The following is a 144,179-nucleotide window of genomic DNA, read 5'->3' as shown; positions in this document are numbered from 1 at the left end:
TCCTCTTGGTGTTTGTTTTCTTTGGCCCTCTATTCTTCATAATCACTATCTTTTCTATCGTTATTTTTCAATCTTAGTATTGATACACCGAGATTGTACATGCAATATATGGCAGCTGTAATATCTAATATCATATATACTATAATAGGCAAGATTATGTATTATTCTTACAACTGTAATACACCATTCTGCAAGATATTACTATCGTGCTCTTGGAATTTATGAATTTGTTCAAGGAGTTTGTATATATAATAACTATCAACTATTTTTAATTGAAATGAACGGGAGACATGGGGCCTTCCTCTTACAAACTTGTTCGAGAAGTTTGTATATATAATAACTATCAACTATTTTTAATTGAAATGAAAGGGAGACATGGGACCTTCCTCTTAAACCTTGTTAATCTCCTCTGAGTGGAGTAGGGTCTCACACATAAGGGCTCGTTCCATCTCGTTTCTATAAAATTATAGTTCCAAACAGAGTTTGAATGTCCCAATGACATATGTATGGCTAAGGAACTCCCTGATTTTGTCAAGCTCACTCTTTTTGGCTTTGCTTGTTGGGAAACTTAATTCATTCCTCCTTAGCTTGAGCCTACAATGAAGCTTGTATTTTCATCTATAAAGATAATCTTTTTCCTAAAAATCTTGTCTTCATGGTTGATTCAATTTTGATTTTTTACCTTTAAGTTTGATACCCACATTAATGGTTTTGGATGCCTAGTGGAGTCAGTGCCATTGTTCTGGTTTTCAGTTCCATTTGTGCTACTTCAAGTTTACCATCTCAATATATCGAGTGGAGACTAGAAAACCTTTCCCTCGTCTCAGGAAAGAAAAAGGAAACATGGATGCATGTTAGTACTAAAACTAGTGTACGCAATGTATTGCCGAGTGCAATACCTTGAAGAGAAAGGAACGGGAGGCCACTAAGGTGGTAGCATGATGGTAAGAAAGCGATAATTTCATCCGAGATATCCGAGTTCGAAATGCACGGGCGTCAATTAAATTAGGAAACCGTATGCCCCATGCCCGGACGGCTAGCGGATATGCTTTTCTTCCATCTATACCAAGATGGTGCTAGGTGTGACGTACTCACCATCTATACTAAGGTGGTGGTAGGTGTGACGTACTCACCTTCGGATGGAGAGGATATGAGTAAAATGGAGTCTACCTATATCGAACATTCTCCTGGCGGGGCGGGAGCCCAGTGAGACTGCTATGCGGGGGTAGGCTGTTCCCTTCCTCCCTCCTGTTCCTTTTTTTTTTCAGCCAAAAAAAAAAAAGGAACGGGAGCATTGGATGCAATCGACCCAGCCCGACCCAGCTTTGGTCCACTCAGGCCCCGGCCCTTCCTCAACCTGCGAAATTGTTCCCGCGATATCCATAATTTCAAATCCAGCTGCATTTCGTCGTTAACGCAAATTAATTTTTATGCGGCCCAGGGATCTGAATCCCGAACGTTAGTGTACGGCATCATGCTACTAAGAAACAACGGCGCTCCCATTGCTTAAACGGACGGACGTGATTGTGGAACTGGGAAGCCCGCCGCGTGCTTACAAAGCACCGCATCTCGGTATGCCAGCTGTCATGACATGTAATCCTAAAGGACCCACCGCCATTGGCCTACTATAACTATGACCAAGAAGAAGGGCCCCGCCATCGCCTCGGAGTTCAGAGGGCGCGTTGGTACGGGAGCGAGGGCGAAGAGGGGAAGGGAGAGACGGAGGAAGAGAGCGGGGTAGGGTTTCGGTGCTTCGTCTCTTTGTTCTCTTTCTTCATTCTTCGAGTGGCCATTTCTCTCCTTTCTTCACTCTTTTATCCGTCTCTTGGTCTATCTAGCCGGGGTTTCGATCAAATGCCAGATGGTTTTTTGTCTTGCTTCTTGTAATCTTGGAGGAAACTATCCTATTCAGGCTTTTTGATCGACTGCGGGTTTAGTTCTTCGATTTCTTGATTCGTACGGGCCCTGTGTTGGTTTCTTTTCGACAGTAGACGGCGGAGGAGGAGATGATCTCCATGCAGTGCTGGTCTCGATCCGGTACCTTGAACCATATTTGGTTCTTGTTTCTTTGTTACTTTTATTTTGAGTGTTATCGATTCGATTCCATCATAGTTTCTATTGCTCTAGCTAGGGTTTTGATCGACTGCTGGAGGGTCTCATTTCTTGGTATACTTCTTTTATTTCTCGATTCACATTCTTGATCTTGACTGCATGGGAGGATGTCGTCTTGATGTAACGGGCGCAGTGAAGCAATCAAATACTTTTTTTTTCCTTTTTACTTCTTCATAATTTCCACTCTGCTTGTGGTATGTGACGACATCTAGAACTAATATGGAGGAAAATCTTTAACCAAGTAGGGAGTTCTGTTAACCCAACAATTGCAGGACGCAGAGATGGTGAAATTAATGGAAGGACAGGTGAAAACATAAAGATTGGGACTCTCTGCATGCAGGCATAGTCCCTTGTGAGCAAGAAGATTGTAACTAATTTGAATTTCACCAAATGTGCTCCCATCTGATTTCTCACTGCTAATATACCACCAAAGTATTTATTTGAAGCTTCTAGATTGTTCAAGAAAATTTAAGAAAATAACTTACAGGTCTATTGGTATCCCTCATTGGATATTTGTGTGCTAACTATTGGAGGACATCTTCTAGCAGGAGTAAAATAGTGAGAATCTATCTATCATGACCTTTAATAATTCTTCCAGTTTTGTTTGAGCTTTGATTTTTATGAGAACTCCCATCAGTAAAGTTTCAGGCTTTCAGCCATTCTTTTACATGTTCTTTCCAAAATGTAGGAATGGCTTTATGTAAAACTGTTCTGCTAATCAATCTTGGCGAACTTACTGCCATTTCTGGAGCTTAACACCCACTTTACTGTAATGGCTCAGCTATTAACTTTTAGCTTCCTTTTTAAATTTTCAACTTATTGTTTAAGATAGACTCAAATTAGGTCTCCATAATGTGCATCAAGTTATGGAGGTCTTAATTTTTAATTTTTAATTCGTGCAGAGCTTTCCCATTGTAAATGATTAATTTCTTATTTTATTGATGATGAACGATTTCTTAATTTATTGATCTGTCATAATTGCTTAGTTGCAGGCAGTCTGGATGCCTTGCTCATTAGTTTCTGTACGAATGTCCAAGGTGAACTGCATATTTTTTCTCCAATAAATTGTTCCCTTTGATTATTGTGCATATCTATTTCAACTAAGCAAATATATGGAGTAATTGTTATACTTTTATTGTTACCTTCATTTGTCTTTTGCATAATCTTAATCATAGTCATCAAGTATTCCTATTTAGGGCAATCTCTGATGTTATTCCAAAACTTTCATTCATCGTTAGCATATATAATAAAATTATTCTCCTGACAAAATCCATGTTTCAAGCCTTCTGCTGAGGAAGATAGACCTCTGGAACTTGTGGGCATCTCCTTGTGCTGTTGGAGCGGCAGACTTGCCAATCATCTCAATAGCATGATATGGCCAGCCATTCCCATACAATTTCATATCATTTTGTAGTATGACATGGTCAAGCTCTGTGTTTGCAAAACTATTATCAGATTTCCAAACAAGTTTGTTATCAAGATCTTCCGGAACCTGCATGTTTGTTTGAGATTTTCTCTAAAGAAGCTGGCAATGTCATTCTAGTTCACTGATAATCTATTAATTGTGTACAGTTTTATCGATACTACGACTGTTTCTGAATTGAACAAAGCTATATCTTCATGTTGTCCTTTTGTTGCACTGGTAAATTTTGATAAATTGGGAATTTCTACCGTTTGATTGCTTTATCAGTGTCCTTTTTAAGTATTAACAGGGAGGAGGTCTTATTTGTTTGTCCCAAAACTCATAATGATATTCGTGTTTTGAAATGGAGAATGAGATAGTGAAGTTGGTATGATGGGGGGAAAAAGGAATCATGGACTGATGATCAAGGATGACTATAATCAATGAAGTCAGACCAAAAAAGCTTGGTGCTAGCTAATATTCCTTAAAACGTGGTTCTTGTTTTGGTTTTCCATAACGTTGGGTATGTGTAAAGTGCATGCATCTTTTTGAGTCTGCAAAAGTGGTCTGTAGGGAGAAACCTCAGGTGATTCTCCACTCTGATTGTGGGAATGTTATGCAATGATGGTACCTACATCCAAATATGGAGTTACAGGGTAGTTGACAGAGGATGAATGCAGAGGGGATCTTGCTGATAAGGGCTTGGAGGGACCCGGGAGGACTTTGATGGTATGGCAATATAGGACTCTGACATAGCAAGGAAGGGGATCAGAGGATCCTGATATCTTGTGGGTAGTGGTTGATAGGGTGATGGGTGGGGAAGTAAATAGCAGGAAATTAATAAGGTGTATAAGAGGTAAATTATTTTTATTGTTAATTCTGGTTATTATAGTGTTATGCTTCCCAGGTTGATATAGTTACCATGTTGATAAATTTTCCAATCCAGGGGATTTGTTGGAATATGTTATTTTGATCAGAAGGACCACGTTAATGGAAGGAAATTTTCTGATGATATCTTTTTTCTTTCCTAAAGAAAATATGGAAATTTCTCTTTATTTTTTCATGTCTTGATAAGATGAGGCCTGCAACTAGAGAAAGCAACATACAAGAACTATCAATACCTCTACCTTTTTGAAAGGGCAGGTAAAATCTTCAACGTTGCTGTTATTTTGGCTGTTGTAATAAATTCTCCCTTTTCCTTTGCTGTAACATGTTGATTTGATTGCAATTATTTTTTTGTTCTTTTATGATATATATCTGTTTTGATGTATCTGTATGTACTTTGTTTGCTGGATATTCATGAACTAGAAATGCTGGTGACCTCAAGAATTTTGAGAGATCTCATGTAGCAATCTTTTTGGGACTCTTTATGTAATTTTTACAGCTAGATGTGTAATTTTTGCTGTGATTTTGGCCTGTCCAGGAGCTCGGCCTCACCAACTGCACCTACTGGTCCACCGGCGATCATCAGAAGTCCTTAAGGTTTGAACCTTGTTCTTGCATTAGTGGGTGATCTCATAGTTCTTACTTTTTGATATATATGCTGAAACCACTCCTTTTATCTTGTGAAAGATACGATCTTGTTTTTCTGCTAATCCCGATGCCTTAAGGCTTGCACGAAATTGTTATATCACAATTTATTTCTTTGCACCATTTTTCCATGCTTGATAGGTTTCTTAGTTCTGATTTTTTTTTGAAATATTGCACTGCAGTTTCCTTCTCTCTTGCTAGCTTTCTTTTCCATGCTTGATGATTTTTTTAACAACTTGTGAAAGACTTGTTCTTATTCTGTTATACTGATGTGTTCAGTGAATCAATGTTGGAGGACCAATTTCGCAAACAAAAATGTTGAAATGCTTGGATGGAATTTTTATCTTCCGATGTTTCTTTCTTTCTTACATGCTTTCTTTCTTTTTATTTCTGGCTATTTTTTTAGTATGTTCTGGGATTTTAATACTATGGTAATATGATTTTCTTTCTTTTCTATGCTCAATAAATTTCTTATTTTTTGTGAAAAATTCAATCTTTTGCTATTCTACTGACTTGTTCGGTGATCTCAACAGTGGTTTTGTTGAATAGAATTATTTTATTGCAGTTTTTCCTTTCATTCGTTCTTTCTTCTCTTTTTCTTTTCCATGCTTCATAGATTTCTTCTGTGCCTGATAGATTGCTTCTTTCTTGTGAATGATTTGATGTTGTGCTAATTCACCAATATGCTCAGTGATTTTAATGCTGGAACACTTGAAGCGGTAAGTGTTTTGTGGTTTATTTTTTCTTTCCCTGATTGAACATGGTAGGGACTTGAGTTATGAGAGTTATAGTAACTGCAGTTCTTTTGAATTTGGGATTCCTTGAGGTGTAATTTGAGGCATCTATGTATGTACATATGTATGTATTATGAACTTATATGGGAAAATCTTCGGATCTGCATTTCCTATTGAGTGACCAAATCAGCCTGCTGTTGCGGGCCTGATGAACATTTCCTATGCAAATAATGAATGGCCAAGCATTTTCCAAGGTTTTAATATATAGCATCATCACAAGTCGTTGCAGGGCTGGAACACGTACGTGATCTGCATTCCAATAATGGGCATCAAAATATTAATAGGTAATGTTGCTGGAAATTGGACCCGGGGGCGACCGTGAGCCGAGAGGGGAGGAGCTCCGCTGCTGGAACAGTAGGTGGCGGCGCGTCGGCTGATGGCGTCCTCCTGGAGAATCCTGCAAGAAAGCCGGTGGCCGGGATCTCCGGCATCGGCCCTCCGAAGCTTAAGTCAGAGGGGGCTAGTATATGAGTGGAGTAAAAGAGGAGAATGTTTGTTCCTGTGTCCGTTCCTTTTTTTTTTCCCCCCAGGTTTCCTTTTATAGAAGGATATTATGTTACCTGAGAGGTGACAGGGGAAATTATCTTTTTTGTGATAATTGGGCACGATCATGCTCATTAATGGCGTTGTGGAGAATAAGACCGGATCAGACCGGAGTCAGCGAACTGTCATGGTTGATCGGACCTGTTGGAGTGGTTGAACCGCCGGCCGTGGTGGGCCTGGGGTTCGTAGATAGCAAGTGCATTGATTGCTGAGTGAACCAGTGATCAGGGAGAGCCATACGCTTTGATGGTCCAGTGATCCGGAGATCATCTTGAGCCGTGTTCATTTAATGGTTGAGTGCATCGGAGGCCCGCAGGGGTCACACGCATTAATGATAGGGCGTGCTGAAGGCCTGCGGAGGTCACGTGCCTTACTGGCTTGAGGACAGTAACAGAGTACGGTGGAGTTGGATATCTAGTTGTCAGATCCTCTAGAGGATTAGGCGAGAGTTGGATATTTGGTTAAGGCATGGGCTCGGCACGAGTGCCGAGCCGAGCCAGTTGCTCAGCGGGGTGTCTCCAGTTTGAGCGTTGTGAGGTCGGGCGCCTTCCTGGTCGGCGCTTCTTGGTCGGGCGCCTTTCTGGTCGGCGCTCCTTGGCCGGGCGCCTTCCTGGTCGGCGCTCCTTGGCCGAGCGCCTTTCTGGTCGGCGCTCCTTGGCCGGGCGCCTTTGAGCTGGCATGACTTGGGTTTTCCCCCCAACACTACCCCCCGACTTCCGAGTTCTAGCTGGCCACCAGCTTGAGCGCAGAAAGTAGTTTTAGTCGGGCTATTATGAGTTAAGGAAATTTCGAATTATCGCGCGTTTCGAATTATCGCGCGCTTTGAGGTGCTTTTAATAGGCGGCGTCTTTTCTTTCTCGAAACGTCTCATTATTAGGGTGCCTTCTCCGAAGCGTCCTCGCGTCGTGGGCTCATGATAGGGCCGCACGATCCGACGAGGCGCTTCTGTGTTCGAAGCGTCAGCCCGAATTAAATGTGGCGCTCCGTCTTTCGGGCCAATACGCGTCGTGATCTGAATAGGGAGCAGCGTTTTTTCTCGCGGATCTGGGCCGTTGGAGGGATTTCACCTGGCCTCCTGCTACTTTCTTATTGTCTCCTTCCTCCAGCTTTTCTCAGTCCGAAGTTTCTTATCTCCGGCATCCTTCACAGGTCCCTTTTTTTTATCCTCTCAGAACTCTTCTTTCTTCTTCCTAATGGGTCCCGGTCCGAGTGATGTCGAGTCCACCATGAGTGAGTTGGAGGTCGAGATGGCCGAGGAATGGTTCTTTCCTCGACGAGGGTTCCGTCTGGAGCCCGCCGGGTTGGGGGATCGGGTAACGAATCCTCCGGTAGGCCGGATCGGAGTGTACCTGGAGGCACTCTGGGCCGGCCTACGATTTCCTCTTCACGGGTTCGTGAACGAGTTGCTTACGGAGTACCAGTTGGTCCCGACGCAACTCGCTCCGAACGCCTGGAGGACAGTAGTCGGTTTTCTGTCGCTATGTTTGGCGTTCGGGATTCCGACTTCTGTAAACGTTTTCCGGCGACTCTTCGTGTTGAAGTCGAACCCGGAAGACGGAGAGTGGCTCTACATTGCCCTTCGGGCGGGTCGGCCACTCTTCCAGGGCGCTCCTTCGTCCATTCACGAGTGGAAGAAGAAATTCTTCTTTCTGGGCTCTGAACGGACATGGGGGTTTGACCCTAGGTGGAGGCCGACCCGACTCAGGTCCGTCAATAAAGTCCCCAAGCTTTCTACGCGCGAGCAGGGGATCCTCGACACCGTTCGCAGCCTCGGGGACGGTATTCTACTGAGTGGCCTCATAAGTGAGGACGCTCTAGTGAATGTTGGCCTGAGCTCGGCGCGTCCTCAGGGTAAGGGTAACAATAGAAAGTCGCTTTTTACTCTGCTATTATTCTGTGTTCTAATCCTGCTCGCCCTTGCAGATATCGCGAAAATGGTGACCAAGAGCGAGGTCTTGTACGCCCGATTTCAAAAGAGGGCGGCCGAGCTCGCGGGGGAGCCGACCGAGCCGAAGAAGAAGGCAAAGGTCTCGGTGACCACGGCGGCCGAGACGGGCGCCCCCAGTACCGCACATTCCGAGGCTGGTCGGAGGGAGGGCCCAGGCTCCAGGGGCGCGAGCTCTGGTGGAGCTACGATGGCGCTCCCGTGCCCGGCGCCGATCTCGCAAATTCCTGGTCGGCAGGAAGCCCCGATCGCCGACCAGGGAGGGATGAGTCCTTCGGCGGGTTTGGCGCTTGCGCGCCCCGCCCCAGCTTTACGGCAGTCAGATCGGCCGCCTGTCCGACCCCAATTCCCCAGTCCCGAGCCGGGGAATAGTCAAGGGGCTACAGGGTCGGCTCCGCCCAGGCCAGCCGAGGCCGGCCTTCCGGGCTCGTCGGGCCCCCGGGAGCGGGTGTCTTACGCTCCCGTGTGGGCGGTTTTCGAGGGCGACTCGGCCCTCGATAACCCCCAGGTAGCGCGCGAGGTTCTTCGGGTCGCGCTGCTCCCGGCCGACCAGGCCAAGATCCAGTCCATGAATTATGGGGCCTTCATGGACTCTGCCCTTTGCTCTGCCGTCCGGGTAAGTTGATCTCTTCATTTGTGCAACTTCATTTGTGCAAGTTTTATTTTAAATTCGTTTCTCATGTCCCTTTTTTACAGCATCTGCATGAGACGGAGACGCTGATGCATATCATCCAGGATTATCGGGAGCGAGCCCGAAGGCATCAGCGGGGGCACGAGGAGGTCGAGGCGAGGTGCCTGGCGTCCGAGGCCGAGCGCTAGGTGCTCCAGGCGAGAGTGGGGGCGGCCGAGGACGAGATTCGGGCTCTGATCGCCGAGCTCGAAGAGGAGAAGGTTGCGCATACACTGGCCAGATCTGAAGTGCGCGCCGCGGAGGCTCGTCTGGCCGAGGCCGAGTCGGCGCTTGCCATCCGCGAGCAGGAGGTGGGGGAGGCTCACCTCAAAACCCAAGAGCTCGAAGCCCGTTTGCTCGATGCGCAATCTTTGCTCGTCGATCGCGAACGGGAAATAAAGAATTTGGAGCGGAAGGCCGCCTATCACGAGGCTCGGGAGAAGGAGGCTCGGGAGCAGGCCCAGGATGCTGTTAAACTTTTCCGTGAATCGGAAGAGTTTCGCGACCTATTAGAGGAGGAAGGCGTGAACGGGCTCATCCAGGGCTTTAAAGACTTCCGCAACCAATTACGGCGGCTTCTTCCAGACTTCGACCTTAACCTGCTTCAACCAGGAGCGGGGGTCGAGGAGTCCGAGGCGGAGGCGGAAGCTCCGGCATCTGACGGGGCTGACCAGGAGGGCTCGGCCGAGGCGGGCGAGGCTGCTCCCGAGGTCGCCGAGGCTGCTCCTGAGGCTGCTCCTAAGGTTGCTCCCGAGGTCGCCGAGGCTACTGAGGTAGAGGCCTTGATCGCGGAGGAGCCAGCCGTTCCTGAAGTCGTTGAGGACAATAGGGCTGAGCCTTAAAGTTTTTCGTTTTTCTTTTTGTAAATTGGGATGGCCTCCATACTGTTAAGGCCGAGCCCGAGCTTTGTACTTAGCCTACGGGCTCCTTTAAATGAATACCCTTGAATAGATATTTTTTCGTAACTCGCAATTGGCTTGTGTTTTGATTTTCGGTAGACCTAGGTTTCTTCACTTGGATCCGCTTTAGGCTCCAAGGACTTGGGCTCTGCAGCCCCAGTTCCGTCCGCTATGTAGTTAGACCTGCGTTCAAATTTGGCATATTTGTCTAGTCCGAGCTTAGGTATGAATTTTCGCTGCTCGGACCTTCGACCAGTAATATCGCGATGCTTATGCCTAAGATACGCTTAAGCTCGGCAAGCCTTTTCGAGCTTAACTGAGAATTCGGCCGAGTCCCAGGACCAAAGGTCACTAAGCTCGAATTTCATTCAAACTTTAAACTCGGACCTTAGGTTGCCGAGGCGGATTGTCAGACTTCTTTCGACAACCGAGTCGGATGTCCCGAAGTTCGAGATGAGGATTCAACGAGCTGCCGGTATAAACTAGGCTATAGCTCGCTATCGAACAGTGCATGTGGGACGGGTGAGGCCGAGTAATGATTGGCCCGACCAGGTACCTCGACGCTGGTCGGGGTTTCATTCAAGTAATTAATTAATCAGGAATGAAGTAAATAAAATAATGTAAAGACATTAATTGAATGGGTACCTGGTACCATGAGCGTCTTACGCCGAGGCTGTGAACTTTGCCTGGCGATCTTGAGGACGCTCTTCTGCTCGGAGTCCGTTCTTTGGGGACGCCGGCATAATAGAAGCCAATTGCCATCAGAGATTGTCGCCAATCACGGATGTTCCACTGATCACGAACAGGAGATCGAGCCGAGCTCGATGTTTGATGGAGATCGAGCCGAGCTCGATTGTTTGATGGAGATCGAGCCGAGCTCGATGTCTGATGGAGATCGAGCCGAGCTCGATGTCTGATGGAGATCGAGCCGAGCTCGATGTCTGATGGAGATCGAGCCGAGCTCGATGTCTGATGGAGACCGCATCTCGAACTCACGAACTCACGAACATCTTCAGGGAGACCACGTAGGTGCTCCGTCATCCCGAAGTATCGGGGCATCCCGACCGTGGTCGAGGTATTTGATGGAGATCGAGCCGAGCTCGATGTTTGGTGGAGATCGAGCCGAGCTCGATGTTTGGTGGAGATCGAGCCGAGCTCGATTGTTTGGTGGAGATCGAGCCGAGCTCGATGTTTGGTGGAGATCGAGCCGAGCTCGATTGTTTGATGGAGATCGAGCCGAGCTCGATGTTTGATGGAGATCGAGCCGAGCTCGATGTTTGATGGAGATCGAGCCGAGCTCGATGTTTGGTGGAGACCGCATCTCGAACTCACGAACTCACGAACATCTTCAGGGAGACCACGTAGGTGCTCCGTCATCCCGAAGTATCGGGGCATCTTGACCGTGGTCGAGGTATTTGATGGAGATCGAGCCGAGCTCGATGTTTGATGGAGATCGAGCCGAGCTCGATGTTTGGTGGAGATCGAGCCGAGCTCGATTGTTTGATGGAGATCGAGCCGAGCTCGATGTTTGATGGAGATCGAGCCGAGCTCGATGTTTGACGCTCCAAGATTTCGTCAAGGCATCCGGCTTCGCTTTATGCTGATTGACGAGCCGGGCCAGGTCTGGTACCATGAGACAATCATTAGGAGAATTGGCGAATTCGAACAAGTGCACATAAGCTGTTGTAAAATGAGATTTATGATTAAAGAATGGGGAACCCCTCGGGGTTCTACTGGTAGTACACGCGGAGATTTTCAGAACTCCAGCTTCGTGGGATGGGAGTCCCATCGAGAGACTCCAGCTTGTAAGTTCCGGGCCGCCGGACGCGTGTGACTCGGTAAGGTCCCTCCCAATTTGGAGCCAGTTTCTCTTGCTCAGTCGGTCGGGAGGCCTCGGCTCTTCTAAGGACGAGGTCCCCTGCTTTGAAGGATTTAACTTTGACCCTGACATTGTAGTACTGTGCCGTCTTTTGCTGGTACCTCGCCATGCGAACTCGGGCGGCCTCCCTTGTCTCCTCGATCAGGTCCAGGTTGTTCCTGAGCTGTGAGGAGTTGGAGCTGGCATCATGGTGTTCTACCCTCGGAGAAGGGAGTCCAATCTCCAACGGGATGACAGCTTCCGTTCCATATGTTAAATTGAAGGGAGTCTCGCCGGTGGGGACACGGAATGTGATCCGGTAAGCCCACAGGACATTGTATAGGTCTTCGACCCACTGTCCTTTGGATTTATCAAGCCTGGCTTTGAGCCCCTGCAAAATAGTACGATTTATTACCTCGGTTTCTCCGTTCGTTTGAGGGTGCGCGACCGAGGTGAAGCGGTGGTCGATGCCGAGCTCGGAGCAGAATTCTCTAAAGTGGAGGTTGTCGAACTGGCGGCTGTTGTCCGATATGAGGATGCGGGGAAGCCCAAATCTGCAGATTATTGACTTACAGACAAAATCCCGCATCTTCTGCTCGGTGATCCGGGCGAGTGGCTCGGCTTCCACCCACTTGGTAAAATAGTCGATGGAGACGACTAAGAATTTCCTTTGCCCGGTCGCCAGAGGGAATGGTCCCAGGATGTCGATTCCCCACTGGGCAAAAGGCCAAGGGGAGCTAATGGAGGTTAACGGAGCCGAGGGCCGGCGTTGGATATTGGCGTTTCTCTGGCATCGGTCGCACCTTCGGACGAAGTCCAAAGCATCCTTCTGGAGTGTCGGCCAGTAATATCCTTGGCGCAAGATCTTATGAGCCAATGCTTGTCCCCCCAGATGATTTCCACAAATTCCTTCATGGACCTCACGCATTGCATAATTAGCCTCTGTCGGGCGGAGACATCTGAGGAGGGGAGAGGTGAAAGATCTTCGATAAAGTTTTCCCTCATGCAATATGTACCAGGCGGCGGAGCGCTTTACTCGGCGAGCCTCACGTTCATTGCTGGGGAGGACTTCGTTTTGTAAATAGCTGATGAGCTCGTCCATCCAGCTTGGCTCGAACTCAATGCAAAGGGCCTGCTCGAGCTCCTCCGTGCTGGGTTTTTGGAGATACTCCAGTGCCGCCGTTCTGGGAAGCTCGCTCATGCGAGAGGACGCCAGCTTTGACAGCTGGTCGGCTCTAAGGTTCTCTGACCTGGCGACATGTTGGATGTGGAAAAAATTCAAGGTCGAGGTGAGGTCTCGTACCTTCCGAAGATACTCCTGCATTGTGGGGTCTCTGGCTTCAAAGTCACCCAGGATTTGGTTGACGACGAGCTGAGAATCGCTGAAGGCCCTCAGGTCCTTCACTCCTAGCTCTCTGGCTAGCTTGAGCCCAGCGACGAGTGCTTCGTATTCCGCCATGTTGTTAGAAGCAGGAAACTCGAGGCGTAAGGCTTGTTCGGCAACCACCCCCTCCGGGCTGGTGAGGATGAGATCCGCTCCGCTACCCCCCGAGTTTGAAGAGCCATCGACGTGCAAAGTCCATGCCAAACTCGGGGTCTGCTCTGTTGGCGTAGGCTCAGGTTTGGGCTCGGCCTCGTCCGGTATGGTGTACTCGACTATAAAGTCGGCGAGTGCCTACGCTTTGATCGCCGGTCTGGGTCGGTACTCGAGGACAAATTCTCCGAGCTCGACGGCCCACTTGGTAATCCGGCCTGCGCGGTCTGATCTTTGCAGGATCTGCTTTACTGGCTGGTCGGTCAGCACGGCCATCGTGTGGGCTTGGAAATAAGGTCGGAGCCTCCGAGCTGAGATGACCAAGGCATAAACAGTCTTCTCCAGCTTGGAGTATCGGGTCTCAGCATCCCTCAAGGCCCGGCTGGTGTAATATACTGGTTTTTGAAGCTTGCCCTCCTCCCGGACCAGGACCGAGCTCACGGCTACAGGGGAAACAGCTAAATAAAGGTAGAGGAGTTCACCCTGCTGAGGCTTTGTGAGCAGAGGAGGGGAAGCAAGAAGGTGCTTGAGCTCTTCAAAAGATTGCTGGCACTCGGCCGACCATAGGAAGTTTTTTGGCTTCTTAAGAGCCGCAAAAAATGGAAGACAGCGCTCGGCCGATCGGGAGATGAATCTCCCGAGAGCTGCAACTCGGCCCGTAAGCCGTTGTACTTCCTTGACTGTCCTCGGAGGCATCATCTCCTGGAGCGCTTGGATCTTTTCAGGATTGGCCTCGATTTCCCGCTGTGTAATGATGAAGCCAAGGAATTTGCCCGAGGTGACTCTGAACGCACATTTGGCTGGGTTGAGTTTCATTTGGTACCTTCGGAGTGTGGAGAATGCTTCATCAAGGTCGGTCACATGGTCTTGCGCCACCTTGCTTTTCACCAGCATGTCATCAACATAGACCTCCATGTTTTGGCCTATTTGGTCTTTGAAGATCCGGCTGACCAGCCTCTGATAAGTTGCTCCGGCATTCTTTAAGCCGAATGGCATTACTTTGTAGCAGTAGGTACCCCGTCCGTGATGAAGGCCGTCTTTTCTTCGTCTTCCGGCGCCATACGGATCTGGTTGTATCCGGAGAAGACGTCCATGAATGCCAACAGCTCATGCCCCGAAGTGGAGTCCACGAGCTGGTCGATGCTGGGGAGTGGGAAGCTGTCCTTTGGGCAGGCTTTATTCAAGTCGGTGTAGTCCACACACATGCGCCATTTTCCACTAGCCTTTTTGACGAGGACCACGTTGGCGAGCCACTCCGGGTAGGATATCTCCCGAATGAATCTAGCTTTGAGAAGTTTATCAACCTCCTCGGCTGCTGCTCGTTGTCGTTCAGAAGCGGCACCTCACTTCTTTTGTCGCACAGGCTTGCAGGTTGGCTTTACTTGGAGCCGGTGGACCATGATCTCTGGATCTATCCCCGGCATATCCGCGGGCGACCATGCGAGGACATCCATGTTGTTCCGCAAGAAGTTGACGAGGCGATCCCTTTCGCAATCATTGAGGCCGGAGCCGACCTGCACGGTTAGCTCGAGAAAGTTTTCGTGCAAAGGAACTTGGATTAGTAGCTCACTGGGCTCTACCCGACTCTTCTGAGGGCCGACCCGTGCCTCCAGGGTTTTAGCTGAAGGCTAGTCTATTGCTGGGACCGACACCTCGGCTGGTCGCTTCGCCTCATGGGTCGCCATGTAGCATCGTCTCGCTACCGCCTGGTCCCCACGAACTTCGCCAACTCCTTGGCTGGTGAGGAATCGTATGAGCAAGTGGCGAGTTGAGACCACTGCTCGAAGGGCGTTGAGACCTGGTCTTCCAAGGATGGCATTATAAGCCGAGGGCAGGCGTATCACAAGGAAGCTCATTCTCACGGTACTTTCCCGGGGGGCGAGCCCGACCGTGACTAGGAGATCGACCTCGCCCTCTACTGGGACCGAATTCCCAGTAAATCCGACCAACGGAGCATTCATCCTCCGTAGTTGCTCTTCTGTCATCCCCATTTTACAATAGGCATCAAAATACAAAACATTCACCGAGCTTCCATTATCAATTAAGATGCATTTTACATCAAATCTATTCATAACCATAGAGATGACCACAGCATCATCGTGGGGAGTTTCAACTCCCTCCAAGTCATCATCTGAGAACGAGATGGCTTCCGAGGCGCGTAGGCGCTTCGAGGAGGTTACTTCCCCTGAAGCTTCTCCAACCGAGGCCCCGCCTCGGATGGTGTTGATGGTGCCGGCGATGGGCCTGTTGGCGTTTGAATCTTCAAGCTGTGTGGCTCCCTCCGCTGGCCTCTTTTCTTCACGCCGGCCTCGCACAAATCGATCGAGCACCCCTCGGCGGATGAGTGCTTCGATCTCGTCCCGGAGCTGGAAGCAGTCCTCCATATCATGGCCATGATCCCGATGGAAACGGCAGTACTTCCGGGGATCACGCCGGGCTCCAGAATCTCGTCTTGGAGGTGGGGGCTGGAAATAATCCGGACCCTGAATCTCCATGAGGATTTCGGCCCGAGGAGCAGTAAGGGGAGTGTAGTTTTCATACCTCCCTTCGGGTGCACGGGCCCGTGGTGGGAACCTCGGGCGGAGTGGTGACCTCTGCTGAGGCGATCTCTGTAATCGGGGTGGACTCTTCAGACGGGGCGGATTCTTGGCTCGGCGCGGGGACGGGCTTCTGGGCTGGCCACGCTCCTCGCGGCGTCTTTTCTGTTTCTTGGAAGTCTGCTCGGCCCCGCTCTGCCTAACGGCCACGGCTTCCTCGGCCTTCACGTACTTCCGCGCCCGAACAAGCATTTCAGTGAGGTCCGCAGAGAAATTCTTCTCGATGGAGAAGAGGAACCTGTAAGACCGGGCTCCAGTCTTTAGTGCCGACATGGCAATTGACTGGTCAAGCTCCCGGACTTCCCATGTCGCGGCGGTAAACCGGTCCAAATACTCCCTAAGGGACTCTCCCTTCTTTTGTTTTATATCAAGGAGGGAGTCCGATGTCCGCCGCTGGGGCTGGCTGGCGGCAAAATTGCTGGCGAACTGTCTGCCAAGCTGCTCGAAGGAGGAAACGGTACTCGGCTTCAGCCCGGTAAACCAAAGCCGGGCTGGTCCTCGGAGCGTTGCTGGAAAGGCTTTGCACAGCATGGCCTCCGAGGCTCCCTGTAGGGCTATTAAGGCCCGATAACTTTTCAGGTGGTCAAGGGGGTCGGTCCTGCCGTTGTAAGGCTCCACCTGGGGCATCTTGAACCGTGGCGGGACTGGCTCGTCTTCAATTTGCTGGGAGAAGGGGGACTTCGTGGTGAACTCGAAGTCACCGTCACGTTCCGATTTTCTTCCGTGGAGTGCCTGAATTTGGCGCTCCAGCTTCTCGACCTTCTTGTCGAGCTCATCATTCCGGGGGATCGCCGCAGCGGTCCGCTCCAGTGCAGGTTGCCCTGGAACTGACTCAGCCTCCGAGGGATGTGGCCAGCCACCAGGGCCTCTAATTGGATGTTCTCTCCAGAGGGAGGCCTGGACTTGAGAGTCCTGACCTCGAAGGGGGAGTCCGTTTGTAGGAGGCACCGGCTGAACTGGGGCCGGAGGGAGTGGTGCCGTCGGGATGCCCCTGGGTTGCAAGCTTTGGACAGCGGTGGCCAAGGCCTGCACTTGTTGCACCAGGGCATCGAACTGCTCTGGCCGAACTTGAGGAGCTGACTCGGCCGGAGGCGGCGAGTTCTGGACAGGGTGTCCAGGACTGGGTGGAGGACATCGAGAGGCATTGGAAGCCCCCTTACTTCTCAGTTTCATGGCCGCAACTCGGACCCTTCCTCTAGCGCCAACTGTTGCTGGAAATTGGACCCGGGGGCGACCGTGAGCCGAGAGGGGAGGAGCTCCGCTGCTGGAACAGTAGGTGGCGGCGCGTCGGCTGATGACGTCCTCCTGGAGAATCCTGCAAGAAAGCCGGTGGCCGAGATCTCCGGCGCCGGCTCTCCGAAGCTTAAGTCAGAAGGGGCTAGTATATGAGTGGAGTGAAAGAGGAGAATGTTTGTTCCTGTGTCCGTCCCTTTTTCTTTCCCCCCAGGTTTTCTTTTATAGAAGAATATTATGTTACCTGAGAGGTGACAGGGGAAATTGTCTTTTTTGTGATAATTGGGCACGATCATGCTCATTAATGGCGTTGTGGAGAATAAGACCGGATCAGACCGGAGTCAGCGAACTGTCATGGTTGATCGGACCTGTTGGAGTGGTTGAACCGCCGGCCGTGGTGGGCCTGGGGTTCGTAGATAGCAAGTGCATTGATTGCTGAGTGAACCAGTGATTAGGGAGAGCCATACGCTTTGATGGTCCAGTGATCCGGAGATCATCTTGAGCCGTGTTTATTTAATGGTTGAGTGCATCGGAGGCCCGCAGGGGTCACACGCATTAATGATAGGGCGTGCCGAAGGCCTGCGGAGGTCACGTGCCTTACTGGCTTGAGGACAGTAACAGAGTACGGTGGAGTTGGGTATCTAGTTGTCAGATCCTCTAAAGGATTAGGCGAGAGTTGGATATTTGGTTAAGGCATGGGCTCGGCACGGGTGCCAAGCCGAGCCAGTTGCTCAGCGGGGTGTCTCCAGTTTGAGCGTTGTGAGGTCGGGCGCCTTCCTGGTCGGGGCTTCTTGGTCGGGCGCCTTCCTGGTCGGCGCTCCTTGACCGGGCGCCTTTGAGCTGGCATGACTTGGGTTTTCCCCCCCAATAGGTAGCTTCTTGTTTTTTTTCTTCCGTATCTCAGAACTTGCACCCTTCTTTGGTTCCATCGTGTGAGCAGGAAGCGTGGTCGATAGCTGTGATTGGTGCATGCCTCACTAGAGACGACACGACTTCGCCATAGAGAGATGCTGCTCGCTGTATGTCGAGAACCAGCAACTTATTGCACCGATTCTGCTCTCTCTCCTACGTACGTTGGATTCTCTACGACTCTACGGTCCAAAAGTCACCATTACGGCCTGTTTGGACGCATGGAAGAAATAGAGAAGGAAAAATTTGGGCCAGACGTCAGGGCCTCGGTCCATGGAGACTTTAAGCCTAGCTCGTAAGAAAAGGCATACCATAATAAGATTCAATGATGATCTAGATTTTAGAAAGCTTTTGTAGCATAAGGGCTTGAAAACTTGGGCAAAGATTTGATCTTAAGATTTTTTTTCAAAAAGAAAAATTACATATTAATTGTATAATATTTTCGACAGGAAATTATTTGACTAATTATGTGTTTTCTCCCCTGTCTTCAAAGGAAGGGGATTGGTTGACGCTTCAAGCGCCCTAGGCCTTGGATTAATCACTCCGCAGCCATAGGCATTAAATGGGGAGGAAGTGGGCATGTAAACATGACGACTTGATAATTTCCTAGCAATAACGATCATGGCCATGATCTAGCACTGCTTCCTAAGAGCAGCGTGTCTACCGATTTCACCATGGCGGCTTACTTGAAATAATAATATTCATTTCATGTTGAATCGTCAAGAATCAAGGATTCAATATAGTTTAGGAAACATTAGAATCGATGAAAAAAGACTCGTTTAAATTCATATTTGAATCTTCAATAAAATAATCCTTAGTTGGTATCATCCTAGGTTCAGTTTTAACACGTGATATGTGACGACACCTTCTCCATCTCTATCCATAGCATTAGCCGGCTGCACAGTGCAAACAAATAGAGACGTTTAGAAGCTATACGTTTGTTACAATGCACCAAATCATGGAGATTGTTGTAGTTTTCGTAGTTTCTTGTAGCTTTCTGTTTTTCGTCAAGGTTGGGTTGGTGTTCCATGTACCTTAGTACAAGATCGAAAAGAATGCTTTGCATTCCAAGTGAGCCAAGCCCAAGAGAAAAGAAACGAGGGGAAGAATGGCAACCTTTTTTTTTCTCTTAGTATTACTGTGGGGAAGAGTATCGCAATTTGTTTCCCTGGATGACGTAAGATTCATGGCAAGATGATAGAGGCTTGTAGATATCAAAGACCGCCTCTTAAGCTGAGAGAGCTGCTCAGCCAATGAGTTCGCCGCAGCATTGAGCCTTTTGTTGATCTTCCGGGTATCAACATTAAGGCTGGAGACGATTGTTTCTACCAAAAAATTTTATACTCCAAAGAATGTCTGATAGTTGCAGGAAGGCATCCTAAAAGTGGTAGTGATGGCGCTCCAGTCCTTCGAGCCCCTAAACCATAAAGATCTTACATGGACCAAGGATAGGGTTAAGCTCGAGTTAATCGCCACATAAGCATTGCTTGCTGTAACTGACCTTAACAAAGTTTGTCAAGATGTTAACAAGGAATGAAGAGAATTGGTCAGGGAACTGGAACTTATAAAGGTAATGGTTGACGTAGTAGTTCTTTAAAAAAAAACAAAAAATTCTAGGAGCAGCAGCCATTGTAGTAACACCAGCAATAACAGTAGTGAAGATCGAGTATGTGTGTATGTGTGTACGTACACATGCATGCATGAATGCAAGTAGATAAAGTTATATATTTGCATAAAAACATGCATTGAACAAGACAAACAACAAAAATAAAAATTAGATCCACTAGTGAGTAGTATATAGAGCATCATTAATTTGTTGTATATAAATTGCAGACTATGCAAGTAAATCTTTAAAAAAAATCAAGAACAATTCGAGAATAAATTCATAAATAATCCCTCACCCAGGAAGGAAAAAAGATAAAAAAAAAGGGAGGAGGCTTGCTCTTTTAAGCACCTTACATACAAGAATGCTATTCCATCATAGCATCGAGATGCAACAGAAGCAAAATTGGCTCTTATCAGAAGGTTCTTGCCGGACACTTCAGGGCTAAGATAAAGCTGGTGCATTGCCGGTATATTCTAGAGTATGTCATGAATAGAAATATGTCACGTTTCGAACCTATCATCTAGGTCAACTATATGATACACTCTAAAGCGTTATGCTACAGATCATATAAGACTTCAGATAAATAACCTCCAATAATTCCAAAAATTTAAATTAACAATCAATCGTTAAATAATTTAATTAAATAAATCCACTGATCGACCTATCCAAATTACTAATAGTCCGATCTACCTTATAGAGCAGTGATCATAGTACAAAATCAACTTATCGATAAGACCGGCATGTTAATCTTTCTACTCTCCTATCCTCCCACTTTCCCGACCGCTAATTCATTCAGACCCGATCATATCGAATTGGGTCGCTACAAAAGAACCCAAAGAGTCTTTCGTCCCCTTCTCTCCATGGCGTCCTCCGGTGGCGATGCGGTGGTCCGTCGGAGCAGCAGGTGAAGGGACGGCATGGCGTCGTCGCAGAAGTGGAGGAAGTGGATGGAGGAGGAGCGGTTCGTCAAGTATGCGGAGATGGCGTCCGACGGCAGCCTCGCCCGCATGCGGATGCCGGAGAAGTTCCGGCCCATCGCCGCCCATGTCAAAGCCGTCGGACACCTGGAAGGACGCCTCCACCAAGGTCCAAAATATGTGACACCAATACCTCCTAGACAAGCAAAAGCTCATCTCCGCCCTCCCTTTCCCATCCGACGGTTCTCACGATCCCTCCTCCGCCATGGGCTGGGCCGACGGCTCTCCCACTAGCCCAACTTCCTCCGCTACAAGCAAGTCTTCGCAGAAGCCAATATAGAATCTCTCTCCCTCTCTCTCTCTCTCTCTCTCTCCGCAAATATTGGATCTCTTTTTATCTTTCTGGAAGGTCCCAAAGCTATGTTTATTGGCCGGCCATGCGTAAGGTGAAAGCACGTAGAAATCAGTCCCCACCGCATGTCCTTCTAGAATAGTATGGCTGCTTCTTAAATCTTAAAGTATGATATGTGAAGGAAAGAGTAATAGTAGCAATTCTCCCAAAGCAGACCAGCAGAGCATGCAAGAAAATCAATAACTTACAACGCCGAAGAATAGCAGTTATGAAGCTGAAGACATATCACAGCAGTTCAGCAGAAGCAAGCATATTTGGACGATCTGTCACACATAATTTAGACAAGATATTAGAAATTGAACAGCCAGAATCCAAACTGGTAGATCGAGACAAATTCCTGTTTTGAAGTAATTCCTGAGGATACTAAACGCGTGCTGCTAGAGATCGAGACGCTTCTTTCCCCCATAATTTATTCTTCCCCATTTCGTGAAAAGGAACCTGGCAGAATTTTTAAGGCTGACTCACTGGAAGATCACAGACAACTACAATCTGGAAGAGTGTTGCTTCCCTTGTTAGTTATTCCCTAGATGTTTCAGCTATCACCATTGATCAGTTCAACCGGCTACACGTTCCTCTCCTCCCTGTAATCTTACCCACCATTTCTTCTTAGCCTGCCTGATGAAAACGATGGAGCAACAAAAATGATATCATCAGTCTGAATTTTTAGTTTTCCCGATCCAAGCAAAACCAAAGGTGAACGATATCAAAGACATCCCTCCCTGAGAAACAGCTGCTGTGGGTAGCAGCTAAGATCAATTGACATCCAGACCATCCGATCAAAAGAAAGATGCCATTTATCTGATAAATAATCCTTCATTGAGTCGAGTCAGTGAAGTAACAGCCCACCAGGTCATGCACCATGTTCTTCCAGAGGTATACAGGCAGAAGGCAAGGATAGACCCCCTGCAAAACTCCGAAAATGGAAAGGTTCTTCGCTTTTAGTATCAAGTAGGCAAAGCAGAATCCGAACGGGCTGTGATTAAATACAATCTCTCCAAGCTGGCCCTAAGCAAACCGAAAAAAAAAAATGCTGTCCCAAATGCACAAGACGGAAGAAATATCAAATCTGTAAGGTGTCATCATCCAATAGCAGGCAGGCTTGGCAATGAACCCATCATCGATATTGGTCGAGAACGTAGCCTCTTTCGATGTCGGGGGCGTCCCAATGCGCAAGACGAGAGAAAAATCAAATATCAACGAGGCTTCGTCATCAAATATCTACATGGGATTGTAAGATGGTATGCCAACGCTAATCCACTCCACAAGCAGTAAGACCATCAAAATCACTAGAAATAAAAACAATCATCCTACAAACCATCTCAACCAGTGAAGAAATGCAGCATATGACCGCCTTGGATTGCGACAAGAACTTCCTATTTCTTGTTAGACAGAGCCATTAAGCCATTATATAATGTCATTGTAATTCGATATCTCTACAAAGAATGAATGGAGTACGCCTTTATATTTACAATGAAGTGAAAAACTATCACTGCACAAGATTCACGAGGGATGTTAAACTCTGATCGACTGCTAAATAGGACCTGATGCCAAAAAAAAAAGGACCTGATGCAGAAAGAAGGCCTATTCCCTCCCTCTCTTTTCAACTCCAAAAAAAATCGAGTTGCATCTAACTCCAATCACTCAAATTGTTATGACTGCCAGAATACGTTTGGGTCATTACTATACAGCGAACGGTCTTGGATCTCTAAATTAGCAACATGCCAATCGACGAGTCTTGCCTGGATACATTTACACACCACTAGACCAGTAGGAAACAGCCACCATCCGCTTTCATCCCTGCCAATGCGAGCACACACCAACATACCTATGTCAGCCATGAAACTACATGCCCTCCAATTTTACCTTTTTTACAACTATTAGATAAATTCTTACATATATTCATACACAGAAAATGTCAAAAAAATATAATTCATCAACGAGGCAAAATTTACTCACGCGCCCAAACTCCAGGGTTGTAGGCTTGGATGTTTCCGGCTGGATGATTTGTAATGTACGAACCCACATATGAAGGCCACTACCTGTAGTCACAGAAACAATACAAGCCCAAAATCAAGGAGATGAATTTTACTGGGAATAAAGCAATAGGTATTAAAGAAACATCAAGAACATGATAATTATAAAATTTCCGAATGCAGTGGGGGGAGCCTCATAAACTGGGCCTGCCTTTATTTATTTCTTTTTCTGAATGCAGAAAATCTTAGCCCTGAAACTAATAAATTGGGATCATATTCTATAGAGATTACTGTAAAGCCCTATCTCCAACAGCAATTGAAAAATAGAAGTACTAAAGAATGCTATGCATCAGGGCAAAAGCCTTGCATGAAAGCCATGTTCTCCAAACCAACATATGACAGAAGGTAAGGAGAAAACCATTAAGATAGTTTGGGCATGCGGCACAAGCCTAGTCTAAAAGATCAGTTCTTACTTCATTAATTATCCTTAACTTAGTCTTTGAAGAATTGAATGTTAGCCTTTGAAGAACAGAATACCATTTGAAAAAGTAACATCTCCAGTTCACCCTCTTTATATACTTGTTGCTCTTTTTCCTATTATGACAAAACACATAACCCAGATCGACATTGTTGACCAGATTATGCTCTAAAATCTTATAGGGAAGACTTTAGTTGTTGAAAGATTGCTTGTGACGTACAGGAAAACCTAAGCTATGCAACATGAGAAACTAAAAGGGTTAGTATTACTATATATTGAAAAAATGCCCAAAAAAACAGCTAAATTTGGACAATTGATATCCATTTTTAAATAAAAACAGTCATCTAATAAAACTAGGTTAACAGAAATCAAGGATGACAGTAAGAGACAACTTACAACATTAATCAAGGATGTAATATTCCACAAAGCATATACACGTGCTAGGCCTGCTGATCGTCGAGGTCCATGACTAAAGAGGGCATTTATTCCAGCAGGGAATGGTGAAAGTATACCAAGAGGAAGAACAAACAAAACTAAGAAGATATCCGCCATAGAAAAGGAATATAGTTGAAGCAACGTAAGCAACACTAAGCTAAAATCTGCCAAGAGCAGTATTGAGATGACCAGACCAACAAGATCCTGCAGTAAACCATGATAAATAAAATCAACAATAGCATCAAAAATAAATCAATAAATAAATAATACAATCAAGCTTGATTTGTTAAAATGAACAATGTAATCAATCAAAACTAAAATATATATAAAAAGTCACCTGATGGCCAACAGGTTTAGTATTATGCACTAATAGAGAGAAAGGATAAAACAGATCTTTCTTGTCTTCAAGCATCCGGAGGCTGTACGTATCTATAATTCCTCCACTAATCCTTTTACATGCAACAGCTTCTCTGTTTCTCAAGTGGACTGGTTGAATATCTCTATGGGTATTGTACACTCTGCAAGGTAACAAACATACGGTATGGTGTATTTGGCTGGAAATGAATTGATAAGAACATTTACGAGCAATGTGAATATAACTACCATGAAACTAGAGACATACAAATTAGAATGTAAGCTATAAAAACCTACCGTGAAGGTTGTTCAACCTTTAAAGTTCTAGAATCACCATCAACCACTGTAGCCCCAGATTCACCTTCTACAGCATATACCACAAGACCAAGTTGGCAGTAGCCACATGTAGTAGCTTGAAACCAGGCAAGATCAACACATACACCATGCAAATTCAGAGCAGGATTTGCATGAGTTTCAAGCCAGCTGAGAACAGGCAAAAATGACACTTTAAGGTGTCCACGACGAACCAGACGCAACTGCGCATTTAATCCAGCCACCAGCCGATACCATATTGTTGGTGGCGCAGACTGCAAGCAAAGAGTGATAAATTAGTATATATAGACTTTTTTAGAACATGAACATTAAAATAGAAGGTTCTTAGATCATATATATATATATAAACCTGGCTCATGAGGCTAGTGAGGACATTGTCACTGTGGAGTGAAAAAGGAGCCATGTAACTTCCTTCACCTCCAAAGATTAAACACATGGGAAATCTTTGATGCAGACGAGGAGGAAGATCAGGTCTTTTTTCATCTCCACCAAGAAAAAAATCTACATATCCCAGCATTAGATCTGGAGTTGCAGCCACCTACATCAACATAGTACAATATATAGAAAAGCTTGAAGCTTCTATCTTTTGCAGAAGAGATGTATGCAAAGCCTTTAAATACTACAAACAGCTACACAAAATAGAACATATTGATTTGTATCAACAAATAAACCTATTGGCCATAAAACTAAATAAACAAAAAGAATTTTTAAAGAATCCGAAATCATTAAGATCTGTGTTAGATCTTCTAGTTTCCAAGACAAAAATAACACAATAAAGGATACCTACAGGCCAAAATGATCCCTTTCTAATGAAAAAGACCTTTTCAACTTTACATGTCCAGCAATTTCTATTTGCATTTGAACACCCCACCCCCCCCCCCCCCCCCCAACCCCCCGCGCACCAAAAAAAAAAAAAAAGAAAAGAAAGAAAGAAAAGAAAGAAAGAAAGAAAAGAAAGAAAGAAAGAAAGAAAGAGCTACTAGCTATTAAGTCAAAGTTGCCACATTCAGTGGAATCAACCTATAGAAAGTAATAGCCTTTTCAATCCAAATTACAATGTTTGCATACCACAAAATAATGAAAGGCCAACTTGCATCAGCTTGTGATGATTAACTTAAAGAAATTTCAATTTATAATAACTGCCAGTTAAAAAAGAAACATGGAATATTTTCATAATCTAAGTATTTCACAAAAAGTAAACAAGAAATATAAGTAAAAAAATTAGAGTAAAAACACAAGAAGCTCAGTTTGATCATTTAGCTGATTGAAAAAGGCATATATGATTTCATTCTTATAACAGAAAAAGGCATGCTTACAAGAAAAGTAATGTCATCAATCCAAGTAGGTCTTTGATGAGAAAGATGGCATGGCACGTGCCACTCCAAGCAATTCAAATCAGAAAAAACTCAGAAGGATTCAAAGGGTCAAATTTCTGGGAAGTTAGGTCTATTGGTTCAAGTATCAAAAATAATCAGAATATTGATTTAAATTTGCCGTCTAGCACAAGTAATAAAGTCCTGAAACAAGAACTAAAGAGCAAAAAGGGTTTGTGCAATGCAAAGAAACATGATGACAATGAGTAAACGTCATGTTCATAATGTGCATGTTACCACTGAATCTTATGATCCAACCCATAGAAAATAAAATATGGCTGAAAATTAGATTTGGCACCACTAAGTATGTGTAGTCAGACATTATGACAAATTATTTTCATAGTTAATTGTATTTTATGGTTACTAGCTAGGAAGAAAGCATGTTGAAAGAAAATGTTGTTCACAAAGAATGCAAGCATGAGTTTAGAATGTTACAGCAAGAACTACGAGATGATAGTGCAGTCAACTTTCAGTTTTTGTAAATCAACACTAATAATATAATAATATTATCTTATTATAATAGAATATTATATTAAAATAACAATAATGATAATAATATAACATTATATGATATAATATAATAAACACATAGCGTTTTCAATTATCTAACTGTTTGTGCAATCAAAAACTGCTATTAAAAAGTATTCATAATTTATAAAATATTTATTTTGATACTTTAATATGGATAATATAATAAATAATAAATGTTTACATTTATTAAGAAAAATACAATAAAATTTCCATAATATTATTATAATATGATAAAATCATTTATTATGATATAATTATTATATTAGAATAATAATAATGATAACAATACAATACTATTACAATATAATATATAATAGATACAATACATTATTATTATATTATCATATTATCCAATAATGCACTAAGAAAATTTTATTTTAAGGAATTGTTAATTTACAAATTATTTTTTATGAATCTTAATAATATAATAGATAAATTCAAAATTCTTAATTGCGTGATTATAGCATAAAAACACCAAGTTAAATGATTATGGCAAAACAAATATTTTGGAATTGAACTCTCTCAAGTTAAAAGATAGCTTTCGAAGGCATCTCAAATAGACCTATTTCAGCTTTTCCTGGAGCCAGAAAGCTTTTTCAAAATTTTTACCAACATTTTAAAATCATCCAAATGAGCTTCTAGCCATCCAAGAACTGCCTTTGGGCCTCCAAAAGCAATGCTAAAAGGGGCCTAAGCGCGTCATTACAGACTTGCAGTCCTTGACTGAACCATAACCAGGAAGGCTGGGAGTCACATTGGATCCTAATTTAACTTTAGCCACCATAGAATCAACAGCAATATGGGGGCATAAGACTGCACCATGTGGACAAACATGTTTATGCAAAGCTTCTCGGTTATGATCACATTTAACAATAAAGGTCCTCTCTCAAATTTGGACACTTGCAGAGCAAAAACAATGCACAACATGTCAGGCCAGGACCGGCAAACTGGTCTGTATTACATGTATTAGTTCCATTTTCAAATCTTCAAATTAAGAGTGCATTAGGTCTTCTTTTCTAGCACTGCATTTGTGCCAGCCCAACAGCATGGAACTGAAATTCTGGATAAATGCTCTCCTGACTGACATATTCTAATTGCAGAATAATGATCCTGAGTGTATGAGTTATCAAGCAAGTCATGTAAACTTCTCATTCTACAGGAATTTCAATGAACATAACACCAATCCGGTTGGATTTTTCCATAATCTATGAGCTCAAAATGAATCCTTCATATGAAATTAAATTTTAATTTTACTAAATAACTAGGTCTACTGAAGTATAGGCAGGCTATATCTAACTATCTCAAAGATAAATAGAACTTTGATAAGTTAATAAAAATGAATAACCATGTCAATTGCCCACTGCAACCATAAAGTCTAACTAGACAAACCTTAAGCCCTTCATAAAGAGCGCGTGAACGGCAAGAACGTAGGCATGCATGATCATATTCTGATCGAACAAATTCACGTAGCCGCTGCAACTTCTTTCTCCGGCGCCATTGTTGCCACGACCACGCAAGGGGATATGCAAGTATACATAAAATACTGTGGATTGATCCCTCCCACCACTGATAGGCAGCGAGGGCATTAATCTCATCAACAAACCTATTAAATGCATCCTCGTACCTGCCAAGCAAATGGGGTACATAAGACTTAGAATAATCTTAAATCAGTTATATAACAATACTTTTTGAAGGCAGAGCAAATCTACGACTAATAAAATCTAGATAACAGAAACTAAAGGGAGAAAAAAAAAACTGCACCAGCAGAATATCACATGGATTCCTAGGCAATGTACAAAGCAACCAACAGGAAGGCCCAAGCAACTCAAGCTAGTGTATTCTCCTAACTCCTCAGGAGTTAGCTAGGGAGGATTTTCATAATATTTTGACAATCTCATAATGAATGCCTATTGCCCCCTTCTTATCCCCCCCCCCCCCCAACAAAAAAAAAAAAGGCATTTGAAATCAGCATAATGCAACAGCAAGAGCTATGACTTACACAATCTCTATAATTTGCTCAGGAGGAGAATGCGGGAGATGCCAAGGCTCGCTGAAGGTATTTGGACCCATAAAGTACATTCTATGCACATGACTCTGGGACTCCTCAACTCTGTTAGTTTCCAAGACCTGTTGCAAGAAGAATACCTAAAGTTACCAATCAAGGCATGCAAAGGCAAATAAAATTGTACTTCAAGAAAATGTTGCCAGAGGACACCAGAAGTAACAAAACACCTCATTCAGTGATTCCAGAAATGGGAAGGAATGATCAATTTGAGACCCATGTTGAGTTGGAGCAGGGCCTGGTAGTTCATCAGTGCCGACAAACTTCATCCGTGCAACACTTAAAACTAGAGCTAATAAGACAAGAAGACCAGAGAGAAGAAGACCAAACAGCCATGGTCCACCAAAAGTGTATATTAACTCTTCAAGAGCTGTATAACAGTGTGGCATGTGATATCTTTCAGATATACATTTATATGGGCAAGGGGTTTCAGCAACACCGCCTGTAAAAAAATGCTGCAAACTCAGAGAAAATTCATAGAAAAATCAACAAGGACAAGCATGTTAGAAGCAAATGGACTCTCAGACAACAAAGTATAAGTGCCCTAAGATTAATCAACCTGACCAAAAAAATAGAAAAAAAAGGGACTCTTAAGTTAAAATTTAGCCAAACGGACTAGGTGATAAATAATAACTAATTTAGTAACAGGCAGGCTAACTAAAGAAAATATATGAAAGTATAAAAATTTCAACTTTCAACTAAAAAATTAAATTAACCAGCATACATGTGAAAGTTACCTCGAACACTTATATAAACAGCACGATGGGGAAGCTCAGCAGAGGGGCACTGATAACAAAGAGCCTTATCAGATCCAGTGGCATTCTTAAAAGTTCCTAAAGGGCATTCCTGTATTATTACAAGAAAGAAAAAATTTCAGAAAATAGCCACATCGGTTAAAGATGAATAAAAATTAGAAAAGAAAGATGGTTCAATGGCGATCAACAGTAGAATATGAGTAACTTTCATGTGCTAATATTCAATTTATTCATTAATTAACACTTAAATGTGTAAAGTTTTAATGCAGTGGATCTCATAGTATTTAGCAACCAATCTGGCTTTCATACATGACTTTCAATGCACCAATGATTACATTGTGAACCTACTCTCATAGAGAAAATGTTGGAATGTTGAACAACAAAGTAGCAAATATTTGTATGAAACTCCATTAGATTGACAATCAAAGCTTTTCTGGGTTTAAGAGAAACTTATAATCATTTTTTTGGCAGAAATCTATAGGCATTCCAACTTATAGCAATGAATCGTAAATAGCTTTTGTTTATTGGTAATACAGCTTCTAACTCTTGAAGAAAAGATCAAAGAGGTATAATCGTTCTGTAAGAAGGTACCTTAATATCAAAGTTGGATATAAGAAACAATCACTGAGGTAATTCAACTTCAATGTTGAAACAACTGGCTCATACTTAGCCACATGATTTCTACAAGTAACTGTTACAAATAATTCCAACTTTCAGGCACTGCAACCTCAGTATCAGCTTGAACATGACGTAATGCACAAAAACGTTCAACCTGGACCAATCTAGGAAGAGCCCTCACAATGAGCTGAATATTTGAAAAGATACAATGACAACTAAGATTCACTAGTTTCTTTCTCTCTACCCAAAGAAAAGAAAGCTGTGACTTATAAAAATCAATAAATTCCCATGTAGCTTACTTAGTGAAGACAAACAATATGCCACTGTAAATAACAGGCTAATTTTTTGGGTGTGTGTGAGAGAGAGAGAGAGAACTTAAATTACGAGAAAGTACAAGGTAGTGCAACATAGTAGTTTCACATACACTCTTAAAACATGGTTCAGGTAGTTGCATATGCAGATGTGGCTTAGTGACTGCACCACATTCACATTGGGCCACAGCAAACAACCAACCACTAATATAGGTACAAGTATATATAGGTACAAGTATCTCATATATGCAGCTGAAGTGCATGTGAAATATGATGATGACTGCTTGTCTGATAATTCACTTACCAAAGAAGAAGATTGACTCTAGAGAGTTTGTATGAAGATTGGTAGTTTTAGCATGTGCCTTATTTAATAGCTAGGTAATTCATATGTAGTTGTAAGTCATGCATCCTTGTTTTTTTTTTAACCTTCATTCTATAACTTGTTGATTTTTTCATTTAATTACTCATACCCCAAACTCGAGCATACTTCAAGAAATATCCTTATTTTTTTACACTAGCATGTCCTATCATACCAAAAGAGATCCCTTAGTCAATTTTGCAGGACCACAGATACTTTAGGTTGTCCTTGCAAGCAAATGTAATGGGAAGTTTTGAGCTAGTATAATATGGGGAGTGTCAGCTCCTACATAAGTGTCATATACATTTGATTCTCTTATTTTTATTGAATTTCTACTTTTTTACTCACTTCAATCTATTTTATGAATTTTATTTATTTTTATTTTGCATTTCATGTTATACTTTTGATATATCAAATCATAGCAGCATTTAGATGTGGATAGAGGGCTATGTTACACAGACTCAGGTTCATGTGCCGGGTGCAAGTGTGCGTCTAAGTGCCTTGAAACATATAGGCAACATCCATGTTTGAATGTTGGGTGCGAGCAATTTAGGGTAAATTGAAGGGTCGTGTAATATAGGAAAAAGGAAGCAGTTCCTTGAAACACAAAGGAAGTAGGCATACTTTGGAAGCATCTCATGGAAATATCATAAAACATTATACAAAAATGATATTTACTCATTCCACATTGTACATAAAAAAAGATGTGACAAAATTAGAAAGTGAAAGAGAAAAAGATGTTCAAGATTTCCTTAAAGTAAAATTTCATCAAGTGTTTGAATGAACAAAAAAAAAAAAAATCTGTCACAGAGAACATTCCTTCAGAACAAAAAAAGCATATTAATTCTTTAATAATGTGAACTTGGAAAAGGATATCAATAGCTTGTCTGGTTAACCCATATAAAAAAATGACCCCTTCCTACTCGAGCTCTAGAAAGCAGGGTTCGCCATCTCGGTACCGAATCCCACACCGGTGCTACACTAGCACTATCGGTACGGTACAGTTCGGCATACTGAGTATCGGTACGCCTTTCGTACCGTATACCAGTACCGAACCAGTATGGTATAGTACGCTCGATACCGAATCAGTACGGCATGGTACACTCGATACCAAATTGGCACAGTACGCCTAGCACCAAATCGGTACAATACATCCGGTACCGAATCGGTACAGTACGGTATGCCTGATACTGAACCGATTTGGGCCGGTACGACGAACCATGCTTAAAAGCATTCTCTAGTCTATTTTAGAGTGTTACCTACTAAAATGTCATGCCAAAGTTCCATTCTAATGGACCCCCACTTCCACTCCTATGCCCATATTTAACTAGTAAAATCTCAAATAACATGACAAATTAAAGAAATAGATAATCAATGAACTATGGAAACCAAAATCGAAAAGCTACCCGGCAAAAACAAAATCATACATGTATCAAAAAAGATCTACAATCCGCTCACACAAAATGTTTTAGAATGAAAGTAAAATAAGAGGAAGCATAACAAAGTAACATCTTTCTGATTAAAGCATAAGCTACCTTGCAAAAAATTCCATAAAGACCTTTTGGGCAAGCTTTTCCGGTAATTGTTCCATTTTCCCCAGCAAAACCTTCACCTCTACTTTTGCCTCCCCTGCCAGAGAAAATTGATTATTAAACACTTATTGCAAGGACCACAGTCCACATATAACCAAAGAACATAAAATTGACCCATATATGGCACATCTGCTCAGAAGGCCATATTATTCTTTTATATACTTTATTCATATATCAAGTATGTTGATGAATGGTAAAATCCATGATTAAATATATAGTCCACTATACAGTTCCATACTGATTATCTAGCAGATGGAAAGCACAAATACACTTTAGAGCAAAAAATGTGAATGTTCATTAGTGCATTAAGAAGCTTGCCAGAAAACTATATAATAACACATGCAAGAAGATCAAAAGAAATTGTAATTGCATACTCTTGTAAAGTAAAAAGTATTTATCAAATGTGCCAGCAATACCTCACTTCTTAAAAAGCATTTAAGATATAAGTATCTTATAACTAATGATTTCAAACAAAAAAAGTTACATCCCGGTCAACCATGCCAAGTTTATGAGGATTAGTTGCTTTATAAGAAAAAATCCTCTTAAAAGAACTATTTACATTTTCCACATATTTCAGGAATGTGGTTCCAGTACAGTCGTGGCTTATAAGATGAATGCAATCCCTTGGAGGCTTGCTTTACAGCCGCAATAACATGTTGCCCAACTAGTCACACAAACAGATTCTCAAATAAAGGATACATAAACAACAAAATCTATCATCTCCCCAGATAAATTGATAAATCACATAGAAAGAGGTTACAAGAAAAATGCAATTACTGACAGAGTTAAAGACAATAAAAAAAGGGGGGAAAATCATACAACCAACTACCTGAGAAAAGAATGTACTCAGCACTTCATATGCAAGCAAACGGTGAATCTTCATGTTGTTCCCAATTAAATCAGAATAAGTACAACCTTGAACTCCATTTTCAAGCCATGCTTGCAGGCCTCAAAATTAGATAGTTCAAAACAAAACTTTTAGCAATCCCTCGTGTTATTTATGTTATTTTAAAACTTTTGTTTGCTAGCATGTTTGCCCGTTTATGTGTGCCAGAAGAATTGACTACAACTGCAGAACCGAGAATCATGAGAATTATACATCATGTCCTAGAAATCATACGGGTCTATAGAAATCAGATTGAAAGGAATATTTTTATGTAGTATACCCCCTTCTCTCTCTGTGTGTGCATCTTTTTGGGTGTGTGAAAGGGATAAGAATAAGAAGTACTAAGGTAAATAAAGTAAAATGAAGTAATCTGATCAAACCTTGTGCTTATGTTTCCCTTCACAGCGGCAACTGGGAGATATTCATCTCCTGTAGGAATATTAGACCAATGAAAGTGAATTCTTCCACCACCTCCACCACCACCACCATTATGACTACCAAGCCCACCCACACTCGAAAGGACAGAAGTGTCATGAAGGGCCAATGTATGCAGAAACAGAAGAATTGTACCCCCAGAACCACCACCAGGGCCTCCATTTGAGGCATTAATTGTAGCATCATTATGACCAACATCCCTGGAACTTTCACCATCAGCCTCAACTGAACCATGAACAGACAAACTTGATAGTGAATGCTCCAATGAACCCATCACTGTCAAACAAAACATGATCATAATAGCACCATTAAGTTAAATGGACTAGGTGATATAAAAAGTAGAGAAGCTTTAGAGCACCTAAAATACTATTCATGTTAAGCATAAACTTAGGCAGCAACTCAGGGAGCCTAATGACTTTAAAGTGAAAAATTCAAGCACCAGCCCACAATGCAAAATAATGCAGTCTGCCAAGAAATCAATTTAAGTTATGTTCACCTCAGCACTGTACAACCACATTTACTACAAGGAACTGCATATGCACTTTCTCATTCTTCAATATATTAAAACGAAAAATAAAGCATAAACCAATTGATGATAATTGTGAATAGATACCTATGATGCCCCCGCCAGCTGTTGACGTTGTTGTGCTGTCATTACCACTGCCGCTACCAAGCTCACAGGGCAAGTCAGCATTTCCATATGCAATGCCGCCCTCAACAAAAGTGCCATTATAGAAACCATCTCCACCTTTACCGCCATGCCCACCACCACCACCAAGACCACTGCTTGAAATTTTTCCCCTACCAACACCACCTTTGCAGCCTGCATACAGTTGGAAAAAAGCATATCATGTTTACATTCTTTCGTTAATGCGCAGTTCAATACATGCGAGCCCTACCACCAGTAAGAGCAGATGTCCCATTAGCCATAGACTCGGATATCCACTTTTCAGACAAATATTGGCAAAGAAATACAGGCCAATATATGTCATTAATTAAACACAAATCAAACAGATTTATGATATGTATAGATGTAGTTATCAATTTAAATTAGATTGATGAGCACAAACTATACCCAACCCAGTAGCACTAATTTTTCCAGAAGAGTGCACAACAACACTTCTTGCCCTATGGAAATGAATAACAGTTCCTTGTATAAGGCCTTCAACATCAATATCTTCAACACGACAAATCTGCACAAAAGCACAGCCACCATTTAAATGCCAACATGACAATTTAGAGCATGGTAGAATAAAGTCTAAAATTAGCTGCTTCTATTAGAAAAAGAAGAATTAAACTAAGTGCAAATAGAAACACCTGAAGGGTGAAAGATAGTGAAGAGTTCACATTGCAATCTTCAGGTGGATGGATTAATTCCATGGGGCAATTTTGTACTTCACAATTCAACCTTGGGGCCCTAAAAGGAACATTTATGATAGCAATAATCAATTAAACAACCAGATAAAAATAATATAAAATAAAAATTAGAAATGCAGATTTTATCTCAAACAAAACTCACATATCATCTTTAGTTGCATTTATTAAGGGACCACGTAAAACAGATCCAGGACCAACCTTCAAAAAGAAACAAAAACCACATAATCCATATTAAAAAAAAAAAAAATCTGAATGACTAGAACAACAGCATAAAGAAACATAAAACATAAGGGGGGGGGGGGGAGAAAAGGAAAGGGACAAGGATCAGTGATTCAATCACCCAAGTATATAATAGACCAAAAAGAAGCACAAAGGGTAAGATAGTATAAGAAATCATAGCTTATAAAACCAGTATGACCGCAAGCATCAGTTTTGTGATAAACATATCTTGGTAAGATGAATATACCGATGCTAAAGCTTGCAATATTGCATAAATACATGATGATAAGTGCTGCTTAACTATTGCATAGACCAAAAAAAAACATAAAAACAGCAGTAAGAAATAAAAGCATCTCAGACCATCTATCTTACATGGATGCTGTAGAAGAGTGATAAAATTAGACGTTGTGCTTCAATCAGATCTCCAGGTCCAGATAAATTCAGTAGGCCTTGACCATGAACACCAAGATTGGCATTAGATTGTATCATGGATGATTCCTGACATAAAAAAAAGTAACAGTTCCGTTATGTAGAAAGAACTAATAAATCAATGGTAAGTAACTCACGGGCCAAGAGTCAGTAGTATACCTTCAAAACAATTAAATTGCTAGCTTCAAGTAATGATGTCGCAACTATCGTATCCCCACCCCCATTGATAAGCATTCTGGAATTCCACATCAAGAGCATCTTTACAGACATGCGCAAAGCCCCAAATACCTGAAGTTAATAGAAATTAGTAAAATCAGATTAATGACCTACTGTAATAACTGAAGGCTAGGGGAGAATAAAGGGGAAAACAATAAATTTGAAAGACGGGATATAAAACAATTGTTCAACTATGATATACAAGAAGTGCATTGCTTGTGACCGTATTATGATAATAATATCTACAGACGCTAAAAGGAAAAATAACTAGATAGCCACAAACAAGGGGGAGATATTGAAACAGGACAAGTCAACTGGATGAAGGAGTTGCACAGATAAGTAGATAAAAATCATGTTAGGAGAATAGTTGTGGTTACTTCTTTTTTCCTTTCTGAGAAATATGGTGAGGGCACCACCACTAGGGTTCGACCCTAGAACTCTAAAGAATTTAACTTTCTTCCACATCCTTATTATCAAATAAAACAAAAGTAAAAAAGAAAACATGAAATTGTAAGTCTGCTGGCTACCAAATCATCATGATGAAGTCAACCAATCTTATGAAAGAAGTAAGGTCTGGCAGTTCTTTTTTTTAACTACTTACATTTATCTATGCAAATCAAGGCAATCATTTAGACCAATGAATGAGGGCTAAACTGGCCAGAACCCAAGGTTAAAAGGGAGTAAAAGTGTAAAACACAAAAAATGGACAAATAAAGGGTACCAGAATATGACAGTTATGCAAGTTGCTACAAGCACAACAAAGAATAAGGTATAATAAGGATGTCCTCAGGTTTGTGTTATCATTCCAACTAGCCAGCCACTTTGGGTGGCTGGGCCAGTCATCAGTCTTCCATATCATGAAAAGAATAAAGAAGCTTTTCTGGTATATACATGCACACGCCTGAGGGCAGATACTTTCCATATAAGATACCAAAAAGTCTTAGTAGCAGTGCTTGTACTGGTACCTAACCAGTACAGTAGACCAGTACCGCTCCACCAGTATGCAGTGCACTTATCGGTGCCATCACAACAAAAGTGAGATGCGGTATCATGTGCCGATACAGTGTTCATACTAAGGGGCATACTGGCTTCAATATGTTACAAGTACGGTACTCTAATCCATGTTGCTACAGTACCACATACAAAGGACAAGAAAACAAATCTTAAAAAAGAGGAAAAAATCACCTTGATTATCGACTCACTCATTAGAAGTTCTTCAGCCATAAGCTCAAATTCCGAGTAAGGATAATGAGTCAGACCAAAAGTCAACACACCACCACAAAGCAGGCTAAGTTGTCCTTGGACCTGAAATTTGCAGTCAGGGAAAAGTCATTTCAGAAAAAACATCGAATTGGAGAAAGAGAATTGTTTGACCAAAAAATATATTTCACTTACGGTAATATTCAATAAGAGTTTTTGAAAAAATCACCAATATAATCCACATCTGTGTTACCACAGATCAGCCAAATGATTGCTATTCTAACCAAAATGCTAAATGAGAAACTTATCGACATGGAAAACATGAATCGGAGGTCATATTATACATATATACCCCATGAGAACACTTATGCATACTCATATGCAGAGACAAGCATGAAATGATCAATAAATCCTTACACTAATACAAGGCAACAAATCATTTAGAATCCCCCACCACAAACATGTCCGCCCACACGGAGAGAGAGAGAATCAGTGATCACAAAAAAAGCATACACAGAATGAATTCCCAGAGATGCAACATTTCATAAAGAAAACAAATTGCTTGCCTCTTTCCTATGGTCTCTTCAGATTTAGTACACCGGGATTTCATTCGAATTATGCACCTATAACTAATGGAAAGAGGGCACCCATTGGCAAAGTGGTGTCCACATATACAAAAAGTAATTAATAAACTGCACGATAGAAACAGTTGATCCACCTGCACCTTTATAAAAAAAATGTCTGGCCGATTCATCATTAATTGGATTTCACCAGCTAAACTAAACACTAGTTTCTCAATCAAATTTACGGCCCCAAGGAACCTCCTTCCATGATGACAATGGATAATATGGAAAGGAGACAATAATGAGTTTCAACGAAAAGAGTGAAATAAAATCCAGTAGTTTGTTGGCATCCAATCTTTTATTCTATAGCAAGACGGTTAACGTTACGCCTTTTAGGGTTAAAAGTTAACATACGGAAAAGTAAGACACATTGACAAAAAAGCAGATTGCTTCACATTGACAGTACCAATCTGAAAGATGAAAAGTTCTATTACACGCATATTAATCTTAAGATTAAATCTTGGCATCCAATTTTCTGTTCTATAAAAAGGAGAAGCGGTCAATGTTATCCTTCCTAGGGTTAAAATGTAACAGATCGCTCCATATTGCAAAATGAATTGTCCTCAAGTACTAATCTGAAAGATAGTTCAACAAAACACATCAATTAACCTTATGATTACTCATCCAAAACGGTCAATTCACCAGTGCCCTGGACACCACATTACCATATGCAGTGACATTGTTGAGCCACAAAAACTGTGAAAAGGGAAACCTATGCCCAATTTAGCAGGCAAAGAAGGAAACGAATAAAAGGGTAGTACACATCATTCTTCAAAAGCAAACCGAGTAGACATAAAAAATAATAGAATTTGAGCCAATGTTTCTATTTGTTTGTACTATAAGACCTTCAATATAATAAATTACTGTGTTATGTTAGAAGTTAACACATTCATCCATGGTTTACCATATTGGCCCGAACCAGGCGGCACAGGGCGTATCGTACCATACCGGTTTGATACCAGTATCCAATACAGGAGACGTAACGATACTCGGTACACCGGAAAAATTTCGTATTGTATCGTACCAACACAATGCTAGCGTAACACCGGTACGGAATCCGGTACCGAGACGGCGAATCTTATTTATCTGCTATCATAGAATACAATGAATAAAAATTGCACTAAACACTGCAAAAACCACGAGCCTCCAGTTAGACAGCAACAAAAGAAGCAAAAAAATAGAAACTTAGAAACAATAAATAGTCCTAGATCCATATCCCATTTCCCTTCAAAAACTTAATCTTCGATATTATCTTCACCAATCTTTCCTTTCAACCATGTTTAGATATACATCTGATTTTAATTAACCTGAAAAGCATCTACCAAGGCAAAGAGCAACCTTATTATTTTGTAAACAGATAGAAGGGGAAAACAATGTTCTTTATCAATCCTCAAGTATTTCCAATGATTTATATTTTAACCCAAAATTATGATTATACTTGATAAAATTTAGATTTGGTCTTAGGGGGCAATAAAGATACCAATATCAACAATAAATAAACACGCACAAAGAACTGATAAATAATAAATATAGAAAAGAATATACTCGTACAAAATTATTAACATAAAGCATGTTAAATTATTATCCTAGAATGTGCCTTAATAATTGGGGAAAAAAACAATATGCACAATTCAGCATTGGATCAGGTTACTCAGCTTTGACAAAAACTGAACAAGTTCCAGGTTAAGTTCTTCTGTTACTTCTATGAGCAAGTAATAAACCAAGATATTTAATAGCCAGAATCAGAGTTTGACTAAACCAACCCAAATCATAAAGCATCATAGGCATCCTACTGAACTAGCATTAAACTTCTGCCTAAATAAGAATCATGCTCTTAGCTATGCATGGTTATACGTTAATTAAGTGCTTCAACAGGAAAAAGTACAACAAAATAGTCGTGCATCAAGCATATGATTATACTCAAACACCATGCAATTATTAACGACACAGCATGATACAAAACATAAGAACCAGAAATTGACCTGTACACGACTCCACAGTAAAGGAACAACCACTTTGGCACGATTTTTAACAAAAACATTTGTCCAAAGTGGCTGATTAGGAAATTCCAAAAGAAGCGTATCGGTCTCTGTTGAGAAGTTGTTGTTGTTAACAATAAGGCTTTTAGGGACAGCATCATAAAAAGTCCCTGCAGCACCAGAGTTCTCTGGACAGCCAAAACTCCTTCCACCTGAAGATAGGAAGGCATTAAAGTATAATTCCACATATATATAAACTGACATATATAGATAGCAAATAGTTCGAAGATCATAATGCAGAGAACAGTTGAAGCATACACCTACAAAACATAAACGAATTCTAAAGCCAAAACACAAGCAACGAAATTAAATATAAAAGTCGGAAGAAAATTCACATTTTTTAGTTACAAATAGAACTTTTCAGTGATGCTGATAATATAAATAACTTACATAACATAATGCTGTCTCTAAGGCGAAGATCTCTGACCAAGAGCATGTACCAATAAAAACCATAGTTTAACCATAGTATTACACCATCATCATTTTTATTTTTCTAAAAAAAAATTGATATTTTCCAGCTCAAATGTAGCAGAATCTTGAGTACTGAAGGAAGTGCCCATGAAATAAGTCCAACTTAGAAATAAGGGGGACAGTAATAGATCAAACAACATAGGTGATCCAGCTGAAGACCTATGTCCTATTATAGTTGGAGCTCCACAAATGTAAAAGCATACGATATTGAAAAAATTACAGATGTATAGAAGAAAAATGAACTTCAAAGTTGGTCATAAGGCCCATGTCTGATGTGGTCTTACAGTTTTAGTTCTATTGCTCAAGATAACAATTGTGCATATAAACACCATCGACAATTAACTAACTTGAGAGCTGTGCATCTAAATTTCATTAACAATTACCTACTTTGTGAATCTGAATTTGTTCAACAGTATATTATATGTCACTCATATCTCTTTTGTTCCATTTTAACACAGATATTTTTGAATAATTAAACGCAAAGATACCACATAATAATCATGAAACAAATTTACAAGGTCGGTAGCCATTAAAATGGTTGGATAATAGGAGAATGCATCTTCTGTCAATACACCTCTTCAAGTTCTACATAATTGCAGGAAGAAAAGAACAATTAAGAAAAGTTATATCTAAATTGTGGCCGTCATGGCTAAATATAAATATAACCCATATCTCGGGATTCACTTTGAGTTGGAAATTAAACACAAGGACCATCTCACCAAGACTAAATTCATCCAAATTGTGATTTTCATGGTCAAAATATAAACCTAAACCTTACTCACTTGAAGTTGGAAATTGACCACAAGGACCATATCATTTGCAGAGACTAAATTAGAGTTATGTCTTCTGTCTGCATCATTTTTGTATTAACGAAAGTCACTAATTTCCAAATATCCTACTTTCAAAGGTATGACTCAGTAACAGCCACCAAAATTAACTCCAAAAGTAGAGAACAAGGTCTTCAATTAAAATAATTAAAAAAAAATAAAATACAGGATTCAAATGCTCAAGTAGATTGAAAAACAGGTTAATCAACTAGTGTGTCAAGTGTTATCTCAGATAGCTACTTTGGAGTCATCATCAACTTAGCATTGTTGATTAGTAGTTCTTTCAGGTCAGAGTCTGTAGTTCTGGGATCTTCTTATGGGTCTCAGATAAGGCAATCTTAGAATTATGAATCTCAAGATTGTTTGGATTTATGAGCATATTTTATCAAAAAATAACTCTTCTGCTCCAGTTTGCAGCTGATGTAATCATATGACACAATGAGCAGGCTACATGATTAACAAACTTCATTCCTGATCTTAATCCAACAGAAGATTTCCCCCTCCGCTTGTCACATGCATGCTTCTCCATAGCATCTTAACATAAAAATGAGCTTCTCCTTAGCTTCTTAACATAAAAATAAGCACAATTACTATAAGTAAATTTTAGTGAAACTTCCTTAAGATGTGCCTTGTGGAAATCATAATCAGGAGTACATTACCAAGTATCGTACAACATGCACCAATAAAGCATACTGGTAATCAGCATTTTGAATGGATATATATGGCTCTCACTGAGTAAACAATTATATGGCTTTATTTGGTGCATAATCATAGGCATGTTTTTTTTGTGCAATAGTTCTTACTTAAACCTAGCATCAACATATATTTGAAACAAAATTTCAAGTAAATAATTGCTGCAGAAAGCATGATCACAAGAGTATTTAAATACAAAAGCCATAGCCCATTATAGAGAACATATTTTAAATGCGATAAGTCCTATAACTTGATAAGAGGCAGCTATCTGAAAACAGTCATGGTAGATGAAAAATAAAAATTTATATTAAATAGCACCAAGATCATGGATGCAAAACTGAAAATGGAGTAAACTGACCATGAACAAAAACTTTTGGGTCATCATGCCTGCTAAAAACATCGATGGAGACTCGTCCTCCTCCTCCCCCGGCTAAGCCACTACCACCTGAAGCACTGATCTTGCCACTTCCCTTCCTGTTCTTGAAAAGAGAATTAGATAAAATGAAGAATTTTATCACTGGCTTGAAATTTGTATTTCAGCAAGAGTACGTAGTAGAACAGTAAAGCATATTACATAGCATAATAAACAGCAGTTACAAGTATATGAAATAGAAAAATATGCAAACTGGTGCAGGAACAGGAATACTGGCCACAGACTTCAATTGTAAAAGGAGTGACAGTCTATCAACAACATCCTTCTGTTAACAGTCACAATTATCATCCTTATCAAACATATGGTCCCTCATGGAACCAAGCTAGTCTAGTTCAACAAGCTCTATTAAATGTCATCCAAGTCCCCAAAAGAATAGTTCTCAAGTTCTTTTGGCAAGATAAAAATGAGTCTTTCTTGAATTGGCCTTTAGCCAGGGTAACTCCTTCGCCTAGTATCAACTGATGAAGAAACAAAGGATCAGTTTATAAGGGATGCATAAATACATACATACATATACATATATATATATACATACATATACATATATATACATATACATATACATACATATATATATACACATATATGTATATATATGTATGTGTATATATATATATATGTATGTATATATGTATATATATGTATGTGTATATATGTATATGTATGTATGTGTATGTATATATATGTATGTATGTATGTATATATATATGTATGTATGTATGTATATATATATGTATGTATGTATGTATATATATGTATGTATGTATGTATATGTATGTATGTATGTATGTATATGTATGTATGTATATGTATGTATGTATGTATATATATATGTATGTATGTATGTATATATATGTATGTATATATATGTATGTATGTATATATATATGTATGTATATATATGTATGTATGTATATATATATGTATGTATGTATATATAGTTGATCATCAAGAAGCAAACAAGAAAAATGGAGGATAAGTAGCTTCATGGGATGAGATGATGACACTTTTAAAATGAAAATCTTTTTTCCATGGATTTATCTACTGAGTTTTGTTCCTTAGATTTCACTGCCTACATTAAGGAGACGATAATGCAAGTGAATATTCAGAGAAACTAGATGGTTTGATAATAGGGGTTTCGACTAGGGTTCATAACAAGCACGATTATCCGTTAACTAGAAAGTCAAGGCTTGTTATTTCGATATTATAAGTTATTAACAGCACCAAACTTACTTGCTTAGGTATGAACTGTTTTTGGGGACCAGAGTTTTATTCTAATACTATTGAGATTATATGAAGATATTGCAATTCTAAAATGTACAAAATAGCAACAGTCTTGATATAATATTCAATGTGATATGCAATAAAATGTCTGACAAGATCACTCTGATAGAAGATATAGTGCTTCCTAAAAAACAAATGGAGATTAAGGATTCACAAAAACCAACACCAGATATATAAGCTAAGACTTGTTCACATTGATATTAAACTTTATACCGTTAAAACAAAATGACATAGTCAACAAAGTGTCAATGGAAAAGGACACCCTTTTTATGAATTTTGATGTCAATTATAAGCTTCCATAAAAAGATTCTAAGCTAGTTTTTAACAGCAGAATGGCGTCCTGTTTTCCTAATCCTTACTGACCACAAAATTAGAGCATTTTTCCAACAGTACATGATTATGGCGTTTTGTCATATATTTCTATTATATAACATCTCTTGCTACTTTCTTTTGTTATCCTATTTTACTTTACAAAGGATTCTGAACCAAACAGCAGTATCAGGATGTATGACACACTGGACATGAACCGGTTGCCAATAAAAACCTCAGTTTTGAGCCTTTCTTTAGAGTTGATAGCTAGGAAATTTCTATATTAGAGAAAGAATATTGGATAGAACGCATTTAATAGAGCTAAAACAACAGTAAGAAAAAAGTGCAACTAATCCCAGATAAACTAATTATTATACGGACTCCTAAACATCATGGTCTTGTCGTCAGTGATTTGAGTGAAAACATGAATCAGTAAAAGGTACTTGACTCACATTTTAGAAGCCTTTATATAGATGCTCCCGCCTGACCCTCCACCGCCGTTCGGATCGCCGTCACCACCATCAGCACTGATAATCCCATCAACCTCGAGCAAATCCTCCACCAGCAGCCAGACCCGACCACCTCCTCCTCCCCCATAGTCCTCCTCCCTGCTCGTCGTGCCTCCCCTGCTGCCATAGCTGTCAGGCTGGTCCAGAGAAGACCAAGAATAGGCATCCCCACCCCAAGAGTCCTCCTGAGTCTGCCCCTCCTTCACCACACAGCTCGCCCCCCTTCCCCCATGCCCCCCGCCGTCCCCATTAGTCCCGGACGGCCTCCCACTGGTCTGCGGTGGCGGGGCTCCAGCCAAAGCCGTGGTGTTCAGCACCGCCCTCTCGGGAACAGTCATGTTGGCAGCCACCAATTTCACGGTCCCTGCGACAATCCCGGAGTTCGACCCGAGCCGGACCTCACCGGAGATATTCCCGGTGATGGAGCACCCGGCGACCGGGCAGCTGAGAATGACGCCGGAAAGGAGAACGAGGCTGCCGCTCCCCGTCATGTAGATATCCTCCGACAGCTGCACGCTGGAGCGGACCTCGCACACTGTGTCGAAATCCCCGGCGCCGCCGAGGTCCGCCTCGCAAGAACACGACGGCGGCACCGGGGACGCCGGCGGGGGAGGCGACGGCGGGGAGTAATCGTGCCAGGAGGACTCGTAGCTCAAGATCGAGAACTCCCCTCCCCGATCCAGCCCCTCCTCCTCGGCAGCAGTTGCCAGCCAAGAACTAGGGTTCGGGTCGGCGATTCCCGGGACCAGTAGAACGAATCCGATGAGGCGGAGGAGGAGGAGAGGAAGAAAGAGAGCTGGGGCCATTGGCGGTGGAAGGAGAAACTCATCAGACCGGGAGAAACCCTAGGGGTTTCGATCCGATGATTCTAGGGCAGAAACTCTCTGGCTTTTTGCTAATTTGGAGGGATATGATGGTATTGGGGAAACGAAGGCGCGAGGCGGCAGAGTCGGAAATCCCCCTTTATGGTTGCGAGAAAAAAGGGGAAAGGAGGTGAGGCGAAAAAGACGGGGTTCTTCGCTTTTTCCAGACGACTCTAGCCAGATGAAGGGCCGGTAAGCCCACCGGGGCAGAAATATAAGCTTCCGATTCGCGCCTCAAGATTCGTGACGAGGGAATCAATAACGGGAACAGGGGTAGGTGGCCGGATGGACGGCTGTCCTGACAGCACGGCGTTTCGGGATGGGGGGACGGTGGGGTGAAACTGCTCTCACGCTCAACTTGTTTTAAAGATGCCGCCTGGTAACGTTGATCGTTGCTTCTTCCTTGCTTGCTACGAAAAGGGTTAAGGGAAGCTTGATATGCATGGGAACAAGATTTTCTTTATTTTTATATGATGAAACAAGGATTTTTAATTATATGTGCTGCGATTAACTTTGAAATGGTGTGCGCTAAAGATGCATTTGGAGAAAAATTAGTCAAAGTATTAATGGATTGATGTGAGATTGCTTTGAACACAATTTAATTCTTGAGTATTTTAATTAGCTTTAGGCTTTGTCTTTGTCGTGAATGGACGTCGAGTTACTCAGGTGAAAGCACTAGTCAAATGAAAGGATCCTTATTATAGCCAACGGAGATTCTTTAATGGCCATAACAAATGCTATGCCCTCTTGGATGGTTCACCGTCCCTTACTTTCTAATTTTCTTAAAATCAATTTCGATAATAATGTGTTACGCAATTGTCAAAAAAATTGAATTTTTTTTAGAATTAGAGCACCCAATGCAAGTTGTGGTAGACGGGAATTGTCACGCGTATGATACCATCGTCCTGCTAGCTGGCTTGAGGAGTGCTTAGGAAGGAATTTGTTATGCTAAAACAATGTTGCGGGCTAATAATATTATCTTGGAGGATGATTTCAATACTATGGTGAGCTTGCTGCAGAAACAACATTTGTAATCTCGAGTCCATCCATTGCTTTGTGATATTTGGAGACTGTCCACCTGCTTCACTGCTTTTAAGGTCACCCATATATACCGAGAGGTAAATGGTGTTGTAGATTGGGTAGCAGTGTGTATGGTGAATCACACGGAGAGACTAATTGGGAGAGCATTTGGATTGTTCCTACACAACTTCATGACATTTTGTTTTCAAATTCTTAAGAAATATATTTGTACGAGATGTTTATAAACCATCCACTTTAACTATAAAAAATAAAGGATGCCAAGCCAACTATAATTAAATTATATTTTCTGATAGGGATAATGGTAGCTTTCATGTGTTGATATGTACATGCAGAAATACTCTGAAGATGTTACTCATGTTTGCGAGGAGCATAGAGACACATAGAAGAAATATAATATATGTTGTCATTGAAATTGAGTGTCTTCTCTGATGTATATATATATATATAGGCTTAGCATAGATGATGGCATTTGTATCCTTACTTCCTTCTTGTTTTAATATGCTTCATGCTCACATAAAGATACACATTGAAATAATCAAACCCATATTATCGAAATTGAAACATTACACCTATTAACTCGAGAATTTTATTTAACGTTATTTGCATCTATAATTAATGTAAGCTTTATTGGCACAAAGCAAAAGCTGATGTTTTCAACGGAAACTTTTTTACTCAACTATTCACTCAAAAAATATGATTATAACTACACAACAATAATTTGTATAATTGTTACTTACCAAGTAATTGTTGCCACTATTACTTGAGCGCAGGTATCACATTATTCATATCTGGCTTGTGCAATATGGGTGAATGACTTCTTTTTTTACTTTTTCAAACCATGCTAACTATGCATTTGTTGTTTCATATTGTCTAATTGTCAAGAGATTTTTCTTTACCAAACCATGACACAAATGCAAGTGTTATTTCCTATTTTCTATTCATCAAGTGAGATTTCGCATGAGTGACAATGGAACATCCATATTTAGCACTTAGTAAACTGCTTCACTGGCATGTAACACTTGGTGAATTGCCATGTGGACTAAAAAATAACTTTGATAAGAGTCGATCTACTTATCTAGAGGTGGAAATTTTAGGAGGTTAAGAGGCAAACATGTTAGGCTATAAAAATAATAACATACCTATCACCTATCTCATGTTTTCCCCATAGCATTGTGAGTTGCGAAAATGAGATTGGCAATTTTTGATAGATAAAGCAATGAAAAGGTTAACAAGAGGGAAGGGAAGACTATTTACCATGGGCATCATCTACATTTGAGTAACTCTATATTGTCCAGTATTCCCACATACTGGATATCAATGTTTAAACTATTAGCATGGATGATTAAAAGAATTGATTATCTTAGACTAGTTTTTCTCTGGAAGGGGAGATATGTCATAGCTAGGTAATTCTTGTTTAATCAAGTGGAAGGAAGTTTGTAGGCCTAAACACTTGGATGGACTTGGTGCGATAAGCATCGATGAATTCAACGACTCCTTGCTTGTAAAGCGGCGGTGGAAATACTTTGGTTTGGTACAACACTTGCTTATAGTTCGAAGTATTGAAGAATGGAGCTTAAAGGTAGATATTGTTAAGTGGCATAATGTGTTTGATGAGGTTTTGCATCTTTCTTCTCTACTAACTAAAGTGAAACTCGCCAAGGATTATGATTATATAGTGCAAACATGTAGAAGGGTTCTACTTTCTCTGTTAAGAGTTGGGACAATATGATCATCGATAGTAAGGTCACTTCGCCGATAGCCAAACCTAGTTAGAGATGCCTGCTACTTGTTAAGATTACTTTTTTCAGTACTTTTGAGTTAAAAAAAAAAAAATCCAATTGGGGATTTTTCAAAAAATGTAATTTGCCAGAACCAGGTGCATGTGTGGTTTGTCAAATATGGTATAATTCAGCTTCTCTAGGAGTTCTCTCTTTCGAAGCTGGGTATCTCAGAAAAGCTATCAAGTATTTATTCTTTCTGGTTTGAATGACCTTGATTTTCTATCAAGGAAGACTAGAGAATAGTCTGATCCAAATTGGCAGCAACAATTTGTTGGACTACTTGGACTCAAAGGAATAAAAGACTCTTCAATAATTAACTGAAATCTATGCTTGAATTATTGAAGAAAATCTTGATATTGTTTATAGTTTGGATGAAGTTGGATCATCAGCTTCTACTACTATTTCCTCCTTTATCTGTTTATTTGGGACTTGATGAGCTTGTGTCCTCTACCTTAAATGTCGCTAACTTTACTTTTAACCCTGTATGCTTTTTTTTCACTCTTCGATCACTTTTTTTTTGTGGTGATTCTTGTACATGCTTTTCCTTTTAATGAAGCAAATAGCCATTGCCTAATCTTTCTTTTTTGCATATTTCTAAGTTATAAATCAAGTTAGAGTATAGTATCTATTTTGCAAATACTTGAGGCTGGGAAAATGATCACTGAAGCAAGTAATTTTTTGTTGTATTAATTTTCATTTATCATGAGTATACAAATTCTTCCTTTCACATGAAATGGATCCCTGAAAACCATATTCCTCTCTCTTCTATCTTTCTCTATGTAGGCGTATGTTGGCTGAGATTGTATATGCTAATACCTCGAAAATAATGCGGTTTTATTTCCTATTTTTACAGGGTTATGAATGAACAAATACATCAAAGTCCTTTCGATTAGTGAACTGGACAAGATAATTAACTCTAATGGCCTTCCTTTCTTATATGACTATTATAGCCTTACTATGATTCTTCTCATAAAAAGATTATTATAGCTTTACTAGCTCATAAAACCCAACGAAACTTGTCAAATCCCAAGAGACCGCTCCGGTTGGTATGCTCATATCCATCTCTCATCCACAGGCTAGCCAAGAAGCCTATGACCACCTCCATTCCGTCGAGTTTGGATTTTGGAAGCTTGCCATTTTTGTTGATGCTTGAACTGCTCCAATTAGAACCAACTTGCTATGGGAGATAGAGATTTAAGTGTGAAAGATTTAGTAGCATTATTTGTTTTCCGCAAAACTCCACCTAAACAGAGGTATCTACAAATCAAGCACCTGGGAGATCTCACGGCCACCAAAAAGCATAATGGAAGAGAGCTTAGAGTGGATCGTCTCTGTTTCAAAAGTAAAATAGAAAACAGAAACAGAGGTGACAATGAATAGGATTAGCACTGCCAAGTCGCAAGTGAGAGCTCCATTTAATCTAATATTGAAACCTAAGATCTTTCACTCCAAACCCAATCCGAATTCCTGTGGCCTTCGTTGTTACATAGGAGGAGGAGGAGGAGGAGGAGGAGTGCGAGGCCAAGCAATGAATAACAGAGAGGAGATCAGACGAAGACCATGGCTTTCTGTGAATGGACAGAGGAAAGCAGAGTTGAGAGGGATCAAAAGATACAATTCCTTTAATCGCTTCTCTTCTTTGACACTCGTGATATCATTGTTCTCGCCCACTCCCCATTTGGAGTGATTGTAAAGATATGCGGTAGTGATTGTAATCTACCCGGAAATAATAGTCATATAACGAGAAGATTAATTGTAAGCTATTTGAGAGGGATTATTTTGTCATGTTCACTAACAAACAGGTCTTTGTTTTCTTTCTCTATACAAAGAGGATTCACTTGGATTGGAGCTTACGAATAGGGACTAAAATCTCAATTTCTTTAAGGGGATTGAAGACCCTTTCATATTTCTATTTCTTTTCAAAAGGAAAAGGCCAAAAAAAATCCATTGCAAAAAACAAAGTTAAATTGTTAATCGTACTGTTAAAAGCTGCTATCACGCTTGACGGAAAGCCAGGGGTCACTGCTATCACGCTTGAAGGGATGGAGAACGTACACAAGACGCCAGAACAACGTCCATTTTAGGGGCCCAGTACTCTTAACTTCGTTCTCGTGGATTTTCTTCCAACGGCAGTACTCCACATGGCTAATGAAGACTTTGGAGGCTGTGCGTTTCATTGCTACAACTTCTAGTACAAAGATTCGACAGCCTCCACTTTCAAAAGATCCCGGGCAAATCTAATGTCAAGTCGCATAAATCTTTGGCGGTCCGGTAGCAGAGTGATAGAATAATTTGATGACGACAATTAACAGACAAAATAACTGCCAGAAATCTAGCGGCCACATGCTTCCGGGCTGATGCCAGCCCATTCAAATATTTAAGTTTGAAATGTTGATTGATCGAGAAAGAAATCTTCCTCCACTCGGAAAATTTATTATTCTTAACATTGCTTTAGTTGTTGAAGGAGCCCCCAATTAGAGGGTTCAATTAAAAATTGAAGATGTTAACAGCTTGCCTGATGATGATAGGTATATGGGCTGATACTTGGCGCATTTTAAGGCCGACAGTTGGCATATTCTAGAGAGCACTGGATTCTCCTTGAATATATTATAAAAATTTAAAATTCTAATAATTTAGATGGTTTTTTAAGTTGAATGAGTAAGCTTGCGGACTAATATACTTTGTTGATAAACATCATGATGCTATAGAAACTGGAGCATGCTAAAAGAAAGGTGCATATATAAAAATTTATAATAATGATGTTTACATATATATACTTGGATTCCTCACTGATGGTCCACCTCTTGCGTATTCATCCTTTTATTAACGCGCAGACAAGATTTAAACAAATTTAATTAGTACAGACTGTGAGACCCAATTGTATTGCCTTGTTCAGTCACTGCCATCGATTAATTGGTAATCGAATAATGGGTGTAATTCGACTAGACCCTGTAACTAGGAGCAACTTGGCTTTAGCCAGTTTAACAGTAGTCCACCGTTATCAAATAACAAAACCAAAACAAGTACACTTCTCCATGGACTTAATATTGTTTTCTGAATTGTCCAAAGAAGGAGACCATCACTGAACTCCAAAAGGGAAGAGCAACGCATCAAGTAGACATGGAGTAGGTGGTGGGTGTCAGCATGGACTCCATTCCATGCAAGAAATCACCATGGGTGCTCACTCTCTTCTGCCAACCACCATTAAGCTCATTCCCTCCAAATAAACACCACACAAAAGCACATAAACAAACCTATTGATTAGCTCTCTCCTGAGAAGACCTGAGTTGAAGCGAACCATCTTCCTGTTTGTATGGCGAGCAGAGAAAGATTGGAAGGAGTAATATGAGAAGAGAGCAAGGGGTGGGCTGCTGTTTCCCGTTCAAAATTCACATCTTGTTCTCTGCAGGCATAGCATCAATGCATTTTCTAAACCTCAACCCACCATCCACCACTCTCTCACACTCAATGACGTCTATATGCAAAAAGGCTGTTAATTAGTTTGAAAATGGTCTCCAACGTATATATTTTTAACAGAAGCATGCACATGCGTGCATCTTATACGATATGCTTGCAATATTTTGTGCGGTATATTATTGATGAGTAGCCAATTGGTGGTATTAAAGAAGTGGAGAATGAGGAAAAAGAGAAGAAAAGGTGAAGGGAATTTGGGGAGACGAGGATGTTCTACGTCATGCTACCTACCTTCTCGATTTTGTATGGTGCAAAGTGGTTGAAAGGAAATGCTAGCTCCGCTGTACGCCGCTAAACCATACAAGAGAGGATGGACCTGGCTACGAGAGAAGAGCATCTCCTCTTGAGTGGTCATGATTCGCTTCTTACCCATTGTTCCCTTCATAGATTAGTGTTTTTTTATTACTTTTTATTCGTTTGTCCTTCATACATTAGTTACATGGGTGCAAAGTCAAAGTGCTGGGGAAGAGCTCTCTCTCTCTCTCTCTCTCTCTCTCTCTCTCTCTCGGTTTTTAAAGGATAAGAGGATATGAAGTTTCTGGGCGTAGGAAGCGTCAGCGCCGTGGATTCTTGCTAGTTTTCGAGCATGCTTGGGTCTCGGTCACGTGAATTTCTTGGAACAAAGTGGAGATTTTTTCTTGATTGGAGTGGCCCAGTGCTTGTTTTATCGGAGGCAGGATTCCTATTTGGTTGGAGGAGAGTGCCTTCTGAATAAGGCCACAACAAACTGGATCCATCGAGAAGCTGGGTCTCAGGACTTTAAGATCTGTGTTTGAAATATGATACCAACAATTCAACAAAATGGTTCTATAAAAGAAAAAAAAGATCTACCTAAAACAACAACAGCCTTGTAATAATAACAACAACAGTTCATAGATGCATTTCATCCCCCCCAAAAAAAGGTTCCATGCGGTAAGATTACTCTTTCATTGGATATGCATTGTACGATATACAATAAAAGAAATTCTTTGCCTTGGCGACATGCATGTTCAATATTGGATAGGACTATCTTGAGAGAACCTAAAAATATGAGCTTTGTACTTTTAATATACTTTTTGTTTATGTTCTTTGGTTGGAATAAGAGGGAAATACCTGCAATTATGCATTATGCACACAAAAAGGTGTGTCTTTGAGCATCAAGGCTAGCAACACTTTAGAACTCATGAAATCCGAAGTCCTTATACCATCAGCAAGATCCACGTACAGCTTGGCCAGCCACTCGGTTTCCCTCAAGACAAATATAAGTACATTTAGTTGTGCAAAGGTACGTATGTTAATTAATCTGTACATTCTACTAATCTATTTGACTCCTTTTGACTCTTTTTGAACTGGTGGCATGCAAATATGTATAGTGCATGTTGGATGGGACAATAAGGAATAACTTTCATGGTTTTAAATGAAGGATAAAATACCCATAAAAAATAATAATTAGTATTATATAAAAATAAAATTTAAATTGAGAGATAGAGATTGGAGGTGAATGAGGTTGTTGGAGGGAGAGATAGAGATGGAGGCAGAAATTAACTATGTTAGATAGAGAGATTAGTTAGTTAGGACACAGGCAAGAGAAATTTGGGGTGCTCAAAAGATTTCAATTTTTTTTTTCATATAGGACTTTCAAAAAAATTATGTGCACATTTTTCTTTCCAAATCAACAAGCAATTGTATTATAATATTTTTAAAAAAATTAAATAATATTGCATCCATGGCTTAACAGCCCAGGGACCTCCAACGCTTTCCTTAGCATAATATTTATTTTTTAAAAAAATGGTAAACTATTAATATTTTAATTATCTATTTTCAAAGTTATCCCAACGAAATATAAAAAATAAATATAGATATCTAAGAATATAAAATAATAGAGTAAAATAATCTAAAAACATGAAATTGATTGCGATTCCATCTTCTTCCTAATACACTGTGATATTAAAATTGATCAATGATGTGGATTTTCAGATTGAGAGATCCATCATTCATTTTGTGAAGCATTTAGGACCAAATACTATCAAGTATATTTTAGGCCCCCACAACCCCCCCACCTCTCCTCTCTCTCTCTCTCTTATAAAGAGAAAAATATAGAGCTTGAGAGAATGATAAAACAAGAGATTATATATGTATAGACGCATTATGATCATCATTTCACTTGTATCAGAGCATCACAGCTCTTGAGTAGGCTTCTAAGGATTATGAAACGGCACCTCAATATACTTCTCTTGAGGCTGTTGTCAGCACCTCTCTTCTAAGTACTTGCACTCGGGGGCGATCCAGGGTTCAAACTCCGTTGGCACATTACCTGCATACTACATGGAAAGCAAAAACACCTTTCTCTTAGGGCATGTTTGTATCCTTGTAGAAGGCAGTACTTAACAAGTAATAAATGTAGAAGGGCACCAATCGAAGAGTAATCTTAGAGATTGTGGGCAGGCGCAATCCTAAAAATTGGAGATTCTTGTTTTTGTAAGAAAAAGGGTCATTTTTCATATATATCCTTACAAAATGAGCGTGTGTGTCTTTGTGCGCGCGTGTACGTACGTGTCCGTGCGTTCTTATAATAAAGTTATCTATCCATATATGCTCAGGATAAAACTTTCAGTGACACATTAAAACTGCGTGGTGAAAGTAGATGAAATTAGACGCATCAAATGGCTGTGAAAAAAAGGACCTGATGTTCAACTCTCCTTTATTATTTTTTTTCGAAAACACAGTCCTCTTCATTTCGGTTCAGTTATTTGTTTTTTTTTTTTCCTTCTCCCATCTTTTTCAGATGTAGATCGAGGAGAAGGGCAACACCAACATCCATGGAGTTGGTGGGGGGTGACAGACAGAAAGTGAGCACGCATAGTTTCGAGCATCGACTCATGCAAGAAAGCACCACGTGTGCTCACTCTCTTCTGTCAGCCTCCATTCAGCCCAGTCTCCTTCATATATAAATATAACTCAGACAACGCACGAACCTGTCCCCAAGCTGCAAATAGATCTCTGAGGAACTTCAAGAGGAGACATGATGTAGATCTCTGAGGAACTTCAAGAGGAGACTACATGGAGAAAGATTTTGCGCGGTGAACAAGGGAAGGATTGGAACGGTTTATATAGGAGGAGGTGAAGGGGTATATGACATCCCTTCATTTGAAAGGAATCCATGGAAAGCTGCTCCCAATGGCCGCCCCACATAAAATAACAATTTCCCATATCTATTCCTATCTACCCACGGACAGCACTCACCAGTGCATCTTTGTAATTCTGAGTCTTAATTCCATGATTATCTCTCTTTTTTTCTCGTCTCAAGGAATAGAATCTTTAAAAAGACCACCATCGCATACGTACATATAGAAGGATGTACGTTCATGAAAGATAAACTATGTTTAAATATGCTTGTTGCTGTATTGTTTGGAGAGATAACAAAAGGGCAAGTTGTAAAGAATTTAGTGAAGGGGATCTTTTCTCGGGTGCAAGATTAATAGCGGAGTTCTTTATGTTAGTGGACAAAAAGGATGACCCCTTTCCATGGTAGAAGAACCCAAAAAGCAATAGGAGAATGCTCTCAACCTTATCTTCTTAAGAAAACTAGGAGGAAATAAATTAAGCATCATCTCTTACGTTATAATGATGTTCCTGCAGGTGGTTTCCTTCCCCTAAGGTCATTGTTTGGGGTTCGCGTCTGTTAAGTGCTGATGCTAGTGTTTTTTTTGTTGTTTGGAAAAGTAATTTCCCGTTTTTTTTTCCTCCTTTTTTTTCAGAGAGAGAGAGAGAGAGAGAGAGAGAGAGAGAGAGAGAGAGGGAGGGAGGACTATTCAGGTTCAAATTTCCAAAGATGTACCTTCCAAGACTTGAACCAAGAACTCTTTTGAGTGCTAGCTAGTAAATGGGTGTGACCATGAGCAAGTCCCACTTCATGCTGATGCAAGGCTAAGTAGCACTTTTAATTGGTTACGGTATGCATGTCCTAGTGTTGAACACATGCAGTGCACGGAAAAAGGCGCATGGATGTCTCTGGCCCGCGAGCCAAAATATCCTTACTTGAAACAAAAAGGCTTGATTAGTTCGCGTAAAGCATTTTTTTTATAAATATAATTTTTTAAAAAAAATGTCTGAAAAAATATTTTTGATATGTTTGGTTAATAATGAAAAAGTGACAGTTTTTTAGAATACTTATGTTTGGTTAATCATCTCTTTTTTAAAAAAGTTATGTGTAATTCCTATTATATCTTTAATAAAAATTAAGTCTTTAATGTTTCTTTAATACTGAAGGTCTTTTTTGAAAAAAATTAAAAATGGAGTGATTTCCAGCTCACAAATTTTTTTTTTCATATTTCTCATGGGAAAGAATTTTTCATGAAATATGAGAATCATATTTCCACGAGAATACAACTTTTCCGTATCTCTCCTTTGAAAATTCCAACCAAACAAGAGGCACCTTATTACTTTTTCATTGACCACATTTTTTTTCTTTCTTTTTTCGCGAACCAAACAAGCCCAAAGAGACTGCATTTTCATTCAGGCACCGGTCAATGGACACATGACAGCATCTCATCAGGGCAGCTGGTTCAAGACCAAATATGGCAGAAGGCTCAAGCAATTTGCATTAAGTAGACATGCAATACCATTATATTTTATTTGACATCTTCCCTATTTGTTAAATTAAAATAGTATTATAAATTTAAAATTCTTAATTATGTCAATTTAAAATAGTTTTGGTGCATGCTTGAAAGCGAGATGGGACTTGTCTGTTTAGCCGTTTACCAACTTGGATTAGCATCCGGAAAAACTTCCTTTTTTGGATGATTCTTTCTTTTTTTGTGAAAGTTGGAGAATTATGTTCCCTTTTGACCGGTAGCACCAACATATATGGAGTGCGAGTGGATGGATTTCAATTGCAAATATTCAATTTTGATGGAAACTTATTTGATGTATGAGGAAACACTTCATGTCTCAGCATGAGCGTCTCATTTTTTCTTTTCTTTTATTTTTTACTACAACCACTACAAAAATAACTATCTTTCCCGACTTTTTTCTGCCGACGCTAAGTAGAAGCGTTGGTAAGGTTTTTGGAAGTCTGGCTTCCGTCGACGCTTATAAGCGTCGTCGCACCCCGTGGCTTGGGCCGACGCTTTTAAGCGTCGGCGGAAGCAAAAATCCTTGTTTTTTATTTTTTTCCTCCCAACGACGCTTTAGAAAGCGTCGTCGGAGGCCATTATCCCCCCCTCCCCTCCTCCCGATCCCTAACCCATCCAGCCGCCCCCCTCCCCTTCTCTCTCCGCCGCTCACCCACTCCCCCCTCCTCTCTATAAATCCCCTCCCCTCTCCCGATCCCTCAAACCCATCCTTCCAAGAAGCGAGAGAGAGAGAGAGCGGCCACCCAGGCCCCCGATCCCTCTTCTCCGGCGTCGATGGAGTTCGATGGAGCTCCTCCCTCTTCTCCGGCGTCGGCTTCATGCCTTCTCAGGCCACCCAAGCCCCCGATCCCTCCTCCTTCTCCCCCGCCAAGGTACCAATCGCACCAGGGATTGTGAACCCTGGCGAACCCTTCTGCGGTGCCAGTCTGCGTGCCGAAGAATATGGTGACCTTTTTCTTCCCGTCATCCACCTCCGGCTCCAAGTCCGTCTTCACCACCAGCGGCCTCGGCGGCTCCACCGGCTGGCTCGCCTTCTTCCCGGTCGACCGCCGCCACACGAACACGATGGCGCACCCCACGAGCACCGCGATCGAGGTTGTCAGTATCATCAGCAGCTACCGGTTCTCGGCGATCAACGCTGCCCCCGTCTCCTGCGACATCCCTTCAACGCCAAACTTCCCGGTGAGGATCGCCGACAACAGATCCAGCGGCGAGGGCTTCATCGATCCCGACTCCATGGCCCCGCCGACGTTCCTCCCACCACGATCGCTCGCCGGATCGCTCGATCGGAATTAAAGCCAAGCCCTCGAGGGATTGTGAACTGTCACTGCCAAGACATGATCAAAAGCATCGTCAATATGGTGGAAATCTTGAAGCCCAACTGGGAACACCCCAGATTCGAATGGAACCAAAAGCATCGTTATTTTTTTTTCTGTAAAAAAAATTTATGACGACGCTTTAAAGCGTCGCTAATTGAACTGGTTGAGGAATTTTAGCGACGCTTAAAAACGTCGCTAAAAATAACTTTAGCGACGCTTTTCAAATGCGTCAGTAATTTTTTTTCCACTCCGACATAGCCGACGCTTTGGTGACGCTTTGAAAAGCGTCGGGAAGAAAATTACCGACGCTTATAAGCGTCGGTAAAAGCCTCAAAAAGCGTCGCCAAAGCTCCTTTTTCTTGTAGTGAACGGATGGCTCATACAATTCTAGTATACATATATCCAAAAAGGTCAAAAAAATAACACATCGCGAAGTGCTCTTGGTAGCTTTTTCTCTCCGATCCACAGAGTCCTCCCGGAGTGATCCGCCATATATGAGGCCACCCAAGCCGTGACCTAATTAGCCTCTTTGTAGACATGCCCAACATCTCAGTTTGATTATTTACGGAACATAAGATTGGTGTTCAAGTGTTGCTAGAATTATCTTCACACCATTGTTAAGAATGTTATTTGCCTACCTGGGTTAGGACTAGAGCAGTTTTTGTGAGGACCCTTGCAGGCGTGTGTTTGTCCCACATCGGTTATTCGCTGGATAGATCTTGGATATTTATATGGGATTAAGAAACCCAAATAATACCTTCCAGCTAGCCATTTTGAATGAGGTTTTGGATTGTTACAAATGGTATTAGAGCGGATCCGACTCATAACCTATGTGGAGTAGGGGACGCTGCAGCACAAATCTATTGGGGTTGACCACAAGCGGATCGTGGTATTTATGATTAGATTTGAATGTATTTGAATCCTTAGCCCGATGAGGATGTCAGGGCTTGAACGGAAATAGTATGTGAGGATTCGTGCGGGCGTAAGTTTAGTCCCACATCGGTTATTCGCTGGGTAGATCTTGGGTGCTTATACAATATTAAAGAACGCAAATCATACCTTCCGACTAGCTATTTTGGGTGAGATTCCGGATTATTACAATTTTGACTTAGAAAATTTTGATGATGAGATTAGAGGGTGCTGAAATTTGCCAATGGAAGACTCAGAGTATTTGAGTTCTCATATCATTAGATTGCTATCGGAATTGAATTATGAGTCATCCATAGTGCTTTGAAGAACGAAAGTTGGGATACACGTCTTTCAAGATCTCATGACCGATATATAGATTCTAATAAAGCGGACTCTCGTATGTAAGCATGAAGAGCCATCACCCTCGTTGGATATAGAAGAATCCAAAGTATCTATATTACCCTTGAGTGCTGTACCTCCAAGGGAGCATATGATAGATGACGGTGACGATCTCACATCAAAAGAAGAATAAGAAGAATTGCATTTGATTTGATAGTTAAGACTCCATTTAATCACATCTACTTCTCTATTCTCTCTTGTTTTAGAGTGAATACAGGCGGTGTGGCGACTTATATATTATAGAATGCACGTCCAGAAGTTCGCGTGGTTGAGACCAACCATAAGTAGATGGCAGTGAGACGCTCTATATATAATAACTGAGACAAAGTTATCAACATTTCTTTTGCATGTGAAGAAGTTAATGTCACAGAATTGCCATCCAATCTTGTCGCTGCCTTCCATACTAAAGTCATGGCGTGGGGTCCAATGCCAGCTATTGTTCGTTACAATGAACTATTAACTTTCGACTCAGCATACGTATGCTTTGGAAATTGGAGCCATCATTCTGGAGTCACTGCTATCGACCTTGGACTTTTCTCCCTTTTTTTTTCTCGTTTTTGGTTCACCGATGCATGTCAGACAACTGTATTCTGTAGCTTTTCTCGCTAGGGGTGCAATTGATAGCATGGATTAGTTCGCAACTTGCCTCGACTTTCACTGGAAGTGTAAACTTGTAGATTAAACTGGAATTCTAAGATGTTACGTAGTCAAATCAAGTTGGTATGCAAGAAAGCCACCGTGCCATTCCTCGGTCTGGATTCAGAAAGCACTTAGTGACCTCTCAAGTTCAAAGACCAAACTTGAGGGTACGTCCAGTTTGTAATCATGGCAGGCCGTCTGTTTAATGGGGGATGGCCCTTGATGTATTAGACCCCATATATTGCAGGAATGTTGTACCATGTACAATATAGGCTCTAATGCATCACAAGCTGCGTCGGGATACATGGACTATTAAGTTCAGGACTAAACTTGAGAGGGTCAGGAGCAACTCTTACCCTAGTTGATCACTTGGTCCTTACATCGACCGGTTGGCACTTCGACTAAGTAGCTTTTCTACTGTGAAAGAATAAAAATCACATATCAAATATGTTAAAGGACTTAAATTCTTGAGCCCATCTATCTAAACACTCAGGTTTTTAATAGAATCTTAATATGTTATCAGAACTCACCGATTTTTTTTGCCTATCAGAACTTCTACGCTCCTCCTTACTAGTCAACATGTAGGATAGTTTAAGGAACCTGTGCTGCCATTGCAGAGGATTTTTCATTTGGGAATAGCCCTTAAATAAATGTATGGGTGTATCTATAGTTAATTACTGCTAATGAATATGTTGACAGCATACCCCCAATCGACCAGCGCTAGCTTAAGGTTTTACATGAGTAGAAATCAGCTGAGTTTATGTTTACACTGGTGCAGGATCATCAAGGGCTACACCGCAATATGAAGAATATCGTTTCTATTATGCATTGGCCGTTTCAAATTGCAGAGTCACGAGAACTTTTGCTGCATGAATCATAAACGCCATTCTCTGTATTTTTCCACACACAAACACCCACAAACACACACAGAGAGAGAGAGAGATGTGATCCCTTTCTGAATAACTAAACATTCTTTTTTTTTTTTTGATGGTCAATAACTAAACATTTTTCCAAAGAATTAGGACAATTGAGAGTGAGTGATGTAGTCCATGCATCTCAAAGCTCACAAGAATATATAGCTCATTAAAAATTCCTCCGCTCATAGAAATCCTTCAAATTCTTGAGGAAGAGAAGGATTATTGAGTATTCGCCGCTGTTGCTTCTAGTCCTCCGGGCTCAAACTTCATCTTTAAAGATTCATCAGTCCAATATTAATCAGTCCTTCACATTAAAATCAGCCTCAACCTGCACTTGATGTTGTCAGCAGTTAAATGAAAAATGCATCCACATTGAACGCATTCTGAGGCTTTGAAATTTGCAAAATGAATGAAAAAAGTGCTTTTGTATAAGGCTAAAAATAGAAAGGTTAAAAACTATATATTTCACCGATCATGCAGAACCAAATTATTATAATCAACCTGAAGTTAAATGAATTGCTACCTTAGTTAGCAGTTTGGATTGACATAGTTGTAGACCTTTATGTTCGATTATCAAATATATATCAGTCTTTAGGGCTATCAAACACCATAACTCATCAGCCATAAATGCACAGGATCAATACTGGAAAACTTATCTGGCAGGCTAAGCGGCAGTCTAAGCTGATACTTCCATTCACATATGCATGGCATCATGTCAAATTAGAAAGACAGCTAAATTGCTCTACGTGGAAAACCTGTTGCATGCTTAAGTAAGAAAGAATTAGGTTCACCAAGAACCATGCAATACGATGTGCATGTCTTCGGTCTTTAGAAAACAACCTATATATGTAGAAAGTTTAGAAGTCTTCCAAAGGAGAAGAGCAGCGCACCACCAAAGGCCCCACGTCATTTAGACATGGAGTCGGTGGCGGTTGACAGAAAGAGAAGTGGGCACACATAGCTTCGAGCATGAAGCCATGCAAGAAAGCACCATGGGTGCTCACTCTCTTCTGTCAACCTCCATTAAGCCCACTCTTCTCCAGAACTCACGCCACAACTCGCAACAAACCTATCCCCTATCTCCTCATGCCTATGACAACATCACTGGAGGAACTTGAATTGAAATCCCCTATAGAAAGAGAGCTTGTTTGTGTGGGGATCAAGGAAAGGGTTTGAGGGGTTTATATAGGAGGAGAAAGGAACGTTGGGTTGTCTACTTGTTGCTCCCGTCTGAATGGAATAAATGGACAGCTGTTCCCCGCTGCCCCTCTCCCTATTAAAATAAGCATTCCTCGTCTGTTCCTATCTTCTCGACTCTCGATTCACGTAGCACTTTCCAATGCGTCTTGTGATTCTAAATCTCAGTCCACTATCGATCCCACCTCACTCTCCAACCAATGACCTTCCATGCACCCTCTCTCTAGATCTCTCCCTCCCCCCCCCCCACCCCACCCCTAAATGCTCTACCTCCCCCTCCTCCTTAATGACAGGAATGGTATTCTGAAAACGGCCTCCAACCAAACCATTTGTTGTAGTATATTGTTCATCACATTATATGTTGTAATGGAGAGAGTAGAGGAATAGAAATGATGAAGAGAACTTGTATAGTGGAAAGGAAGTTCTTTGACTTATACCACCGGTTACATGGACAGCGGCGAAAAAGAGGATTAAAGGGTGTCTCCATTTGCATTAAACAAATATAAATAATTAACCAAAGTTTAGTGCATGCCCATCCATATCTTCTTAAAGAAGCTGGGAGAGAGAGAGAGAGAAAGAGAGCGAGAGAGAGAGAGAGAGAGAGAGAGTATCTAGAAGAGAAGAACTTCACTTCTTACGTTATCATGATGCCCTTCTTTTTCTTTGTTCGCCCCTTTTATTTTAGATCAGGCTTGAGTGTCAGGGATGACCACATTTTCTTTTAGAATTAGAGGATGAAGGTTTTTAGGATCAGCCATCCAACTATTTTTATGAGAAAAAGCTTCAACTTTTTGGGTCACTTGGTGGGACTTTTGTGGAGAATCAAAGTTGGGAATTTTCCTTTTCTAGCGTGGGCAATATGGAGGTTGAGTGCCTTGAGATTTGATTCCCCGGCTGGAACTTTGGTCGAGGAGACCCCAGTAAAAGGGGGTCCGGTGCCATGGTCAACCGTTCTTTATTCTTCATGTGATCAATTTATAACGGTCAAAAGCTTGGAGACTGACCACTGTAGGGGGTCATGAAATACTCTGAAACTAACAAAAATCTTTTTGTGCTTGCATCGATATTAGGGGTGGCAATCGAATCAGGTCGGACATAAACGGATCAAGTCAGATACAGGTCGGATCAGAAAATTATAAATCCGAACCTGACCTATTTATTAAACAGATCGGAAATTACAACCTAAACCCGATTTAAATAGATAACCCGATTCGACCCGTTTAACCTATTTAATAAAAAAAATAAAGGTTAATAAGGCAAAGAGGTCTCACTCAGATCAGAGTGCTGGGGGAGTTGGAGGAAGCGAGATCGACGGCGCAGGGATCTCTACAGTGACGGATATCCGGGATGGCGGCTGCGGAAGAGTCGGTGGTGGCGGAATTGGGCATGAGCCGAAGGAGCCGAGCCACGGAGTGCGGCCTTGTTGCGGTCCTCAAAGGGGCCTGCGAAGGAGGTGGCGTCATCCTCGGCGATAGCTCAAGATGCGATCTTTATTCACGGGCATGCTCGAGATCCGTGATAGGAGGAGATCAGATCTCGGATTCGAGCAAAAACAGGAAGGAGAGCAGTGGATCGGAGAAGAATAAGAAGAAGAATACCTTCGGAGATAGAGAGGAGGGGTTGGGAGGAGCCGTCGCGGATGCAAAGGGAGCAGGTGGAGGAGCGGCCGAGGGCTTCGGTGAGGTGCCAATATAGAGGGGGTCCGACTATGCATACGGCAAGTCCCAGCCCCATCAACAAGAGGACGACCCTCACCAAGCCAGGGCTTACTCCCCCCGATGACGCCACCGAGCCTCCCGCCATTAACAACCAATCTAGCTTCTTGCTCTCTCTCTCTCTCTCTAAGGGTTTCGTTTTCGCTGCTAATGGGGATGGAGAAGTTGGGTTGATGAACCGAGCGCCGCTAATGGAGACAGAGAAGTTGGATTGTGCCCTACCCGACCCATATAACATTCAACAACATAGAGGGGTCCGACTGGCAACTATATATGTGTATATTCTATAACATTTTGGGCCTTTGGCCTCACTTCTCTATGGGCTATATTACCATATATTAAATGGGTTAAACGGTTTAAATATCTAAAACCTGTATCCGACCTAATTAATAAATAGGTTAAACGGATTAACCTATTTACGATCCAAACCTGTTTATGGCGGATCGAATATGGATCGGGTTGGCGGGTTGGGTCATATTTTACCACCCCTAATCGATATTGTATAGGGTCTTCCTTTTTTGCTATCTACCATATCGTATCGAACTTAAAGGGGAAACCGAAGAGTCAAAATGGATAAACCTTGTCTTACTAATAAAGTTTGTTCATCTCATGATTTAATATATATATATATATATATATATATGAAGCATTGTCCGTAGAGCCGTCCGCTCATATCTTACTTCTTCTTGGTCAAGCCATGCTCCTTCACTCTCTAGTCGTCCGTGAGGCATTTCTCATCCTTCTAAGTCTATTTCTTCTCCTTTCTAAGTCTCTTTCTCCTCTTTCGAACCTTCTTCTATGTAAAGACGTTAGTCCTAAGTGTGTATCACATGGCTATAGATTGTACACTGGTAAATACCATGTTTTAGAAACTGTGTATCAATTTGTCTAGAGATATGCATTGGGTTGTTGAATATATATCAAAGAAGCTTAAAGTATGTATCAAAAATCCATCCAATGTGTATCACCTTGGCATATATTATGTAATAGTGAACAAAATATTCTGAAAACTATGCATCAATTTGTCTAAAAGTAGGTATTAAGTTGTTGTTGAGTAAAAAGCCTAAAGTATGTATTAGAAATCCATCAAGTATGTATCACCTGGACATATATTGTGTATTGATTAACATAGTATTTTGGAAACTATATATTAATTTGCTTAAATGTGTATCGATTTGCCTAAAAGTATATACTGGGTCACTGATGTGTATGTAACAAAGAAGTTTAAAGTATATATCAAATATCTGTCGAGTGTGTATCACCTAGGCTTGTATTGTACACTAGTGAATACAATATTCTAAAAATTGTATATCAATTTGTCTAGTAGTGTTAATGAATCATTGGATGTCTGATTTGCTAAGTGTGTATCATCTGACCGTATATTATATATTAGTGAACACAGTCCATGGCCACAGGGAGGAAAAGACTTCGTATTTCAAAGAAAGAGAAAGAGACATGGACAGAAAGAGGAAAGCCTCACAGACGGATGGAGAGGGAAGGATAACTTGACGATAAAGAAGATAGGAATTCGAGCGGATGATGATGTTTCATGCATTTTTTTTAAGTCACGGGATGGACATGTTGGAAAATTTTTGCTTAAAACCTCTATATCTTTATTATATAAAAGTATTATAAAGGAATAATCTACTAGAATAAAATCAGAAGATTGAAAAGAGCTTACCTAGATCGAGGCATGTGATATACATTACCCTAAGAACGTGATTTGCCCCCTACGTACAGGCCCGCGCGATCTTGTTCTCAAGGTACAATAATCCGGCTAAGCCCGATCCTTCTTTAATGAGCACGATCGCTAGGGAGGTTTAACCTAACCGACTCCTTTAGATGCCCAAATGAAAAAGAAAACTCGAAACAAGCTTGGAAGAAGAGAAAAGAAAAAAAAGAGAGAAAAATTATATCTCATCTTAGGAAGTGGAGAAGTAGTAATGTGGATTGAGTAATCCAAAATACCGGACCCAAAGCCTATTTATAGGCTCTGCCCGATGACCAATACAGTGCAAATATTTTCGAAAATGTGATGTTTCGGAAATATTACATCTTTATAGAAACTAGAACCAACGTTCTTTCAGAAGAGTCGCAACCCTTTTGAAAGAAGTATTTGAAGAAAAGGATACAAATTTTAAAGTTTTTAAAAAATCTAAAATTTAGAAGATAAGGCTGGTTTATTTATTTTATAAAATTATTATTTTTTTATAAGTCAAAACTCCAATAGGATAGACTCCATTAGTAGGAGGAGTCTTGACCCATTTCCTCTTTAAAATGGATATGATAGAATGTGGCAAAAAGGAAGACTACTATGTACGATCTCCTATGGTGTGCACATCTGAAGATTTTTGTTCCTCCAAAATGTGCCATCAGATGTACCTCTCTTATGGTAGCGGTTGATGTTGGCCGGATATACATGCAACAAGTGGCTTGGATTTGACATACACTAGGTCATTTCATGACATGCTACAATTGTGGTCCTTGATCATGCATGTACGAAAATTACAATCGCATAAGATATACACGCCTGGATCTGAAATCCTGTATTCCTGTGCATTTTAATAACTGAACATGTGATCAAGGACTAGCATCTAAATAGATTGTCAAGTAATCTATTTATATAGTACAAGCAAGCGGATTGTTAGAATATGTGAACGATAAGAGTATCTTCATGTATATTGTACCAGGCTGTCATATAAGTATCAGGGTATTTTGGTCATATGGAAGATTGCAATTAAGTTTTAACAAGAAAAAGTGGCTACTTTTCCTGGTTTTCCAGCCTCCCGTATTATTAGAAAAGAAAAAGAAAGAAAAAAAAAGCAAGGAGGATCAGCTGGAATTGGATGCCCCCATCAAATAACAAAAATATTCTTTCTCAAAAAAAAAACAACAAAAAAAAGTTCAAAAAAATAAAAATAAAGTTTTCAAGCTCAACAAACTAAGTTCCGCTGAGAAAAAAAATGGAGAACGGCTTTTATCCATCTTCGGCTTGGATTTGGATTCTCTCCAATCCTAATTTGGATCAGAAAGGACATGTATTCCAATTACAATTGTTCAAAATTTTTGCAATGGCTATGATCATCATAATTGATACAAATAGATCCCATGCCATATAAATGAGGATTATTGAAATCTGTTGGAGACTAATGATGTTGTTGTGTCCATGTCTTGCTACAATTTATTGATGGTAGGTGCAGATGAAAGCCAATTCTGCTGTTGATATTTGAAAGCCCCTTATTTACCCCCAAAAAAAAAGAAGAAGAAAAATTAGAAGCCACATGTGTGGTCCTGGTCCATGTTCACGTGAATAGACAGACAGAGAGCAACCCCCCATCTCCCTGAATTACAAATATAATACACAAATTGTGGTCCTGGCCATTTTAAAAGTCATGGTCCTGTACAACTACTCCTCTCGTAAATGCTGCTATTTTAAAAACTCTTGTAAATGCTCGAATAAATCAATAGCAGTTACTACTCCTACTCCACTGCTATTATTACCGCTGCTCTTATTTATATTTATATTATTATTATTATTATTATTATTGATTTGCAAGCTTGAGCTGATTTATGTGGATATGAAAAGAATCACTTCTTACTGATAACTGATTACAAGAAATACAGGATATATGCAAGTCTGCACTTTGCAACATACAGAAGGAGAAGTTGAACGGCCATAAATATATTTTTTTTCACCGATTATATTTTAAGAAAAGGTGTTTTTGTTATTTCCTTTTTTTTGGACTGAGAAAAAGAAACTACCTGCAAGGGTGTATAAAGTAGAGTGATAATATTCTTAAATTATTAAAAATTCCATCAATTATACTTGATTTTTCTGGTGGTGCAATGAAATTTCCAATTTTTATTTTTGAATTATAATATTTTTATAGAATATATATGTTGCCGCTGGGAACTAGTCTGAACCATGAACTGTTGGGTCGTCGAAGATCATGGCTCATCTATTGTTCGGATAAGAGAGATCGGATGAAATTGTTATACGTCTCTTGAACAATGTTTCGGTGGTCATTGTGCTCGATCGGCGGTGATCCTGATGTTGAGCACCTATGAGTTAGATTAATGGTTTCAGATAATGCTTCAATGCTGGCTTCGACTTGAAACATCAAAAATAAAGAAGCCCACCTATTGGAGCATGTCTGGCAGGGATCCTCTGATATATAATCAAACACAACTCTTAGCGAATAGGAGGAGGCTTGAGAGTAACTGAGAGGCAGCGCAAGAGAGTTAAAAAAGAACTTATATGAAAGGCCTCTGGAAACGCAATGTACAGCGCAACAAACTGCATATCTCGCTCGTGAATCTCACCCCGGTTTATTGGTCATACGATTTGCTCGGGTATCGTGTTTGTTAGAAAATAGTTAGCAATCATGATCAAGTTATTGCCAACTATGTAGAAAGTTTGAAATATTTATTCACACGCTTTTTGAGTCGGCTATGTGGCAAGCTTTGAATGGTCAGTCAGCAGCTAGGTGGTGAGCGTTCATTAGTCGATTCGTCTTATCAGTAGAGATTAGTTCTGAGGTGTATCAATATTTCTTCATCATTGAATTAAAAATTATTAATTAAATATATATTTTTATTTCTTTTAATTATTTTTTAAGAAAAATTTCAGATTTTTTTGGCTCCAGTTCAACTCTTGACTCCCCATTAGAGTCCAATTTGTGGTTGGTGGTAAGCAAGGCCTCATCGAGGACTGAAAATTAGAGCTACAATCGGATTGGATACTAGCATATCCATATTCATATTTATTTTATTTGAAGAATACAAATATGGATATGGATGGTAGTTGCATGCAAAAATTTATATCCGTATTCATTTTAAACGGATATAAATACAAATCAGATTATAAATAGAATCGAATATTCGAATACAGATCGGATAACTATTTATCCATATCGATATTTATTTATAATAAATATAAATATGATATGAATATTAGTTAAATATTTAAATTTTTATTTATATTTAAAAAGATTCAAATGTAAAAATAAATTCGGAACGATATTTATCCGATCCAATTCGGCCCGGGATGAACGGGTTCCTGTACTGGGAGAAGCCAAGTACCATTGACGTCGTAACTCGGGAAGAGGAGAGAAGGGGATGGAGGCATTGGTCAGGATGCCGTACGAAGCGGCGGTGCGGATGGCGGTGGCGTCGCTGGAGCGCAACCTCCTCCCGGACGCGGTGGTCCGGCGTCTCACGCGCTTGCTCCTCGCCAGCCGCCTCCGCTCTAGCTACCTCCCCTCCGCCGACCTCCAACTCGCCCGCCTCCTCGACTTCAAATGCTGTAAGCCGCCACTTATCTCAAATTCTCTTCTTCGATTGTAATCCACTTCTTTAACTATACGGAAAGATCTCACACTACTCGAGAGCGCAAACGTCGCCTGTTCCCAATCATGGTGCCGGAATTATTTTATTAGCAAATGTTGTCCTCTATTTCGCCTTTTTTTTTTGTCCTCTTGTTCGTTATCGCTGTAAGGTTGGAGAAATAATCCGTGCCAAACGACAGCAAGATAAGAGAAAGAGGGATAGATAAAGACGGGCTTAGGCTCAACAGGATGACGACTTAAAATTCATTGATATCTCCTTCAAGGAGTCTATGATGGCGTGAATTCATTGTGGGGACTGGGGAGAAAAAGAATGAAGAGAAGACCCATCCAAAACGGACGAAGATGCGATTAATGTCAGTCAAGTCCTTCAAGCTTTGTGCCACCAGAGATTGGAAGCAATTCTATTCTTGCAAGCTGGTGTTTGAATTTGTTCTCCATCGATGTGGTTGTGACAGGACGAGCATGGGAGCATGAAAAAGAACCTTATGCAAACGCAATGGGCATGAAGAGTAGTTTTTGTCGTTAAAATGGCAAAAAGACTTGCATAAACAGTAACTTCATAAAAATTAAATCTTATGTAGACTTTAGGGACAATTTTGTAAGTGGATAATCCCATGTAACATAATTGCGGGAAGGATGCCTGTTTATTATCCACATTGAAACTGTCTTTCACTTATGTCATGTTCATTTTATTTGCTTTCTGAATCACTATTTCTTTTTTCTTCTGGGTAATTCCTAGTGTTCTTATTTATGTGGGGATTCGTGCGAACGTATGTTTAGTCTCACATCGGCTATGCACTGATTAAATCTTGGATACTTATATAGAGCCAAAAAATTCAAATAATACCTACTAGCTAGTCTTTTTGGGTGAGGCCATAGGTTGTGACAAAATGGTATTAGAGCGAATCCGATCCATAGCCTATGTAGACTAGAGAATATTGCAGCACAAGCCTTTTGGAGCTAACCATGGGCCGATTGTGGTGCTTGTGTTTGAATGTATTTGAGCCTTTAGCTTGGCGCAGATGCTAGAGCTTAAATGGGAGAGGGGGGTATGTGAAGATCCATGCAAATATGTGTTTAGTCCCATATTGGCTATGCACTGGATAGATCTTGAGTACTTATATAAAGTCAAGAAATTCAAATAATACCTTTTGGCTAGCTTTTTTGGGTAAGGTTCTGGATTGTGATAACTTATGTTTCAATTGGCGGTTTAGCTACTTCTTAGGACATTTTACTTGGCATAAGGCGTGCCAGATACCGAACAATTTACTTTACATTCTTTGCTCACAAAGTCACTGAAACAGTAAATTTTGCTGTTGGCATCCATGGATACAATTTTCTAGTTCTCTAGTGGAATAGCACATGCCTTCTTTTTCTCACGCTTTATACGGAGCAATGTATTTATTTTATTTCGACTTATAGTGCTGCTCTTTCACTAGAGCTGCTTTTTGAAATTTTATTGCTTTAACAGCTCTCCAAGATATGCCTATAGCTGTGGAAACTGATAAAGCCAATTCCCAGCATTATGAGCTACCTACCTCATTTTTCAAGCTGGTGCTAGGAAAGAATCTCAAATACAGGTCCACAGTTCTATCTGTTGTAACTATAGTACTTTATTTCATTAATCTCATGCAATATTTATATGCTGGTATCCTGTGATAACTCATAGTTGCATTAAATTTATCTAATAGTTGAAAATAATAAATGGCTATTGCAACATTGGTTATAGGGAATGCAGAATCTTTTGTCTTAGTTGTCGTCATGGTTTGCCGTACCGGTTGGTACGGGCTGGTACCGGACCCTACCGGTACGGTACAGCTACATATTTCGGTACCGAACCGTACTGGCCCGTACCGACCGGTACCGACTCGGTACCGACCCATACCGACTCGGTACCAGCCCATCCCGAATCGGTACCGGACCGAACCGATCAGTCCGTACCGGCTCCATTTTTTTTTTTGGCTTTTAGCCCCATCGGTACAGTACCGGTTCGGCTCGGTTTGGTTCAGTACCGTACCGGTACCGATGTCAACAGGTACGTCGGTTCAGTCGGTACCGCGTATCTTGGTTGTCGTAGTAAAAAGTTGCAACTTCTAAATTTATAACTGTTTGCAAATTATAAAGGGCACTTTACTTCTATTCCATGGAGTAATTAAGTAGCCTTTTGACTTCCATAAACTATTTGCGGTTAGCCAGGACATTCCTACAAAAACTGCCAGTGGCATATGTGATTTTATAAACTACATCAACATAAAAATGAAACTTGGTCTTGTCCCTGGTTGTGCATGTTGGTCCACAAAATATCTGATTAAGATCTGCATGGCAATTGCTGCATGATGGAATCCTTTATTAATCATATAAAAATATGCAGAGGCTAGTCTTAGTTATTATGCCTATTTTAAGTATTTTAGGTGGGAGTCTATCATATTATTACAAAGGCCCATTATTTTAGGTATGGCACCATTATCAACTAGGACTGCCAACCTTGATCAGTTGACAATCACTGTTTCTGCAGTGATAGTTCTCTCCCATTCTGGAAACTAGAAATGTACAGAGCATTCCTTGTGAATTTCATCTAGTTAATACATGCACTTTTAGAATTGAAGATCAGATATTGCTAATGTTATTTTTATGTGAGATTGTGTGAAATAATAGACTTGATATATATGCGTGAATTCATTAGACTGAGTGGTTTCTGCAGCCACATTTTACAAGCATATCCATAGATGCAGTGGACTTACTATAAAACATTTAAACAGCAGTGGTGAGCTACCTGACAATTGTTTGCTCTCTGTTCAACATTTGGTAGCTGGAATCAGATTAGCTGCTATTTATCGAAAAGGGGTCTACGATAACTGCCTATTTTATCTGCTTCAGTCTTCTAGTTGGCTCACATTTTAGATTCTTGCGAGTCTACTGACAGCAATGACATGGTTGGTGCTGCTTTTGAGCTGACTTTTGTCCACTTCATGTCATTATTTAACATGACTATAAATTTGTGGAAGATTTGACCTTGATACTAACAAGGTCAGATTGGAAGTGCTTTTGCTGCATCTTTGACTTTCATTAGATGAAACTGCTGAACCCTAGTTTGTACCTTTTCCAGAAAAGTCATACAAGTAAATCAACTACTTCAAGAGTTGACCAAGTCTCAGCATCTGTAACCTTTCACTTGAGTTGCTGCACCTGCTTCTGAATTTTGGTTGGTTTCCCATGCTTCATAACTCTACAGTCAAGCTCCTTTTGTTTCTCCCATTACTATCGAGAAAATCAACGTAAAACAGGAACAACTATATCTACTTTTTCCTATCTTAATCCATGTATCCTGTTTTTCTAGATATACTTTCATCACCTATTAAGTGGATTTCTGATAGCTTTCTACATTCAAGGTAAAAAAATTGTTGAAACATTTTCTAGATTGCCTTGGTTCTTTATTTCTTTGGTACCCAGGTTCCCTGCTCTCTCTCCCACCCTGCCCCCCCTCCTGGTCTTGGCTGCGAGGATTGAAATCCAAGTCTACTACTTTCCTGTGCAACATCTACTATCTTGCATACATTTCTTGTGATTGTACAGACCATGCATGTATAGATATTTAATGTGCAATATAATTGACATTTCTGAAAAAACATACCCTCTTTCCTCAAAGAAGAAAAAAAAAACCCTATATGGTATTGATGCAATTAAAAGAACCTTGTTGCAAGTATTCTTGAATTTCTGTAAATATTGTCACACAAAAAATCCAAATAAAGCAAGCTTTTGTGGGTTGGAAACTTGTTCCCAGCCCTCCAGTACGAGAAACAACATATTTCGCAAATTTATTGTTTCAAAAAGTAGATTTGAACAGAGAGTCCAAGATAAAAGTTGAATATTCTAGTTTATATTTTTGGCCTTTGCATTATAAGTATTCAGGTTGATCTAAATCTTCAAACATATCCATTCAATATATGGTGCTCACTGCTGGACAATTCATATGAACTGCTTATATCAAAAGTTATGTGAAGCATAATAACTGACTTAGGTTTTGGCACTTCAAAGTATGAAGTTCTTCTACTTATTAATTCTTCTTTATCTCCATCTGATTATGTTGAAAGGAACGTGATTATTCATCTTGCTTGTTAATTGTGTTAATCTGCATCCATTAGTTTTGCAAATTTTCATTTGCATCTTGATCCTTTAACTTTAATATGTCAAAATATATAGCGTTTCAATTACTTGTAGCTGCTGTTACTTCCAAGACAAGTCAAGCACACTGGAAGATGCTGAAAATGCAATGCTGGAGCTATATTGTGAGAATGCACAAGTTAAAGATGGGCAATCTATCCTTGATCTAGGATGTGGTTGGGGATCCCTTTCTATATACATTGCAAAGAAATATCAAAATTGCAGTATTACAGGGATATGCAATTCAACAACGCAAAAAGCTTATATAGAGGAGCAGTGTAGGTAAATCGTAGCATCATGTTTTTTTGCAGAGTAGAAAAATGCCATCCTAAGCAATTATCATATTACCTAGCTGTTTATAATGTTGTATATGCATGTGCATATTATTTGATCCACTGATTCAACTATCCCACCAAACTGACTAAAAATAGATTGGTTAAAGCATGCTGTTTATGTTTATATATATATATATATATATATATATATATATATATATATGAATATCTTACATTTACATTCGGTTTATAAATTTTTACCTTCCTCAATTCAAATAAGAAAATGAGTTTACTTTTTCAAGTTCCTTCATTTTTTTGTTTTATAACTAGAACTATTTTGATAACATATCTTTTTTTTTTCCTTTAAAAAATTTAGAATGAAAGTTTAGTATACAAATACCTTGAACTTTTTTGATCTCTGAATTCCAGAAACTATTAAAAGGTTGGTATAAAAATATTATTTAGTAATTATATTTATATTATATATAATTATTATATTATGATTATATTATAATTATTTATTAATAATTTATTAAATTTAATAAGGGCAAAACCTTGAACCATCATTATTAGTTCCTATTCTCTCCCTACACGAACCTTTGTCAAATCAAAGCTTTTGTTTGGAATTGGGGGTTGGGGCCTAGTGTGTTAGCACGCTCTTCCGTTTTTCAGCAGACTTTGACGGCTACGAGTAGAGTGCCAACAAGCGAAGAGAGACGCGCCAACGCGCTCCTCTTCCTTTATGAGGGAGATTTTATCTAGATCTACTGATCAGTCAGATCTGAAATGGATATAGAAATAGAATTTTAGAGATAAGAAATAACTAATGGATATATCCAAGCAACCTTTTCGTAAATACAGGCGATCCTTTTTTAGGCGATTATCTCCAATGGATCGGGGGATCTAATCAAATTGAAGCAAAATCACTTAGTTTACTGATATTATTGAATTTTTTGCTCATTGTTTCTTGCAAAGAGTTGCTTCTGCGGGAATGTCCTTCAATATAAACTATATATCAGATGAAATTGATCATTTCAAACTGAATCCGGACATAAACACTTATTCTTCAAGGATCCTATTTCATAAATTTCACTCTTTCTCAGAATAGTAAGCTAAGTGAGTATATTTCCAGTCATTCGGTGTTAAACTTATGAGTTCTTCTGCACCATCTGTGCTTGTCAAGGTTTGTGTCCACAGTCAATGCACATATTTGAAGTTCTTAATTCAAAGCTTCAATTTAGATTACATTTCCTCTCCAAATCTTCGTTTTAGGATCCTCCTTTTTCTATCTCCTTGCTTGAGCTATTGCCTCTTCCAGCCTTTGTTTCGTTTGCTGATACCTAATAAAATCCAATCCAAAAGCTTAAGCTAGTAGATGGGTCTCTTTTAGATTATATTTCTTTTGGTGATACATGATAAAATTCAACCCAAAAGCTTAAGCTAGTAGGTGGATGGACCCAATGTGGGATTGTTCCCACTTTCCAACTCTTCCTCTCATATGGAGAACCTGTAGGATGTAACTCAAAGAAGGGCCACACATGGAAAATAGGAGTGTAGAGGGTGATTGATAGGCAAAGAGAAGAGACAACTGGCTCTGATACTATGATAAAATCCAACCGAAAAGATTGAGCTAGTAGGAGTATGGATCCATGTGTACTGAGACCAACCAGAGTTCCTTACGATGATTGATGTGGGACTATTCCCACTCTGTAACGATACCATCGTGATCAATTCTTAATCACCTCTTTGTTTTATAATCATACAAATTTCCGTCTTTATTTTTGTTTTGCCCAAATTGACCTTGGCATTCTTATATCTGCATTGTTTGTCATCATGCACAGACTTGTTATCACCTGACATTGTGGCCCAGATAACAATGCTGGCTTTACTGTTGCCCTTTTACCTTGCAAAATTTTGTGGCATGTGGGATCATGACTTTTCATAAGCACATGTCCCCTTCAACCTTTGTCTTAAAGTATTTTGGATTTCATTTATCTCTTTATAGTTTATTTTTAACGAATTTAAGATAACAAATAATTTGTAGTAGGTCCTAACAAAATGCTGTGCCAATTTAGATGGAGTTGTTGGATGGCATTTTCTAAATCACCTGTATCCTGATCTAGGATGAACTCAGAAACAGATGTAAAATTTTACTGGTTAACACTTTACAATAGCATGTCTGCTATGAGAAATTAGATGAACATATATGAGAGCATGTCTACTATGAGAGATTAGGTGAACATTATAGGAGCTATGTTACTTTATATACTTTTATAAATGGGTTTTCAGTATGCAATGCTACTTAATTTCCTCCTACAGGGACCTTCAGCTGTTCAATGTAGAGGTTATTGTAGCAGATATTAGCAAATTTGAAATGGAGGCTACTTTTGACCGAGTTATATCAATAGAGATGTTTGAAGTATGTAAACTCTTGCTTCTTTTTATGAAGTTTGAAATTTCTTGATGTATTGTTTGGGCTTGAACTTCTCAGCTTCATCTCCTTCTGCAGCACATGAAGAACTATAAAGAGCTTCTTAAGAAGATATCGAAGTGGATGAAGCAGGACAGCCTACTATTCGTTCATCACTTCTGCCACAAAACATTTCCTTACCACTTTGAGGTATGCTTGCTTCAAACTCGTGCATTGTCACAGAATTTCCTGCTTGATGGCATGTTTATGCTATCTGATGGAATGAAATTGAAAGAACTGACAAGTTTTCATGTGGAATAGTATTGTCAGAAAAATAAGCTGTTTTCATAAGCTTATTTTTCTTTTGGAAAACGTAGTCAGAGACTTCTGTTTTGCATCTTTTCTCAAAACCAGAACGGGCCATCTTTTGTTTAAAAGGATTTAATCTTGCTTAAGGTGATTTTGAAATCAAAATTCTACCTATCATATTCTTTCTTGTGAATCATTACTTTGGTTTTCTGAATGTCTTTCTCATGCAGGACAAAAATGAAGATGACTGGATTACAAGATACTTCTTCGCTGGAGGGACGATGCCTTCTGCAAACCTACTTCTCTATTTTCAGGTTAATTGGTTCCTCAGATTAGTCAGATGATGCTTTGACTTGGTTCCTCTAAAGAGATCAATGTGCAATGTTTCTAGTTTCTTGTCGAATTATTGACATGGGAAGTTTCTAGTTCCTCTAAAGAGGCGGTGCATGGAAAGTTTTATTGACATGTACCCTAGGCCCAGCATGGCTATAACTGATATCTAGCAGATGGATTTAATCAATTACGTATAAGATGCACAGCTACTGCAATGTGACCAATTGATACAGCTCTTCCAGAACTACAGTTATTCATTATTCACGTGCTAATCTTCAGTTTAAATTATGTAGGATGATGTCACCGTAGTCAATCATTGGTTGGTCAAGGGGACACACTATGCAAGGACAAGGTATGTCTGTAACAAAAATTACTGCCAAATGCCAGTATGCGTATAAATATTAAAGTAGCAGCAAACACAACTCATAATAAATCCTGGGACCCATAATCTAAAATACGCCAAATAGGATGTATCCAAGTTTTTTTTTTTTTTTCATAAAGAAGTTTGCCAAGGACAACTAACAGTTGTAAATTGAGCTCACATATCAAACTAGAGTTAAGCAATGAGATATTATGCGATTAGGGTGACACATAGTGAAGTAGAAAAATAACCTGACAATAATTTGCCTTAAGTCTCTCTTGCTGCACATCTTACATTTAAAAGAAGTAAATCAGAATATGATAATAAAATCAAAGGAAGTATACAAAACTATCAGAGGAGCAGTTTTGCCCCATCAACTGATGAATCAAAACTGATTTTTAGAGTAAATAGAACTTCTGATGCATGCTCAAAACCATGGAGAGAGTTGATATGGTCATATTGTGGATTTTTTCCTGGAGATTGATTTGCCAGAGCCCTTTCATTATGAGGTGAATTCAAGTGTTAAGAAACAGCCAGGTGGATAATGTCAATCACGCCTCCATAGAAGAAATTCTGTCAGGACCAATGTCACTGCTTTGGATTATTTCAAGCAGTTTGCTATCATATCAAAGTAATAACGAAAAGGCTGGACAAATGGTATATTAATGGACTGGCACTTCATTGATTTTCATAATGCAAAATATGTGTCGTTTGGGAAAAAAAGATCTTTGGATAAACTTTGATATGATAACAAAGGAAACCAATCTTTCCTAAATTTACCTACTATTGCTTCCTGATAAAAGTTGCTGCTAGTTATGTAGTGATAACCACAATAGATTTATAGCTGGCTAGCATATGACTATTGAGATTCTTTTTAGTGTTTGTGATCTATATGTCTTACAAAAATGAGATTGAGAATCACATCGCAATTGATTCTCATATTTCTTTCTTTTCGGAAAAAAGTGTCTACAAGATTTGAAACATTTGTAAGAAATGTTGGCTGATATTATTGTGAGTGAACCTATGGTTGAAATTGTCTTGCAGTGAAGAATGGCTTAAGAGAATGGATCGGAGCCTGGCTTCCGTAAGGCCAATTTTTGAGACTACTTATGGGAATGATTCAGCTACTAAGTGGATTGCTTATTGGCGGACATTCTTCCTTGCTGTGGCAGAACTCTTTGGGTATAATAATGGAGAAGAGTGGATGATCACATTATACCTATTTAAAAAGAAATAAAGATGCAAAAGCTTTCCATGGCAAACTTATTGGCCCTCCATGTACCTTTGTTTCTGATATTTGTATTATTTGGGAACATTTCTGTTATCCTTTGTGGTTGGGTAGAAATTGGTGGCTTAAATTGGACATTTATGAATGATGAAAAATATAATGTACGATCGGCAAAATAATGCTAGTGATTTCGAACTTGATAACATCCTAAATAACTTTGTACCATGCAGAACTAGTGAATTTTGTGAACTTGCAGGTGCAATTCAAAGAGGGTGTTGGATTCCCATAGGTGATGGTGTGGTCATATGTACATATTGCGCAGATACCAGATCATGAAATTTGAAAGACAAGACACATACCAAATGAAGCCTCTATCTCCAGCCCCACAAATACATTTACAGAAGGGGCAACCTGAAGAATGCCATCTTCTTCAAATAAGCTAATGAGCAAAACAAACACCAAACAGTTTAATTGGAACTATAGCTGGAAGCTCCTACCAGCCAAGCATCTAGCAGATCCTATAGATGCAAGCAGGGATATTAATGAAAAAAGAAATTACCCCACTAAATCATAATAATTTATAGTACAAACATGCAACTGGATAGCCTGTCAAAATTACCCACAAAAGAAAGTGAATTAGCACCTTGATCTTTAATCTATCTAACCAACCTTGGTTTCTGCTCTGTTGATTTAAAGCTATGCATTGGTGACTGCGATCTTTTGCAGAGCTGATACAGCACAGTTTATGGTCCTCCTCTTCGCATGTTAACTGTCAAAAGCACTGCAAAAGTAAACCAGTTAACATACCCAATTAACTCAATTTCTAAGAAATAACAGACCGAATGCATCACTTGTAATCGATGTGCAGAATTGCTTGCATGCCTAACTCTAGAAAAATGCATTCTGTACTCAAATCCTGTCATCAAAGCTACCACGAACCATATAACCAAGCAAAGAAATTACAAGTATGCATTATACTGGAACTTTCTTTTCAACCAAACATTTCTATATGAAGCGTAAATAAATCTTCAGGCCAAAAATTGCAGACCATCTTACTGTGTATAACTTTAGGGGCTGTTTGGTTGAAAGATTTTATAAACAAGCTTACAAATGAATGAGTTTTATAGAAATTGTTGTTTGGTTCTTTTCCATTGAACCTATTTTGCCAAAACTGACTGCTCATAAATCCTAAAAAATCAAGTTTTATGAAAAACAGGTTTCCGTCTTTTTATAAAAATATATTTTACCGATAATTTTATTTTATGGTTATCTATTTTAGGAAAACTCGGGCAACCAAACAGCCCCTTAATTGGACAGAACAACTCCATATGGCGGACTTAAATTGTTTTGATGTTACTCAATTATTGTCTTTAACAGATAATCTTCTGCATGTGACAAAAAGAAGCAGTCATTCTTATGACTATTGTTGGGCACCTAAAGTGCAGGAGTGAGTGAGAATTAAATTGGAGTTAAGTAAGGATGTAGAAAAGAAAATATATCTAAAATCTGTCAATCTAATTAAGGACACGAGAGGTGCAATTTATAGAAAGATAACACAAAGTAGTCACTTATAGTATCTTTGATCTACTATAGAAAGATGAAGAGACTGGTAAGGATGTCTTTAAGAGGGTAAAAAGCAAGGCCAAATGGGTGGAGATATGCCCTGTGAGCTTGTCAGCTACCATCATGAAGGTAATCAATTTCCATAAATGTTGGTAATCAATTTTAATAAAATATGTTGTAAGGCAATCTTTTACTGGATGGATCAAAAGTTGGTCTCCAAGGATGATATGAAAATAACATGAGCACAATAGTGTTCACGACGTCAAGATGGCTGATTAGTCAAACTAAGATGATGAAATCAAAATATAAGTGCAAGCATGCTTATGATTTATTTGAGATGACATGGACATACGTCTCCAGAAAAGAAAGCTCAAGTGCATTTGAGCCCGAGCAGGAACTAATGGCAAATTAGGATCCAGAAGACTGGCTCCTTCTTGATGACACATGGTTATCTTAATACGATCACTTTGTAGGTATTTATAGCCAACTCCAAAAATAATTCCCCTGGATCAATATCTTTATGGCATTCAAAGAGATGCTCCTATCAGAGCCTCAATACAGTCAGACATTGTTTTAGTACATGTCCATCTGTGTCCTTTGTCACAAGCCTTCCTAATCATAATAGATTTATCTTCAGTCTCCTAAATAATTTTCTTTGGAACTTCAGAATTTTCATTTCTGCATCTGCAAGGGGCAGGGTGTAAAGTATGCTGTCCAGGGACAACCAATGAACGCGGGGGGGGGGGGAGGTGGGGGGTGCGGTATCTAACCCTGTGGAAAATCAATATGTTAAGGACAGACACCAGGAAAATTTTATAATGTGAAACTGGGCTGTACTACTACTTCTGGCAAAAAATAGCAAATCTAGAGCGTGATCAATTTACCGTGATTAGTATAAACCTAATACTTTAGCTAAGTTGGAATTCTTGATGCTAAATATATTCATACGCTTACAAGTCTCAACAGAAAGGTTGCAAGAGTATTGCTAGCCTTATCTCTCAATGACCATTTTCCTGTAATAACTAATTATCTGACTTTCTTGCCTACAGTTCAACCAGGTAATACATTTTTGACCAATATTATGTTTTATTCATGCATCGAGGATCCTCATTCATGTTGTCAGTTATATTATATAGCACCTTGAGTGCTCCAAAAGAAGATATATTCATGGTCAGTTCAGAAGTGAAGGTTTTACAAATATCAATTGGACAAGTCCATCAAAAAGAAGGTCAAAACTGATGTGATTACATGGAAGAAGATGCAGAGATAGTGCAAATCTAGTATTTGGTGCCAGATACAGTAATAAATGACTAGATATGACCTAATGTGGCTAAAAACACTCAGTTATATGAAGGCTTCAGGTCAAGTAACTCTTGAAGCGAAATTATGATGAGAAAGCAGAATTGTCAATCATGAAATAACAAAACCCATTAACATGGGCGGTTGCATCATAATGAAGCACGATAGAACACTAATTCCAATCTCACAATCAGTAACACGCACAGATACACAAACATCAATGCATCAGATTTATGGGTACTTTTAAGTCTAGGGGACCAGCTGTCCTGAAATATTTACCCATATATAAAATAATAAATAATGTACTAAAGTTATACTAGAGAGAAGCAATTTAGTCTATCTATCCTGGATACTGTTCCAAGCTTCATCAACTATAAAATCAACATTTCCTTTCCTCTTTCCTTTTCATTTTTCTTCCTCATCTAAAGCAAGAATTTTGAAACAAAATACAAATATTTGTGCCACAAGTACATGTTTTCTCAAATCTGCACAATCTTCTAACACATCCTCTGTGAAACACATCCAAATACTTGAAAATGAAAAAATACCTGTAGGTGAATAGGTCCTGTACAATGCATTTTGTTCCCAGTCTATGAAGTGTAGCATTACAGATTACTTGGGACTTGCAGGAAGATAACTGACCCTTGTGCTTGTTAGGAAATTTCATAAAGAGACAGCAGCTTACTGCATGCTAAAATATAGTCTCCTAATAGTTCTAGATGCTCCAAGGAGAAGTCCTTGCAAAATCTTGGTGTCGTAATTGCTTACAATATATGAGAACAAAATTTCCATAATGCTGAATTGACACCACCAAAACAATAGTATTAAAGCACAGCAATACTCCAATTAACCAATAACATACAAGGAAACTTGATATACAAGTATTTCTAGGATAAAAAGCAATTTCGTTCCTTTGTTGGCTGGCTAACATCAAGGATTCCATTCAGTATATCAAGGAAGGCAGCAAGTAGAAAGATTTTAAAACATCTATTGGTACATGAATGGGAACTAAAAGCTCGGGAGGCATGCGAACATGATTTTGTGGCTTGTCTGATTTTTTTGGATGCCACATCATTTGCAACAGAAATTATAAACATTAGGTGGTAAGAAGGGGATGTTGCACAGCTCTGTAAGTTCTGGTTTGCCACTAATTCAAATGCCATCCACTATTTATAAGGGACAACATGTGGCTGCAGCTTGTATAAAATAACGAAAACCAATACAAGGATCGAGCCAATAAGTAGATACCAGACATTTGGAAGAATTAATGTTGGTTCCATTTTATGAACCAATAATTCAGAACTTGAAGATTGAGCCATTAGTCAATGAGCAATAATGAAATGACCTAGGACCTCACCCAAAAAAGCTAGCCACAAGGTGTTATTAGATTCCTTGACCTCATGTAAGTAGTACTCAAAGACCTCCTTAGAACATTATCAATGTAAAAATAAATACACGCCTACACAAATTCTCACATACTCTGATAGGTCCCAACCAGAGAAGAAGGAGTCGAGCGAAGAGAGAGAGATTATATTCCATAGCTCTACTTTGGGTGAGAGCAAACCACAGTACACCGAACAATAGAACTCTCTACTTGCCTCGCTCCCCTTCTCAACACTCTCATTAATTCTCCTAGCATGACCCCCTGATAACTGACTAGCGAAAGATGGGCTGTCACTTCGGCGAACCGCTTCCCGCTTCCCACGTCCTCGCGTCAAAGCTGTGTGCATGGCTCATCGTGAATCTCTCTTCTGCTCCCAGTTCCGGACGTCTTTCTGCTTCCCCCGTCTTCGCAAAGGTACCATCAGCGGAGCCCAGTCTTCCTCCCGCTCCAGCTCCATCGCAGCAGACTCCCTCTCCACGTGCATGGCTCGTTGTTGAATTGCCTCTTTCTCCCAACGATTTCGACGCTGTGGTTTGCGTGCATGGGACGTGGTCCAGAGCCACCAGGTAACGGAGGTTTGGTCTCGAAACCCGTTGTGGCCTGGTGGGCTTAGTGAGCTTATCATACTTCTATTTAAGCCCTAGCATCCTTGCCAAGATAAAGGTCTAATAACCAAATCCAATAAAATCCAATTAGAAACATCAAGATCAGCCCATGGTTAGTCCCAAATGAATCCATGCTGCATTTCCTTTAGTTCATACAGGCCATGGGCCAGGTCCACTCTGACATGATTTGTAATGATCTAGGACCTCACCAAAAAAGTCTAGCTAAAAGGTATTAGTCGGGTTCCTTAGCCCTATATGGGTATCCTAGGTCTACTCAGCACACAACCAATATTGGACCAACCAAACAAGTTCTTAGAAATAACCTAATATATACGATAGGCCATGGCCCATTTTAACATGAATTTCATAGAAGGTTAACACAATGTATAAACACAGAAATACACTAATGTAACACCATATATGGCAATCTACAGTGGAATTCTGAACAGCCACAATCCAATCTCATGATGGATATGTTATCAAGAGTTATTCTCATAGATACTAAAACTGAGCAATATTATATCTTTCATGAAGCTAGTGAGTTGCCTACTGCACCGATATAGTTAATAATAAGGGTGAGAGATAAAACAATTAAGGTTCATTTGCTCATAAGAGCCTGACTTCTAACAATTTTAACATAACTATAGTTACATAAAGTGAAAGTGGATAATAAATATGGTAGCAACTTCAAGACGAGGCATTGAGACTAGAATACATCATAGGTGGGCCCCTGCATAATACTAAACCTTAGAGCTAGAATTGGAGACGTATTGTTTTTTGCTCACTCAAGTGGTGTAATCACCAAAGAAGAAGAAGCCATAGGTGGAAAGCTGACTAGTGTGAAGTGGAACAGCAGTCCAGAACCATATCAGCCTAGATGAATGACAGGAGGGATAAGAAAAATGAAGAATTACATGTGTGCAAGACAAGCTCCCATCAATGATCAGATGCTCTATGTAAGTTTTAGAGGTTCCCGACAAAATGTGAGCAGCCACTGTAGCTCAAAAGACTAGGTTGTCTTCTGACAGCCTTCTCATTAGCTTCAGAAGAAACTTTATTAGCATGTCAATGGTGAGCGCATCAGTTGAAAAGGCATGACTAATCAAAGGAAAGACTGCAGTCATTGTCATGAAAATGTGCAAAATAGAGGGAAATAAACGCCTTGGAGACACAAAAGCCATCTTCATTGAACAAACGAATGAAATGATGCTTTTGATTGAAGAAAATGGAAGGTTTGAAGCACCATGACTAGCAACTATCATCCTGCCAATAAAGAAAGCATCACGACTAGCAATAATCATGTAGAACAGAGTCTAAAGAAAGCATCATATGACATTCTCAGCAAGGCCATCATTAAACATGTGCAAAATCAATGCTCATATGAGAGAACAAAGACCTGTTCCCACTTAGTAGCTCAAAGTGAACAAACACTGTTCAATAAGTGTATTAGACCAAGATGGGGTTGCATCATATTTTTCCGATAATAGAGACCAGCATGAGATTGCCACCATAATCATAGAGCACCAGCAAATTGATTATCGCAAGCGCAAATATCTCATCCCAAGCCATAAATAGTTTTGATCAATCAGAATAGGTTTATGAAGCTCCATGATGGTCTCAGGTGATGAGGTGAAGACATACCATGAAATATGAGCAAGTGTTTGGAATGAATTTGATTTTCATCAAGGTGTGAAAATGTGAACCATCCTAGCAGGCAAGACACAACAATAAGGCTGGAATAAATGCTCTATACAACAGTATGTACAAAGACTCAGAGAACAAATGGTGGGCAACATACTGAAAGATTCTTATGTTGTTGTGTAAGTAAAATAAGCTACTATATAATTTTCCCAAGGTTAACTAGACTCCACATATGTGCAGCTGCAGGTGTGAAATGATGGATATTGCAGCATGGAAAGGAAAAGATATCATAGCCTTACAAATAAAAGTTAGAGCACAAAATGTTGGAAGCTCTGCACTTTCAAATATATCAGAATGTCTATGCCATTAGCTTCAAAGAGGATATATGCATATAAATACATATACATCACATACATCACATACACATACATACATATGCGTATATATAAAGACCTAAAAAGCTCTCATCAATATTTTTTACTTGACCTCTTTGCCATTACAAAGTAACCATGTAATAAACTTATTTAAGCAATGAGTATTAGCAGCTAAATGAAGATCAGATATATATTTTTTTTCAGATGACAAACATTGCAAAAATAAGTTGACCAAGGATGGGATGTTTCTGAAAGTAGAATGACTAACCTTCATACTTCAAACATAGAAGGTTGTGTGGACCGTGGCTGTGCTTTAGCAGCAATCATGGCTGACCTGGATGCCAAAGCACAATACAGTACTTGTACAGTCAGTATAATTAGTTCAGTTGAAATAGCATAAAGGCAATCAGCAGCTATATATAATACATAACATTACAATATGTCAAACAGTGAAATAGTCAACTGACCTGCTTCTTATTAAAGTATTCAAAAATGTACAAAATTCTGATGGTAGTTTCACTGATTTGTCATTAGTCCCAATGTCCCATCAAATGGACTAACAGTACATGGACCAATTACCATGTCAAGAATATAATAAATCTTTCCTGCATGGATTGCAATCACTACCATATATTTAAAGCTCTGAAGGTTTGCAACCTTATTAGCCAATTGATTAATATCTGATTCACAGCATCAACCTCAGGCATGGTCTGCCGTACTGCCCAATACGGGCGTACCGTATCGTCTGGCAGAAAATTGGTACGAAACACACCTTCAAGTTAGTACAAGCTCTATATTGCCCATACCGAGGCATACCGCCCTGTACCGACCTGCACCGAGGCATACCGAGGTGCGTACCGGCTCATACCGAGGCGTACTGAGATAAAAATTGAGAAACATGGTTGGAGAGCTATTTCGGCACAAAGGTATACTGTACCGTACCAAGCCAAACCAATAAGGTACTGATATAATACTCGGTACTGAGATTGCGAACCTTGGCCTCAGGTGTACCCATTTCACATAAATCTTACGATTGAAGCAGTTGCATTGATTCACTTGTATAACTTAATGATCTTGATTAGATGAATTTTCCAATGGTAAAAGCAAATACATGTATAGAGTGCTCCATAATGATTTGTCATCTTCCTTTCGTAAGAATTCCCATGGTTCTTGGATGATTTAGATCTTAAAATTAACTTGCCAAGCAATTGATTGAAGAAAATCTCTTGGGAAGAGCTTTGCTTGTTCCACCTGACATGAAAGATGACCAAATGACTAGGTCAAACAACATGAAAGCAGAGAGGAAAACAACTTATAAAATGAAATCAATCAAATCCATTTAGCAATAGAGATACCTGTTCCATATCCAACTGAATAGGTCCACAGGGGAAAAATGGAGGCCTCAACCATCTTATCAACCAAGATCCATTTACACAGAAGCAACATCTTCATCCAGTATCCCATCAACGAGAGAAACAAAAAGTAAAAGTTACACCAGCTTTTTCATGTGCCCAAGTTCCAGACATAGCACAAACCATCCATGCCCCATGTAGCTCTTTCCTTTTTGTTGATCCTTCCAACAAAATTCAGAAGGAGGTTACTTTTTTGAATATTTAGAACAAGTCATAGGTAAAGAAAAACATTAAATTGCTTGAATAATCCCTTTATTGCACAAACTGTTGCTGGTATGTGCACTTCAAATATTTCAGAGAAAGCATAAAAAATAACTAGCCGATCTGTGCATTACCTGTAATTCATCCTATCTAATTTCTGAAACATTTTTTAAATATTGAAGGAATTTGAATCAATTTCTTTTTTCTTTGAAGACTATACATTGCAAAGTTCTATTCATAATTTGCACATAAATGTTGGAAGATCCTAATAATATTATTAGACAAATGTCAAGCATATGATTCAAGCCAAGTTATTGAGGATTCAAAGATGTCTTTGGACAAAGAGTTAAACATGCCACATGACCTAAACCTGCCGACACTCCTTTTACTTTGATGATTTCTTGATAAAAGTGCATCAAGATATCTTACTCTTGACAAGTGACCTAAATCACATTAAGAAAGTAAGTATATAATGAAAGGACTTATTAGAAGTTGAACTCACAAATACTAACTTGGTTCTCGATAAGTTCAATGTGGAAGATGGGTTTCAGCCATATGAAGTCCCCACTGTTTCTTACACTGGCCATACAGGACACTGATCCATGCTTTTCTCTTCAATCTATTTCGTACATTATGTTATTTGCCTTGCAATCTTTCTCAAGCTAAAGTACTCTCCTCATCAGTTAACACAAGAAAAGGACACACCAGATCTGTGGTTACACCAAAATTTTGACAACCGATGAATATCAACTATCAAGAACTAGAACATAAGTTCACAACATATTGCATTAATAGATAAAATATATAATTGGCAGAACCTTTTCAGCATTCTCTAAGAGATGCAATTATTACAGACAGATTTGAAATCATCATGAAACCAATGGATTCTTTCACTCAAAATAGTTCCTTTCAATTTCAGTTTTTGATTTATAACTTTAAAGTTCATACTTCCACATGTGAATCCAATAATAACTTCATTCATCTAAAAGTAAACCTCATTTATGAATTTAAAGAGACCATTAATGAGGCAATGACGTATACAGAAATCAACATATGAAGAAGAAAGTAAAGCTAATCTTACCGAAATTTTTAACAAAATTGTCATTATGGCCTTGGCATAATATGGGTAAATTCTATAAACCCATATAGGTTAAACCATTTGATGCTTCATCGAGTCCCATCTCCATGATGGTGATATTCTGTGTGCCTTGGTGAACTAAACCTTAATTGCAAAGAAAAAGGGTCAGCTTTCTATACCATAATAAATAGGATAAATATGTTGGTTATAATTGTCCAAAAATATTACTGGATCAGTGGTTTAGTATCATTTTTTGGGCTGAAGGACATGAAGTCTAGATCCCATTGCCAGTTACACCCAATATGTGGAGATAATACCATTGCTTCTGCCATTGGTATCCTTCATCTACAGAGTCCAATAACAGCCTATGTATTTTCATATGAAATAAAGATGATACCTAAAATTTTTTAGCACAGAATACATGCCTTCCATAAGTGATCACCAACTGCTCTTCAATGCTAGATTTAAAATGCTTATGCTGGTATCAGCAAGTGTAGAAAATAACCTCATTAGCATAGGTATCATTTTTTCTGGAACTTAGTCATGAAGATGCTAGCCAATGCCTGAGTGGTTCTGCAAACCAATACTTTCTTCTTTTTTGCCTACCCAACACTTTTTAAGTGTAAAGTAATAGATTATACATGATGCAATTCTGCACAAGATAATATAAAAAAGATTACAGAAGAGCATAACAAGGTTTTCCGTTTCGGTACCGGACCCCGTACCGGTGCCACACTAGTATAATGTCAGTACGGTATGGTATGAAAATTTTTGGGCGCACTGAGTGTCGATACGCCATCCGTACCAGATACCAATACCGAACTGGTACTGTACGATATGCCTCGTACCGTCTAGTATGGCGTACCTCGGGGCATAACAAGCTTCATCCAATTAATTCAGATCCTTGCATATTAAAGACCCTACATTAAAAAAAAAGAATGTTTAATCTAATTTATACTTTACTAAATGCATAAATGCTAAGAGATGCATTATCAAATCTAGATAGTGCTCTAAAGTATACTTAATCAAATAATAAATCGAGAAATTTGCATAAGTGCCTTAATAATTGCCAAGAATGGTAGTGAAAACAAATGGGTTGATAACAAATAGATTTCTATCTCTTATTATCATCACAAATGCATCATAAGAGATCCCTTACCAGCCCCTGCAACAGTTCCTTTTTCCTCATATTTTTTTATCTTGTGCAATTTCAAAACTCTTCAACAAGATGATAATTAAGAACTCCCAATTGATGCAGCTTTTTGCATGCAACCAGGCATACCAACTGCTTTGCCACATGAGAATTTCAATGAACTGGGCCCACCAATGTCTGAAATGCAGCACTGGGAAGTAAAGTCAATGTGCACTCATAGGACCCAACCCACTACACAGTGTGAATTTCAAAACTGGTTTTGGAGTCAAATAGCTGCAACAAGAACATTTTGTGCCAACAAAGACCATAAAAAGAGCTTAGCAAGCAAAACAAAACAAATCAAAACAGGAAAAAAAAAAAGCTTAAAAATGGTTGCCTTGGTTATCAAGAAAAATGTTGTGTATATATCTCTGGGGATCTTTTCACAATATTTAAAGACAAGACTAACACTGGAATCTGCTTTTACTCTTGCACCAGTTGACTCAACAGAACATGCATCTATATCCTCATTGCTAGCTAGCTTGCATGGAAGGGCATCAGGGTTCCTATTTAAAGTAATGTCCATCATACAGTGCTTGCTTTTAATGATATCAAATAATAGATTTCTTTGTTAGATGTTTCTCAGCAAGTACATATTTATCAGAACTTATTTAGCAGCAACCTACAAAACAAATTTATCAAATCATAAGCATTGCACAGAGAATTGAGAGCAACCATAAGAAATCAAAGGCAAGTCTCACAAAAGTTGCCTGGTAGTCCTATTTAAGGAAAAAAGTTGCCCAGCAGTCATGGTGAACCAGTCAACAGAACAGCAACTCAATTAAAGAAGCAAAAAAGCACAAGTATCAATCTCAATTTAAAGGGTCTGACGCATTGAAACAACTAAAAACAAATCAATTAATAATAAATTAAAGACAAATTTCAACAATTTGAATGGGCGCACAATACCCTAGCTTGCATTGTGCAAGTCAATTGTCTAGGGCATTGCTATCACCTTTAAGATGCTTGAGGACAATGGAATTTGCTAGCAATATCAATCAATTATTCGTTTAAGAATTTCCTCCATAAAAAACAAAAGAAAAAAGAAAAATCTCGTAGGTTAAGAAAGTAGATTAGACATCTTGTACAATTCAGGTCTTCTCCCCTGTTTGTATGATCTGCCATGGACCATGGGGTGCAACCTTTGCCGTGCCAGTACTGGGCCCCGTACCGGTTGCTCGGCAGCATAGGTTGGTATGGCCCCGCGTCGTGCTGTGCCGGTCCTATACCGATACAGTAGAGAGGAGGGGAGAGAGAGAACGGGAGAGAGAAAAAGAGAGAGAGAGCGTGAGAGAGAAAGAGAGGCTGTCCTGGTTTCCTTGTGGAAGCGTCCTGACACTCAAGACGGTGAATGTTCTGTCCTGCCTCGTTCATTTTCGAACTTGCCCCATCCTAACACTCAGGACAGTGGGACACCCGTCCGTCCCACTGGTGTTCAAAACCTTGCCCTTAGGACTTTGGTCTGCTAGTTGGCACCCCTCTTCCCAGTGCATGCAATGGGGCAAGCTTCCAGGTTAAAACCTGAAAGGTGGCATAACCACTCTAATGCTCAAAAAGAAAAATAGGGATGAAAATTACAGTATTGCATATAATAACAAGTTAACAGCTAAATATGGCTATTGTAATACCTCACTGGCACAGATTAGACCATGGTCATCTACAAAGAAGCAGATCTTTTCATGCCCATTGGACATTCGCTGCCTTGATGCTTTAATTCTTTCAGCGACATTGCTATGCTAATATAATGCTGAGTTCTGCAACTGGGCGACTGAGGCATCATACTGCATGAATACAAAAATCATGCTGAATGATTACATTTATGAGATCAAATATGACTGCAAAATGCAAAAAAAGCAAATATGCAAGACGGAGATGCGAAAACCTTAGCCCACAATAATTCCAGCTTGCTTTTTAGATCTTCATGAAGGAATAGTTTCAGACTATAGTACCTCTTTCTTTAGCTGCCGGGATATAGAGTTCCATCTCACTTCCACCCGCCACAGTATAAATATGTAAAAGAATTGACAAAAAATGATGATCCACCCAAACCAGACATACTTCATGAATCCATGAGCATAAAGAAGAGTTTTTTGCTTTTTCATTCTAAGATTAGCAATAAAGAATGTGCAGGAACAATGTATTCACCTAAGATTAGCAATAAATAATGCACAGGAACCATGTATTCACCTTAGCATCCAAAATGGTTTCAAGTTCAGAAAGCTGATCTTGAAATCCATAACTGACAACACCCCTGACATGAAGATACATATAAAAAAGTAGACTGAATGAATAAATACATACAACAGTGAGCAATAACGATCGGTCTGGCTTCTTGTCGTCAACTTTAGGGGTCCATCCTTTTTCTATAATGTTAGTTTGTCTCAAGCTTAGAAGTCACGATGTTGACAATATGGCCGTCCTGGTCCATCCTTCTCTTTGATGTTGTACATGACAATCCATGGCAGAAGCTTAATCCAATACACAACAAAAGATGCAAGATAACCAAAGAAAAGAATGCTACTAGGAAAAAAAAAATAGGTACAAAATGACATGATTATCCAAGAAGCCCACTCCCAGGTACAATTCCAACCCATATATGCATTTCATGTTTTATATATCTGTATCATCCTATTACAGTGTTGATATTCCAGGTATGAAAGCTGGTTCAACATACCGAGCGCTGGTGCGCTTCTATACCGCATACCGGTTCCGTGTCGGCACGATACATTGGTACATACTGGTATCAACCGGTGCAGCAAACCTTGAATTAGACTAATTCCGGTAAAAACAGAGCACAGCCAGTGATGCCACAGGGTAACAGTGAATGATGACAAGACAGCAGAATAACGAATTAATCATAGAATGAATCATTATTTATACATAGGCAGTTAGAAAAGAAATAGAACGCACCTTCACTGCATTTAGCCTTTTTAGGACCATGATCACAGTATATAAGACTACAAGATAGTGATGTTTCAAAGGGGAAAAGAAAATAAAACTTTGTAGTGCAAACTTCAGCCGATGCGCGCGTATGCTACGTCCACTAAAAACTTTGTAGTCCATTCAACAACTCCTTTCGCGCCAGCAGTGAACAAAAGAAATTGAACCCAAAAAATAACTTACGAAACAAGATCTTGAAAACGAAAACGTAGAAACACTACATGATAATTAGAGGGGAAGATAAAAAAGGAATCCTGACTTCGAGTTGACCTGACTGATGATGGACGGTGGGTGCAGGAAATATAACGAGCCAGCGGTCCCCGCTCATCTTAAGTTCCTTTTCAAATCTTTTTGAAGCGGACATCATCTTCCCCGATCCCGTGTCCATCACCGCGATCGTGTTCCTCCGCAATGCCACTTCATATACCGCCACCTCATAGCTGACAAAACCCAAGAAAAATCAAGAAACCACGAAGGGAAGACAACAAGAAACCTCTTCTTGGAAAAACAGCCAATCTTTATTTCAAGAAACCTCAATGAAGGAATCACGAACCAAAAGCCCAAGAAAACCCATCGATGCCTCTTCTTATAAGAAGAAACAAGGAACGTTTTTCTTTAAAAAGAAAAAAAATTCAAGAAACCTTCTTGGTTCGAATTCTTGACATTCCCTCTTCTGCTTCTTGGCTGAGGCTCCCGCTCCTTCACCATTCGCCGTCTCCGGTGGCGTTCTCAAGGGATGCACGGCGGCCGGAATAGCCATCGGCGTCGGACGAGGAAATCTAGAAGGGAAGAGAGGAGGAGGAGGAGGAGAGGGACACGGGGTTCCCAAAGAGGGCTCTCATAGCTTTCCAGGAGGAGGAGGAGCTTCGGAGTTTAGAGTTAGCATTGGGAGGAGGTGGGAACTGGAGGAGGGCGACCCCTCCTCGTTAAAATCTCGTCTCACGACTCAACCGAGAGTGATTTATATAGCGGGCTTTCCGTATTTCGGTAACGGCCTCGACCTGACCTCTGAATCACACACGCGCGACGTTCCCCTTCTTTCTGAAAATAGTTTTTTACGGGGCGTTTGGTACGGATGATATATCCAAATTCAAAATCACCATCAATTCAGAAAAAAATATAAATATACCATAAATATATTATATATAATATATTATATTATATTATATTTATAATATATTATTAATTATGTTATTGTTATATTATTTTTTTAATAATAATTTTAAATTATAATAAAAATACATTAGTACTAATTTTAATTTATATAATAAATATATTTAATATATTATTTTTTGTTTATTATATTTTTCTAACTAATTTTGGAAGATATCTGAATTGTTGTGCACCATTTTAACCGCTATAAGTATGGCTTAACATGAATTAGAAGAAATATCTGCCATATCGAAGAGCTGAGTCGTAGATCAAACTTTTAGAGATAATAATTTGGCCATACGATATCTGATTGAAATTTTCTGTAATTATTGGTATGTCATAAACACAAACTAACTGCTATAATTTATGTCTTTTTTACATTCAAATAATAAAATAATGACCAAAGATTCATTTTTCAGAATTTTAGCTGGAAAAGATAATTACTGTTCAGTAATGCAGTAGCTAATGATAAGCACTTATAAAGATCTAATATTTTATTCTCAGAGCAGATCTAGGCGACAGTTGGTTATTTGTGAAACCAGTGCTACTAAACTAACTCTTACCTAAGTAATTTAGGACATAGATTTAAGGTTTGTAGGCTAAAATTAAAGGGTTTGCTGCGCCAACTTTCTTTACCCTGGTTATCCTCCTCCTCTGTACTTGCTCTCTAACCCTGTAATATGTTAGCAGGTTGAAACGACGGTCGATGAAGTTATGTCGTGTCCTGCCGTCACACTATCACCTTATGAAACAATTTTGGGTAGTGTTCTCCATAAGCCAGTGTCTCCATTACTAAATATATTTGTTCCCATCTAAAAGTCTAATACTTAGAAATCATGACTCTGCAATTTCAACTACGATAATAAGAATTGCAACTGCAATTAGAATTGTCACAATTCAAATTGTATATGCAAAAACTGTTTCTTTTTGGTTTCTATGTTTGATGATTGCAAAGGCATTTGTAGTTATTTAGTTGTATGATATGGAAAGACATAGGATAATCCTAAAGTTACTCTTATTGAATTATTTATTTTTACCAGGGGATGGCCGACTAGTATTATATTATTACAGTTATAATGATTATTATATTATTACAATAAAAATGATTATATTATGATATGGAAAGGTATGGGATAATTCTAAGCCCTCGTTCCGGCAAGAATTCTATTCTGGGTCTCTCGTCTCCTCACCATACAGAGCCTCTACCTCGGCGGGATGCCTACCTCGATAGAAAAAATTGAGAAGATGGGCCGTCAGATTCAGGCTCTTAGGAGACAGGCTTCGAGGGCAAATAATGACCTCAGCTTCTCCATGAAATCTTTTTTTTGTGCCATATCGTAGAGAAACCGATTCCACCTCAATTCAAAATGTTTTGAGTGGAGCTATATGATGGCACCTCGGATTCTTTAGATCATTTGGAGAGCTTCAAAGCTCTTATAATATTGCAAGGGGCCACTGATACCAAGCTTTGCAAAGCTTTTTCTGCAACTCTTTGCAAAGCGGCTCGATTTTGGTTTTTTGAGCTTCGGCCTAAATCTATTCATTCATTTGAGCAGTTCGTATGTCTTTTTACAGTACACTTCATCTCCAGCCGAAGGTAGTGTTGTGGTTCCGATGCATTGCTCGACATCAAGTAGAGAGAAAGAGAGCCCCTTAGATATTATGCAGCAACACTAAAAGTTTGCGATTTAGATCAATCGGTCGCAATGTCAGTAATGAAAGGTGGCCTAAGGTCGTCTCGTTTCCTATGCTTCTTGGAAAAGCACTTCACAGTGGACTTCGCCGAGATGTTGGCACAAGCAGAGAAGTATGCCGACACAGAGAAAGTCATGTCCTTCTATCACGAGCCGGCTAGAGGAAGACCCAACCGAGGGGGCAAGAGAAGATGTGAAAAGATGGTGCATCAAGGAGTACTTCACCCCGAGAAGAGGAGCTCATGTCGGCCTAAAAGTCCTCCTCGAAAGTTTGAGAGGTATACTTCTTTCAATGCACTGAGGACTCAAATGCTCATAGAGATCGCAAGCTAACGTTACCTACAACCTCCGCATAAAATGAAGGCACCAGCCAACAATAGAGACAAGAAGAAGTACTGTCGCTTTCATCGAGACCACGAGCATAAGATCGAAAAGTGCATCCAACTCAAGGATGAGATTGAGGCACTTATCCGACGTGGATGACTAGATCGGTATGTGCATGCTCGGCTTGACTGAGAAGGGCCTACCTCAACCTCCGATTAGCCACCCTCGGACCCGACCGATAATTGCCCGACAGCAAAGGTTATCAACTTCTATCTTTCAGATCAAACAATAATGACAAGCATATTCAACTCAAATAAAATAAGGAACATCCCAGAAATATTTGGGCCCCAACCTAAGACCTCCAAGGTTAACGGTAGTTCGGTAAGAAAACCATTTGCTCCTATGGAGACGCCTCGGATATATCCGAGACCTCTTTAAGCGAGCTCACTTGGAATTTGAAGTAAATCTGGAGATAAACTTCAGAAAATTATATGAAGAACTCAAGGTTGGTTGGGGATCCTAGCCGATTCTCTGGTCGGAATTAAGCTTAAAAAGAGGCATCAAAAGAAAGGAAATTTGGTATGATAAGTCGAACTCAAATAAAAAAATAAGTTACGTACGAATCGAAGTCAGAAACTTGAAAAAAAATTTATTTTCTTTACCTCAGAATACCCAAACAAAAACAAAATACACTGAGCTCGGTTTATTCGAGTAAAAACAAAAGAAAAAAAGAAACAAAAACTTCATTCCTCTTCGTCGTCGTCATCAGCACTAAAATTGATCCGAAGGGAACTGAAGTCTATCCCTGGAAAAAGTCGAAGGGCTTGAGCTCAGCACTCTTCGAAGCCTTTTGCAAAGGCGTCAGTGGCATTCTGGATGGACTCCTCTTTGAATTGATCCGAGGAGAGAAAATCTTCGACCACTTTAGCATCCTCCTCTTCGATTTTGTCAGCCATCTTCTTGGCCTCGACAGCTTCCTGCTCGACCTGAGCAATCTTCACATATAACTCTACTACTTTCTGCTCAGATGCTACCAAGACCTCTTCGGCCTCGGACAAATGGTTGTCTGAAATCATTGCATAGTCCAGGTGGCCGAGGCTTGAGCTTCTGCCAACTCAACCTTGTACTCGGCCTTCTTTGCTCTCTCTTTAGCTTGTTGAGTCTGCTCCTCTGCCTGCTCGAGATCGGCCTTTGATTTTGCTTCAACCTCGATGGCTCTTCGCTCGGTAGGTTGCCACTTCATCGCAAAGTCCGAAGCATGCCGCCTAAGCGATAAAATTGCCTTGTGCATGTACCTGATCTCATGGGCATGCTGAAAGGAAGAATAGTCAGTAACCAAAGCAAAAAACATGGTGAACTTTACAAAACAGAAGCTTACTTAAACAACCAAGGTGAAAGCTTCGTCGATCAGGTCATTGGAAAGAGCACATAATGCTCTTGTTTGCACGTAACTGAATAGCTTGGACCACATCCTTGGCCACCTACGGGTTGTTAAGGCTGAATTGGACTCATTGATAGACCATCTCGGAATTGTTAAGGCTGGATTTCGCGGAGGCGATTGTAGGCGAGGCAACGGTCGCGGCGGCGGCTACGGGACCTGCGGCGACAGGCAGCGGCCGACCACAGACACCCACGGACGGCGGCAAGTGCGGAGTTGTCGGGCGGCGGTGCTTCTGTGGGTCGTGTCGAACCCTAGTGGTCGACCATGACGTTCCATGGCGGCGGTCTCTCTACGGACCCAACGCAGGTAGGCAGCGAAGGGGGGCGTGCTCAGGGAGAGACACAGTGGAGCTTCTCGGCAGCGGGGAAGATTTTTTTTTTATTGCCGTCTCCCTGTGATGCTTGATCCCCGGACAGCTACAGGCTCAACTTCTAGGAGGGGGGGTCCATGGATAAGTAGGCTGCAAGAGCCGCCAATGGTCTGGCGGCGGGTGGTAGGAACTGATGTAGGGCCTTTCCTCTTTTCCTCAGTGAGAACCGAGAAAGAGGGACCTGGTGAGAACCGAGAGAGAGAGAGAGAAGAGAAAAGGAAAATAAGATTTTCCTTTCTCTTCGCAGTGTGTGTTGTGCAACGACCATCAACGCATTTCGGCATCCGCGGCATGAGCCCCAAGCAAAAACCTCGTGCGGCAGACGTGGAGAAAGAATCGGAGGTGCTCCGTCCATAAACCGGATCCTAGGGCTTTGGCAGCAGGGACAAAGTTGGCTTGTTCTGATGCCAAGCTGATAGAGGACCACTGCAGGAAAAAGAGAGGAGGATGAAGAAGAGAAAGCAAGGAGGAGGAGGAAGAAGAAGAAATGAGGCTAGGATTTTTTTTATTCAATCATTCAATGCCTAATACATGAGAGGGCTGGCCTTTAAATAGGCCTTACATCATGACTAAGTCAAATTAATCAATTGACCAAGTCAATCAATTCACACTGACTAAATTTAGACCCTTATATCAATTAATCCCTTACCAAAATTGATCTACTCAATTGACTTGTCTCCTAACAAAACAACCGACCAAATTGATTTGACTAAAACTAAAGTAAAATACAAAAAATAAAAATAAAACAAACTCAAATGACCCAAGTCTGGGCCTTACTCAAATCGACGGCTCAAGATCATCTCCGAGCTATAACGATGTCAATCCCTGGTGCGAACGCGAACGAGTGGCTCTGATGTCCCCATCAATCTCAGAATGAAGACCTTGGAAGAGCGAGCTAGAACTGAAGGAATGTCTTCCACTGGAGCTGACGAGCTCGGACCAACTAGTGCCGAGGTATTAGCCTCAGATGATGACGGACAAGAAGAAACAACAGCAGTAGATGGTCGGGTGAGGATGACTCCCTCCAGAGGAGCCGACCAAATCGGTGATACAATTTTGACTTTGGACGACTCTATCCGATCCAAGAACGGGTCAGCGGCTCCCCCTCTTCCTTGGGTTCAGACAGCTCGGGAAATTCTTGGTCCGGCTTGCCTAATCCCCTGGGAAATCTCCGAGAGGCGGAGACCTTCAATAACCCGGCCTTATTCTTCTCGACGTGGTCTAAACCCTTTTTTTTTTTTTGGTCAAAACGCCCCCAAGCAGACCAGAAGGCCTCCCCAGAGTGCCGGGCAACATAAGAGGCGACGCAGTCTGCTGCACTGTTCGCCTCTCGATAGGCATGGGCAATCTGACAGGAAGTCAGCTCCCGCACCAAATTGCGAGTGTCCCGTATCAAAGGGTGACCATCCCCATATGTGTCCACTCCTCGTATCTAGTCAATCACTGTAGAGCAATCATCCTCGAGAACAAGTCTGTCGGCCCCCAGAACACGTCTCGCAAACAAAACGCCCTCCCAAGCAGCCTGCAACTCTGCTCCCACCACCGAACAGCCAAAAATACTCCGTCCTCTAGCAGCGATAAATGTACCCCGGTGGTCCCTGATCACGAAACCCACGCCCCCAGATACGCCATCCTCCGCCATACCACCGTCGAAGTTCACCTTAAGATAGCCAGGAGGTGGGGGTACCCAAGAGAAGAAACTAAACTTGGACGCTGAACCAGCAGTGCAAGTACCCCAGATATCCCTAGTCCTCCCAGGTGGAGCCGACATGGCCAACATAGCTGTCTCCGCTGCCTGCCGCAGTGCTCTCTCCGTCACAGCCCGTGGGGACAACCGCCCGCCCTCGAAGAGACGGTCATTCCTAGCCAGCCATATGTGATAGGCTAGGTAAGCCACAATGGATCCTGTCTCAGCATCCCTTGGCCTCCGAGTAGCCTCTCGCAGATACCGGAGCATATCCTCCACCGACTCCCACATAGGAGGGAGCAGCGTCGAGGCCGATCTCCAGCACTGCACAGCTATAGGGCATCGGAGGAGTACGTGGCCAATGGTCTCCTCAGCATCCAAGCATACCTCGCATAGTGATCCCATCCTCATCCCTCGTCTGGCCAACATACTCCTGGTCGGAAGGCAACCCCAGGCCACCTTCCATAGAAAAAGCGCCACCCGGGGATGCACCCTCATCCTCCATATCCATCCGCCATCAATCCGCCTCTCCGGCTCCCTACTGGTCCACGCATGGATGTCCCTGGCACGCACCCTCGACCGGCCTGTCGGAATCCAGACCAATCTGTCAGGCTCCGCCCGGAGCGGGATCGGTAAGGCCAAAATCCTCTCCGCCAGGTGCTCCCCAAAAGTCTCCCGAACGAACACCTCATCCCATCTCCCCTCCCCTGGGACCAACAAATCACTAACTCGATGTCCCATCAGCCTACCCGTATCCACCATGGCCGGTAGCCTGCTAATCGGTAGCTCAATCACCCAGCTATCCTCAAGGACATCCACCGACACACCATCCCCGATAGCCCACCGGATCGCCGGAAGCACTAATGTAGCCCTAGCACTGATCTCCCTCCAGATAGGGGAGTGGAGCCGCCCCGCCCTAACACCAACCGTCAATGCACCGTACTTAGCCCTCATCAGGAAGGACCATATGCTCTCGGGCTCCAGCATGAGGCTAGCTGCCAACCGCATAACCGAAGCCTCCCGTCGCGCCACCAAGGACGGCACTCCCAAGCCACCATGTCTAACCGGCTGACAGACCACCTCCCAAGCCACTAGATGTGCACTGCCTCTGTCACCACGCCTCCCCCAGATAAAGTCTCTGATAAGCCGCTCAACTGACCTCAACGAAGATACGGGGAGGACAGCATGGGATACAAGATATATCGGAATAGCACTGAGGACTGACCGTGCCAATGTGACTCTACCCATCATAGATAATGTATGCATCTGCCACCCTTCTAACCTGTGTCTGATGCTGTGCTCAAGAGAAAGGATATCTCCACTACGCAGACGTCGCCCAAGTATCGGCACACCCAGGTATGTCAAAATGCCCTCCTGCTCACCAACTCCCATGGTCTCCATGATAGCGGCCTTTATCTGAGCCTTGGTCTTCGGACTGAAAAGAATAGACGATTTATCCAAGTTGATCAGTTGACCAGAAGCAGTACAGTAGGCATAGAGAATCCTCCGGATCGAATGTGCAGTCTGCCTGGTCGCCCTAGCCAACAGTAAGCAGTCATCAGCGAATAGCAAGTGGGAAATCGGCATAGCCCTCTGCACCGGCCTATAAACCTCCAGAGTCTGTGAACCCACTGCAGATCGAAGAGCTCTGGACAATGCATCTGCACAAATGATGAATAGCAATGGGGACAATGGACATCCCTGGCGAAGTCCAACAGATGTATTAAAGAAGTGAGAAGGTGTGCCATTTACCAGAATGGAGAAGGAGGGGCCCATCACACAGCCCATAACCCACCTAATCCACATCTCATGGAAGCCAAAGCTCTGTAAAGAATATCGAAGAAACTCCCAGCACATCCTGTCATATGCCCTCTCCATGTCAAGTTTGACCCCCATGAGGCAACGCCGCATAGGAGCCCTCTCCAGATCAAACATGAACTCCTGAGCAATTAGGACATTATCTGATATACTCCTCCCCCTATGAAAGCACCCTGCTCTGGGCTGATAATCCTGGGTAAGATCCCTCTCAGTCTAATTGCCAAGATCTTTGCCGTGACCTTATACAGGGTAGAACATAGGCTAATTGGCCTAAAGTGGCCAGGCACAGTAGCATCCTGGCGCTTGGGGATCAATGTAATAAAAGTCCTCTGCCACTCCGGACTCATCATGGCCGTACTAAAAAACTGCTGGATGGCCTCAATAACATCATGGCCAACAATCGACCAATACCTACGAAAGAACACGGGTGGAAAGCCATCCGACCCAGGTGCTTTGTCCCCCTCTAGGGACTACACCGCCTCCTGAATCTCCCGCCCCGATACCGGACTGATCAGTGCTAAAGCATCCTCATCGGATACCCCCTCAGATGGAAGGGGTAGCTCAGTATGTATCCCACTACCTGTCCGCTCTGTCCACCTGGCCCTGAAGAACTGCTCAAACACCCTGCATATCATATCTGGATCCTCTGTGGTCTGGCCATCCTCGCCCCTGATAGATCTGATCCTGTTCCGCTGTCTTCTGATCAATGTCGACTGATGAAAGAACTTGGTATTTCTGTCCCCTTCCTGAATCCACTGAACCCTCGATTTCTGCCTCCAGAAGATCTCTTGTTGGTGAAGTAGGGAGTCATGCATAGATAAGAAGGATCTCAATTCCGACAACTCCTCATGTGATAAACCTCCCCCCGAAGCTTCTCGTGATTGTAGATTTGCAATTGCCTCCTCTAACTCCTCAATTCTACGGAATATGTTCCCTACTTCCACCCTATTCCACCTCCGAGGATATCTCCTTGTCAACTCAAGTCTGCGAGAAATCCGATACATAGCATCCCCCCGGACAGGCTTGCACCAAGCCTCACTCACAACACCCCAAGACCGAGGGTAACACAGCCATAACCTCTCAAACCTGAAAGGGCAATAAAAAGGAATGGGTCTATCAGTACTCACCAGTATCGGACAGTGATCTGAAGCTATCCGCGAAAGATGTTTGACATGATAGTCTGGGAACTCCTGAATCCAGCCAGCCGTGGCAAAGGCCCTGTCAAGCCTCTCCCACACTCTAGCCGGACCCTGTTGATTGTTGCACCATGTGAATCTGGGCCCTGTGAAACCCAGATCTATCAGCCCATTTGTAGAAATAAACTCCTGAAATTCCTTCACCTTCCTCTGATATGAGAATTGCCTCCCACCCATCTTCTCCTGTGGATCATCTATACAGTTAAAATCTCCTGCAATCAACACTGGGTGCCCCTGATCCACCAACTTGGAAGCCTCCTCCCACAATGTCCTCCGAGCCCTAAAGTCAATACTAGCATATACAGCTCCAAAAATCCATGGCCTCCCCTCCCCTTCTGATATCACCATAATCACTTCCTGGCTACTGACATTAAAGATGTCCACATTACCACAATCCAATTTCCAAGTTACAATAATACCTCCCGACAACCCCTGAGATTCCACAGCATAGAATCTCCAAGATCGCGGAAGTGCCCTCCTAGCTCTCACAATACTCCTCCCGGCTAACCGGGTCTCAGATAAAACACAGATATCAGGGTTGTGCACCTGCACCAACCTCCGAAAAGCCGGGGCGAAAGAAGGTTTCCCGGCCCCCCGACAATTCCAAAGGATTAGCTTCATTGACAACCAGGTTCATTTGCCCGGCTCTCCCTCCCAGAGCCGACCCCACTGTCCACATTCACTCCTTCCTTGGGAATTGGCTCAGCGACATCCCTTTGCACCGCTGCCAAGACCTGAGACAAAACTTGGCTGTGGGCACTGTGTCCCCGTGCCAAATGGCACACAGAGTCCACAGTAGTCCCACCTTCCTCCCTGCCGCAGCTGCCTTTCAAGCCGGCACCACCCACTGCTTGAAAGGCCGTCTCCAGACCTTCCGGCTGTTGCACCGCCCCTGCCGTCGCCTCCACCGCCGACCAGACTGCCGAGAGGTCCCCAACCGAGGTGGCACGGGAGAGCCTCCAGCCTGCAGGTCGTCCGCTGCTAGCTTCCCGCCCACCGCCGGCCGCCACCGCTGCCCTAGGAGGTCGGGAACACATCGGTACCGTCGGCGGAGGTGAACTCCGGCTCCTCCGGTGCCCTCCCGCCACTGGTCTCCGAAAACCCATGGCCGGCCGGACGCCTCCTGCTGGGCACACAAAGTCGGCACACCGATCCCTTTTAGACGGGCTGCGGGCGCGCTTCAGCGGACTCAAACCCGGTCCGCGCCCCGAATCCGTCTTGGGTAAGCCTCGGTTAATTGAGGCCGGCCCATCGCCAGGCCCACTTGACCCCGGCTTTGAACTAAGCGGCCCAAAGCCTGTGTTCTCCGCCCGCCCACCCATAGGGGAGTTGGGCCGCAAAGTACCCTGGATACCGGCCCGATCTCCTGCATGCGGGCCCCGATCAGCCAACTCCGGGACGCTGGTCAACTCGGACAACGCGCCAAACACATTCCCGGGTTGACTCACCCCTCCTCCCGAGTTGCCATTGGAGCATTCCCCTTTGTCCTTGTCCGGTGACTTCCGCCGTGCCACCTTGGACGGCTTCTGCCATCCATCCAGGTCCACCGGAGAGCCAGAGGGGATCGTCTCCCCACCCACCGAAGAAGCCTCCACACGGATGGGCGTACCCACTGGTTTGGGACCGCCCTCCACCGCCATCTGCATCCTTGGTTTCTCACTCCCTTTTCCAGTCCACGGACTCTGTGGGTAACCATCCACGGCCCGTACCCCGGGGTCTCCGAAGGGCCGTTCCCACTGACCCCTCCCTGTGAGGAGACTTCCGACGTTCGATTCTCCTCCTCCATCACTGCCTTACCACACCTTTCTCCTGGAATCTCGATCGGTTTAGACACACATGAACCTTCCCCATGGCCCACTCTGCCACACCGGCAGCACGGATTTGGAAAGTTCTCAAAGATGAATGCTTGCCAAACCCTCTCTTCCATCCTCTGTGTCTTCCCCTTCACAAAGATACCACCTCTCAAAGGATTTTTGAGGTCCACCTCGATCTTGACCCTAGCAAAGCCCAGTTTCTTGCCTTGCTCCGTTGCTTCATCCACCGCCAGCGGCCTACCAGCCTTCGCCGCCATCTGAAGAATGATGGACTTCTCCCAGAAATCCAGCGGCAGCCCGGGCATCCGAAGCCAGACAACCACCTTGCTCAACCCACCTACACCCGGAGTGAAGTTTGGCCTCCACCGTTCCATGGCATGAAGCTGCCCTGCCACCATCCATGGCCCCCAACTCAGTGCCATCTCCTTGTGTTCCTCACAGGAAAACCGAACCACATAGAAGCCTTCCAGCAGTGGGAAGATCTCGGGGATATCAGAGAGCTTCAGAACCCGTCTAAGCTCCTTAACCACCCATTCGGCAGGGACGACCCTTCCCAGGCTCCGAATCAGCACCGTCGAATCCATCCATGGCTTCTTGGTCTCCTCCAGCTTATCCTCCTCAACTTCCACCACATCATCGTATCGCCTCTGCAACGCCTCCAGCTCCGCAGCAGGGATGTGAAGATTCGTCCAATGCGGCCGCATCGGGGCACCTCTAGCCACCGCCGACCACGACGGCCCCTTCGCCCCTTCCCCCACGTGACTTCGATTGGGCCGGGTAGATACGCCATCCACCGACCCAGTCTTCCTTCCCACCACCGGCTCCGCCATGTCTCCCGCCCTCCTACCGTTCGAGAAAATCCCCGTGAGACTACCCAAGGTCACACGAAGATTAAAGCACCCGCTCCCCGCTCACCCCGCTTCGATCTGCTACAAGCTGTTCTTCGGTGCCATGGATTGGAGCAAAGACAATAGTAGGAGACAGGGAGTGAAGTGGACAGATGGTGGTAGGGGAATCTTCAGCTCCCCTTCCTTTTATTCAATTGCTTGGCAAGATTGTTGGCTAAACCCTTCGACTGATCTACATTGTTGGCTTTCGACGAGACCCGTCTCCCCTCAGCAAGATTGTATCTTTCTGAAAGAAATCGCTTCACGGCATCAGAAAACCCCAGCCCATCTGTACTGCCCTTGCCCGTCAAATCGTCTTCCGACTCCATCCCATCTTCCCATATTCTCGGGTTCCGACGACTCCTATCTCATCTAAGAACGGATCTTTTTCTTCTAGGTTCAGCGCCTCCTCCTCCTCCTCCTCGGGTTCGGAGAGCTCGGGATCCTCGTCCGGCTTGCCTAATCCCCTGGGAAATCTCCGAACGGCGGAGACCTTCAATAACCCGGTCTTCTCCTTCTTCTCGACGCGGTCTACATCGTTGGGTTTCGACGGCTCCACCGGATCCAAGATCCGGTCGTTTTCCACCAGAGGCGCCTCGTCGGGGTCGGAGAGGTCGGAAAGTTGTCTTCCCTGGCGGCCGCATCCCTTTGGAAAATCGCGGTGGGCGAAGACCTTCCGGCGCTTGCCATTGTTGGGAGCGACGACGGCGGCACGCTTCGACCCCATCGGAGGAGACGAGAGAAAGAGATGGGAGCGAGCGAGAGGCGGCAAAGAAAGAGGCGATGAAGGGTTTCTCTGGACGTTCTCCTGGCCGAGAGGTATGTATATCTCAAGATAGGAGGGAGAGGGGAAGATCGCGTAGTTTTAGCTTAACAGTGAATGGAACGTCTAAAGATTGGGCCGAAATCCGAATGGAAAGAGATCGGCATATCTACACCCATATTTATTTTATTCAATAAATACAGATACAAATATAAATATTAGTCGAATATAAAAATTTATATTTATATTTATTTTACACAAATATAATAAAATATCAAAAATATGAATATAAATCAAATAATTAAACTTTATAACCATAGAATCATAGATATTACTAAGTGGGTGATAAATCAAGCTAATAGCATATTCATACGGCCATTTATTTTTGTAAAAAATTCAAGTGTATCATATAAAATTAAATAAAATTATAAATAAAATTGAATATTCGAATACGGATCGGATGGTTATTTATTTATATCTATATCCATTTTTTTTACGGATACAGGTATTAATCGGATACTCAAATTTCTATTTATATTCGAATAAATTTGGACATAGGAGCTACAGTTACATTCATTGAGGCAAGCTATGTCCTGTTACATTCATTGAGGCTGTTACATTCATTGAGGCAAGCTACAAGTTCCATCTATCTTTTCCTTGGTCTTCCAATTTAGCTCCTATACAGTAGTGATTAACCTTGGCCTAGTTATTTAAGTTTTCTTTCTAAATTCTCATTTGAGGTATTTTATGATCTTTAAACATTACATTGATCTTTATATGTTCAGATTTCACATTAAAAAATGAACGATGTCAATAATTATCAAACTCTGTTCCCACCATTTCTGAAAGCATTTTGAACCGTCGCTGCAGGATGCTTGCTGGAACTCCATTCCATGTCATTAGAAGCATTTTAACTCATTATTGTTCTTGACTTCTGATTTCTTCTTGATCCTTTCTGCTTGCCAGGGTCTTCTCAGATGTCCAAAAAAAACTTGTCCACACCATCTTAGTTGCTTTTGGATCACTTTATCCCATTCATATAAGTCCTGTACCATATCATATAATGAACTAAAATTTAAAAAGAGCATCCCAATACACAAGACTAAGGCCACTATGAGTCCAGCGACAATCAACTATACGCAGCCTTAGAGCCACAAGTAGAAAGGTTATTTTCGTGCTTTGAACCTATGACACTCAAATCATGATGGAGAAACCATCCTCTAGCGCCAAGGCCCACCCTCTAAAAGAAAATATAGAATTTCAACCAAAAAAAAAAGATGACCTAAATTTTCCCTTCTTTTCCTAATAATATCAGCTTTGAAAGCATTCAGATATCTTTCCAGCATCACTTCTGAATTCAACTAATTCTAAATATTAATACGATTCTTTCTATCATGCTGCTCATTTTGATCCCAAGATAACTATTTACAAAAATCATTATGTCCATCCAGGTTGAGGTGCTGAGCTGTATTCGACATCCCAACATGTTCCTGCTACTTGGTGCACGTCCCGAGTATGGTATTTTGGTTTATGAATACATGGACTATGGGAGTTTAGAAGATGAACTCTTCCGTCGAGGCAACACTCCACCAATCCCATGGAGCGTGCGTTTTAAAATCGCTGCAGAGATAGCTACTGGACTATTGTTCCTCCACCAGGCTAAGCCAGAACCTCTGGTTCACCGAGACCTGAAGCCAGCAAACATCCTCCTAAATCACAACTATGTAAGCAAGATCAGTGATGTGGGCCTAGCAAGACTAGTCCCACCATCTGTAGCAAATAGTGTGACAAAATACAGAATGACGTCGACTGCTGGAACATTTTGTTACATCGACCCCGAGTATCAACAGACAGGCATGCTCGGTGTCAAATCTGATATATACTCTTTGGGAATAATGCTGCTCCAGATCATCACAGCAAAGCCTCCAATGGGCCTCACACACCATGTGGAGAGAGCAATTGAAAGGGGAACCTTTGCAGAAATGCTCGATCCAGCTGGCACTGATTGGCCTGTTGAGGAGGCTCTTTCATTTGCTAAACTCGCTTTGAAGTGTGCAGAATTGAGAAGGAAAGAACGACCTGATCTCGGGATGGTCATCTTGCCTGAGCTCAACCAGTTAAGAAATTTTGGACATGCACACCAAGAAAATGCTGGTGGCGGCATTTTTGGCACTGCACCACACAGTTCTAGCATTTCACATCAGAGAATGAGGTCTCTCACCAATCAGGTTAGTTTAGTTTAATTTGAAATAGAAGCCTTTTAAGATCTGTCAAGCAGTATGAAGCAAAATGCAACAACTGTACTGATCTGAGTTGTTTGTGTTTGCGCAAGCAGGATCAGGTATCAAGCAATTCAATTTGTAGTGCTCCATGTTTGTCTTCAGCTGATAGCTAAGGACTATAATGGCATCAATCGAGAGAGAAGCAGAATCTTCATAGACACTCCCAGGGGTATCAGAGAAGGTTGGCAAATAAAAGGGTCTTTGATCTTGCGCTATGCAAATGTTGTAATGAGATGGTTGTTAGCCAGCTTTTGAGGATTGCAACCAATGATGTTCCACATATTGACATTTTGCCTCCTCAAAATACAGGAAATTGAAATCTCTTACAGCTTCAGTTGGCATTATTTAGATTTTAAGATGACTGATCAAACTAACCAGCATTAATTCTTGCTTCCTTCTACTTGTATCCGCTTCACACCAGAGGTCAACCAAGCAAGATAACTCCAAGGATCCCATTTGCTAGAATAAGGTGAATAATGATAACAAAAATATGTTTCATTACATGATATAAAAGAATTATCATATTGCAAATTTTTCAATGTATTAACCTCGCAAAAACAAGGATCTTCATAAAAGAACAATATGTTTTCATACCAGAAAAAAAAAAAAAAGTGATGTGTTTTACCAGAGTAAGAAAACACTAAACAGGTCTAAGAATCCAATCTTTGGACCAATCAATCCATTTTTGGCACACATAAAAATATTAATGAGGAGGCTTTGATTATCAATCATCATGTCCAACTGATGATGCAGTATCCGCATAGTGCAGCAATTTTTGCCTACAGAGTCGCTAATTGGACTTATTTCTATTTTTTGATGGAGTGTCTCTGAGCATATTTTCGTTGAGTGAAATCAAATCCAAGTTGGGTGGATTATCGATTTATGAGAGTAGATCCATTAGTAGATACCAATCAAGTAGCATAAACCCATTGGAAAGCCAGGTCATGCTGCGCATATAGTGCTTCGCATTAAATGCTGACCCAACTTGATCCATTGCCACCATATAGGCTTGCAAGTGGCTCAAGTAGACCAAGATTCAGAGACTCAAAATGGGCTTGATCTGCACATGCGCATCTCTACTAAGACCCAATGATCCAGATCGAACTGGATCTAGCCAATGGAAAGCCTGATTTATTTTTGAAAATCTAAGACCAAATGCAGAATATTTTGGCCCATGGATGTCCTCCTCTGTGTTCACTTGTTCCATTTGCCTCAAGCCATCCATTTCAAAATGGACAATGATCAGATTGTGCTTGTATGAATCTCTTTCCACACAGCATTTCAGCTTGCCCTCTCCAGCCCAAGAAGCCACCACCAGATCAAATTTAATCAAATCCAGACCATCCAATCATTATAGCCCATCAGAAAATACAAAGGCAGACATGGTTTTCCACAACATGTTCCTGCTTTGGCAGGAATGCTGGGAAAGGCCCGCACCACAAGTTTCCCAAGAACCATACTGCTCTATACTAAATGGAACTAAAAAGCAACACTATCTTCACCAACCAGAAAAAATGGAACTAAAAGATAAAAACCACATCAATCAAATAACATATCTGAAGAACCAACAGTGCTCAATTCTAACCATCTATTTGCTGCATGCTACCTCAAATAATTCGTTAGAGAGATTGTATTCCAATAAATCACCCTAAATTTTCAATTCCTAGTACCGTCTAGACAGTGTCACTTAGTAGCCACCAAAGAGCAGAAAATCAAATGACAGACTAATTAAATCTTCTTTCTTTCAGGTGAAGTCTAATTAAAACATTATACATAATCCCAATGAAATTCTTAAGTAGCAAGCCTTGACTCACAAAACCATATGACACATTACACAAATCCTAACTACAATTTCATCCAATCCCAGAGAGCTCCCCAAGAAAGAACTAAAGATGCATAATGAATTCAGCAACATCCTGTCCCACAAAAATACTATAAAAGGACTAAGGAACAAAACAGCATGAAAACAAACAGGTAATACAAACACATCATTGTATATAAGGAAAAAAGCAGAAAATAGCAAAAATATACTCTCTATGACTGAAATAACTCCAAGCAACTTCAAGTTCAAACCAAATATAACAGCAATTTCAAATTACAAGATCAAGCAAGAAATTTTTTGACAGCAAAGAAATCTAAAAAATATTACAAAACCAATCAAATTACATAGAAGTTCCCATTTGAAGTTCACATTAAGGAGTCTAATACTTGAATAGGAAAACAAAGGAACACAAAAAACACAGGTAATACCAAAATGTCATCAGAAACAAGATAAAACAAAGCTGGAAATAGTAAAAATGTATTCCCAATAAGTGAAATAACTCCAAGTAACTTCAAACTAAACATAATGATAATAGCCAGATTAAATTATCAAGCGAGAAGAAGTTGTAAGCAGAAAAGCAATCCAAAAAATAATCTTAAAGCTAATCAAATTGCACATAAAAGTCACACTTAGTATGCAAGACTTCTCCTTACAACCAAATTATATATATCATAGTACTGTCATAGACAAAGAGCACAAACAAATAAAAATTGAGAACCGAATATGACTTGAACTCCATTGTAAGGTCAAGAAACAAAAATTGGAATGTAACAGACAGATCGACAAGAGAGTGCATAGACAACCAAATTAACTCCCTAATTGCACTGTATTAACCCAAGACATCACCTATCAAAACTAGCCAGAAGGTATTATTTTGGTTCCTTTGTTTTGTATAAGCACCCAAGATCTTCCCAACTTATAACCGAAGTGGGACTATAAACATTGTGCACTGGTCCTCACTTCCTCTCCCATTTTAGTCATGGCATCCTCGTCAAGTTAAACGCCCAAATCTAATCGCAAACACCATGATTAGCCCATGGTCAGCCCCAAAAGGTCCTCTATTTCACATGGGCCATGGACTGGGTCAAATGAGATACCATTTGTAAGGATTTCTTTGCCCTGAATAAATCTCCAAGATCTCCCCAAAGCACTACTAGTATGGAACTAGACACACCTACATGAGTCCTCACGTACACTCATTTAAACCCTTAAATAGTTTACCCAAAAAAAGGAGTGAAAAATTGGCACTACCAAAATAAACATAGTTTATGATAACATAGTTTTCAATTTTAATTAATATGAAACAATTAAAATGCCAATCATCCTGAATTTTCCTTAAACATGGCACTACCAAAATAAACATCATAGATGGAGTACAATGCTTTTTAATTTCCCAGAAGCCACATCAATATTAATCATCTACATGAGGCAACATTTGATGCAATGTTGCATAGCAACCGGCATGGTAGGTACATCTGCCCCGGATGAATGCAACCATAGAGGATCAAAGGATCTAGCAGATGATCAGTGAGATTAGCACATTTATTTTATTATTTTTAATTATAGGTATTATATAAAATGCAAAAATTTATTTAAGTTGCTAATAGTGTATATCACCTTATAACATACCATGCCTCGTTCCAACAGGATTAGCTGTATCATTCTGATATGGTATCCCATGTATGACAATGTTTTGTGACCGGCCAACTTTCTGACAAAGGTTGCACAAGTCCAAACTAAACCTAGAAGGCTAGTTGGCAGATAAAAAAACTCACTTATTTATTTTGCAGTTTAAAATGCTTGTATATGATATTAGATAATATAATGGCTACAATTATATAACAAGATATTCATTTCATTCTACACTTGCAATATAAAATAAGAACAAGGGTTACCCGACATCCATGTCAATGTGTAAAACATATGCAGTTATGCACTGTAACTTCTTTTGATCTATTATCACACTCTCTTTGGACCTTCTGACAATGGTAGCTATTGCAATTCCAAGTCAATATAAATGCTTGCAATCCCAAATCAAACTAATGCACACAACTTATTAACTGGCAACATGACAAATAAAAAACAGAACGAACAGTAGAATAAATAAAAATAAAGGCACAAAGAAAGAAGACGCAAAACAAATTAATGTGATACTTCACAAGATTAAAGATTTGACTCTAGATTCTTTCTCATGTATACGTTAAGTACATGTCAAATTTTATATGGTAGCAAGATTGATCATGGAAATGGAAATAATAGGCCTTCAAAGTACCACAAAACAACAGTTAGAAAGAAGATCAACAGAAGTTTTCAGTCCTTCCACCTTGCTCCCTTATCATAGAATAGATAATCTACATGAGAAAGAGCACTGAAAATGTCCTCAGATCCAACAATACTTCCATTCTAAATATCGTCCAATATTTTCCTAAGGTGAATTTGAAATGCAACTGCTGAATCTGATAATAGATTATCCATTTTTAGGAAGGGAATTATTTGCAAAGGTGCTTGAATTTGAACTTTTTAAAATTATAGAAATAGGATTTTTCTCCTAATCATATATATTAAGCCACTTCTTCTGAAGTAAAAGATACAAATCTTATTAAAAGAAATGATGGAAGATCAATTTCTCATACTTATTGAGTAACATTAATAAATATTGAGGATGAGTACCAAGAAATGGTATTCTATGAATAATTATGTTCTATTTACCAAGACAAAACTCTTCATTGAGAAAGAATGATTGGGACTTACCCGGGTTTGTATAAATTCACACAATTTAACACTACATACGCATACAAACAAACATGCATACCCATCCACGCACCCATACACACCTGGAGAATAAATGAAGTTTCAGCATGTGAATGAACATGGCAAATGTTCTTCAACAATGCACAATAGTGAAAGTAACTGGATTTGGAAGACCTCAATGTCCCATGTGCAATTGTGAACAACTATTTTCATGTAAGCATGCCGAATTAGTTTGTAACTCCCTCAATAGCATTAACCAAGTATACAGCACCTGGGAATACAAGCTAAAATGACAAAAGCAAGAAAAATCATCTTAGTATAAAGGATAAGTAGGTGCACTCTCTTACGTCAATATGGTGCAACATTTGTAGTGCTGCCATTGTGATATTGTTCAAATCATGATCTAGTACACTTTCACAATGCAGATCGATCATTTGCCTCAATCGATATATAACAAGTTTTGTTCTATGGTATGACATGTCGATCAAAACTTTGATCTTTTTTTTTTTTATGATTCTACTGACTCATACAACTAGTACAAGATTCACTAATCAAGATGTTGAGAGCTCAAGTAGTTGTCCGCCTATTTATTTAGATATTTATGCCCAAGGATACTTGGCTGGAGGTCATGACACTTAATATCATTATTATCTTCATACATTCAAATAATGGTTGTCCAGCCACATAATGATATCATCTTTACACATTCCTCTCTTTTTTCTTTTTTTTTTCTTTTGATAAATACAGTGGAAATTAATTAACTGTCTGCACGAAGATCAAAAAAAATGTGTGGATATAACAGACACCTTTTAATCATAGCAAAACAACTATAGGACCTCTTGAAAATGATTAGATGCTAAAGTTGACTTGTCCATTCAGAAAGGTAAAGACGATTACAATTTTTGTATGTTGCAAGTTCTAGTTGCAGGCCCAACTTAGTGCACAAGACATAAATAAATATTAAGAAAATAAGATCATTGAAAAGTAAAATAAGATCATTGAAAAGTTAATATGCTAATGACAATGCAGCACTCATGTTAGAATTGATTTCACTGATGTTAAATATTTTAGCTTTTCAGATAAGAAAAAAAAAAAAGGAATTGTCATTTTCACCTGAATTTTTCCTTCCACAAAATTCCTGTGATTAACAGAGCACCTAATTATATCTATTTTTAACACAGCACCCTGAGTTGGAGAATAACGACACAGGAATCTACGTAAAACCAGGAAGCGTGCACCAATAGAGTAAGTATATTACTCAGGAACATACGTCCGCAGAGTAACTATATAAACTACGGAAGCATATATCAACAATAATAAGTATATCAATCAGGAACCATATGCAAGAATACATGGTATTTAAACAGTTAAGGAATCTTTTACCTCAAAGTCTCAAGACCCACATTCCTCTACATGGTAAAGATTTCCCTTTTCTGACTGATTCTTGATCAGTTTCCACAAAACATGCTAATGAAGTGAAATTAACAGACAAATCAAAAACTCAGTTTAAGGTACCGTAATGTTAACCAACAGAGCATCAAGATCCTCTTCTTCCAACATCCTCCACGTTGCAACGTTTCCTTTTCTTTCAATTTTCTTTCAAGAAAACTCATTCATCATGAAATCTGCATTAAAGAAATAGAGTCAAGCCAAGATCAAAAGTCTAGAAGGCAAAAGCCCTTTCAAGATTCGTTAAAGCCCTGAGCTGGAACAAGAAACAAAAAAGAAAAAAGAAAAAGCCTTAATAAAGAAAGAAGAACCTTGTACACCAAAAAAAAAAAGAAAGAAGAACCTTCAGACATATAATATCCTACAGCATTTGAAAGAAACCCTAGCCGAACCAAGAAACAGATAAAGATGAAGAAGAGAAGAAAGGAAAGAGACGAGAGAGGCGGAGGAGAGATGGAGTATCCGAACATTGAGAGGGCCTTCTTCCTTCTTCGTCCCTGTCGAACTCTTCCCTCGCTCTGACTTCCACCGCTTGCACTCTTGTCCACCGCTCGGTGCGGAGGGGCTTCTTTCTTCTTTCCTTCATCTCCCTCGACCTGTATTCTTGCTCCCCCTTCACTCGCACGCGCTCTCGCTCTCCCGGGACGGAGCCCCGCTTCAGACGGGGTCCCTATTTATAGGAGCCGAGATGGCGGTGGGGCCTGGGATGCCAGCTGGCATTCCCTGTCATGTTACGTCGGCGGGATGTGCGGACTTTATATGAGCCTTCTTGTCATAGTAAGTCGGCAATGTCTGCCGACTATACGTGAAACTTAAGACTTAGGAATTATAAATCTTAAAATTAGTTTCACGTCAACATACTTCATATCAAGTGAGTCCGCAGTTTTACCGACTTTATAGCAAGCATGTCGAAAAATCTGCCGACTTCACGCCAATCTTGCTTGTTCTAGTGCCAAGTCCATTGCCAGAGGTCGATGGGCGGTGATGGTGCATCTACTCTTCCACCAGAAGTTCTCCAGTGCAGTTAGAACTAGATGGGATATATTTCTAGTTGCCTATGCTTTGGTTTCTCTTTCTTTTCTTTTTTTAACAGATTTTAAACAATAGAATTCATGACAAATCTTCGAATATGTTAGGGATTCAATATGATGGAGGAGGCCACGGATGCTATCAATTTTCAGGCGTGGGGCTCATCAGTCGGAGAGAGATGCCTAAGCTGAGGAGAATCTACGCATCATGGGCACCGATATGGGAAAACTTTTACCATCAAAAAAAGACTGTTGAAATTTTGGTACATTATCTCAGAATTTTTTTATATTCCGTAGGACCAGAAGGATAGCCAAGTTAATGAGAGAGGTTTCTTTATATTCAGTTTCTGCATGATAAAAGGTTCATCGGAACTAAATGTAGTGATTTTTTCGACTTTAGAGTAATTTGGATGGGGCAGCAATCTAGTTTTGTTGAGTGTTGATGGCACAACTATTGATGCAGTGAACATGTTCAATATTAACATGTTGAAGCAATGGTTCAACAGAAGTTTCTGCTCAAAAGTGGTGGAATAACAAGAAAATAAATATACATGCCTACAAGAATGGGCAGGGGAGGTGTTTTTGCAGAAGCAGTAGAATTGGAAGGTTCTCTCGTATCCACTGCAGCTAAAAGTTTAGCAATAATAAATTTCTTTTCTAGATAATTACTAACAGCTATACTACATAAAATGATTCAGATTTCACTGTATGAAAATTGTATAGAATTTTTCAGTCTCCTTTTACTTGACCGGACTAGACCAATGAAAACGGACCAAGATTTTTATTCGTATAGCGCCTCTATTAAAGAAGCGAAAGCATGAAGTTAAAACCTTCTGCAAGACTTTGTTTCTATGGGTTCGTTGAGAAAGATTACAAATCTAGAAAAGTAATGCGAACCAAATAATATGGATGAACAGGCCTCGGTGCCGGTGAAATGGATCTTCAAGCTAGATATGAGGTATTCGAAAAATCTAGAGGAAGAGATATAATATTATGTGCACATAAAACTTGTACTCTAATTACTCTAATTATTAGTTTCTTTCGCCCTTCTTGTCCAAAAAATATCCTCGAGTAGGAAATAATTAACCATAACATTTTTGTGATAATATAATATTGACAGGTGACAAAACATAATTAAATTTAGCAAATTGAAGATCTCATTTAGAATAATGTTTAACATAAAGGATTTGGGAACAACAAAAGAGATGTATATGCCTTTTAAGTATGGGTAGAAGTACAGTCAGAGGGTTCTTGTTGTGTACAATATTGCTGCTAAAATTTCACCTGCATGGCTGAGACAACCATCGATTTTTTTTTTTATTTCTGCAAGTTTATTGAGAGAAGTCAGAAAGCCAGAATAATAATGCTAATCAAATAATTGGATGAAATAGATGAAGGTATCCATCAATGATGTGGATCTGCATGATGAGAGGAAAACTTCCAAAAAAAACGGAAACTAGGATTGCAGGGTATATGATATTATGTGCAGGTAATGTAAGTATTCCTTGTGGGAGTGCAGTTACAACAATATCTATCATTTTGCCCCCTAAAGTTCAAACATATGTTTCAAATAGGCCCAAACATCCTAGTGCTGGAATTTATTAACCACAATATTGTTATTGTGATTTACAATAACCACATACAGAATAGAGTCAATAGACTACTCAGAGAATTTCTCTGAGTTTCACTGAGAATGCTAACATTGTAACCTTGACTTCTATGAGTTTCAATGGGAGAATATTAACATAGTCACCTTGCCTCCAGGTAATCGATGGTCAATTGTTTACAAGTGTTGTGGACTCCTCTGAAAACAAACTTTTGAAGGATTTCCCTGAAAATCTCCGCATAGATCTGCATCCCAAATGAAACCTGCTGACTTTCATTTGTATCAATACTATTCCAAACCTATTTAGGCCTGTTTGGATGTCTGGGCTCAAAATCCTAGAGAATTCATGGGTTGGGCTAGTACAACTAGTAAGATCATAGGATTACAGACTAGGCTACGCCTATATTCACAAATATCCAGGATTAGTTTTAGAGCACTTCTTTTTTTCTTCCTATGAGATTGGGGCTGCCCAAGCTAATCTTAGGTATTTATAAATATAAGCCTAATCCAACCTATAATCCTATAATCTTGCTGGTTGTACTGGTCCAACCTACGAGTACTATAGGATTTTGAGCCAAATTATCCAAACAAACTCTTAGTGTTAACGCCTAAATCCTTCCATGATGAGAGAAACATCTTACTTATTTCTCTAGCTATTTTCCTAACCTTACATATGCATGCTAGAAGAACCAATAAGTAGTACTGCAGGAAATGGTCCAATGATATTCATCTTTTTCGCATTTCCTTATAAAATGGAAAGTTTGTGTGAAAATTGATCGATTGAATCTATTTAACTAGAAACCAGAGCATGGTCATGCATGTATGTTTTTAGCATACATGACATGCTAGATCATCGTCAAATTAATTACCAGGCCATTCAGAAGAGTATTTTGCTGTGCCGAGCAAGCATTGTGATATTTGCAAGGTGTTCAATTCGATGAGGACTAAAAAGAAACATGAGTTGGCTAATGTTCGTTTCTCCACTTTTCTCTTGCTTCCTTATAAAAGAAGCCTGTTTTTCTTTGTTAAACAAACAAACCAAGATATTAACTAAAAAGCATGCCTACAAAGGTTGCAAAATGTGAAACTATAGAGGAGGCAAATGGTTAAAGAAAATGGATGGCTATGATTTGTGATGCACGTGCCAAGATACGGATAGATGTGACTCTACCCGAGTTTTTAATGCTTATGTGAATTGAAACAAAATTCATTCCCTTTTTTTTGCCCCTATATCATTTCTCTCTCTTAAAAACACTCAAGTGGTTGAGCCATAGTGTTCAATTTTACAAAAAAGACCAATTCAAATATCCAAATAACAAAAAATTCTGAAATATTGAAAAAGACCAAGATTTATCCGTATTTTTTCTTTGGATGAATGATTTTCCATATTGTTCTCTATAAATAGAATTTTTAATTTTAAATATTCATGAATTTTGTAACTTATTCATAATTAATTCGTTGCTCATTGAAACAACGTGCATGAGTGATTCTCTCGCTGAGGTCGGCATTTCATTTACCGATTTATTAAAAGGTGAACTCCGCAATCTTCGCTGTTATTACTGAACAAATAATAAAGAATTCGGCAAACAGTCGAGCACCTGGAATTTTTTTTTTTAAAAGAATAAGTCCAGTATAAATTTCGGTTGAGAGGCGAAGGAAAGGCCCAGATTTCAGCAGCTATGGCGGTCCGGTGCTTCTCCTCTCCTCTCTCCCCTCCTTCCAACCCGGTAAGCCATCCGCCCCCCCGCCCCCCACCTTCTTCTCTCTTTCCTCTCTTCCCCTTGTCGGCGATCGAAGCGAATGAAAGCCGAATCTTTTCATCTTTGTTTACAGATGAACCCCAGAATCCTCATCTCCAAATCCGTTAGCCTGGTCTCAACTAATACCCACCGTCCATTTGTTACATCGGAAAGGAATCGCCGAATTTATTCGCTGAAGAAAGCTAAAGTATCAGCTGAAGGGGATCTTCTCACGAGAGAAGTCGATACCGCTACCAACAAAGCCGATGGTTTGATTTTTTTTTTAAATTTAATGAATCATTCTTTACTATTTTTCGGCATGGAGAGAATTGAAAGTGGTAATTTTAGTCATACATGTGATATGTAATTTTAGTTACAATTAGACGTGGGTGAGTGAACTATGGAATCTCTTTAGTTTAATGGCATCTATTTGTTTGGAAAAGAATACATATATGTTTGGAGAAAACACGAGATATACTTGCGAAGATGGGGACCGGCATGGCACATATTCTTTGCATTAACACGATCCCTTACCTGAATAAGAGGATGTGATCCATGGGACTTTGGCTCGAAAATTTTTGCTGGTAATTGTTGATATGGAAAAAAAGTGGATTGTATATACGTGTGGTGTAATACTATGCTATACTCTGCAGAAATATGGCCGGGTCAATGGCTATTTTTTTTTATAATTTGATGAGATATTGATTGTTTCAAAAAAAATATTCGAGCTTTAACACGTTGTAGCTCCAACTTAACAAAATGTTAGCAAGAAAACTTAGCTGTTGCAGACGAAGATAATGAGACAGTTCTCGAGATGTTCATATAAAACTCGGTGATGCTAAATCTTAAGTTTCCCCATTCTAGTTAGTTTTCTGAAATAAGTTTTTTGATGTTTGCTGCAGATAAAGATTATGGGGTTGTTAGCATTCACCATGTTGGATTGCTGTGCGAAAACCTTGAAAAGTCGCTCGCATTTTATAAAGACCTTTTGGGTATGTCAGATGTCATGCTGAATCGATTAAATTTACTGTTGCCTATTAAAACTTTGCGACAATGTCCTTGTGAAATCAGGTCTTGAGATAAATGAAGCAAGGCCACATGAAAAACTACCATATCGAGGGGCTTGGTTATGGGTGGGTCCTGAGATGATTCATTTGATGGAGCTTCCAAATCCTGATCCCCTGACAGGACGCCCTGAACATGGTGGTCGAGACCGTCATGCTTGTATTGCAATCAGAGATGTGTCCAAGCTTAAGGCAATCTTTGATCAAGCTGGTAGGTTTTCAATGACAAGTTCCTTTTCTTCCAGCATGTGTTGAATGCAAATCTTTCTTTTTCATTGCAAAAACTGTAATTTCTAGGATTAAATCATTTCAACATGGATTGCAAAAAATTGTTGCAGAACTTTTATGAGGTATGCCTAACATTTTGAGGTTGTGCAAGGTGCAATCAAACCGTTACAAGATACTTTTTGCATTCATACACATTTGCTGACCAGATAAGGTCTTCTCTTAATTTTATTGAGTTATTCATGGGTATGAATGTTATTTTGCTTTTCCCTTTCTGGTTCAAGATTGATGCCAGTCTCATTTGCTTAGCAACTAATCTTATTTTTCACTATTGTTAATTGTTCCAGCTTGCATATATCAATTTAAATGAATTATATATGTAAACTACGAACTCATGATAGCTTGTGAACAGTTTGATGGATATAGACTTTGAGATGAAGACATACAAAGATTTCGCCAGGATATCACGTCTTATATTGCTTTAAGTCAAGTCAAGGATATCTCTTGAAACAGTAGGAAAAACCTTTATGAAGTTAAAGCTTTCAATGATCAATCAAATTGTTTGACTATATTGGTAGAATAAACATGTGAAATAGGGAATCCTTTGGCCTATACAAATCATTTATTCATTTTCAGTCAAATTAGAAGCTTTATTAAAATCAACTTTGTCAATTGGAGAGTTTGTGTCACTAATTTCACTGATTGTTGAATATAGGACTCTTATACCTTAAGCATTATGTGACTATTCCTGTTGAGCATTCGGCCTTGTTAAAGCTTTTAGCTTTCCCAACCATCATGGTTTCTCTCATATAACTTCCCAGGTATTCTAAGAAATAAGAACTTGGAACCAAACAGCAGTGCAAGACCCTTCTATTTGAAACTTTAGTGTTCTTTCCATAAATAGACGGAGCACTTATCTTGTATGTAGCTTTGAAGCTGCAGTGTATCCATTAACTCAATTAATATTCCTTCAAGTAAGTTGCTTTTCCTTTTGACAGTACAGGCTTCCATAAAAGTAAGCTTGGTTCAGAGTTCAGACAGGTTGAAACTCAACATCTGCGGATCCATCGAATATCTCTACATGACCATGCATGGACATAAGAATCCTGCTTTCCTCCATATGAACCGGGTCATTCACACACTTTATTTACTTGAACATAAACGCCTCCATGAGCAAGAGAAAATTCTTTCTCATTGATCTAGAAACCCGTTTAACCTTATGTCTACATTTTGGGAGAAGCAATAACTAATGCTGCATGAAACAGATTAGAAATGATTTGTTTATTTTCCATATAAAGGTACTTCATATGAAAGTGTAGCTTGGGTTTACTGTTGCCAAAAGAAGATGCTTGGTTTTAGTATATTTCATTGATGCACACATAAGTCTCTAACAAGCATCACATGCTGGATCTTAATCAGGACATTCTGCCCCCTTTCTTTAACTATGTAAAGTCTTTGTAGACTTTATATATGACCAGAGAATATGCTTTTTGTGTTAAATCATTGTCATGAAAACCAAAAGCAGTCTTGAGTGATTTTTGCTTTTCAGTTCTATTTACTATCCTGTTTCTTCTGATGCATGGCCATTATGATCACTCGTTCATGTTCAGTCTTAGAAGACTTTAATGTCTTGCCCTTACTCAAACTGCTGTTTACTAATTTCCAGTTGGTTCTTTATAATATTTATGTCTATGCATTATTTCTTTGTTGCTGATGATACATGACCACCACAAATTACGAGTGCTGCTCTTTGTTAGTTCAGTCCTTGAGAAAACTTCCATAACTCAAACTCGCTGATTGCAGGAATTAGCTATACCCTCAGCCGTTCTGGGAGGCCGGCAATCTTTACACGAGACCCAGATGGTAACGCGCTGGAATTCACACAAGTTGACTGAACACGTCATCTCCGGAAGATCTATATTCGAGCAGCATGGGACATTTAATTCATCTAATGTTCCTCCACTCCCCAGCCCCCTAAAAGTGTGTTGTGTATAGATCTTCATAACGATCATCATGTTTAAAGAGATTGAACAATGCTGTTCATATCTGCTATGATGTTCCAATTAGTTTGAGGTTATATAATATTAATGAAGCAGATGCTTTGTGTTTATATCAGATATAAAATGTCGATCCATAACAGATTGTTGCCAAGAGAAGGCAAAAGACATTGTGCGATCCAACAATGTTACAGTCTTGGTCAGGCCTCTAAGTTAATTGACTTACTTCGAGAATATCAGTATGCTCTGCTGGTTCCTTTTGCCAAATAAAAGCTTTAAAAATGCTGTGTGGAAGAGCAGAAAAAAAAAGCAAGCAGAGATTATGTCGGCATATTGGAGTAGCAAGTTCTTTAGAACAAGAAATTTGAACTGGTTGCTTGGTTGATGCATACTAATAGCATCTAGGGTAAAATTTTAAGAATTAAGGGAAAAAATACATACCAAACCGGAAGATGCATACAGATTTGAGTATAAAATTTAGGGAAAAAATATTCATGTTGTAGGTGTCAACTAGCTCGGTTGATAATAGCAAATGACCTGGGTCTGAATTCAGCCAACACCTATGTTAGGGTTAGCAAACTCCCGTTCAAATTGTGTCTGCACCTAGGTTTGAATTCTGCCTGCAGGTTGGGTTGGTGTACTCACTCCCCTGGATGGAGATGTTGTTTAACCACTTGCTCTCATGCATGCCATTTGCTTCCCTCTTTTAATGATTACCATGATATAGATCCAAAGCGTGAACAATTCCAAAGTATAACTGAAAATATTATACCCAAGAGATTTAGGAAGGATCCGTCGTAGTTAGATATTTACTACATAAATTATTGGCCTCATTGTGCATGGACGCAAAATTGGAAGACAAAATTTGAAAACAATAAAAAAGTAATGCACAGAATATTGCTCAATATTTGTTACCAAGAGCAAAATGGTTGTCATGAATGCTGGATGCACCATAAAAATATTGTTCATAATGTGTGGTTGGTGGCATCCATCAAGGTATTAAAATACTCAAGGGATCAGCAAGTACCCATCTAGGTATTATTTGTTTTACAAGATCCGCAAGTACATCTCCATCAATAACGGTAACAAAATAAAGAGAAATTAAGAGCCTGGAATTAGACCTCCAAAAGCCACAATTATTACTTCAATTGCCTAAGTAACTGTAGATGTTACAAATTAATAGACCCAGGATGAAAGTAAAGGCAACATGACTCAATCGAATCCTACATCACAGGAATAAAAGATTTTGGAACTCTCAGTCAGATTCAGGTCTCTCTCTCAAATCTTAAATATACTAGTTATTAACACACACACACACACACACACACCCAAAAAAAAGAGTGTCTCCCCAAATTTAGAGAAATTTTCACATAGTTTTCTGCTTTGAGATGGTACACTTAGCTCTGTGCTCACAATGGCGTTGTCTGTTGTCAAAAATGATGACTCTGACTATGAAATCAGGAAGCCGTGTTAATGCCATCTTGCAAGCCATCAACTTGTACTTTTTCCTAACAATCCTGGAGCAGCCCACTGTTTCATCGTCTGGAACATGGGATTCCTAATGTTGACCGATCCAAGTTTCAGACTATATAAAAAGATGATGTACCATCATTTTAAACACCAGAGAGGACCACCTATTAGACCTAGTCCTACCAGAAACAATTACTCTTGGTCCAAGCCCTTGAACCATTTCAGCAATTTTTTAGCCAGTCCAAACACTTGGCTGATCCAATTAACAGTTAAATAACACCCTCTTCCATAAGACTTGAATAACAAGTTTAGCCTTCAGCAGAAATATTATGTTTTCTACCCCTAGTTTTCAAAGATAGAAGCATCCGTAGGTTAGTATCCACAATATCAACCCACATCTCTGTGGAAACCACTCCTCGCCCGTGGATTGCAAGCCAGTCAGCAGGTATGCCGTTCCCTCAGGACACGAGATTTTCTGGTCCAAAATCATCTAAGCAAAGAAGAGATATTCAGCAGAATAATCTATAGCTCAACAGAACAGCAAATTATACCTGAAAGCATCCAACATAGCTTCTCTTGTTTCCATACATACTTGTAAGCACGTACTGCTTGTTATAGAGCAATTAAAGGTGATTTAAAGTAGGTTGGCATCCCAAAAACTGAAAATGATCAAAAAACAAAAAAAGATGAAACCAAATAGATAAAATATGTTTTGATATCCATAGTACTGCAACTTTTATCCATACAACATGCAGGACAGATTACATGTCGATCAGAACATGAAAGCCTGTCATTTCCAAACGTGGTCCAGTTTTATACAACCTCAAGGTAAATGTGCTTATTGTTCTAGACATGCCAGTTAACTACATGAGACTGTTACTTCAAGGAACCTGTTCACCTGAAATGTGAATTAAGCAGGCATTCTTGAAGTACCTAGTGTGATTCTAATATGTGAGAATACTGATAAGAATGTCTTCATGTAATAGCTATGTATGTCTAAACGATACCAGATGCTGGTTCAGATAATCTACCAAGAGTTGGGAGTCATTGCTTAATCAAACACATACCAATCATCAAATTTCTAGTCCATTCACTGTCAAGCATGGTGTTGGAGAAGCCGGTACAAATTCACTTGTTTCACAGGTAAGCAACTAAGCAAGCTAGGTGATGAAAAATACAGAAAAGCAGTGACGTGGAATCTCAAAGGTAGATAAGGCAAATCTTGTAGCATCTAAATTGTCAATAAAGAAGAATAAGGCTGAATTAGTAAGCAGCATAGTAGAAAAGATGCAATTTGTGGGGCACTATGCATTTGATCAGACTGCCCAAGGATAAATCTCTCAGAGAGGGAAAATGTTTTAAGCAATTCCTGATTAAAATTCAGAAAAGAGCATGGCTAGAGGTGATTGAAGTTATCAAATGAGAATTTATTGAGAAGTTCATTTCAAAAGGAAGGTCTAGAAGAAGAAATGGAAGGCCCCCCACTTCACTAGTGCACCAGATGACAGATAACATGCCTTACAGCTGCCAACTTCCTGATAAAGCCTCTTCAGCATTGGGAACTTTCCATGTGCATGAAGATGATGAAGAATGGACCACACAACATGAAGTTGTGTGGGCGCTGGTCTAATGTTGTAATTTAGCTATGGATAGACTGCATATGGCTACATATCAATACATCATGCTGACCAACATTTTACAGGCTTTCTTAAGGCCAACATTGTTTTTTAAAGAAACCTCAACAGACAAAGGACACAACCTGGGATTCTTGTTTCTCACTAGGACAACAATAAAAGATGTATCGTAATTAAATGCAATAAAAACCATAGATTAGGCTTTCTGATGGAAGTCATTTAGAGAAACCCAAAGCAGAGAATCAAACAAAGGCCAGTACCTCATATTTTTCCTGTTACAGCAAGCAAACTTATCCAATTTTAAAGAGCTTTGCAGCAAGGGTTTCCTAGGTACATTATAAGGGCAATTTGCTTCTCACTAATCTTAGTCTATGTTTACACAGGGCATAAAGAAAAACAATTAAAGGTAAGAATAATTACCACTGATCAGAAGTATGATTCAGAGTCATGTGTGGTTCAGTAGTCAAGCATATTCCAGTCAAGTCCTTCTAATGTTGCTCTAGCTTGCTTGCATCCTGTTATAGGTTTGTTTCCGCTTCTCTCAAACTTGATCATCTTCCAAAGCCATGTCATCTTGCAAAAATCTACAAGTTTTATAATGTTGGTACAACCAAAAATGACAACTACGTCGCAAGAACAGAAGAATAATGACAAAGTCGCATTCTAGTAGAATCAGGAAATGAACTTTTACTAGTTTGCCATCAATCCATATTTATTGTCACCCCCAGCATCCTCTACAATAAGACACAGATATTTGAGTGGAAAGCTTCTTGAACCTTTCACGCTTTCCTGATATTTTGCATGAACATAACTGAAGGGCAAAAAAGTAATCTGAATTTGAATGCCTTTTCAAATTCTAACTTATCTACAGTAAACTTAGGGAAAAGATGCATCTCTTAATTTTAACAACGCAACTTATACTGAACAAGACTGAGTAGAAGATAACGTCGGATGAGACAATATACTTCAGTGTGTATTATTTCAATCTCATTTCAAAGAAAGTATAACTTGGATTTTTCTTTTTTCCAAGTCAGAAGAATTCTTGTATTTTGATTATGTGCACACATCTGTGTGTTTGTATGTATATACACGTGTACAACATATGAAACTTATATATGTTATGTGTAAACATGATAGAACTTAGAAGAATCAGATGCAATAGCAGAAGGTTTTTATGACATACAACTTGCAGTCTGGAGTCAATACTTCTGCTCATGCATCTTTCACGATCATTCTGACCCTGCAGTTGTAAGTTCACATCTGCTTTATTTATATGCTATGCTCTAATCTCTGAAACAATGCACCCTCCTTACAAGGAAAGTTTCTCAATTTTGCCCATTTGGCTATCAGCATCTTCATCGTTGTCTGTCCGGCACATAAATTGGAAAATATGAGAATCTGAACTTCAAAGATTTAGGTGAAATCTCTACAACTCAAATATATGATGATATGTTGGAGGAAAGAGAATGCAAAAGCAGGATAGGTTACGCATGCTCCTCGGCATTTTAATTACCAACCGTAGGATGGGATGTGAATGTTGGAACACAATAGCTTTACAACAAAGTCATATTGAATCTTGTCTACATAAAAGAAAAACATAAGTAACATAACAAAAACAACCTTCCCTGTTATATAGCCATCTGCTTCCCCAAGTCCCATAATTTTCTCTTAAATTGCAATTGCTGTCAAATGGCAGAATTCTTCTTGAAGTACTTCTCTGCTAATATCATGCAGATTCCAAAGAATTACTATATCATATGTTGGTCAAAATACAGCAGGAGTGACAGATGCTCAAAGCATCACAGTCCAGGACAATCAGACCAATACGTTGTAATATCATTTATCCAAACAGTGCTCTCCATTCCATTCTGTCAACCCTATCACATTAATATGAGCTTCTTCTTAATTAAACATTGCATATAGTCCACACTTCTTCAATCACCAAACTCCATTTGATCATGATTGGTCATAAAACAAACATTAGCCAGCCCGTGTCTCTTTTTAGTCCTCATCCCATCGAATCACTATTCTTACTCACCACAGCAATAACACTTCCAATCTGCCCACGAAGAAACTGCCTACAACCTCATTCAAAACTATAACCATCTAGCTGAGTCTCAGCCTGCATACCAATGATCAACATGGCATATTAACGTCCATCATCAACAGCCCATGAGATCCTCTTTATTCAACATGGTGCCTAAGGCCATTTGTAGAAGATGAACAACCTAGGTTTCCTATACGATACAACCTTGTATGCCTTCCACCTCCATCATTTTTTTTTAGTTACAAATAAAAATTAAAAATCTCCTTATCTGCATTCTTCTGATTTTCCCTTGTTTATTCACTTCAAATTACCATATTTATCCCATTGAGGGATCTTCTCACAATTAGCCAGCTTTATTCTCCTCCACCTTCCCAATGGTCAAATAATCAAGAGATAGAACATGGATCTTCCACAGCATATCATGAGAACAGCAAGAGAACTGCTATTTATAGTGCACTTGACAAACTTCATTTTGAGCAGTAATGTGATTCTGTATGCATATGTCACTAATCCATTTCAGTTAGCATCTTGGGTAAAGTTTGTTTCATAGGTTTAAGAGCCTTGATTAGACCTATTCTCCAAACCGAGTTTTCAGTTTGTTCTGACCTTCAACCTCCCCTCCCCTCCCCCCCCCCCCCCACAAAAAAAAAAAAAACCCAACACGCATTTGTTCATGGAATCAGTATCTTTGTGCATGTTTCCATCCTAAATTCTAAATTTGCATTTTTCCGCTTCGAAGCAGCAAAAACATTGTGAAAGTATGAGAAATTCAGGTAATTTCTATGCCTTCAAGTTCTGCTCATGAATCAATTTTGCATATAGGGAAACCTCTCTATTTTGAACATGCTGGAAATTTACTCCTTCCTGCCTCTAGTATTCGCCTTAAAATGTCCTTATTTTTTCTTGATGTAGGACAAACTTCCAAGAATCACCAACACCATGAGAATTAACTTAATTGCACTTCTTTGCATTCCATATGCCTCATGCAACCGAATGAAGTAAACCAAGGGATCTGTCCTCATTAGAAATTTATATTATTTCATAATGTGTCATTAAGCAAACCAAAGTAGTAGAGTATTCTCGGAGCATCATCAGTTATTATGACCACCAAAATCTAATGGTAATGCCCGATCAGGAACGAGGAGAAAAGCAAAGCCAGAGAACAGCAATGATTCAAGTATGAGACCAAGGTATGCTGCAAAATAATTCCACGAAGTTTAATTTCCTTCAACTTCAATTACTTTCATCATCCATCGTCAAGCACTATAAAAGATTAACACCATAGTACAATCTAGCGCCTTTGGATGACCTCAAATTCTCCAGCACAAACAAAAACACAATGCCAAGGCACATTCTTTTTGCATAACTGACCAATATTTCATCTGCAAAACTAAAGCCCTATCTATCAGCGGGGTAATCAAATCTCTCTGCACAGAGCCCCTTGTTCCTATCCCATGTTTTGACAACAATCAATCGAAAGAATTCCAATTTCCATATCATAGCGAAAACTACAAGAAAGTCGTGCCGGCAAGGCCATGGTGCAGCAAATTATGAGCAATGGTATCCCTAGCCTGCATAGCACTCACCGATCGGAGGCCGTGCTCGGGCAGCATCTCGTCGTCCACCAGCTCATAGCTGAGCTCCGGGTCGAACTCCTCCTTCCTCATCTCGCATATGTTATGAAGAACGCAGCAAGCCCCGAGCACCACCGGCAAATCTTGGAGCTTTACCTCGGTCCTCTTCTGCAAGCAGGCCCACCGCCCCTTGAGCCTCGCGAAGGCCTCCTTCGCCACCCTCTGGACCTCCCCAATCTTCTCATTGAAGGCGTGCTGTGTCCAAGTTAGGTTCTTTTGGGTGTAGGGCACCAGCACCCAGTCCGTGAGAGGGTATCCGGTCCCGCCGACGATCCACTGGTTCTGTAGAAGGCCGCCGATTGCTCGCTGGTGGAGTGCCGATTTCTCGAGCACCTCATCGTCCTGCATCGACCCGGGCCAGCCGATGCAGACATCGGTGAAGACGCCGTCGGGATCCACCACCCCCTGGACGGTGATGGAGTACGAGGTCTTCTGGTTGCGCTCGGTGTGGCGGCGGTTGAAGTAGGCGGCGACGCTGACCTTGGGGGCGATGATGGGGATATGGGTTGTGTACATGGACCCGACGACGTTGGGGATCCCGGAGAGGGCCTCGAAGCGGTGGGCGGCGGCGGCGGGGGGGTCGGGCCACTGGAGGAGTTTGGGCATGAGGACGGTCTTGATAGCGGAGCAGACCTCGAGGACGAGCTTGTGGCAGGTCGAGATTCCGAGGCCGAAGCGCTTGGAGACGGCGCGGAGGGGGTCTCCGGTGGCGAGCCGGGATATGCACACGGCGATGCGCTGCCGGACCGGGATCGCCGCCCGGAGCGTCGTGTCCTCCTTGGCCACCGCGGCGCCGAGCTCCTCGCAGAGGAACTCGAAGGTAGCGCGTCCCATCCGGAACGCCCGCCGGAACTCGGCCTCCGGGAAGTCCGGGTGGTTGCACCGGTCCCACCAATCCCGGGAGCGGTCCTTCACCCAGAGCCTCCGGTGGTGGTGCGGCGACGGGCCTCCGCCGCCCACAGCGGAGGAGGAGGTGGCGTTGTGTGAATTAAGGGTGTCTGAGTCGGAATCGCCACTCTCCCGGGATGAGCTGGATCTTTTCCTTCCATGAATCAGACTCGCCTCCGCTTCGGCCTGTTCACCGCCCCGCTTCCGCTTTCCATTCGGCATCTCTATCTCCGAGGGCGGAGAAGGGGAGGGGAGACTGAGGATAGCGTCCTGGAAGAAGGAATAGTAGTAGGAATAGTCGTCTTCCAATGAAGGAAGGAAAGGAGTGGGAGGGACGTTCATATATAAATCCACGGTGTCCGTCTCTATAACAATCTCTTTGTTGGTCGAGGTAACGGGGAGTAAGTACTTCGTGCTCTGGTTAGCGAGAGGGAGCTGATAGTTGAGACGGTGGATGAGATAAGAGGAAGGGGGTTATATATATGTTACGGGGGGGGCAGCGAATAAGCGTGGGACGCGGTATTGTGGAGTGCTTCGGAGAAGCAGGGCTGACCGAGTGACCGGATTCTAGTATACTGAACCGCGGCTAACGCGGGCGGGAGGAATGGGAATATGGGACGTAAAGCGGGTGGGATTACTTAAAGGCTGGGATTGGGGGAGTTGGGAATTGGGATAAGACAAAAGGTGTGGGGTCCAGTGATGACGTGATACAAGGAAACGGTGGGGCGGGAGAGAGCGGGAGCGCGGGGCACCACGGTGTGCGCGTTTGTTTGGGGGCGATTCGTGAAACGCGTGTGCAGGGCGGAAGGGTGGACGGCGGGTCTCGGCTCGGCTCCGAAAAGGTAAAAAAAAGTCAAAATGATGAGAAGCGCTCCAGTGGAGCCGTAGGGTGGCCCCGCAGAAAAAACATGTGCACCGAAAAACTAATAAATTAATAAAAAATATAATTTTTATTAAACCACACATGTATAAAAAAACAAACAGAACTGCCGATTGGTGGCTTTCAATACGGCCCAGTGATTTCATTTAGATGGACAGTGGATCCGTAAAAGGTTTTTTATGTAGTTTTTTATTTTTTTATTTTGTTGATCATATTTGCATCCATAGGGCTCGTTTGGTTCGCGGAAAAAAAAGAGGAAAAGTATGGTCAACGAAAAAATAATGAGATGCCTCTTGTTTGGTTGAAGTTTTTAAAAGAGAGAAATGAAATGGTTGTATTTCTATGGAATATGATTCCCACATTTCATGAAAAAATCTTTTTTATGAGAAATATTGAAAAGTTACTTTACTATGAGTCAGGAATCACTTCATTTTTATTTTTTTCCAAAAAGGCTCTTCAACATTAAATAAGTATTAAAGGTCCAATTTTTATTAAAGATATAATAGGAATTACACATAACTTTTTCAGAAAAATGGATGATCGAACAAACATAAGCACTCTACAAATATGTCACTTTCTCATAGTCAACCAAACATGTCAAAAGTATTTTCCTAAGCATCCTTAATTTTTAGGAGAAAAAATACTTTCCGCGAACCAAACGAGCCCATAATGTGTGAGGTGCCGTTGTACCTAAAAAAAAAAAAAAAGCCTTCTATGTGGCCAACTACTCTAAAAATATTTTTTTGGGTGAAAAAGTGGTTATTTCGTGCTATTTGTGTCCGTAATGTACGATATATCGGCGTTAGCTCAGCACAAAAAAAAAAAAAAGGAAAAAAAAAAGCTAAAAAAAGAAAAGAAGAAGGCGCTCCAGGGTGGGGAACGTGCAGCCCCAGTGTCCGGGTCTACCAAACAGTCGGATACATGGTGTTGAAGTATGACCTTTCTTTTATTTCGGCAACAGGAGGAATCTCTCAGTCAAGTCTCTCTTCTGTGCGAAAGTTGAGTATTTTGTGTTCATATTGTATGCTTATTCTCACATCAAACTGGAAAGGAAAAACGAATAAACAAATAAATCAAGGGTGATGGATTGGAGAATTAGATGAATGATGAAAATATTTCACAAATACCTAGATCGAAATTTAAATTGACTGTATGGATGTGGCAGCTGTCTGTTCCAAAAAAAGGGGGCAAATTCTGGTCATGTGTCGCATGCAAATTCAAAATTTTGCCTTGAGAAAGGCATATGAATACTGAAAACTGGGGGATGGAGTATTAGAATGGCAAGAATTCTTGGTAATTGGTTGTAAGCAATCTTTGACGATGAATCAACAAGTAAGAAGGTGTGGCTTGTTTAAAAAAAAAGGTAATATTCAATTATTTTTTTTATGTCGTAGCATCATAATGCCTGATCACCACAAAATATCGCTTTTTTCATATGATTTTAACTTCTTCTGCCATGTTGTGCTATGTATGTATTTATTTAAGATTAGGAATGATATATTGTATGATTCAATAGGAGAGAAGAAAGATTTTTTAACCCATGCGACTTGAGTCTCTCAAAAAAATCAGAAATAAGTAAAAAAAAAAAATATCGATTAGCAGGGTTTAGGTCCCTGTTACTTTCATTAACGGTCCAAAACTGATGCGCATAGCTTTTATTTATAATGGTAAGATCCATTCTTTCACGATTTAGATCGGATTTCTCTCCTAGTCTAGATATAACTAACTTTCTAATAATAAACATGACTAGTAAAAATAAATATGAAAAGCTAAAGTCCTATGAGAGGCAGCTTTCAACCTTTACAATAATTTTGTCTTCCATTACTCCACCAAATTTTTTCTAGATTGGATGATATATCCGATCAAAGACTTTCTCAAAAAAAAAAAAAAATCAATTTGGCATGCTTGTTTCGAGATCAAAATAATAGAATTTTGGTTTATTTTAATCTCCTAGAAGGTTGGTACTATATAGTAGACATCAAAAAGTTATCCAATTTAGAACATATAAAAATTATCTAAATTAGATATCATATGATTAAATTACAACTTTCGAAAGTTTAGCGCGCAATTTAGCTTCTGATGTAGCAGATCTTGCTTGGGGATCCTATCTAGCCTTACTTATAATAGTTAAAGTGGTCTAAATCCAATTTGGTAATGTTCATAGATCCTTGTATCAATAATGTTTTCTATTTTTTTTTTACATATCATGTTTTGCTTTTTTAAGAATGTACTTCACATAATGGATTACATGTCAGGAGATATTTAATGTCAATCATCAGGAAAATATGCAATTGTAGCCAAGAGGATGCAGGTTATGACCATTTTAGGATAAAAAATATCTTTTGCGTCTTCTTTGGGCAAAGTCTCATTTTTAAGTCCTAACATGGCATGGCATACATGGGCTAAAAAAAAAAAAACTCATTTATCTATGTTTGTCATTTTACAATCATTTACGATTGAACATTTGTCTATCATTGGTTGAATGAGTTGATAGTTTTCTCGACAAATGCACGACTAATTACAATTTCATAATGTGTCATTATTGTCATCATGACAAACTTAGAAGCAGAAATTATATAAAATAATGATGACGGATTTGAGAAATAATAAATACCAATCTCTCGCGCACGTGACATGCATGAAGGTAGAGTTGAAAGCACGGAAATTGTGAATGGAAAGATACCAACCCGGTATCGGCATTATAATAGTAGAATATATGTGTAGCAAGTAAAGAGATACAATTTGTGCTGTGTGAAACTATCATTCGCTTTTGAATTTGAGATGAATAATGATTTCTCATGTATCACACTCACTCACAAATGAAGTACGAAAAAAATATAAGATAAGTAGTAACTTGCTTTGAAAATAATATAGCTAGATGTTAGGCAAATTGCTCAATGTCACACTTATTCATGTGAAAAGAAAATCCAATGGCATGGATGAATGCATATGTTAGCCACTAGTTTTCTCTATGATTTTATTCTCATATGCCTCATGTATTACGCAACTAAATTATTTAGTGTGATACAAATCGATAATGATGCGTATAAGAAATAAATTAAAACATCTTTGTAGCATCGTGCGCGTGCATATATATCATTCAGTTTTTTATTTTTAACAATGTTGATATCACTTTTGCATTAAGTGTGAACAAAAGAGGTAACTTAGATGGAAATCATCCGAAGTATGAACAAACTAGAAAAATAAGCATGCTTGTTGAAGAGAACAATTATAACCATGTTGTAAAGTAAGCAAACGACTAATCTAATGTTATACACAAATTCAAATTATGTAGGCACAAAAATGGGTATGCAAATGGAGATGAAAGAGTATAAATAAATATCAAAAGACAAGCGAATGATAGAGTAGATATTACGTATAGATCAAAATGTCAATGATGTGGGCTTGAAGATATATATGCTGCCATATGAAAGAATATCTACTTTGTCATTCATGAAATTGCATATTTTTCATATGCAAATGGAGATGCATATTTTTCATGTATTCATATGATGCAAATAAAACAAAAAATATATGGCTTCATTGACTCGGATAACCTTTTTTTAGAACTAAACGTAACTAAGCTGTAATGCTATAGTAGTTCGAGTCAGCTATGTAAATTTTTTTCTCCATTCTATTTTATTTAGAGTCATACTTTTTGAAGGATACGGTGATGTCGAGTTATTTTTTACTACTTTGTCTCATATAATTTTTGTACATCCCACCACTCTCTTTTTACTGGTACCAAATTATTCTTTCGTACAAGCTCATTTCTCAACTTATATTATACATGACCATACTATCTAAATTATTTTTTTTTCAGTTTATCCTTACTTAATATTATCTCTATCTTTTTACGAATAATTTATTTCTTATTATATCCTCTTTTTTTATTATCATATATCCATCTTGGTGTTCTTATTTTAGACATACTTACTATATGGACGACATGTTATTCTCTACTTGTCCATCATTTTGTATCAGAAACCATAGTTGGTCATATAACTATTTATGAAAATTTTCTTTAAACTTGGCAGATATCATGATCATACAATATCTTAGCTGTACATTTTTATTCTATATGATATATTATAACCATATGGATAATATTCTATTCATCTTCTTTTCTTGTGGATACTTGGTCCTAATCTCGAAAATGGTCATTCTCAAAAAAATTATGACCATCAATTTTCCCTCAACGTAGGTCCCATTTCTAATTTTTTTTAAATCTATCTTTGATCAAATAATACTACTTGACAAATTAGGGCTGAAATTAGATTGGATACGGATCGGATATTGATGTATCCATATTTGTATCCATATTTTTCAACGAATATAGATAAGGATATAGATATTAAACGGATTTCAAAATTAACATCCATATTTGTTCTAAATGGATACGAATACAAATAAGATATTAAGCATATATGTATTTTTTCATAAACGGATATTGATACGAATCGGATATTAAATATATCCATATTTTTTTATCCAAATACGAATATAAATCGGATATTTTTTTAGATATTAATCAATTTTGAGCAAAATTCAATGATGAAAACTAGCAATGAAGACATGATCATAAAAAAAAGGATTCAATAAAAAATAATTTTGATAAGCATTTATTAATAATAAAAACTAATAATTTCATAAAGAATATACCGTTCAAGGTTGCTCGTCGCCGACGTAGACAGGATCTACAGTGCCTCCAAGGCGTTTCGCGTCTATCGTTAGTTGGCAATCACCGGGTGGAAACTAGGAAGCGGATTGGATCTTCAAGACCCTAATTGCCTGAAGAAGACAAAAAGAAAAGAGGAACGAAACAAACAAACAAGCGGTTCGAGTCTTTCGGGCGTGCGAGATTTATTCGAATCGAGTATTTCGTATTTGGATGACTGTCTTAAATGATAATCATTCGACATTTGAATTTTTTTAGTTTAGGTTTCGTTAACCACTTAATTGGTTTTATGATTTAACTTAACTTAAACTTTTTATTTTCACTTGCCCTTGTCATACGAAGAATTGTATCTGGATCCGAATTCGAAAAAATTAGGTGTATCTGCATTCTGTATCTAAGAGATTTTTGAACCGACTATTCAAATTTGTATCCGAATCAGACCAAAAAAATAATATCCAAATCTAACCTGAATCAAATATAAAAATATATACGGCCGGATATAATTCGATATGGAGCCTCATAAAAAAATTATATCCAATATGTTAATAATTGCCCAGCAATATTTTTTTATTCTTTTTAATAAGAGAAAGCAGCATCTAGGTGAGTCCAGCCGTAAAGAATAACGGACAAACTTTTTTTTATTTGTTTTCCCCAAATTATGACTTCCTCCAGGAGCCGAAATCTCCCGCCAATACAATCCTTGCCGTTCGGAGCTCCATCAACGGTTAGCGACGTTCGCCTCCAGATCATCCCCTCGAAAAGCGTGCGATCCCGTCTCACGCTGCCTTAAAAAAAATTCCTTTTCGGCTTAAGGAGTATAGTCCGCTAAAACAGCTGGATTTCACTAAAAACTAGTCTCATTTGTTGCAGTCCAAAACCGGTCTAAGGAGTTATTTTGTACTTGTCCAACATTTTATATCAGAAATCATGGTTGGTCGTATAACTGTCCATGAAATTTTCTTTAAACTAGGCAGATATCATGGTCATACAATATCACAGCTGTACATTTTCATTTTACCTGATATATTTCAACCATATAGATAATATTTTATTCATCTTCTTTTGTTATGGATAATTGGTCCTGGTATTAAAAATGGTCATCCTCAAAAATTTTATGAGCATCAATTTTTACTCAACCTGAGGCACCATTTCTATATTTTAAATTCTATCTTTGATCAAATAATACTACTTGAAAAATTAGAACTGAAATTAAATTGGATACCGATCGGATATTAATGTATCCATATTTGTATTCATATTTTTGGATGAACACGGATATGGATACGAATATTAAATGGATATCAAAATTGATATTTATATTTGTTCTAAATAGATACGGATACGAATCAGATATTAAACGCATCTGTATTTGTTATAAACGAATATGAATACGAATCAGATATTGAATATATGCATATTTTTTATCTAAATACGAATATAAATCAGATATTTTTTCAGATATTAATCAAATTTGAGCAAAATTTAATGATAAAAACTAGCCATGAAGACGTGATTATAAAAAAAAAGATTCAATAAAAAAATAATTTTATCAAATAGTTATCAATAATAAAAGCAAATAATTTTATAAAGAATATACCGCTCAAAGTTGATCGTCGTAGAAGTAGACGAAACTATAGCGCCTCTAAAGCGTCTCACGGTCGTCGCTGGTTTGCAATCGCCGAGTGGAAACTAAGAAGTGAATGAAATCTTCAAGACCCTATTTGTTTGAAGACGACAAAAAAGAAAAAGAGACGAAACAGACAAACAAAAAGTCTGAATCTTTCAAGCATGCAAAATTTTATTCGAATCAAGTATTTTGTATTCGGATTATTGTCTTAAGTGACAGTTATTCGATTTCTGAATTTCTTTTAGTTAAAGTTTGGTTAGCCACTTAATTGATTCTCTATACAATTTAAGTTAAATTTTTCTTTTTCTTACTATTGTTATATAGAGAATCGGTTCTACTTGAATTTAGAAAAATCAAGTATATCTCAAAAATTTTTGAACTGACTATTTAGATCCGTGTCCGAATCCAATCGGACCAAAAAAAAAAAAAAAAAAAAAAAGAAGCATCCAAATCCGAATTGGACATGAAAATGGGTAGCTAGGATACAATTCGATCTGCCTTCTAAAAAAAATTCATGTCTAATGCATTGATAATTGCCCAACAATATTTTTTTATTCTTTTTAATAAGAGAAAGCAGCATCCAGGTGAGTCCAGCTGTAAAGAATAACTGCCACACTTGTTGTTTTTTGTTTTTCCCAAATTATGACTTCCTCCAGGAGACAAAATCTCCCGCCCACACAATCCTTGCCGTTCGGAGCTCCATCAACGGTTAGCGACGTTCGCCTCCACATCATCCCCTCGAAAAGCGTGCGATCCCGTCTCACGCTGCCAACAAGATACCTCTTTTTCGGTTTAAGGGGTCTCACTAAAACAGCTGGATTTCACTAAAAACAAGTCTCATTTGTTGCAGTCCAAACCCATTATTTTATAGCCAAGCAATCAATAGCTATTAACATAAAACAATAGTTTAATCTAATACAGATGCATTAAATCTAACCTGCTTCAAATCAGCTACCACAGACGATACAGCAAACAGATTTTACCACAACATGTCATCCAGCACGTTTCACGTCGCTTCACGTGGCAGTTATTCATTGGCAGGAGCAAACATCTGCTGTTCCAAGCAAGTGAACAATGTGACGACGGATGACAGTTGTGGTCCCCCATCCCCTCGACAAGACCGCTTGTCCACGTAGGTGACCCTTCGCCAAAAATGCCGTCAGATCCTCCCCGGAGGGCCACTGTCAATTTAGACCATCTCGTTCCATATGAATTGGGAGGGGACTGAAAAAACCAACCAAAAAAATCTCGCTCTCCCATCTCAAATATCACGCAAATAGAAACATCCCAGCCGTTGGACGGTTGAACCCTCTCGCACTTAGTCCGTCGGATGACAATAAAAATAATTCATCAAATAGGAAAAAATAAATAAAAAGGGGGGAAAATAGTACACCGTAGCGAACGGGGAGAACGGGGAGGGAGAGAGCTTGGGGGTTCCCTTCGTCGCCTCGTTGCGATGATCTGACTTCGTCGTGTGAACATCTGTACACTGGTAAAAAGCCATAAATACATAAAGGGGAGGGGGAGTGGGGAGGGGAAGAAAGAGAGAGACGGAGCTCGGGGAAGAGGAGGCGGAGAGAGAGGTGCGAGGGAGAGCGGGGGGAGAGAGAAGGGGGCGAGCGAGAGAGAGAGGGAGGGAGGAGATGGAGAGGGAGATGGCGGAAGGGGACGAGGAGAGGGAGAACGGAGGGGAGGGGGAGGCGGCAGCGGAGGAGGAGGTGGGTTCCAGCCTCACCAGGGAGCGGGTGGCGGCCGCTAAGCAGTTCATCGAGAACCACTACAGGAACCAGATGAAGAACATCCAGGAGCGCAAAGAAAGGTCAGCTCCATGCTTCATCCGACGGAATCCCTCTTTTTGCTATGCCAAGATCTCTTCTTGATGATTTTTATCGCTGACCTCTGCTTCTATAGATCTTTTTCTCGATCTTTTGCCCTTGATATCTCCTCCCCGCTTATTTTACTACTGTTCTGTGATGTTATTTCTCGCCATGCGTTTCTTGATCGATTGAAAACAAATGGAAATCCAGTTCTTGATGGATCTTTCTTAAATACATGCTTGCGTTTAGCTATTGTAGAGATCTTACTTTAATTGCCTTATGTCTCAGTTATGGAGATGCAAAGATCCTTAATTTGGAGATCTTGATTGTCATTTATGATTTTACTGTCTTGTTACCCTGATGCTTGGTACCGTACTCGGTATCAAAGGCTAGGGTTTCATGTAACTAAAGAATTAGGAGATTGAACATTTGACGGATTGGCTTCACTCGTGGATTAGAGATTTGGAGTTCTGCATTAGACATTTGGACACGCTGTTGCCGCCAACTGAGCTTTGTTAAACTTAATCCTTATATGTGATACGACAGGGCAGTAAGAAACTACAGTGCCAGAAGTTTAGCGCCCTATAATGATGCACGCCGATGACACCGGACAAGAATCATTGATTGTTCTTTAATAGTTTGATGCCTTGGTTGTCGAGTTGGAAAGAACCTTTATTTGGGTTTCTTAATGCTGCCTTGACGCTTGGTGCAGCGCCTTGAAAGCCAGGGTTTGATAAAGCCGAGGGATTAGATGGTCAAATATTTGATTGATTAATTTTTCTTGCGCATTAGCAATTTAGATGTGACGATGTAGATTTTGGAGCATGGTTGGGTGATAGCCGCTGCATGACACACCTAATCCTTGCATGTAATAGAAGGACAGAAGAAATTCAATCTGCCAGATGTTATGCTTCATAAATAGAAGGACAGAGGAAATTCAATCTGCCAGATGTTATGTTTCATACCCTGATGCATGACATGACCGAAGCTATGCTATCACATGATTCTGCATTTAGCTCATCTCTTTTATCCTGGAAGATACCATTTTAGCAAATCCATCCAAAAAGGGGCAAGATTGTCTTTAGTGGGTTATTTGGACCAGCTAGTTTATGGCTAATGTGCTATTTGATGGGGCAAAAAAAAAAAAAAAATCTTTGGTATTCAAGGATGTCACCTTTAATCTGCATCAGACCTTTCTTTATCCCCTCTCATCCATTTCCATTCCCTTCATTTTATTACAGCATTTGTCTTAAATGGTGCATAATGTTAGCAGGAGGAGCATATACTTGGTGTCAGAGATGGTTGTGCGCTTGCTACTATTTATGTATAAGAGAGAAATTTTTATAACTTGAGACAGTTCAAAAATTATGGAAGTTCTCTATAAAATCTAGAAAAGAAAGAACAAAGCAGGGATTGGCATGAAATAATGTTCGTTTATAAGTAGATATTTATTTGAGAGAAGGGAGCAACAGGAGTAATTCATGAGATGGTTAACCATTTGAAAATGAGAGATTTTGTGATTTGAATTAGGAGATTTTGTCACAAAAATTACTTGAGGCAGACATGCTGTGCTCAAGTGATGAAGTTGGAAAGTATGCCGGAGAGCTTGACTTGTGAAGAGGAGGTAATCAGGATTCGAGGATTCACACTTAAAAGATATGCTCTATCAATAAAGATTGAATTATTTTTAAAAGCTAATGCATCTTTATATACAATGGCAAAGGCCCTGAGTCCAGCATGCAGCATGTTGGACTCTGAAGCCTTTCCTTTTTTCTTTTCTGTCCTTTTTTCTTGATTTTTCCACATAAGCAGCAGGAAGCCCAGGTGCTTTTGGGTAGATGCACCGTGGATTCCGCAGTCTGAACACTGTCTGAAGGCCTTTGCCCATCCTTTTAAAAGTTTGGAGTCTTTCAAACAAAGCACGTGCCCTCTGCTGAGTACCCCATGTAACGCACATGCAAGATTCTAGTTTTAATACAAAGAAAACAAATTTTCTTTCATTAAGGTCTTTCTCATGGCCTTCATTTATTTTTTAATTTTAGTGTTCTTTGAAGGTTTATTACCTTCCTATTTTTACTAAAGCTATTTAAAGTTTATTGCTGTGGATCTCCAAAAGTCTGATATCCCAAGACAATTAAGATTTAGTGTTGCATGCTGACTTGTCTATTTTTGGATGGATATGGGTGTTACGGTAATATTCTTGTAAGGTATATCAGTGTTAATTTAGAAAGAACTGGAATATCCCGTTATGCTTCTGAGGAGATTTTAGTAGTAATTGATCTTCAGTTAGGAATAGAGGAAGAAATAGCATGAATTTCAAAAAAGTGGTTTAAATTATGTTCTCTCTTGAATTACTTTTTGATGTTTGCATAGAAAGAGGAATGATGCTTCTCTTTATCTTCTTCTAGTTTGTGTTCTTTTTCCTCTGAAATTTCAAAAATCCTGTTATGTCCATGTCAAAACCCACTGAAAATTTGTTCTTGGTTCCCTTTTTTTGTTTGGGGTCACTTGATCAAAGGCAAGAAATCTCCAAAATTTTCAGTCAAGCAACTCAAACAAGAACAAAATTTTGCTTTTTGACATCTTAGATTGTTTATGGTTTGACAAGTTTTGTGGATTCATAATTAACTGGTCCACCATGTAGCTTATCTTGATAGTATATGGGCTTAAAAGTATTGATGGTCTTGCAGTAGAAATCTCTCTCCTTTGTCCTTTGGCGTCTTTACATTTTCATCTATATATATAAACGAAAATAATATATATATATATGTGTGTGTGTGTGTGTGTGTAGAGAGAGAGAGAGCTAGGCTTGGCTACACTTGAGTGGATCTTCACTTAAATCTGGTTAGGTCTAATATCAGACAATGAAGGTCCTACATCGATGATCCGAGCGTTGGATGTGATCTACCACCTCTAAACTGCTGTCATACAAAAAATCATTTGATTTGGAGACCTCTGGTCTATGCATCAAGTGATCAAAATTTTATATATGTTTTTCTGATCACTTGATGCATTGGCTAGGGGTCTCCAAATGAAATAATTTTTGGTGTGTAAGCAGTTTAGAGGTGGTAGATCACATCCAACGCTCGGATCACCAATATGGGATCTCCATTGTCCGTTATAGACGTGACTAGATCTGAGTAAGGATCCACTCGAGTGTAGCCAAGTCTAGCTAGCTATACATATTATATATACATATATGTTATATGGATTATATACATTGTATGCATTAACACACACACACATGTATACATATATACATATACATATATATGTATGTATGTATATATCTATCTATCTATATCTATATGTATATGTACGTATGGACATGTACATATACATACATATATATTTATATACATATACAATATACATACATTACATATACACATACATACATATGTATGCACATGCATACATACCTCAAGTAGATATATGCATATGTATATGCTATGCGTGTGAGAACAGGCACATGTTTGCATGTGGTTTTTGTTCCCTATACATTTGAAGATATGCTCATGTGAACTTAGATCCTTGTTTATACTACATGAATGTGCACATGTGTTCCCCATTGAATGAATGCTCATTTGAACTATGATCCCTGCCTAGTCCCCTTTCCCCCTCCCGAGGCAATGTGGCTGACAACTTTTATTTTATTTTCGTTTCTATTTTTTTTTCCAGGCGTTGGTTTTTAGAGAGACAGTTAGCCTCTTCACAAGTTTCAAAGGAGGAGCAAATCAATTTATTAAAAGATCTAGAGCGGAAGGAGACGGAGTTCATGCGACTTAAAAGGCATAAAATCTGTGTGGATGATTTTGAGCTACTCACCATTATTGGGAGAGGAGCTTTTGGAGAGGTCTGGAGTATCATGCTTTATATATGTAGCAGTGGCAGCTCTTGTTTCATTAAAATTTCTTTTTTTGGTTCTTGAATCTTCAAAACTTTTATCATTTTTTACTGCAGCTAGTAGTATTTTCTGGCAGAGCAGGTGATCTTTGATTGCTACTATGTTATTGACTTGCTGCTACTTCTTTGTGGCTTTTTCGAAATTTTAGTATCATAGGAATTTTCTATGCTGATCTTGCATACAGGAGCTTCTATTGATGTAAGAGAATGCAAATCTTGAGAAAACTCTCATCCACAAGGAATTAGGCCTCTCATCTAGTGGCTAGATTGTTATGAACTATAACTGATGGGCTTTAGCCATATCTCTGCTGTTATTTGTAGATCACATTTTGAAATTCAATTATCAAACCTAATGTTTTATTAAACATACTTATTTTGTTAGCTAGATGGAAAGTGGACTATGAGTTAATGAGCAGGCAATCCCCATAACCTGGCACTACCTGTCTCCGCTTTACATCGCTTCAAGTTTCTCATTTTGAGATCGTTATTACTGGAGATACTTATGATGGAAATCCTAACACATGGAAGGCTCTTATTGCAGCTATTCTCTCACTGGAAATTGTGGTTTCCATAATGTTGTTATTGGCTATATAATGGCCAAGGCATAGCATACCAATATTTGGCTTAAAAAATTAAAGAAACTAAATATTTGAATTATTTTGTTGCAGTTTATATCATAAGTTATTAGTGGCGATAATGGCATATGAGATCTTGTCACTTATAACATTGAAATACTACAGGTAGGCATATTTTATTATTAAAAATTTCTATTTCAAATTGTAATAGTATTTTTTTTAGAGATTATTAGTATTTAAAATAATATCAAGTTGGAGGTGCCCTGCAACTACTGTCTCGTTTTTAAGAAAGAACCTGGAGCACTTTCAGTTGTATGCTGATATGAGGGTTGACTACGGTGATTCTGATTCCAGACATGGTTCACTCTGATATGTGTTTTCGTTAACTTTAAGATGAATGATGGAACTTACAGGAACAAGTGGTATCTGTGGTTGTCAATACTCATGAATATGCCACAGTATCATCATTTCATAAATTTCATAATAATATGATAACAGAGTGTGTCAGAAGAATTATTATTTGCTGAAATGCACTAGAGCTTATGATGTCATGATTTGTTGAAACAGGATGTGGCTTTGATTTGTTAAGTTTGAGCACCATTGTGAGATGCTTTAGTGTAGTTGCACATTGAACTTTTTATTTAAGCGTGCAAGTTTGTAATGTTAAACTATTTGCCAGATTCTTACAAATTGTCATATTACAAATATAGGTCAGACTGTGCCGGGAGAAGTCCTCTGGCAATATTTATGCAATGAAAAAGCTGAAGAAGTCTGAAATGGTCAGTAGGGGTCAGGTAAGATTAGCCATTTAAATTTTGTCATTGAAGTTTAGACCTTTCATCTTCTCACCTGTTTATTTACCTTCCACCAATTTGTGAGATGTGAATATTTCAAGGAAGCTTATCATTGCCTTCATGAATGTCTTCTAGGTCTAACTTCTGATACATTGTTATTGTACTTACCACTAAACAGTTCTTAACTTGGCTGTATTCTAAATGAAAGTTTTAAGGTATGCTCCATAAATCTTGTCTTTACTCTTTCTGATGATACATAATGGAAGAATGATCTTTCCTTATGCCCTGTTTTTAGATTTCCTTACAGTTTTTAAAAGCTCCTTTTGCACTTTGTGATCCCTTATCGCTAATTAAGGTTACTTGGGTGAGCTGATTCCTGTATCTATCAGATATATCCCATGTGGTTGGGACCCCTTAGGTGGAGAAAGGAAATGAAGGGAAAAGTGTGAGGAATTGTCACTGTCCTTTTCTCCTCCCAATTCTTATTTTTTTTGGAATATTTCAATCTATCTAAAAATAATGTCCGTTGGTATCCAAATAATTTGTAGCATTGTGGGATCTATGCTCTCCAACAACATATCCAATTTTTGAACTTTTCAGCTTACCATTTGCATGGGATATATTACATGGATACATTAGTTTGCAGTCCAAACAGGCCCTATTTGTTGAGCAGACGTTCTAATGCTATGTTTTTGGATAAATCAATTCATGGATATGAATTAACTGACTCATACCATTCGATTTCAAGTGGTATCATTACAAGCTTCTCTATGATATTTTAGGCTAGAACATTTTATTTCTTGTAGTATTGTGTTTGCTAATTAAAAACTCTAGTTGATACAATTTGTGTTCGCATTCACTTTTTTTGGTACTTTGATTAATCAGTCTTTGTATTGTAGTCACATTTTGCATATTTGTCTCTTAGGTGGAGCATGTTAGAGCTGAAAGGAACCTGCTTGCTGAGGTTGCGAGCCATTGCATCGTTAAGCTCTACTATTCATTTCAAGATGCTGAATACCTCTACCTAATTATGGAATATCTTCCGGGAGGGGATATGATGACCCTGCTCATCAGAGAAGATACCTTAACTGAAAATGTGGCTAGATTTTACATCGCGCAGAGTGTGTTGGCCATAGAATCCATTCATAAACATAACTATATTCACAGGTCAGTAGTATCATACTATAGTACCTTAATAAACTGTATCATTTTGTAGATCTATGGTATAAATATTTCGATTAAGTATTAACTATCAATTCCCCATTTTGTAGGTCTATGGTATAAATATTTTGAATTAAGTATTAATTATCAATTCAATCCTCCGTTATCCTTCTCTATACGCAGAGATATCAAGCCGGACAATCTTCTCTTGGATAAAAATGGTTACATGAAGTTGTCAGACTTTGGCTTGTGCAAGCCAATTGACTGCTCAACACTATCAACTTTGAATGAGGATGAACCAATGGATGATGAAAATCTTAAGGAGTCAATGGACATTGATGGGAGCTTTTCAGATACAAATACAGGTAGCAGGTGGAAAAGCTCCCATGAACAACTTCAGCATTGGCAGATGAACAGAAGGAAACTGGTATATTATTTACATAACTTTTACCTCCTGCATTAGTGTAATATTACACAGCACATTTTTCCTGATCTGCTGCCTTTATATCTTCCGTTTAACTATCTTTTTCCTTACTGAGGTATAAATCTAAGGCAAGAGGCTGTTGAATTGCATCTTCAGGCATTTTCCACAGTTGGAACACCAGACTATATTGCTCCAGAAGTATTACTGAAAAAAGGATATGGAATGGAATGTGATTGGTATGTAACTTCTCTCTACATTATAATTACCTTCATCTAATCATTGCCTCTAAATATTTCCCCTTCATGAGTAGCAATCCCTATCTTGCTTTACATCCTTCTTGTTCTTTTAGAGAGAAACAATGACACCAACCAAAAGTGGGAGTATATTTATCAAATTATGTAAAACTTTAAAAGGGAAATATTGAAACAGATGGAATCACAACCATCCATTAAAAACTGCTTCATCTTAGG

General features: G+C 40.0%; 8 protein-coding genes and 3 long non-coding RNA genes across 20 annotated transcripts in view; 4 read left to right on the top strand and 7 right to left on the bottom strand.

The window, feature by feature from the left end:
* Positions 1 to 22,288: 22,288 nt before the first annotated feature.
* On the bottom strand, positions 22,289 to 45,103 carry LOC103718651. The gene is made up of 22 exons (XM_008807570.4): positions 44,028 to 45,103; positions 41,908 to 42,023; positions 39,502 to 39,710; positions 36,882 to 37,001; positions 35,640 to 35,768; positions 35,424 to 35,549; positions 34,975 to 35,030; positions 34,773 to 34,872; positions 34,531 to 34,648; positions 34,069 to 34,278; positions 33,401 to 33,731; positions 32,078 to 32,171; positions 29,238 to 29,346; positions 28,671 to 28,942; positions 28,438 to 28,565; positions 27,828 to 28,062; positions 24,884 to 25,072; positions 24,499 to 24,788; positions 24,185 to 24,365; positions 23,809 to 24,051; positions 22,918 to 23,000; positions 22,289 to 22,758 (listed from the first exon to the last, which is right to left on the bottom strand). Exons 1-22 carry the CDS (start codon positions 44,888 to 44,890, stop codon positions 22,611 to 22,613), a joined length of 4,350 nt encoding a protein of 1,449 aa, XP_008805792.1. The 5' UTR covers positions 44,891 to 45,103; the 3' UTR covers positions 22,289 to 22,610.
* Positions 45,104 to 51,623: 6,520 nt separating this feature from the next.
* On the bottom strand, positions 51,624 to 54,468 carry LOC120111631. Its single transcript, XR_005513040.1, has 3 exons — positions 54,198 to 54,468; positions 52,336 to 53,543; positions 51,624 to 52,009 (listed from the first exon to the last, which is right to left on the bottom strand). It is a non-coding gene; the product is annotated as an uncharacterized LOC120111631 (long non-coding RNA).
* A 13,516-nt stretch (positions 54,469 to 67,984) lies between these two features.
* On the top strand, positions 67,985 to 77,579 carry LOC103711942 ((S)-coclaurine N-methyltransferase-like). Of its 3 annotated transcripts, none has more exons than XM_008798273.4 (8): positions 67,985 to 68,256; positions 69,771 to 69,879; positions 72,518 to 72,742; positions 75,055 to 75,154; positions 75,245 to 75,355; positions 75,685 to 75,768; positions 76,081 to 76,139; positions 77,193 to 77,579. In XM_008798273.4, exons 1-8 carry the CDS (start codon positions 68,070 to 68,072, stop codon positions 77,383 to 77,385), a joined length of 1,068 nt encoding a protein of 355 aa, XP_008796495.2. In that variant the 5' UTR covers positions 67,985 to 68,069; the 3' UTR covers positions 77,386 to 77,579. The 3 variants fall into 3 exon arrangements, with proteins under 3 accessions (XP_008796495.2, XP_008796494.2, XP_008796496.2); XM_008798272.4 differs by having other exon boundaries at positions 72,500 to 72,742; XM_008798274.4 differs by lacking the exon at positions 72,518 to 72,742 and having other exon boundaries at positions 67,986 to 68,256.
* An 87-nt stretch (positions 77,580 to 77,666) lies between these two features.
* On the bottom strand, positions 77,667 to 92,007 carry LOC103711941 (endoribonuclease Dicer homolog 3a-like). 7 transcript variants are annotated; one of them, XR_005513036.1, is made up of 6 exons: positions 91,707 to 92,007; positions 89,754 to 91,505; positions 85,598 to 89,646; positions 84,710 to 85,493; positions 84,511 to 84,576; positions 77,667 to 78,157 (listed from the first exon to the last, which is right to left on the bottom strand). XR_005513036.1 is itself a non-coding variant. In XM_039129260.1 (2 exons), the coding sequence occupies exons 1-2, from the start codon at positions 91,823 to 91,825 to the stop codon at positions 91,283 to 91,285; spliced, it is 342 nt and encodes a 113-aa protein (XP_038985188.1). In that variant the 5' UTR covers positions 91,826 to 92,004; the 3' UTR covers positions 91,014 to 91,282. The 7 variants fall into 7 exon arrangements, 1 of the variants encoding a protein (XP_038985188.1); XR_005513035.1 differs by having other exon boundaries at positions 84,511 to 85,493; positions 85,598 to 85,815; positions 86,358 to 89,646; XR_005513038.1 differs by having other exon boundaries at positions 84,511 to 85,493; positions 85,598 to 85,815; positions 86,368 to 89,646.
* An 8,014-nt stretch (positions 92,008 to 100,021) lies between these two features.
* LOC120111740 lies at positions 100,022 to 101,368 on the bottom strand. Its single transcript, XM_039129621.1, has one exon. The coding sequence runs from the start codon at positions 101,366 to 101,368 to the stop codon at positions 100,022 to 100,024; it is 1,347 nt and encodes a 448-aa protein (XP_038985549.1).
* A 4,141-nt stretch (positions 101,369 to 105,509) lies between these two features.
* On the top strand, positions 105,510 to 106,827 carry LOC103718663 (U-box domain-containing protein 34-like). Its single transcript, XM_039129259.1, has 2 exons — positions 105,510 to 106,439; positions 106,547 to 106,827. Exons 1-2 carry the CDS (start codon positions 105,651 to 105,653, stop codon positions 106,604 to 106,606), a joined length of 849 nt encoding a protein of 282 aa, XP_038985187.1. The 5' UTR covers positions 105,510 to 105,650; the 3' UTR covers positions 106,607 to 106,827.
* Positions 106,828 to 112,378: 5,551 nt separating this feature from the next.
* LOC103718654 lies at positions 112,379 to 113,173 on the bottom strand. The gene is made up of 2 exons (XR_605888.3): positions 112,984 to 113,173; positions 112,379 to 112,691 (listed from the first exon to the last, which is right to left on the bottom strand). It is a non-coding gene; the product is annotated as an uncharacterized LOC103718654 (long non-coding RNA).
* A 3,594-nt stretch (positions 113,174 to 116,767) lies between these two features.
* LOC103718655 (uncharacterized protein YwkD) lies at positions 116,768 to 120,292 on the top strand. Of its 2 annotated transcripts, XM_026809095.2 has the most exons (6): positions 116,768 to 116,876; positions 116,983 to 117,157; positions 117,791 to 117,880; positions 117,960 to 118,163; positions 118,250 to 118,302; positions 119,981 to 120,292. In XM_026809095.2, the coding sequence occupies exons 1-6, from the start codon at positions 116,829 to 116,831 to the stop codon at positions 120,170 to 120,172; spliced, it is 762 nt and encodes a 253-aa protein (XP_026664896.1). In that variant the 5' UTR covers positions 116,768 to 116,828; the 3' UTR covers positions 120,173 to 120,292. The 2 variants fall into 2 exon arrangements, with proteins under 2 accessions (XP_026664896.1, XP_008805796.1); XM_008807574.4 differs by lacking the exon at positions 118,250 to 118,302.
* A 983-nt stretch (positions 120,293 to 121,275) lies between these two features.
* On the bottom strand, positions 121,276 to 125,945 carry LOC113463496. The gene is made up of 2 exons (XR_003387819.2): positions 123,699 to 125,945; positions 121,276 to 122,303 (listed from the first exon to the last, which is right to left on the bottom strand). It is a non-coding gene; the product is annotated as an uncharacterized LOC113463496 (long non-coding RNA).
* Positions 125,946 to 126,518: 573 nt separating this feature from the next.
* On the bottom strand, positions 126,519 to 128,329 carry LOC103718656 (protein ALP1-like). Its single transcript, XM_008807575.4, has one exon. The coding sequence runs from the start codon at positions 128,187 to 128,189 to the stop codon at positions 126,834 to 126,836; it is 1,356 nt and encodes a 451-aa protein (XP_008805797.2). The 5' UTR covers positions 128,190 to 128,329; the 3' UTR covers positions 126,519 to 126,833.
* An 8,231-nt stretch (positions 128,330 to 136,560) lies between these two features.
* LOC103718664 (serine/threonine-protein kinase 38-like) overlaps positions 136,561 to 144,179 on the top strand; it is a 17,173-nt gene continuing 9,554 nt past the window's right edge. Inside the window, exons 1-6 of the mRNA XM_008807583.2 lie at positions 136,561 to 136,851; positions 140,531 to 140,705; positions 142,041 to 142,124; positions 143,050 to 143,291; positions 143,469 to 143,712; positions 143,866 to 143,945. Of these exons, the coding sequence (XP_008805805.2) occupies positions 136,676 to 136,851; positions 140,531 to 140,705; positions 142,041 to 142,124; positions 143,050 to 143,291; positions 143,469 to 143,712; positions 143,866 to 143,945 (1,001 nt within the window). The 5' untranslated portion in view covers positions 136,561 to 136,675. The remainder of the gene's footprint in view (positions 136,852 to 140,530; positions 140,706 to 142,040; positions 142,125 to 143,049; positions 143,292 to 143,468; positions 143,713 to 143,865; positions 143,946 to 144,179) is intronic.

This window comes from Phoenix dactylifera, chromosome 8, assembly GCF_009389715.1.
Source record: "Phoenix dactylifera cultivar Barhee BC4 chromosome 8, palm_55x_up_171113_PBpolish2nd_filt_p, whole genome shotgun sequence".
In the NCBI taxonomy this organism is placed as follows: Eukaryota; Viridiplantae; Streptophyta; class Magnoliopsida; order Arecales; family Arecaceae; genus Phoenix; species Phoenix dactylifera.
Note: the sequence above shows the minus strand (reverse complement) of the source record. Positions and strands in the feature narration are given on the sequence as shown.

Excerpts from the sequence above, each read along its gene's own strand:
- LOC103718656 (XM_008807575.4), bottom strand. The coding sequence starts at position 128,189 with ATGAACGTCCCTCCCACTCCTTTCCTTCCTTCATTGGAAGACGACTAT.
- LOC103718663 (XM_039129259.1), top strand. The coding sequence starts at position 105,651 with ATGTCCATCCAGGTTGAGGTGCTGAGCTGTATTCGACATCCCAACATG. Across the intron at positions 106,440-106,546 it reads TGAGGTCTCTCACCAATCAG|GATCAGGTATCAAGCAATTC; the intron begins GTTAGTTTAGTT and ends TTGCGCAAGCAG.
- LOC120111740 (XM_039129621.1), bottom strand. The coding sequence starts at position 101,368 with ATGAAGCTAATCCTTTGGAATTGTCGGGGGGCCGGGAAACCTTCTTTC.
- LOC103718655 (XM_026809095.2), top strand. The coding sequence starts at position 116,829 with ATGGCGGTCCGGTGCTTCTCCTCTCCTCTCTCCCCTCCTTCCAACCCG. Across the intron at positions 116,877-116,982 it reads TCTCCCCTCCTTCCAACCCG|ATGAACCCCAGAATCCTCAT; the intron begins GTAAGCCATCCG and ends CTTTGTTTACAG. Across the intron at positions 118,164-118,249 it reads GGCAATCTTTGATCAAGCTG|GATTAAATCATTTCAACATG; the intron begins GTAGGTTTTCAA and ends TGTAATTTCTAG.
- LOC103711942 (XM_008798272.4), top strand. The coding sequence starts at position 68,070 with ATGGAGGCATTGGTCAGGATGCCGTACGAAGCGGCGGTGCGGATGGCG. Across the intron at positions 75,356-75,684 it reads CATTTCCTTACCACTTTGAG|GACAAAAATGAAGATGACTG; the intron begins GTATGCTTGCTT and ends TTTCTCATGCAG. Across the intron at positions 76,140-77,192 it reads ACACACTATGCAAGGACAAG|TGAAGAATGGCTTAAGAGAA; the intron begins GTATGTCTGTAA and ends ATTGTCTTGCAG.
- LOC103718651 (XM_008807570.4), bottom strand. The coding sequence starts at position 44,890 with ATGGCCCCAGCTCTCTTTCTTCCTCTCCTCCTCCTCCGCCTCATCGGA. Across the intron at positions 35,031-35,423 it reads CACTCTTCTACAGCATCCAT|GTTGGTCCTGGATCTGTTTT; the intron begins GTAAGATAGATG and ends TTCTTTTTGAAG. Across the intron at positions 22,759-22,917 it reads CAACCCTGGAGTTTGGGCGC|GGATGAAAGCGGATGGTGGC; the intron begins GTGAGTAAATTT and ends TCGCATTGGCAG.
- LOC103711941 (XM_039129260.1), bottom strand. The coding sequence starts at position 91,825 with ATGGCTATTCCGGCCGCCGTGCATCCCTTGAGAACGCCACCGGAGACG. Across the intron at positions 91,506-91,706 it reads CAAGAATTCGAACCAAGAAG|CTATGAGGTGGCGGTATATG; the intron begins GTTTCTTGAATT and ends GGGTTTTGTCAG.